Source organism: Stenella coeruleoalba (genome assembly GCF_951394435.1).
Source record: "Stenella coeruleoalba genome assembly, chromosome: 9".
Lineage (NCBI taxonomy): Eukaryota > Metazoa > Chordata > Mammalia > Artiodactyla > Delphinidae > Stenella > Stenella coeruleoalba.
In genome coordinates this window covers 63,820,029-63,941,924 of record NC_137155.1, presented here as the reverse complement: position 1 = coordinate 63,941,924, position 121,896 = coordinate 63,820,029, and the positions used below count along the sequence as shown (strand labels likewise).

Here is a 121,896-nt window from a genome sequence, read left to right as displayed (position 1 = left end):
ACTGATTTGTTTAAACCCACCAGCCTCTGATGTAAACAAAAATATTGGCTAATCAGAAATATCAGTTACTTCCTTCTGCTTGGATCACTAATTTTAAAAAGTAACAGATATGATGAAACTTTTTAAGGTAACAAACTGTGTTGCATTAATTATACTTAAAATATCATAAAGCATTTTGTTAAAATCTATATCATTTGACCTTATAGTGAAAAGAAATTATACCACCCTCCTTCCAGTTAAAAAATTTCAGTCCAAGTACTTGTGAGTTCACCTGGGGAGTTGAAATTCATTCTCAGAGAAATAACATGTTAATAGGAGACAGAAATGAGTAGAGAGATACTATACTCCATTAGTTAGTTAGTTAGAAAATCAGGGCGTATGCATTCTAAATGAAACAAACATACAAGAGAAAAGATAAGAGTTACAATCATGGAGGAGGCAAATTGAAGCTGAAAAGCTTCTTTCCAAACACACTGTACACTCTTGTATATCAACTGTAGAATATTTAAGACCCCACGCTCAGTTACATCACAACATTGTTTATTATGTGAATTTTTTACAATACAAACAAAAAAATACAGAAATGCAATATATGAATACAGCTAAATGCAGAATGGTGACTTTTTTTTCTTTTCAATAGGCCATGATTCCCATTTCTAGTAAAATAAAGAGACTGCACATAGGTAGAAATAGGTTGGTTGTTAGCTTCACAATTTTGCCTAGAAATGATCTATAAATGCATTTTTTCCCCCTGCTACTTACCATAAAGTGTAAAAGGGAATTAAAGTTTCCTTGTTGGTTCCTACCATATGAAAGATGCTATATTCTATTTTAGCAGGGCCAATATACGGAAAATACCTAAATTAAATGTTATTACAAAAATGAAGCAGTAATGAGATTCTGGCTAAAGAGGGCACTAAATGAGAATAATATATATTTAAAGAATCCAAAACAAACAAAAAAAGAGGTTGTTATAAAAAAGCTCTAGGTGCGTTGTAAGCATATAGGTTTTTTTTTCCATGTGTATTTTTAAACAATGGAAGTGTCAAAAAATAGGGTCAACTGTGTTAGACTAAATTACATTATTGTATATGTTGCACTGAATGGAACCTTTGTATTATAATTATCATAAAGAAGCATAGTTTGCATCATATTATGGCAATTTATCCTCAATGAAAACCTTCCAGAGTTCTTTTATTTTGGAATATCCTGTAAACAATCAAACTACCAGAACATGATTGTACAACAGTAAAATGTTTTCTTGCATTAAATTGAAGACATCTGTTTAATAAAAAAAGAAAACATAGGAAAGGTACTTAGAGCTGTTAGTTTCTAAGTACACAACACCCTAGACAATTAAAGGCATCTTAATCTCCGTCAAGAACAAAAAATAATAATAATAATTTTTGTCATGCTGTTAAATCCATCATTAAGGATAAAACCGGTGCAAATTGGTCAAACGGATCCAACAAACACTGATGTCCAAGCTGGCATGTTGGCAACTAATATGTAACTGGTGGTCAAAAGAGGGTTTAAAAGATCTTCCCTTTCTTCTTGTTCTTTTCCAAGGTTCTAAATGATTAAAGGAAAATAATCAAAATGAGTGACCACTTTATAAACATAGATAACATATGGTAGCAATAGCTAAACCAACTACAACTGTGTTGGATTTTCAAACACTACAATTTCATTTAAAAATTAGATTTAAAGTTAACAGTAAGGACAATACTAGTCTACAATATTATTTTCTTGGACAAATATTTGACAAAATTCCAAGACAAACAGTAAAAAACATGACAAAAACCCATTTTTAATATACAAGCACAATTTTTCCTAAATGAAACAGTGTAAATCAAAAAAGATCAACTGACATCAACCAGGGTATCCTTTTCTCCTACTGTCATTTGCATTCTGAAATGCTTCGCTTTTACAAATATATTTTCTTCTTCCTTGGGGAAAAAGTTAATAGAAGGATAGTGTTGAAAATCTTGAAAATGTTTAGCAGTGAGCGTAAAGTGTAGAATCCTTATAGGGATACAACTTTTCAGTTTTAAATGGGACTAATGAGGAAAAGAAGAAAACCAAAGTACAAATACTACTGATTTTTGTGTAAATTAAGAGTAACTAATTAGCTGCATTAGGAATTAGATATCCAAAATTTTATCTTAATGAAATAATTCAACACAATTAAGACATACCTCTAAATGTATAAAAGATCTTTGTAGCAGTGTTCTCTATGTTTGCCAAAAATTAAATACAACTATTATGTCCAACATTTGATGGGAAAAGGTGAGCAACTGATTATGGTGAATCAACTGAAGAGAATGTTATGAAGCCACTAAATTATGAAGATTGTTAAGTCATGGAAAATGTTTACAGTGAAAAAAATACTGTTATGACAGACTGCATCCATCTATATAAAAGATTCATCCATGAAAATTATCTGTGCTTGGGATTTATGATAATGGATGATGTCTTTTTAAATGTTATTTTAATGTTTTTCAAATAAATAGGAAAATAATTCTTTAAAATATTAATACACACATTTCTTGGGAATCTGATATTAGATACCTTGAAGAGTTCTGTTGCTCTAAAATACGTTGTTGGGCTTCCCAATTTGCTTTCTCATCTTCAAACTGACGACGTTTTTCCTCTAATTCTTTGTGCTGTGCTTCCAAATTCTTTTTCATTTGCTCATGGCGCCGTTGGAGCTAATTCAGAGCACAATATATAAAATAAAACTGTTTGAGAAATCACGAGCAGAAGTACATTTCATCCAGGCATCCTAATGAGCATTCAGTTCTTATGCTATAAATTCAAAGTATCACCTGGTTTTAGCACTGTCTAAAATTTTAGCACTAAAATTCCTCTGCCTATAGGACTTACCACCCAAAAGGCCAGTGATCAAAGAGAATAATCTTGGTAAACAGGGAAAAAAAGAGTACAATAAGCTACAGTGTGTAGCACTTTATAATGGGCATACCCTATCTTATCATCTCATTTTTCCTTACTCACAAAACATGTAGGAAGCTGGGCAGGGAAGACACCACTGCTCCCACTTCATGGATGACCAAACAGTTGCAGAGTTTATGTCACTTGCCCAAAGTCATTAGCCAAAAAGTGGCAGAACCAGGATTTGAACCTGTCTTGTAATTCCAAGTTCAGAAAGCTGAGACAAGTGAAATGAAAGCAAATAGATGAGGATCTAAGAGTTACAAGATCACGGGATAAGGTCCCCGATTCTTAAAAAGCAGTGTTTCTCATACATCAGTCTTCGTACAAATCACCTGAATGCTTGCTAAAAATATATAATCCTGGGGGCTTCCCTGGTGGTGCAGTGGTTGAGAGTCCGCCTGCCGATGCAGGGGACACGGGTTCGTGCCCCGGTCCAGGAAGATCCACATGCCGCGGAGCGGCTGAGCCCGTGAGCCATGGCCACTGAGCCTGCACATCCGGAGCCTGCGCTCCGCGATGGGAGAGGCCAGAACACTGAGAGGCCCGCGTACCGCAAAAAAAAAAAAATCCAGAAGCCGAGTCTTTATAAATTGGATTATTTAAAAAAAAAAAAAGAATTAATGCTATAAAGAATGCTGGCTGAAAGGTGGAGAACACTCATGCAAAGTAACTGCAGAAACAAAGAGCTTATCTAATAGTTCATTAAATAATTCATTTAGGTGCTAGTTAATCCATTTCTGAGGAAAACAGTCATAGAAAAAAAAACTACAACGAATAACTAAGAACTACTAATATTAAAAACTTTCAGATGTCCAGGAACTATGTTTTATTAAAGACTGTATTACACCAATGAATTATCATCTTGAATTTGGATTGTAATTTCGCATACAACTTGTTTTCTTAATTACTTTGTAAACCCACAAAAAGTGACTTCATATTCATTCCCATTCCAAATTATTTCATGCAGTTCTTACAAAACAAAACCATCTAAAATATATTTAAGCAAACATGAATCAAATTTGAGGTAACATCTTCCTGATGACAGCAAACAAGTTACTAAGAAAATGTCAGAAAATAGGAACACAGGAAAATGCCTTTGGTTATTTAAAAAAAAAAATGCAAGGGAATTATATACACACAATTCAGAATAGTCACCTCTGAGAAGGAGAGAGAGGGATACAATAGGGGAGAGACACAAAGGGGCCTCAAATGAACTGATGATGCCTTATTTTTTTAAGCTGGACCACAGGTTCACCAGTGTTCATCATTCTTTACCTGTATATTTCTGTCACATATACATATCTTTGTGTTAACTGCATGTAGGTTAAAAGTACAGGTCATAATCCCTCACTTCCTAGAAACCCTTGGGGTTAGATGTGTTTCACAGTTCAGAATTTTTCAGATTTCAGAAAGCCAATACTACTTAGAAAGGTCTATATACTCTATTTACAAAACAACTCCTGGGCTGTCTAAGGTAGCACCTATAACCAAACACATTACTATTTTTTGCAGTGAAGTATATAAATATTCACATCAAGTGGGATAAAACTATTAGTTCTATGTCTGGTTTTGCAGTTTTCTGAAATTGTGGATACATGATTGTGGACTTGTCTAGTGATTAAGAACAAAGTTAAGTGTATTCAAATAATGGCTTACAGCTATGCAGCACAGACCAAGTTAATTTATCTTTCCTCTCATGTAAAAAAGGGAAATGGACAATAATATCCATCTTGAAGGGCTGTGGTATGAATTAAATGACATAATCCATGGAAGATGCTTAATACTGTGCCTGATACACTGTGCTGCTGGATATTAGCAACTGTGCCCCGAACAAATATTTCTAGCACTTGAGAAAAACAGTATTAAACAAGGTTAAATAGGTTTCTTCACCTATATATTTACATACTTATATGGCTTACTGAATTAGGAGAAACTTGGTCGAGATCTCTTTACAGGTCCTTTTAATGTTAATAAAGATTCTATCCTTCAAAGAGCAGTTAAGTTTCGCAAAACTCTGTTTTCACCATTCACAGTAATCGTAAAAACTCTCAAAGGGTTCTATAACTACAGTTTTATAATTGTTTGTTTATAACATTTACTCTTAGGAGCAGGCCCTAAAATAGGTCTATACCAAATGTAAATTCAACTCCTTTTAGATTTTCATCATAATCTAAGTGTGAAGATAATGCAGACTCTTGATTACTCCTGTTTTTATTCACCTTCTGATACGGATTTTCCAGATTATTTATTAATTAGTGAAGGGGTAGAGACTTAGATGGATAGGTTTAATAAAAAGCTAATTAATAAAAAAGACTAAACTTAATCTCCTAAATGTCGTCTTAATAACAGATGCCAGGGATGCTAGTTCTGCAGTGCTTGGTAGTCTTAGACCAGGAGGAGCTATTCTGTATCCCCACTGAATTAAGCATATGATAAATACAACAACAGCGAAAGTTTTTTTTCATAAGAGATTACATGAAAAGCCCAGTGATTTAAGAGAAATCTAATGTGGAATAAAAACATTTCCTCAAAATTACTAAATACTTTACTCCATGCATTCCTTCTACTCAATGGATCAGAGTATTTTTGGTTATGTATTTAGTCAGAGAAGGTTTATGTATTTTATGCAGTAATTCATTACAAAAGCAAAGAGACCAACTGTAAGGATCTAACAGACTAGATCGGAGTCTCCTTTTAATATATTTAAACACAAACATTATTATATTAGTGGAGTCACATATAAACACAGGGATCTCACTGAATTTTATCATTAAAAGTAATTTGAGAAGTATTTCATATTAATGTCATCCCATATATTTAAAAGTAATTTTCAGCACAATGATAATAAATCTGTGCTGAGAAATTATACTGAAATTGTTGACTTATTTTGTGTTTACCTAGAGTTTCTTCTACTGCTCTTGGACATCAAGCCAACTACTTACTGTATAGATGCTTGTGTTAGTGTGGTTTTTTTCCTCCATCTTTTCTTATCACTTATTGAAGGATATGTCTTCATGATCTTTTTGATTAATAGAAACTAAATATATGCCTCAACATCTAGAGAGATTCCAAGGTAGTATATCAGCTTGCTGGAATGCTTTGTCACTACCCTACCTGATTTTTGTTAACAGTCGGAATTACGTTGACACTATATTACAAATAAGGCCCACCTCATTTATAAAAATCACATTTCTTCATTTTTTACTCTGTCTGTAATTTACCCTGGCATGCCTATAGTTTAACTAAGGTTCTTTCTTTTTCATTCGTATGCAAATAAGCCTGGTCTATTATTATTACCCTTACACTAGTTTTTATTCTTACATCCACCTAAAACTCTGATCTTTACTTTTCTTATATTGACTAGATGGAATGGCTTATAATTTCATTTCTTATAACTTGTTAATTATAGCTAATAAAATTTATTGTAAGTATTCTACTATGTCTTCCTACCAAGTATACTTGTATTCAAATACATATTAAAATATATATTATTGTAAACATAGTGCTTGCTTTTATTTTTCCATTTTATTGTTAGCATATTTGAAAAAATCTAGAGAAAGGTTATCTATGAATTTTATTAAAGGTATTTTTTAAAGGACTATTGTGCCTATAAAAGGTGAAAATATTAGGTTGATTACCTCAGCTTCAGAGTCCTTCAGTTTTTGAACTTTTTCTTTGACCTTCATCTCAAACACCTGCTCCATCTCCATCTCCATCTTCTTCATCTTAGCTACATGCTCCCTTCTTTCTTCTTCCATTTGTGCAAGAGGGCTCCTGTGAACATTAAAGATAATCATTAAATGTCTAAAACTGAAAAGTGTAATACAAAACTCTGAAACAGTGATGAAAACAAATGAGCCGCTGTGTGCCATTACTAAATTCTCTGCTGTTTTTTGAAAACAAGTTTCAAAATAATTTTTCAATTATTCTGACACCACCTTAAATGACATGGAACACAGATTTGAAGTTTTATATATGAACATGTTAAAAATTCTTTAGAAACTTTTAAAATTTATAAATATTTACAATTTAGAACTTCCTTCCATGAAGTTTCATAGCTAACTTGAAAATCTCTAGTGAATAATTATGAAAATAGATCTACCAAAGGCAACTATTAGCAGAACGTTTCTCTAAACCTAATGCATATCAAATCTAAAGATAACACATAAAATAAACTGTAGAAGGAAAATGGAAAGGACACATTCCTTAAATACATTCTTAGAAAGGAAAACTAGAAGAAAATTACTTAATTTTGTATTTTAAACAAAATTTTAATGTGAAAAAAGGTACTGAGTTAATGAAGTCAATACATGTAGAATATTTTTAGTTCTATAATTTTCCAAGTGTTATAATCTCTCCTTTTAGACGACTACTGACATCACAATAATTCAAACCTATTTTGGTTACTGAATTGATATGCTAGAAAAAACTACCAGGCAATACCTAGAACACTCTTCGTTTAGGCAAGCAGAGTATTTCTAGGCCACTTAATGTAATTTTAATGCTCTTGAAAAATTCATTCCACCTATGTCAAATATTTTAGTGTCTTAAGTTTTAAAGATGGTCAGTGATCACACACACATGAGAGAGAGAGAGAGAGAGAAGAAGCAAATGAATATCTTGACATTTCTGAAATGCCAAACAATAGACACAAGCACAGTTAAATAAAAGTAGTTCACTCTATTGACATTAAACTCCACAGGCTCAAATCTCTGCACAATTTTGTTCAAAATTTTCATGCTGAAAAATACTACAAATGAGCTTTATGTGAAGGCTAGTATATTTACAGACACAAGAGAATAACCAAGTATCAGTAACCCATTACAGCCCCAGGGAGGAAACAAAAGTGGGCTCTGTGGCTTTCACGATCTCTAAAAACAATTCAATACACTGGGACAACTTAAAAGAGGCAGGCCCTTTTCTGACTTTATTGATAAAACATGTTTATTTTGCCTCCACAAAAACTGGCTTTGACCATTTAATTGTACATATTAAATTGGTGAACTTTATCTCAATAAAGTGGTTAAAAAGTTAAATCATGGCTTAAAAACAAAGTCAGGCTTTGTATTTCATCTACAACTTCAAGGCTAGTCACTTTAATCCTGATTTGACACACTTGATTATGGTGACTTCTCTCCTTACAAGGCTGAGTATTTTGACCATTACAGCACTATTCTACCCTCTCAAGGAGGAGGACAAGAGAGCAAGATGGAAAATATTAAACGAGCAACAGGACAGAAAGAACACTGGCTACTGATTTTTCTTAGCAAAAAGGAAGGACAAAGATGTGATGTACTGTTGTGACCAAAAGGATTTGGTTTTCCAGTTAGTGTAAGTTAGAACAAAATGTTACTTAAATAAAGGATATTCCTTCACCAAAAGAAAACTTACAAACCTTCAGTATGTCTTAACAATTAAACAATTAATCAGAAGTTCTGAAAATGAAAATAAACCAAACATTAACTTAGAAGAAGAATCAACATTCAAAAAGTGAGGTAAACTGAAATAAATTTTAAAGCATAAATATCATTATTTCATTAAAAGCCGATAAGGCCCTTCATATTAATATATTTCTCATCTTTATGGCAGGTGTTTTTAATATAGGGGCCTCAGATCTCTTGGGCAGAGTGTCAATGAATGCCCTGAAATGACATACCAAATAAATGTGTGTTTGTGTTGTGTATTCATGCAAGCATTTTTCCAGTGAGACGGTTCAAAGCTTTTGCTTGATTTCTGTAAAACTCACTTCTGCCACTCCCCAAAACATTTTTAGGCTCTAGAAAAAAAAATACTCATAACGATTTTTTAATTGGCAGTCTTAAACAACTGAAACTGTATGTTTAAGCAACTTAGATTATCCAACAATACTGCTGCAATTTGAAAACAAATATATTGTAAAAAATTATAAAAAACTAGAATTAAAAAAAAAAAATTAGAATTCACACAGAATTGAGATTTTAAATATATACTCTTACTTATAATAACCTATCTATAAAATGCTCATTTAATTTCATCCTTGGGAGGAATAAGGCAATCCATATAAATGTAAAGAATTTGCAGTATAATTTGCACATGAAAAGGCTACCACCTTACCAAGAGTAAACACTGGCATCTAGATTATTATTTAAATAACTCTTGGGGGAAAATAGAAGACTGCAGAGAAACATGCTATGATGTTTTGAAATTTGCTTTTAAATTCAAAATTTAAATATTAAAAATCTTCACATACTAAAACTGCTTATGTCTTCGGAAAAACAACCACTTACATGCCTTCAACTGTGTCATATCTAAAAGAACAAAAAATACAGAGACTTAGCACACTTAAAGTAAATGACACTAAAAGCAGCAACTAAAGGCAAATCCACAGATTTCACAATAAAAGTATGTGCCCTAAAACAAAAGTTTATGGCCAAATTTGTTGAAGCTAGTTAATTTCTTTTCCAAATTCTGTTAGTAATCCCTATACCAAATCATTATAAAAATAAATAGGCTGTGCGATTATCTTCTGACAGCCTGCTCAAATTTCTAAACTTATTTAAATATGTATACTTTCAAAGAAATTAGCAATATTTCACATTTGAGATACTTTAAGCTTTTCAGCCGTGTAAAACTACTTGACCCCTTAACCAAATGAAGTGATATTACAGTATTATAAGAAAATGGTTACACGTATCTAAAATGAATTTTTGGAAACCTCTCACCAGTCAAAATGATGTTTCAAATCTAATTTTTAAAATAATTAGCACCCCAATTCTAGTCATTTTTATTAAAGTGATATTTAGAAAACTGTAACACAAAATTGTGCTTATAATGTAGAAAATGCAGGAAAAAGGATCACTTTTTAAAAGATTAATTTTATTAATTTTTTATACAGCAGTTTCTTATTAGTTATCTATTTTATACATATTAGTGTATATATGTCAATCCCAACCTCCCAATTTATCCAACCACCACCACCAGCCCGCCACTTTCCCCCTCTGGTGTCCGTACGTTTCTTCTCTGCATCTGTGTCTCTATTTCTGCCCTGCAAACCGGTTCATCTGTACCATTTTTCTAGGTTCCACACATATGCGTTAATATACGGTATTTGTTTTTCTCTTTCTGACTTATTTCACTCTGTATCACAGTCTCTAGATCCATCCACGTCTCAACAAATGACCCAATTTCATTCCTTTTTATGGCTGAGTAATATTCCATTGTATATTTATTTGTACCACATCTTCTTTATCCATTGGTCTGTCAATGGGAATTTAGGTTGTTTCCATGAACTGCCTACTGTAAATTGTGCTGCAATGAACTGGGGTGCATGTGTCTTTTTGAATTATGGTTTTCTCTGGGTATATGCCCAGTAGTGGGATTGCTGGGTCATATGGTAACTTTACTTTTAGTTTTTTAAGGAACCTCCATACTGTTCTCCATAGTGGCTGTATCAATTTACATTCCCAACAACAGTGCAAGAGGGTTCCCTTTTCTCCACACCCTCTCCAGCATTTGTTGTTTGTAGATTTTCTGATGATGCCCATTCTAATTGGTGTGAGGTGATACCTCACTGTAGTTTTGATTTGCATTTCTCTAATAATTAGTGATGTTGAGCAGCTTTTCATGTGCTTCTTGGACATCTGTATGTCTTCTTTGGAGAAATGTCTATTTAAGTCTTCTGCCCATTTTTGGATTGGGTTGTTTTTTTTATATTGAGCTGCATGAGCTGTTTATATATTTTGGAGATTAATCCTTTGTCCGTTGATTCGTTTGCAAATATTTTCTCCCATTCTGAGGGTTGTCTTTTTGTCTTGTTTGTAGTTTCCTTTGCTTTGCAAAAACTTTATTAGGTCTCATTTGTTTATTTTTGTTTTTATTTGCATTAATCTAGGAGGTGGATCAAAAAAGATCTTGCTGTGATTTATGTCAAAGAGTGTTCTTCCTATGTTTTCCTCTAAGAGATTTATAGTGTCCCGTCTTACCTTTAGGTCTCAAATCCATTTTATTATTGTGTATGGTGTTAGGGAGTGTTCTCATTTCATTCTTTTACATGTAGCTGTCCAGTTTTCCCAGCACCACTTATTGAAGAGACTGTCTTTTCTCCATTGTATATCCTTGCCTCCTTTGTCATAGATTAGTTGACCATAGGTGCGTGGGTTTATCTCTGGGCTTTCTATCTTGTTCCAATGATCTGTATTTCTGTTTTTGTGCCAGCACCATATTGTCTTGATTACTGTAGCTTTGTAGTATAGTCTGAAGTCAGGGAGTCTCATTCCTCCAGCTCTGTTTTTTTCCCTCAAGATTGCTTTGGCTATTCGGGATCTTTTGTGTCTCCATACAAATTTTAAGATTTTTTGTTCTAGGTCTGTAAAAAATGCCATTGGTAATTTGATAGGGATTGCACTGAATCTGTAGATTGCTTTGGGTAGTATAGTCATCTTCACAATATTGATTCTTCCAATCTAAGAACATGGTATATCTCTCCATCTGTTTGTGTCATCTTTGATCTCTTTCATCAGTGTTTTATAGTTTTCTGAGTACAGGTCTTTTACCTCCTTTTGTAGGTTTATTCCTAGGTATTTTATTCTTTTTGTTGCAATGGTGAATGGGATTGTTTCCTTAATTTCTCTTTCTGATCTTTTGTTGTTAGTGTATAGGAATGCCAGAGATTTCTGTGTGTTAATTTTGTATCCTGCAACTTTACCAAATTCATTGATTAGCTCTAGTAGTTTTCTGGTGGCATCTTTACGATTCTCTATGTATAGTATCATGTCATCTGCAAACAGTGACAGTTTTACTTCTTCTTTTCCAATTTGTATTCCTTTTATTTCTTTTTCTTCTCTGATTTCCGTGGCTAGGACTTCCAAAACTACGTTGAATAACAGTGGCGAGAATGGACATCCTTGTCTTATTCCTGATCTTAGAGAAAATGCTTTCAGTTTTTTACTATTGAGAATGATGTTTGCTGTGGGTTTGTCGTATATGGCCTTTATTATGTTGAGGTAGGTTCCCTTTCTGCCCACTTTCTGGAGAGTTTTTACCATAAATGGGTGTTGAATTTTGTCAAAGGCTTTTTCTGCCTCTATTGAGATGATCATATGGCTTTTCTTCTTCAATTTGTTAATATGGTGTATCACACTGATTGATTTGTGTATATTGAAGAATCCTTGCATCCCTGGGATAAATCCCACTTGATCATGGTGTATGATCCTGGAAAAAGGATCACTTTTTGTCATCACATTTCAAATGAAAGTTTTTTTATTAGGTGACTAGAAACACCATTTAAATTATATCATTACCTGCCTGCTTTTTAATGAAAACTCTTCTTCACACACGTAGATAAGCTAAAGTTTATAAACTTAAACTTGTCAGAGAAATTTAAAGCAACTCAGTCAAAAAAAATGAAAAGACCTGGTAAAAAAAAATTTTTAAAAGGCTACAATATAAACTGAACAGCACATTAAACCCCCAAAGATACAACTTAGCTCCTTTTAGGGATCTATTCAAGGGGTGACAGTTCCTGAAAGCCACCAGATGACTTACCCTTTTCATGTGACCAACAACAGAATCACAGCAAGGACCACACTTAAGGCTGACCCAGTAAGGCCCTACTGTGGCTGTCTTACATGACCCACATTTTGAGTGTAATGGAAAGACAACCACATTTCATTTAAATTATGTGTGGTCTTTTCTGAAGAACTCATTAAGCAAATACATTTACATATTTTTGCTTCAGTGGTGTGGTAGGTCACTATGCATACACACATGTAGCAATTTTCATACAAAATTTTCCAAAGGAATTTCACTTAAAATAAGAATTTCAAAGAGCAACAAAAATTTCCAAACATTCTGGGAAACAACAGTTACCAGCATTTTATTTTGCCAAGTGAGAGTGTTAAAAATAAATGTAAATAAAACAACACTATCATTATATTTTCATGAAAGGACACATGAACAAGAGTAAAAGATATAACTGAATAAATTACTTTTTTTTTTGGAAAAACTTGGGACAAAATTCAGAAAATTGTCTTTATATCTCTTTAGATCAATGAAAACTTTGTCATGTACCAAAAGAGTTCTGAGGATTAGCCTTTAGAAACCTGTATTTTCAGTCATTTATAGGAATTCAGTTATCCAGAGTTTTCCCAAGACTACAGATGGAGAAGGCTGTAGAAAACAAAAATAAAATTAACATATGGGAAAGAGGTAACGCCAACCTGACCACCTCAATAAAGCAGAACAGATATAGAAATAAAGTGAGTCACACAAGTTTTCTGGCTTCTCAGGGCACATACAAGTTATGTTTACACTACACTGTAGTCTATTAGATGTGCAGCAGCATTATGTCTTAGAAAACAATGTATATACCTTAATTGAAAAATATGTTATTGCTGAAGAATGCTAACCGTCATCTGAGCCTTTAGTGAGTCGTAGGAGGAACATCAAAGATCACTGATTACAGATGAACATAACAAATATAATAATAATAAAGTTTAAAACAGCAGTCCCCAACCTTTTCGGCACCAGGGACTGGTTTTGTGGAAGACAATTTTTCCACAGACTTGGTGGGGGGCGGGGGGGTTGTTCAGGTGGTAATGCAAGCAATGGGGAGCGATGGGGAGCAGCAGATGAAGCTTCGCTTGCCCGCCACTCACCTCCTGCTGTGCGGCCTGGTTCCTAACAGGCCATGGACCGATACCAGTCTGCGGCCCGGGGGTTGGGGAACCCTGGTTTAAAACACTGTGAGAATTATCAACGTTAACACAGAGACATGAAGAAAGCAAATGCCGGTGGGAAAATGGCAAAGACAGATTTGCTTGATGCAGTGTGCCACAAACCTTCAATTTGTAAAAAACACATTATCTGCAAAGTGTAATAAAGCAAAGTGCAATAAAACAAGGTATGCCTGTAAAAGATGTAAGGAAGACCATGAAGAAAGAAGCAAGTAAAACTTTAAAAAAGCATGTTGAACAAAAAAGGATACCTCTCCCCTTATGGGGGATTACTTTAAGAGATCTGCAATCTTGACATGGTTAATTCTCCACTTTCCTTTACAACCTTGTTGAATCTCTTTTAATTTGGAACCTGACCTCCCTTTCTGTTACTTCTAACCATCCTCCAGCCTCCGGACAGGGGTGGGCAAGATATACTCTCCCTGAGGAAAACAGATGACTTGATATTTTCTTTGCCAGACACAAGTGATACCTGAACAGCTGCTAAGAATAGAGCTCACTTTTCCAGACTCCAGCCTTGAGACAAACCAGTATTTGATGAGACAAGCTCAGCTATGTTTCAGATTTTAACCATATAATCAAAATCTTGGGTTTTGTCCCCAGCTTTACTGAGATATAATTGACATATAATATTGTCTCAGTTTAAGGTATACAATGTGATGTCGAGGACCACTAACATAAACAGAAAGGCACATTTTGAAACATATAAACCAAACACCAAATATTTTTATTTTTAACCCATGGTTCAGTACACTCTACAGTCCATCCAAAACTGGCTCCGAAAATTAAATATAAGAAAATTAATCTACTCTATGCTTAACATTAAAAAAAAATAACTTATATTCTAAAACCAAGTGTAATTAGCACTCTGTGGAGCGTACACTGCCAGACAAAGGTTAATGTAACTATAAATTTTAAATAGATGTATATCTGTATGTGTATGTATATGTCTATATATTGTATAAGAACAATTAAAAAACACAGGTCCATCAGCAATCAGATGAATAAATGACCTTATTCGCAAGTTTCTTTCTCAAATTCCCTGCAGATACTGTTTAGAGACCATACGAAGTAATAAAGTGATAAAATGACCACTTTTTTTTTTTTAAAGGACCAAAGTTCAGTGGTCTTCAAACTGAGGTCTCTATTTATATGAAGAGACTTACTTGAGTCTGTGCAGTTTTAAGAGAATCAATTTCCAGATCCTCAACTTCCATACAAAGTTTTGCCTAAAGTGATCTGCCTGAAAATTTCCAAGTTAACAGATAGTCCATTTCTCACATTACAGAAGAAAGACCTACTCCTTCTTACCTATCCCTTACTAAGGTACACTGTACCTGAAGGTATGAAAACCTCCAGGTGACAAGAGAGAAGTCTCTTTCAATGATTAATCAAACACTATAACATAAACCTGTAAGAGTGTATCTCCAAGTATTAAACATGTTTCTATTAAGGGCATGGTGTGGTGTTAGGTGTTAGAAACATGGTATTTGGGTCCCTGTCAGGATGCTCTGAATTAAGATATATAGCAAAGGGAGGTGGCTGGAGAACTGGCAATTTCTCTTTAATGACTCTACCTTTTCCACTCTGAGCTCCCTGAAACCTCAATCTCTCCGTACCACCATTATCAAAGGATGCATTGCTAGGGAGAAAAAAGTCCCATGGGAGCAATACAAATAGAACATCAATAAGAAGCCCAGACTCACATTTGCTTACTTTACATATTTAAGTATTAGCCATTCTTTTCAGTTATCTGTGGATGGGTTCATAGCTATAAAGAAAGGCACCTTACATTGGCTAAAGCACCATAAATTGCTGGTACTGATTTTTTTTTCCCCAAAAATTCAACTGGAATGAACAGCTAACATTTTCAAGACAATACTAGATACAATCAAAGGATAAAAATTCCAAGTGACTTCTTTCAGATTCAGTATGTATCATTCAATAAAGTAGTAAAAACCTAATTTAACAAATCATCTATCAATACCTGTTCTAATTCCAACCATTCCCCAGTTGGTTCAATCTTCAAAAATATTTATTTTTCTATTACTTAAAGGAAAATTAAATAATATACTAACTCCTGGGGCAATCTGCTTTTTAGCAGTACAAACTTTTTTATTATTTTCATAGGCAAAGTTTAGACATGATTCATCTCATTAAGAAATACATTTCCAATAGAATCCTACTTTTCATGTTTTCACCTGGATTATAGTTTAACTCAAGTAATCCACACTAGAATTCTGTATATGCAGAAGAATTTTTAACACTATTTTTCTCTGAATTACCTTACCTGCATCCAACAGTAAAAAATATCCCAATAGCACTATTTTAAAAGTCTTAAATTCAAACTATGGAAAAAAATCCTTATTTCTAGCACATTAACAAATGTTTAAAAGAAAAAATCGAACATTAAGTGCATACACTTAATGTATGCATATAATGAAAGATATGTACTGACAATACATTTCGCTTTAACATATTACAAAACTACCAGTGGCTTTAATTGTGTATGTTTTTCTTTTAAACAGTTAAAAAGTCCATAAACTAGTGAAATGCATTTAAAATGGATTCAATTTTATGAACAATATTCACTATGATGGATCTTTATATTTCTGTGCTAAATAAGAGTTGTTTGTTTGATACAAATTCTGCTAAAAAGAAATAGATTAAAAACGTTGCCTTTTTTCATGCACTGAACCTTACCTCAAGTAGAATCTTGTATTTTAAATATTAAAAAACATCAATTTTTAAAATAGCAGTAGTAAATTCCTAGAAGTCAGTGTTTTGCAAAGCATGCGTTCGTTACTAATCACCTATATCGAAACCATCAAGGGTTAAAAAAAAAGGACGGGGGTGGTGGATTCCCTGGCGGTCCAGTGGTTAGGACTCCACACTTCCACTGCAGGGGCCATGGGTTCGATCCCTGGCTGGGGAACTAAGATCCCACGTGCTGTGCGGCACAGCCAAAAAAACCCCCTCAAAAACAAAAAATCATCTAGGGTGCTCATTAAAAATACAAACTCTCAGGCCCATCCCACATGTTTTGAATCAGAATCTCTTGATAATGACTGAGTCTAGAAATTTAACTTTTTACCAATTACTCTGGGACTTCCCTGGTGGCACAGTGGTTAAGAATCTGCCTGCCAGTGCAGGGGACTCAGGTTCAAGCCCTAGTTCGGGAAGATCTCACATGCCGCGGAGCAACTAAGCCCGTGCACCACAACTACTCAGCCTGCGCTCTACAGCCCGTGCGCCACAACTACTGAGCCTGCGCTCTAGAGCCCGTGCACCACAACTACTGAGCCTGCGCTCTAGAGCCCGTGCACCACAGCTACTGAGCCTGCACTAGAGAGCCCATGCTCCGCAATGAGAAGCCCACCCACTGCAACGAAGAGCAGCCCCCACTCTCTGCAACTAGAGAAAGTCAGAGTGCAGCAACGAAGACCCAACGCAGCCAAAAATAAATTAATTAAAATTTTAAAGTAAAAGCAATTGCTCTCCGGAGATCTCTAAAGCCAAAAATCTAGAAACTGATCAATAAATTTCCTCAAATAAGCAGGTTAATAATAGTGTAAGAAGAAATTCAAAATTAAGAAAGAGATTAGGGGCTACAACCCAAACATCATGAAGAAAATAAACACAGAGTTAGGTCCAAGATCAGTTTTAAAAGAGAACTGCTTGTGACTCTGCCAATGATTATTAACGCTTTGTGCACTTTCTTATGGAATTTAGGGCCACTGCGGAGACATAACTAAAAAAGCAAAAAGGAACATTTTTCTCTTCCATTATAAGGAATGCTGACCACTATAACACAGTATTGCTACTTTGAGAACTTGCTTCCCTTATTATTTATTATGCAGATGATCCTTCAGGATTATCCTCTAATAATATCAATACATAACACCTGGCTAAAAATGTACATACATTGTTAAAATGGTTTTCATAATACTTACGGTCTTCAACAACCCCAAATAAAGGAAAAACAGACATGGTTACCATGGTTAACAGACATGGTTACCAAGTTTATACCAGCTAACTCACCAGCCTCCTCACACATCTCTTTTCCCTACACCATCATAAAACCACATCTTGAAGATACTAGCTCAGGTGGGTGAAGCTATACACTCAGGAGTCACTCACACCACTCTACCAACCAACAGAAGAAATCCAAACTCCAGCTAATTTACTCCCTGGAAATACACAATAGCAATAGAAAAGGTAACCAAGACTACAATAATTAAATGTTCCTTTTGTTTGGTCCTGTCCCTTATTTCTATATAATCTTCTAGTAAACACTCTGCTTCCAAAATGGTTTATTTTAAAAAGACATAATAAAAGGTAGAAGCTCTATGTTTATTCTCTTTAAAGAGACTATGGGATGTTTATCTTAAAGAGTAAAATGGGTTTAAGGGTTACTTGGTAGAAACTGTTCTCTTCCCTTAAAAAAAAAAAAATGCTGAAGGAGTTATTTGATTTCTAGTTGGGGATCTATTAAATGTGTTACATAGGTTATTAAGATGATGGCAAAGACCAGAAGAGAATGCATGGCTCTTTCACTTAAGGAACAAGGTTATAAAACTACACTTCCTCCAACAAACAAAGCTTGACAATATAAATTTGACTGTTGTACCTAAAGAACTTTATCCCAATTTTCTATTGAGTAGCCAAGAGGAATTTGATGAAACAATATGATTATTTACTACATAAATAATACCTTTTCTGGAGGAAACAATGTATACTTACTTAGTAAGCTGCCCTTTATTCTTGTTATTATCAACTCCATTATAAGTCACAGCTGCCAGTTTTCTGCTCCGGTAGTTCTCATAGTGTACATTATTAGTGACATCTTTCAAGTCCTGCATGTGTGTTCTGTCATAAAAAATGACACATCAAGAGTTTGCTTCTATTAAGAAAGCTTTGGTGTAAATTCAAAATTTTAGTAAAACAAAAATTTCAGACTTAAAATGAGCAAAAGACTATTCTTAAGGGAGATGGCATCCATCTGTCTTCATTCACATGTAAGGCAGAGTAAGACACAATGAGCTAACTTGACACCAATGGAAAATTAGGTTCCAGATGAAAGTTTAGGAGCATAAATCCTCTCAGTTACTAAAGAATGACATTTCTAGAGAAGAGTATTTACCTTTTTAGTATATATTTTATTTTACTAGAGAAGGAAAAGTAGATTAGCTCCTACTAAAGTTCACAAAGCAAAAGAAATTGCTTTCCTTTTAGCAATATTATTAATATTTGAGTTTTTATTCAGGTAATACATAGGGACACTTTAGATCACATATCAAGTTGGATGCAAACTGGGGAATTTTAATTTTGAGTAAATTTCTGTTTATTCAAATTGTCCATTAAATGTGGTATTTTGGTTAAATGAATGTCTGCTCATAGCCTATCTATCATACATAAAATCAATCCATAGGAGACAACTATACAATACATGAGACAATTTCATCATTCCTTAATGTTTCAAGATGCTAAAAGACTCCCTGAGCTGCTCTACGGTATCCTTTACCAATGCAGCAGTGTTTTTGGATATACGTGGTGTGGGAGTATTCTGTATCATTTGATCTTCCCTTTTCTCATCATCCATTCCTGCAGCTGCAATCCCCCATCTTTCATCTCCACCACTTTACCAAAATCCCCTTATGGGAGACAAACATAAAGGTGTTACTCTGTATTTATTCTTCCTGATATCCAGGAAACAGTTACTACTACTTTCCCTTTTGTAAACAGAATGTGATGTTCAATTACTCTGATTCACCTAGTATTGGACATTTCCATGCAGTTTTCTGATAGTTTAATTCCTCCTATTTCTAAGACTGTGTTTTCCACAAGCCTCATCTCCCTTTATACTCTGTCCCTTAATGAATATATCCTCTCTATGGCCACTAGAGTTACACCTAAAGCCTTCTGTACTTCAGTCAAGTCAGACAGTTCCTTACTCCTAGCATATCCAATGACTGGGACTGAATAGTTCATGTTAATTTGTCACTGACTCTCAAACTTCAGAATTCTACTGCTTTGGGAGCTCTCTTTGCAGTCTCGAAGTCAAACCACTCTAACCCAGGACAACTTTCTCCTTGGCGGTCAGTCATTTTTTTGGTACCAATATATGTTATAGGTGACACCACATAACGTTTTCAACTATACTGTAAACTCCCTTTTACAAAAAACATGCCATCACCTTCTGTACTCTTGCCACAGATAGCACATAATGGGCCCTTTAAAAAGAACTGATTTGAAGCTGAGTTATAATAAACACTGTTGACTTTCTAAAATTACTGTTATCAGTTTCTCTAAGCAGAGAATAATGACTGTGCCAATATGAAACAATCTTCTTGTAATTTTTAAATATTATCTCATCAATGAATCACTGAAAAATAACTAAAGGACCTGAGATAAAGTATTTTAGTAGCTGAAATATAAGATGTATAAAATAAAAATAAGGTGGACTTATTAACTAGTTGTTAAACTATTTTTGTTAATGTCATCAACATTTTAGATAGTGAAATATTCTTCCCTTTTACTAAAATAGCTTTCTTTATGATTACCTGGTTCTGGTATTTTTCAGGATATAGAAATCTCTATTTCCACTTACTTAAATATTTTACTTTATCCTTTTAAAAATCAACCCGTTCCTCCACTCTGAAAATAATTAGTAATATAGTTTTCTCCACAGTTTCCGGAATTTATTCATCTTTTCCATTTCTTATTGCTGATAACAAAGCACTCTCTTCCCTCCTTTTGTTTTCCTTCTCTATTTGATTTCTGCACTGTCCACTGCCACACCCTGAAACTTATTTTTATCAAGTTTTCCTCTTTCCATTGTCTTCCTTGGTTTGCCTGCAACAGCTAGTTCTCTTAATTAGTAAAGTGACACAGCTTTGAACTTGAATGTTTCTTAGAAGCAACCACTACTCCTAAATTTAACCTGCAGGATTTCAATTACTTGGAACTTACAGACATATGGAACACTGGCATTGATATTTCCTTCATGTATTTATTAAATATCCACTAGGTGCCTTTATCAAAGACATGAGTTACATAATATATACATCGTTCTCATCTCTCCTCCGAACTTAAAAGGAAAAGCAATAAAGTAAAATATTCCTAAGCTTACCATTTTCAAAGCATACTTATCAAGGATGTTTTACACGTCTCAAAGACTATAAATGAAAAATTGTGTTAAGAAGCCAAATGAACATCTAGCATAAGTGAACATTTATGCCTTAGGAAAGAAAAACAAGTGTGCTAAAACAAATTTAACAAATAAATGAATTTTTTATTAAGCAAATTTGCCTAATCATCTACCTCAAGGAGCTGAAGCCAATATCTTCATCCTACTTGTTTAAAATGTTAAGTAGGACCACTCCCAATCCCACAAATAAACATTTAATGACTGTATTTATCCTAATCCATCTTAAGGCATCTATTTCCATGAATCTCTTCCTATCTGACCCACTCCATGATAACATACCACTTACCACTTACTCTGAGTTTCTTTAATACATCTAAGCAACCTCATCACAGCACACATCTACTTATATATTACATAATTTTAGAATTTTTTATATTTTCATACATATGTATGATTGTCCTGTTGCTTTCCTGTACTAAATCTTCCTGCAGGAATGGTCCTTCCTGCTTATAATGCTTCCATACTAGTGAGTCCCACTCACCAGATGTCACTGTGTACCTTCAAATGTTCAAAGTCTAGCTTCTGACTCAGTAACTAGCCTTCTTGTCTATAGTATTTTAGGTATATAGGCAATTATTGATTGCATATTTAAAAAACACATAAGATGGGCTTCCCTGGTGGCGCAGTGGTTGAGGGTCCGCCTGCCGATGCAGGGGACATGGGTTTGTGCCCCGGTCCGGGAGGATCCCACATGCCACAGAGCGGCTGGGCCCGTGAGCCATGGCCGCTGAGCCTGCACATCCGGAGTCTGTGCTCCACAGCGGGAGAGGCCACAACAGTGAGAGGCCCGCAAAAAAAAAACCAAAAAACAAAACAAAACAAAAAACACATAAGACAAATTTATAGAATATCATTGTGTCAGGCACTAGGCAAGTAGCATAGATTTAAAATTGAGGAAAAGAATATAATCAGAGGGAATGTACTGGCAATTAATACTTATGAAACATTCCTTACATATATAATATTATAAGAGATTATTAGTTCTTCTGAAGTCACATCTTAAAAATGAAAGTGAAAGGAAAGAGTTCGTAACAGAACCTGAAGTGTTGTATTCTCAAAATCAAGAGATGACCACCCTTTCATATGCATTTGCTCTTCTCCCACTGTGTGAGGCATGGCAACCCCAATGGCTGAATTAACTCCGTCATCCACTTTCTACCAAAACACCCCGTCATGAGGTCTTTTGAGAAAAACCAATTACATGGCAATCTCTTTGATTTCAAAATTCACTTTCATCTCTTGTATATTTCTTGAGGTAGCAGTTTGACTCATATTTTCCCCCACTTTTAAGAACGATCTTATTCTTGTTCCATGATTTCTAATTATCATCAATATGCATGTTACTACTTCAACATAGCTCAAGAGATTCCTGTGTTTTGGGAAAGTGAATAGTATGAAAATGAAGAGACACCAACTTAAGATGACCATCTAAAACTGGAGGTTGAAGAGAATAGTACATAGTGAGGGTCTGGAGAAGCAAGCAAGATGAGAGAGGAGAGAAGTAGCAAAAGGGTATGAAATGGCATGAGAAAGGAATTTACCTCAGCATGAAAACACTGAGGTTCATTGTGATCCCCTTTCTGTTCCTTGCCCACTAATGTCTCTGGTTCTTTTCAACTTTTTCTTCAGGATTTCCCTCTCTGCTACTGATTTTCCAATTCAGGTCCTGGTCCTCTAATCAGAAAAACCTCAACGTCCTGTTCTCACATGCTTTCCTTCTCTTTCATCAGGTGCACAAGGTACAATTTAGGAGTAATGTTTTCCCTCCTGGGAGGAAGATCAGTTTTGTTCACAGTGTTCCAGTAACAAAAACACTCCACTCACCAGCTACCAAGCTATGTATTTTTAAATACTCAAAGTCAAGTTTTTGACCCAAAACTTAGCCCTCCCTTCCACAGTTTCCACATTAAAGAAGAGCAAAAGCCTTTTCCTTTCCACTTTCCATACCTCTTTCAGTATTAAACCTTAACACAAAGTATAATGATCAAGAGACCCATTTTCCTATATATCCCTAGCCACACAGCCTATTTTGTATTTTTGCTCTTGACTTCAAAACCTTGGCAAAATAACCCAAGTTGTCTCTATGCAGTGCTTACTGCAGTGCTTACTGCGGTGCTTACTTCAGGGCTAGAACGAAGATACCACTTTAAATTAGCTAAATTTATACAAGACAAAAAGTTAAATCTGTCTAACTCTAATTTTATTTAGGGGAAGAAAAAATTTATGTTATTTTCATCATTACTCACACTTACCTTATCAACATATTTCTTAGAATTGTAAAATCACAATGTTCACCATTTTCAACTATAAAAAAAAAATAGATCACATACATTATTTCCACTAAACCCAGTCTTTTCAGAGGAAACTGGGTGTTAACAACGAGAGAATATGCAAAATAGCTTAGATCAATTTTTCATTAAGATTTAACGCTGTAACATAGTACTTAATTTAAGGGCACATCAGACGACTGTGCTATATTACTTTATTGTAGTTTAATCCTCAATGATAAAATATAAACCTAACAAATGAGCTCTCCAAAAGTAAACAATTTTGACATTTTGAAAGAGGACATCATATATTTCTCTTTATTGGTTGGAAATATATTTATTCCATAATAAAATGCATTTTAAAAATTCAGTGTTGGGGGTGAGCAGGGGATCACTTTAGAAAAACTTCCCTGAGGTAACTAAAATGAAAACTTGAGCCAAGAACATTAAGGTTCTTTATTTTTTAAAAACGTATCACTAAAAGAACACTCTTTGGTGGGGGAGGTACCTAAAACTAAAGATACAAAGCAATTTCTTCTGTGCGTATTTCTAAGGGCTGTACTAGTTCTAAAGCCTCAGCTCAGCAACTGAAGGTTACATGGCGATGACAGAGCTGGGAATGAGCACAGTATCACTGGTCGGGAAAGTCACTGATAACAACTAACTTGGAAAATATTCTAAAAATTACAGAATTTTTCAAAGTAATACCAACAAAGAGAACAATCATCACTCAAATCTTGATTCCAAGTTACTATAATACAGAAGATTAAATATTAGTAAAACCAGTATAATAAACACAAATTTGGGGAAACATGTCTATTGCCAAGAAGGCCTTGTTGAGAATTGATGCTATAACTAAGATTTTATTGTTGTTTAACACTCCTTAAAAAATTAGTAGAGGATCTCTTAATAATGAAATCTTTTTGCTCTAAAGATGTGATGCCAAAAAAGGTGACTTCTGCCCTGAGGAAAAGAAACTGTGAATGTTTTAATTGAGCTTCTGACAGTTCTCATTCTTGAGGGTCCCAGACCCATCTGAGACTCAGATAAAAGTGACAGGCCTTTTCCAAAACTGTTCTCAATTTCAGAAGGTTTATTAGATCCCTTGGAAGCAATCTTTGGTCCCCACGTAAAGAACTCCTGCATTGTAAGAGTTTTCAAACAAAAAAACAGGAATAGACTTAATGGTGAGGCAGAGGTGGCAGGGTGGGTACTGACAAGTGGCTTCTAAAGTACTACACCGTTAAGATTTAACACGTACTTGCCTGACTTAGTAGGACACAAGGTCTGAGAAACTTGAGGAAATGAGACTCAGTGAAACTGAATTCAGAACTATCTTTGAAAATCTAGACTGTATCAATGCAGTATGCATATCATACTACTTACTATAAATACAAATATTTTTAATCACATTTGTGAGATCTTATAGAAAGCCATTCACTGAAGAAAACCTTACCTTCAGCAACACCCCAAGGATACTGCCTTCCTCTGACCCTTTTGCCATTAACTTCAATGATAGTATTACTACCTACCACAGCAAGAGGTAAACGGTCCTATAAAACAAAGTACTCTTGTTCAAATATATCTCTGTAGTCCTCACAAATTCAATAATAAAGAAGTTACATTACTCAACAGATAAGCAAAAACAATTATTACCCCGACAGTTTCTGCATTCATTTTTATAGGCCATTCAATTACTATTTAGTAAAATGCCATTATATGGTATTGTCACCAATGTAAACAATAAATAAAATATTTTCACTGAAAATTTAAGAATACTAAGGCATATGCTGATCAAATTATTTGTTAAAACATCATTCCAAAAAGAAGCTGCCCCATATTGGAAAAATTAAAAAGGATAAAAAATATATTAGCAGTTAGAGGAAAAAAATGAGGCTTGTGGCTAGCTTGCCTACCTGATCACAAACCAACCCTAACAGCCCTGGAGGCAGAGAATGCCATTAGTCAGTACATCATTTTTAGGTCCAGGGTACTTAGGAAACCACTATAATTTAAAAATACAGAAAATTATGTCGGTATAGATTTTTGGTTGATTCTTATGAAAGGACAAAAGAAAACATATTTTTGGTCTTAAAGATTAAGCATAACAGTGCTTAAGAACAAATCCTTTCCCTTCTTATTACGCCCCCCTTTTCTTTCCCATTACCTGTTTTTAGGGGGAAAATTATAAAATATCAAATCAGTTAACTGAAAACCACATGAAGACAAGAATTACATTATTCATCTCTCTATTCCATATAATGCTTTATGATACATAATAGCCAAACAACAAAGTTAATCATAAAGTTGAATTCAATACTGAATAACCTCTCTATTTAGTTTGTAAGTCAACTGTTTAAAAACACTGATATTTTTGGTCTTTCCAGCAGCTATTACAGTATATTTAAGTCCCTAAAACATTTTAGTATATGTATGGGAATGAACCTACCTTTATCTTTTTAACAAGCTTATTTTCTTCTTCATCATCTGTCTCTGGGAATTCATATATTTTAATTTTATGTTCTTGGATTTCTTTCATTATCTAAAATGAAAGAGGAAGTCAGCAAAAGAGCATCACACATAATTTTAGTACAGTAGCCTTATTTTTATTATACTCTTCTTAAACTCCTGAGTCCTCAGTTCCAGTTCCTTTACTGTTTTTCAATGATGCAAAATGTCATCTAAAACCAAAGTACTATGCTAGTCTTTTTTTTAACCATAAAGTTGATATATAAAAGTACCATTCTCAAAATCCAATTACTGCAGAAGTGTTAAAAGTCATATGGTTATAACCAAAAGAGTTCTAAAAATGATGTAAGAACCCAGAAAGGGATTTCTCTAGCTGATTTCTACTCTAATGGCTTTAGGTCATTTATTTATAATGACTGAGATACTTCCTCTAGATAAACTCTTACCAACTGTTTTATTCATCTGAATCAACAAAGCTTAAACTCACCTAAAATTTTTAGTAGAATTTAGCAAAGGTAAGGAAAATTAAGTATAGCATTGGCTCCAGGAAAAACAAAGTGCACACTTATCAGAAGATATCCTTGCATGTACATGTGCATGCACACAAATCAAGGAGCAACACATATAAGATCAAGCAAGCACACAGGGAGAAAACATGCCCTGGAAATTAAGAAGCTAATGAGTTTATAATAATAATCAATGAGAGTGCAGAAAAAAGAAAGACAAACTTATTAATAGCATCAGAATGACCTAGTTCAAATTAAATTATCTTGTCCAAAATCACTCCAAATTCTAATAAGAATACAGACATCTAAATAATGTTGAATACCTACCCTATTCAAACTCATAACAAACTGATGGCTAATATACCTATAGCTAGCTCCCTGCCTGTACTGGTAGTTCAGCGCTTCTCTCACTGCCGGGGTCCCCAGCAGCAGTAAAGGGAACGTAAACAAAATGTGCAACACAGTTACTAAACCAGACAGAAGTAAAACTGCCACTGAGAAAAATAGGACCACATATTTTTTACAATTGAGTTATATATGTCTATATACAAAAAAACCCAAGAAGATAAACGATGAGATGTCAAATACATGACTAGAAGAAGAAAGGAACACTAGCAGCTAGCTCTAGGAGCAGTGGTTCTTAGTCAGAGGTTGTATATTAAAATGGCCTGAGTGAGCATCTTCAAAATAATGAATACAGAAGCCCTATCTTAACCTACAGAACCAACTGGTAGAAATATGCTCCAGTAACTCATTTTGAAAAAGTTCTCTAGACGACTCTGATCAACACCCTTAGTTAAAAACGTTTTTTAGGGCTTCCCTGGTGGCGCAGGGGTTAAGAATCTGCCTGCCAATGCAGGGGACACGGGTTCGAGCCCTGGTCTGGGAAGATCCCACATGCCGCGGAGCAACTAAGTCCATGCGCCACAACTACTGAGCCTGCGCTCTAGAGCCCACGAGCCACAACTACTGAGCCTGCATGCCCTAGACCCCATGCTCTGCAACAAGAGAAGCCACCACAATGAGAAGCCCGTGCACTGCAACGAAGAGTAGCCCCCCGGGCTTCCCTGGTGGCACAGTGGTTAAGAGTCCGCCTGCCGATGCAGGGGACACGGGTTTGTGCCCCGGTCCGGGAGGATCCCACATGCCGCGGAGCGGCTAGGCCCGTGAGCCGTGGCCGCTGGGCCTGCGCGTCCAGAGCCTGTGCTCCACGGCGGGAGAGGCCACGGCAGTGAGGGGCCCGCGTACCACCAAAAAAAAAAAAAAAAAAAAGAGTAGCCCCCGCTTGCCGCAACTAGAGAAAGCCCGTGTGCAGCAACGAAGACCCAACACAGCCAAAAGTAAATAAATAAAATAAATAAATTTATTTAAAAATAAGTTTTTTAAAAGCATAAACAAAGAAAAAGAAAATTGTACAACCCTACAATGTGACCAATCCGGAAGTAGAGATCATTGCTTATTCGTCTTTATCTCTTAGTTCTTAGAACAAATACAAATCAAGATACATACAAATCAAGACAGAAGAGGAGAAATGTTATTATATGATTAGTATTTGAACTTAGAAACAGCACATTACAAAATAAAAATGGAGTGAATAAGCATAAAATAAAAACATATACTCCTGGTAGAAATACCAGATATATGTAGTAAAAATGATACACTAAAACATTATCAAAATTTATACAGATTTAACACAATTTCAAAGCAAATTTCCACGGGCTTTTGTTTTTGTAATAGGTTTCAAGTTATTCTAAAATTCATACTGAAAAAGGTGAAGAACCAAAGTATCTTGTTACAAAGGGGACTATAAGGACAATAAGAGATAATTAACTCTAACATCTGTTTAAAAATATTATACAACATAGCTGCAGTTTAAAAGACAGAAAACTGGCCTAAAACTTAAAAATAGGAAATTGGAATAGGAAAGTGGAATAGGAAAGTGGAATAGGAAAGTACAATAGTTCCAGAAACTGACCCTACATTTCATAAAATATAATATATAGTAAACCAAACACAACAATGAGGGAAAAATAAACCCCTGCTTTAAAGTGTTCAGCTTTTCTGGAAAATTAAATTAAATCAAATTAGGTACCACTTTATTCCAAAAAAGTTTTAAAAATAAAAATGACAAACAATGCTGGCAAGACACTGGAACAAATATACCCATTATAAAACGAATTTGATTGTTTTATTGGGAAAGCACCATGACAAAATGGGTAGGTGGGGGAGGGAGATAAAATAATCATACCCTTTCAAAAAGTAATCCTGTTCCTGGGAATTCAGTCTAGGAAAGTAATTCTAAAGGGTGTGGGAGGGGTGCTGGTGGAAGCTATACGGAAACATCTAAAATAGCCTATTTAAACTGAAAGGATAAGGGCATATGATAATACTTATGGGCTCCTAGGAGAAAACTAAAGCAGAAGACTATTTTCAAGAGTTATTTTTAATACACTGTAAACAACCATATAGTAAAGTAGCAAGAGGAATACACTGTAACACATTATACTGAAAATACAAAAAACTGCAAATTACATGAATGATATTAGAAACCCAAGAGTTCAAACTCATTCTACTTACCTGTTTCTTAAACTGTTGGCACTCCTCTGGTGTGAGTGTGTCTGCTTTGGCAATAAGTGGAATGATATTCACTTTTTCATGCAAACGCTTCATAAACTCAATATCCAATGGTTTAAGTCTGAAATACACAATATTCAATATGACTGGATTGATCAGTTTGGGAGAAGAGATTCTTCACATCCCAACGTTAAATTACATACATTGGAACTACTTTACTTACTCATCAGAAACACTCCCTGAAGGTGTATTGGCCCAGCAACAGTTAGGAAGAACAGGATTTCAAGAAGCATTGGAGTGGCTAAGAAGGCTTTGACTCCTGTCTTTTAACACCCTGGTCATAGGGTTTGGGCCCTAAAGAAGAATTAGAAAAACCAGGAAGGCTCCTAATAGGCTTTCCTACAGCGGTCTCTACATTTACTACTCAAAACTTGGGAAATCTTTGTTTTGTTTTTAAATGAAAAATTTAGTCCTCCTTCACTTCTTGCTACCAACTATATTTCTCAGAGAAGAAGCTCAAAAGAGAATCTTCTTCATCCCTTTTACCTATTACACTCTAACTGCTGCCTCCACTTTGCCATTATACTTTCAAGAAGGTCACCAAATACTACCATGCTGCAAATTAATTAGCAGCAGCCAACTCATAAATACTGTGGTGTGTACCAGTATTTTTTAATTTGCCCATTATGCAGCATTGACATTACTCCCTCACAAGCTGTTCACTTAGGGTAATTTTCAGGATCCTCTTTGTAAGCTAGTCTCCTTAATAGGTACATTCCTCAGAATTCTCTAGAAGGTCTTCTCTTCTCACTCTGCATTCTGTAAGCTTACCATTAACTACAATGACTTCTATTATCCTCTATGGGTCAATGACTCCCGAGTCTTTATACCCAGCTCAGATCTCACTCCTGTGTTCCAGGCTTGTGTCCACCCAGTGGAAATACTACTCGGATATCCCATTTTGGCACCTCAAAATCAAAAGCTCATCTGAGCCCCCACGTTTTCCCTCCCCTTCTGTGCTTTCTATCTCAGTGAACAGCACTACAATCCACCCAATTACTCAAGTCTGAAACCCAGAATTCCTCCTTCCTCTAATCCTCAATTCCAAAGATTCCCCAGGACCTGCTGAACAAATAAAGATATTTATATATTTATCTCCATTTCCATTACTTTGATTCAGGCCACCAAAGTATACTTTTAGTATGGATAATGACAAGAATCTATCTCTCCAAACCATGCACACTGCAGTCAGAATGGTTTTTCTAAAATCCAAATCTGATCATCAGGTCATTCCTTGACTAAAAACCTTACTAAAGCCAGATTCCTTAACTAGTGTGGCCTAAAAGCCCTGTGAAAACATAGCCTCTCCAGCTGTCCTCATCTCTTAGCATCCCTTAGCATTTTTGCTACCTCCTACTTCCAACGTGCCAGCCTTTTTGAACTTCTCACAATTCCTTAAAAGCACCATACTTTGATCTCTGGCCATAAGCTACTACTGCCTTTGCCTGGAACACACTCCATTCCCATCCCCCTTCTACTTGGCTTGCCTAATTCCTAGTCATCCTTTAGGACCTAGCTTACTATCCTCATTTCCTCTGGGAATTCTTCTCTAACCTAAGACTAGGCATCTTTCTAAGGGATCACAACACTCAATTTGCCACATAGTAACTGCTTACTTATGTATTTGGTTTTCCCATCTTCTCACTAGAAGATCCTCAAAAGCAAGGCCTTTGTCTCATTCATCTGTATCTCTTATATCTAATACAGTGTCAGTACTTGAGAAGGTATCCAATATCTGTTGACTAAAAAAGTAAGTTGCTGTGGTTTTCCTTACATCTTTGAATAACTTTAAATAAAAACCTGCTATTCCTCACATCTAGAATACACTGTAGACTAAAAATTAATATTCTACAAAAATAAATGAAGGTAACAGCAATATTTTGTGCAGAAGTGTGGTATTCCTTAACTTTTATAAAACATGAGGAAAATGGAATAAAGATCTAATTTCATTATAAATTTTATTGACTAATATTTTAAAATAAAGAGAAAGCCCTTCTTAGCGTTCTCTTAGAGTACTATAGTTTAATATATATACAATGTTGGGCGTATTGGGGGTCCAGAGACTAATGAGGTATTCCTTTTCACTAACAAATAATACTATATACTTCTTTGTGGTAGTGACACTGACTGGCAGAAAGATGGGGTAAGGAGGCAGGAAGGCAGATACAGAGAAATAAGATAGCTACCTCCAATTCTAATTCTCGTCTTAAATCCTCTGAATTTTGATCTTGGCATTCAGAGAACACTACAGAAAAAACTTCAGAAAAGAGTGTGTGGCTGGAATAACACTATATTTATCTGTAAATAGCACCCTTACCTCACTAGTGCTAACTGAAAAACCTTTCAATTTTTGAGAAAAAATTTAAGTTTTGATTGTTTCATCAATCATTACATCATGACACTAAAGATAAAAGCCATGGCCCAGTCAATCAATCTCAGATTTGTAAATTTTTAGGGTTCACCTTCCAGATTACACTCATGACAAATTTAAATTACCACCACTACCACCTCATTAAGCCGGTGACAGAATCAGTTAATCTAAAATTTTAATAAATCATAAGAGCATTTAATATAAAATATTAAAATCAAAATCCAAGTTAACAAGATTTTACACTTAAAACAACATTTGCAGAACATTATATTATTTCAACTTTTAAAGAGAAAGATGCTTGAAAATAGCCGTGACAAGGAAATTGGGGAAGTCAGCTTCTCAAATATAAAACAACAGGGCTGAAGTACATTTAAATCAGGTAAAAAAAAATCAAACTTTAAATGTAACCTTTATTAAAGCCCCGATAAAATCTTTCCGCCCTTTTAAATTAGAATACAAATTTCAGAAGCATACAAAATGTCAACAGCAGAAAACACTTATTTCACAGTAGATTACATTCCAGTTGAAATTTTTCCTCTGTCCATTTAGTTTTATTTCAGGTCATCTTTTCCAACAAATTTAGTTTTTAAATGTTTTTTTTACACAATGGAAAGTCCTTTATAGAATTTCTAGAAGATAAACCCAAATTAGAGGGAAAAGACTATTTAACCTCAAACCCTACAGCAAAATAAGTAAAATGACTAGAGGGCAAATGACAAGTATTTATTAAATATACATACATATATATATTTCTAAGGGAAAAAAACTATATAAAACTCACTAAGTGACACTGTTTTTTTCAAAGTGGCAATCAACATTCAAAAAGTTTGTAAAAACACCATTTAAAAATTCAAGTTCGGGGGCTTCCCTGGTGGCGCAGTGGTTGAGAGTCCGCCTGCTGATGCAGGGGACCCGGGTTCATGCCCCGGTCCGGGAAGATCCCACATGTCGCGGAGCGGCTGGGCCCGTGAGCCGCAGCTGCTGAGCCTGCACGTCCGGAGCCTGTGCTCCGCAACGGGAGAGGCCACAACAGTGAGAGGCCCGCGTACCGCAAATAAATAAATAAATAAATAAATAAATAAAATTCAAGTTCAGGGGCTCCCCTGATGGCACAGGGGATAAAACTCTGTGCTCCCAATGCAGGGGGCCCAGGTTCGATCCCTGGTCAGGGAACTAGATCCCACATGCACGCCACAACTAAGAGTTCACATGCTGCAACTAAGGAGCTGGCAAGCCACAACTGAGAAGCCGGCAAGCTGCAACTAAGGAGCTGGTGAGCCGCAGCTAAGTAGCCCACCTGCCACAACTAAGACCTGGCACAACCAAATAAATTAAAAACAAAACAAAACAAAACAAAATTCAAGTTCCAAGTCAGTTACCAATCACTGAACAAAGAAAATGAAGCAACAACAGCTGAAATCATAAATTAACCCTTTGTTAAGTGACTACAATTGGTGGGGTGAGATGGGGGACACTGAAAATACGCTGTTGCACCAATTTATATTTACTCCAAAAACAGTACGTTTAAAAAGGGAATCCAGGGATTACCCAGATAAGACAGAAAGGTCCTAATTCATCTATTATGTTGCCTGGAATTTCACTATGTAGTGAGCAGGGAATTTGGAACTCTCTACGGAAAATTCAGTGTCATATTCTTTCACTTAATCCATAGTAGCACATACCAATGGGCAAAACTTTGCTCCATTTCTAAAAATAGTTAAGCTGAGAAACTACTCAAAATCATATTTTTATACATAAGAAATTAAAATTTGGAACTCTCATCCCTTGTGACAAACAAGAAATGGCCCAAAGCCACTACACATAATTTCAAATTTTTTTCTTTAAATAAAAAAATCGTACTTCCCATGCAATTTTAAGAAATATATTTTCCCACAGGGAATAAGAGAAATGTGATTTCATGAGAATTACCAAATCTTGGTGAGAGTCCAAAAGATCTAAAATAATAAAACTGGATATAAACTGACAAATTTCTATTGACTTAACTGCAGGTTAAGATTTTACCCTGTTGGCTTCCAGGAAAAAGCCCTAACAAGTTAAACTAGAATGATAAAATATGTATATATATAAATTCAGGAAGACGCTAACAAGGACAAAGAAAAAGCCATACAGTGTGGTATTTCTGAGAATTTTTTTTTTGAGTCTTTTAAGTAGATGAGTCAATTTTGTGCTTTAAATATGTAAATTTCTGAGAATACTGTAGAATAATATTAGAAATAAAAGAAGAAACATTTGCACCACTACAGTCAGACAGTGCAAAAATGGTAATCTAAATAATTAAGGCTTTCTGCTCAGCCAAGATGGTGATAATGGGCACTAGCCTATCTAGCAAAAGGTGAAGAAAAAAGCAAAAAACAGAAGAGAAAGGTACTCTTTTGAAGGAACTGGTTTACACTACTGTAATTTGGGTGTTAGATGACTTAATACTATTTAGTCTGATGCTATAAAACAGTCCAGTTCCTTCTGGTGGAGAGATGGTGGAGTTACAATCATCAGGTGGCTGAGTTATGCTGAGTCATTTATCCAAAGATGAAAGAAGAGTAATTACGAACATCTGCAGTTGACAATGACCCACATATCTACTCAAAATGACAAAGAAATACAAACAACAAAACAAGGATTATAGGCCGGCCATACTAACAGATCAGATCAGATAAATGTCTAGATACTCACATCTTAATTTTAACTCCTAATAAGTAGAAGGTTAGTACTGATGATATGATACTTAAACAATTTGACTGTGACAGCTAAGGTGAAACAAGAAGACAAGTAGATTTAGTGAAGAAAAAAATGGCACATGAGAACCTTGGTATTTAAGTTTTTTTTGCAGCCTTCTCTACCAGATCTATAGTAAATAACATCTTTGGAGTTTCTTAGAATATGTCTAGCTAATTTTGATGGCTGTTTCTCCTTATTTGATCGTTCAATTAGTGGCAGATTGGTCAAAAAGAAAGCTAAATTAGCCACACTGAGACACCAAACATGATGGAAACAATATTCCTTTCCATGAAGCAGGTAAAGTCTTATGCATGACAAACTAAGTAAAATCATTGTTAGTTTGTCTAGGACTTAAAAAAAGGCTTCCTATAAGCCATTTTTATATGGAATTTGGAACTTTACAACTGGTAAAGTTAAATGTACTCCACAGAGATGAGGGTTACTAAAATATGCACCCAAAGATGAGTAATAATAAAACAACAACAAAAAAGGTTACCAGAAGCATCAAGGTACTGACCCATGTCCTGAAGGAGCAATGAAGTATAAACAACACTGCACTCTGTTATCAGGCATCTGACGTCTGTTCACTCTAGATTCTGCATTTAGGTAGTCCTCAAACTTACTATCAATGTAGTCGATAACAGGCTGCCAGCTGTAGAATGCAGATAAATAAAATAATTAAGTTGTAATTCTACATATGAACATACAACTGATGACTCTGTTAAAGGGCAATAATCAATATTTTTAAATACACAAAACCTATGTAACCAATGGAAAAAAACACCTCAAATTATTCTACATATACTGATTTAAAAACATATAAATTATGTTGAATAAATCTTGATTCATTATTTCTAAACTTTCCAAACAGAAGAAACTGTTTAGAGTCAGACACAACTAAATTATCATATTACTTGCATTAATAAGTATATCAATGCCAAGACACTTTACAATATGAAAAATTATATTCAAAGAGTTTTATATTTCAAATGAAAAGATTAAACAATACAGAAACCTCATAATGAACGGTTACTTAGGTGTTTCAAAAGTTGACAGAAATTTATTTCAAAAAACAATGTGGAACTTGGGACTTCCCTGGTGGTCCAGTGGTTAAGAATCCACCTTCCAATGCAGGGGAAGTAGGTTCGATTCCTGGTTGGGGAACTAAGATCCCACATGCCGTGGGGCAACTAAGCCTGCGCACTCTAGAGCCTACTTGCCGCAACTAGAGAGAAGCCTACGTGCCCCAACGAAGATCCCGCATGCCACAACAAAGACCCAACGCAGCCAAATAAATAAAAACAAAACAAAAAAACAGTGTGGAACTCAAAGAAAAATTAAAATATTTTTTATAAGCTACTAAGATATTGTTTCCAATTAGAAAGCCATGGGTGTTTTATTCACTTACAACTTATGGAAAAACTGAAGGTTTAAATTAGCATGTGATAGAAAATGGATAAAATTATAGTAAAGAATGAAAAGTTGCAAGTTTCTTATAATAATGAGAATTCTTTTATCTATGTTTTAGAATCTGTCTTCAAAATACTTCTATGAAAGGTGTTATCTTCATTTTATAGAAGAGGAAATCAGTTCAAAGAAGTTAAGCAACATGACAAGTGGCAAAGTTGATATATGAACCCAAGTAATGTTACATAAAGTTCAGTGACCTTCGCTAAGATGAGAAGCTTTAAAATGTTAAGGTAAAAAAGTCTAACCACCCCCACCCCCAAATGCAGTGGAAAGCAGCAGTGACAAACCCTTCTTACCAATTACTATTATCCACTGCATCTCCAAATCCTGGGGTATCAACTATTGTGAGCAGCAACTGAACACCACCTTCTTTGATTAAAACTTTGGATTGTTCCACCTGTAAAAGTCATTGGTACAGATATTAATACCATACATTATATCCTTGGTTTCCTACAACGTAAGAGGTAGGGAGATGAGTGTTAATCAAAACCAAATGGGAAGCTTTTTGCAAACTAAATCTACTCACTCACACACTTTCTTTAGAATCAATTACTGTTAGAAGTCTTGGTTATTTAAAAGAAAAGCACATATGTAAATAGTGCGTTTACGGCTCACTGTTGGTACAGAGAAGGAAAACAGGAACTGATAAAATAATATTAATTACTAAAGCCATACAATACTTATGTAACCTAAATGCACATCTAATAATACAAATAAACAATGTGCTTGAATGATTAAGTAATTCATAGAGATCAAATGTAATTAATCAGACAAATACATTTAATTTACCATTTGCAGTAAACGTTTTCCTGGACTATCTCCATCTAGTTCAGTCCAAACCAATTACTCAAGTGAACTTATTACCATTTGCAAATCTTTCTCAGCATGGCTGTAATTATTTACACTGTGTTTACATTATGGCTAAGATACAATTCTCTTCTCAAACGTGTTACTGTACATTCAGGCCAAAGCAATCAGCAAAGGTCAAGGCATTGAAAAACAATGTATTCTGGTAGGGTAAAACCCTACTAACTCTGATTAAAATCTTCAGTTCTCTTTAGAATTTGTAAAAACCTTCTATTTGAGAAAAGGTACTGGACTTAAAAACAGTAACAACATTTCCTCCTACAGTCTAAGATATTTTTGTAACCCCAAACTCTGTTTTAGAATGTAAAAATCATTCATCTTGGGCATACCCCGCTGCTACATAAAGCAAACACTGATTCAAACAGAAAAGGGGAATCATTCTCCTAGATAAAGATAGGCTTTCATTCAATTTATATCAAGTGTTTATTAAAACTAGAGGTTTCAATTATGCTGATAGGCTAACTTAAAAGGCAAGAAATATACTCAAACTTTGAGTGCTACAAGCCATAAGATGGTACAAATTATTGTACCAATAAGTACTATTAGACCTAAGAGGGAAAGGTAATCACATGAAAAGCAACTTCAACTATTTATGTTGGTTAACAGTGTTTGGAAAGGAAGAGCAGCTAATTTCTGGGTAGAAAAAGTTTGGTTCACCTTTAGAGATTACAGAAATGATGATGTCTTTCCATTTCCCTTTGACATTTTCTTACAGATGTTAGCTGATGGATGAGGAGTTGAGACTAAGACTGCTGAGCAAGAAAGTATATAGCAGCATTGTCCAATAGAACTTTCTGAAATGATGGAAACGTTCTTTGTCTACACTATCCAATATGGTAGCTGCTTGTCCATGTGGCTACTTACCCCTTGAAATGTGACTAGAGCAACTGGGGAGCTGAATGTTTAATTTTATTTAACTTGAATTAACTTAAATTCAAATAACTTCATGTGGTTTAGTGACTACTGAATTGGACAGTGAAGGCTGATAGAAATCAAAAATTATTTTGTTAAAAGAGTATTATCAAAAAAGAAACTTGCTGAAACTGAAAATACTGCCTGAGATTTGGCGAGGCTTCCAATCTTTTAGACAAATAAGGGACAAAGCTCTTATCTTTTAGACCAATGGTCTTCAGACTGCTTTGATCCTAGTGTAAACTATCAGTGAAAATTTTAAACATCCCAAATATGTTTATTTACCTACCAAACATACACAACTGGCAATCTGAACATTGAATATTAGTGTCAATTTCTCATAAATTAAAAAAGTAAACATCAATAAATAAGGGTTCTGGGCTTCCCTGGTAGTGCAGTGGTTGAGAGTCCACCTGCTGATGCAGGGGACACGGGTTCGTGCCCCAGTCTGGGAAGATCCCAAATGCCGCGGAGCGGCTGGGCCCGTGAGCCATGGCCGCTGAGCCTGCGCGTCCAGAGCCTGTGCTCCGCAATGGGAGAAGCCACAACAGTGAGAGGCCCACGTACAGCAAAAAAAAAAATAATAATAAAATAAATAAATAAGGGTTCTAATATTTTCTGGTCATATTCAATATCAACAATGGTTGCAACACTGCTTGGGAGACCACTGTTTCACACCACATAGCTGAGATAATACCGTTTGTCTAATATCAGCTTACTGTAATAACATGAGGGAAACCAAATAACTGCAGAAATAATCAGACTCATTAGGGCAGATTATCAAAACTAAAAAAAATTAAGTGATATTACTTCATGTGGCTTAGGAAGTTCACATTCTATATATCTGGTGGTCCTCTATAGTTAAAAATGACAATCTGGTTATATGTCAATTATATCTCCATTTAAAAAAAAAAAGGGGCTTCCCTGGTGGCTCAGTGGTTCAGAGTCCACCTGCCAATGCAGGGGACACGGGTTCGTGCCCTGGTCCGGGAAGATCCCACATGCCGCAGAGCGGCTAGGTCTGTGAGCCATGGCCGCTAAGCCTGCGCGTCCAGAGCCTGTGCTCCGCAACAGGAGAGGCCACAACAGTGAGAGACCCACGTACCGCAAAAAAAAAAACAACAAATAAACAAAAAAAACCAGGTTATTCATTTATGGTAACTGTCATTGAAGCAGAAATATCCAAAGTAATCATACCAGTTCTTCACCTAACAATTCTTCTACATGACACAGTACTGTATATTAGAACTGATGCAAAATGTAACTGTTCTACATGAATCATCTCCTGATTTTACTCCAAACCATTTCTGGTTCCCTTATTACCAAACAAAGCCCATTTCTACCTTCAGTACTAGATTGTATACTAATCACACACCATAACAGCTTAAATTTTAAGATTTTTGTTTCCTTGTTTAAAAAAAATTAGTTGAACAACTTAACTGTTTATTGAAATGACAAGAAAAATGAATATCTGTATTTTATATGCTTTAACGAGTCTGTTTATAAAGCTTCTTTTCTTCTTTGGCCTATGAAATTCTGTGTATCCATACATGGTCAAATACAAAGACGCCGGCAACATATGGAAGAAATCCAGAAAACATAACTGTAAACTAGTGCCATTCATAGGATCCAACTGTATCCTATCATCTGGTTTTGCAAGTATCCTCATGGGATCCATGGAAAACAAATTAGTTCAAGTCCAGGAATTTCAAACTTTTCTTAAGAAATCTATTCCAAATGGCCACTTTCCCATGCACTTTACTTAAGCAGGTCACATCAGCATATTTTATGGCATCAGAGTTCCAAAAGAATGAATCAAGGGCACTTTCAACTGAGTTTCTCTCTGAAAAATAAAACTAAAGCCTATTTTATTGTCTATGTATAATTAATAAATTAAGGGCTCTTTTGGATTCCTAGATTCCAGAAACCCACACTTTCTTCTAATATTTTCAGTTTTTCAAGCTGAGAGAAAGAAAAAGTCAAACTTTCACTGTTTATACGGCTTCAGTTCTTCCATTGTTGAAAGACTATTAAATACACTACACTTTTCTAACTTAATGTTTGAGTCATTTTTTAAAGATAAATAAAAAGTGTTACTTAATTAACTATATTAAAATTTGAGGAGAGGGTTAAAATTTTCTGTCAGGAGTTTACCTCCAACTATACTTGCTCAGGAGGTGGCATTATAGCCAAAACTCTGCAGAGACTTGAATAGTAGATACTTGAACAGCCTGTGATATTCCACTTAGCTCAAACACAGAATCTATTTTGATTATTTAATAACTCAAAAGACAAACATCATCTTAAACACTTATGTTCAACAAGAAACTTAAAGATGCAATGACCAACAGAATAGTTATGCTTAAAGACTACTTCCCTCTCATCAAGACCCAGAACTAGCTGAAAAGAAACTTGATCTGAAGATTCTGCCTTCCACTCTGAACCACTACACCTCATTCCCTTGTCTCCTTACACTGAGATCTTAATTCCCTTGTCCCTTTCATTTTCTATTAGCAACCTCCCCTCCCAAATCCTTTCTTTTCCTTTCCAGCTCAGATACCTTTCCATAAAATTCATAAACTTCGACAGGAATTTCCATGCCATATGATGATCCTTTTACTTGTTCCTTCATCTCATGCCTCTCACAGTATGGCTTTTATTTGCTCCTTCAACTCATGTCCCTCCCAGTATGGCTCTTCCCAAGCTCTACCTTACAATCTCTGCCACCATGCTCAGCAAAGCACTTGATCTCCGCTGGAAGAGGAGAGCACCCCCAATTCGTTGTTGCTATTTATTATTTAATCTTTAAAAATTGAAGTATAGTTGATTTACATTGTTTCAGGTGTATAGCAAAGTATGTATGTATGTATATGTGTGTGTGTGTGTGTATATATATATTCAGATTCTTTTCCATTATAGGTTAGTACAAGATATTGAATATAGTTCCCTGTGCTATACAGTAGGTCTCTGTTGTTTATCTATGTATAGTGGTGTGTATATGTTAATCCCAAATTCCTAATTAATCCCCCCCCTTCCCCCTTGGTAACTATAAGTTTGTTTTCTAAGTCTGTGAGTCTGCTTCTGTTTTGTAAACAAATTCATTTGTATCATTTTTTTTAGATTCCACATAAGTGATATCATATGGTATTTGTCTTTCTCTTTCTGACTTACTTCACTTCGTATAATAATCTCTAGGTCCGTCCATGTTGCTGCAATGGCATTATTTCATTCTTTTTTATGGCTGAGCAATATTCCACTGTGTGTGTGTGTGTGTGTGTGTGTGTGTGTGTGTGTGTGTATACACCACATCTTCTTTATCCATTCATCTGTCAGTAGACATTTAGGTTACTTCCATGTCTTAGTGCTGCTGTGAACACTGGGGTGCATGCATCTTTTTGAATTAGAGTTCCTCCAGATATATGCCCAGGAGTGGGATTGCTGGGTCATATGGTACCTCTATTTTTAGCTTTTTAAGGAACCTCTATACTGTTCTCCATAGTGGCTTCACCAATTCACATTCCCACCAACAGTGTAGGAGGGTCCCCAACAGCATCCCCAACTTGCTTGAAGCAACACTGAATCTTCCCTCCTGTTCAGTGGAATAGATCCCTTTTTTTCCTAAGGCTAATTTCTCAATCTATGCTGGGGATTTGACCAATTTCCATTTTAGAGTCATTTTGACAACTATTTAGACTATTTCCCCTGTAACTTCAATCTCTTATCTCTTACGGAATGATTCCCCATAGGATACAAACATTCTCCAAACCACTGTCTCTGTCCCCTACACTCAACCTCTAGGTATTCCCTCTCATCCCTTCCTTCATAGCTCTACCCCCATCTTCACTGCCTCACAAATCACTTCTCAATCCACTGTCATCTTCCCCTCTACTCCTACTATTTCACTAAAATATACTTTGCCAAGGTCACCTATACCACCCTATAGCAGCACCTTTCTCACTAAATCATAATTGTTTGCTATATCCTTCATATGACTGTGACATCCTTGAGAACTCTGTGTCCATCATCCTTATAGCCCTCAAACCTGGTAAAAGACAAGCATTCAGTCATCTGTTCTGTGTATGACTGGTTCAAAAAACTATCAAAACTGGACCAACATCAACAGGAGAGTTTCCTAATTGGACTCTGTAAAAATGTTTCAAGGAGTCATAAGATGTTATCTTAGGGATAGGATTCACTGTTTTCACTTCTTCTCACCTCCAAAATTTTTGTACCCATTTAATCTAAAATAGTGATTTATTGGACTTCACAGACCAACAAAAAAAGTTTTAAAGGGGACCAACTTAAGGCTACCAACAAAGAACTTGAAAAAAAAAAAACTAGCACTGTCATTTCACAAAAGAAACTGAAATGGATTTAGTCTCAGAATAAAGGACAGTCTTTCCCTAGGAGACAGTTGGCAACCTTTTGCTGACATGAAATAAGATATATTTTCAAATATAACAAAATTATAAAATTTGCTACCATATATACAACATTGTATGTAATATTTTTCTTAAAATTTTTGTTAATCTGAGCACCTATATTTGAGATTGGAATATGAAGTAGAGCTCAAGTGCTCAATTTTTTCTATCACTTTATTTTAATCAGTCTATTGGGAAAAAATATATATATGAATGAAAGTGAAAGTAACATAGTGCCATTTCATTCAATTTGAAATATTCTGAAAGAACTAAGGAAAAACAATTCTCTCTCTTACTTTCTTCCCACAGAGATAGGATGAAACCAGTCTGCAGCAGTCCAGAAACACTACAGAGGAGTGGTCCACAAAGTATAGTACCCAGACTGGCAGCTGCATAGTTTGGGAACTTATTGGAAATGCAAATTCTTTGGGCCCTGTCTCAAACCGACTAAACAGAAAACTCTGGGGAGGGGGACTCAACAATCTGTTTGAGCAAGGCTTCCAAGTGATTGTGATACACACTGAACTTTGAGAACCACTGGTATAAAGAACAACAGGACTAGAATGTCAGCTCACATTTGGAACTGCACAGCTCAGGTACCTAAGGCCAAAGATAGGAGGTTGGGAATTAATCTCAGAAGACTTCTATCTATTACTGAAAGTTCACTCAAATCAGAACCACTAATATACTGGAAACTCAGAATCATTTCTCTGCTCAGAGTAGACGGTTTCTCCTTCCTTCCAAGACTGTGAATGTGAAGGAATTTCTTCTTTAGGATATAAGCCTCTTGTAAATAAATAATGCTTAGGGAAGAGATTATGAAATTGTGGTCTTTATTAAAATTTCACTCCCTATTTGCCACATCACAGGATGTTTCTTCTCTTCTTCTTTTTGACAGTTGAAAGTGTTCCAGAAAGGCTTCAGGTCAGGGAAAGTGCAGATATTTCCCTTCTGAAACTCAGGATTGTATGTTTTTCCTGGTCTAATATGCCTGGGCTGAGATGTAATACTTCTGGATCACTCTTCACTAAAAGAATTTAAGAGCTTCTAAGAGCAGATCATCTGCTAGATTATCAAGCTTGGTGAAAAGTCAGTCAACTAAAAAAAAACTACATTCTATTCTCTAACTACACTGAATGACTAGGAACATGTCATGTTCTCTCCTGGGTAAGTGAAGAAAAGAGTTCAGATGATCTTCATCTTGTTTCCAGTATATCAAGGAATACCTCCATGGTACAGTCAGGAAAGAGGACTTCTCTGGGATTCTAATCAGAATCAACCCAGTTCTCAACTGTTAATGTCTCACTTTTGGTAAAGGGGGGAGATTTAACAGTAGTACACAAGCCTTTGTCTTAAAAATCTTACTAGAGATACCCTTAGTCCTAATTACTCCTTTGTTTTCAAAACAGGGAGAGCTAGGAAGATATTCACAATAGAAGAGGACACTTAATGTTATCTTAAAAAGGAAGGCAAAGTGAGTTTAGACAGGATTATTTTGGAGACAGACCAATGTAAATAGAATTCTGACAAACTGAGAGCCTCTCCCACCACCTTTAACAGATGGCAGCCTGGGAGAAATTATCTGCAATGACTGAAATGTAAGGGACTATTACCTAGATAAGACACTTCTCCAAATTAAGAAGGAAAAGATAGGAAATATTAAGATTGTCAAAGCACTCAATGAAATCTGAACAATTAATGAGTATAAAAGACACGTTCAATCTCATAAGAAATCAAAGAAAATAAAATGAAATGACAAAATGTCTTTAATGCACACACACATGCACAACAGAAATGAGTACTTATGTCCACCAAAAGATATATACAAGAATATTTATGTTAGTCAAAAAGTGAAAGCCCAAATGCTTATCTACAACAGAGGGGATACACTGTGATATATTCATGCAGTGGAATATTATGCAACAATGAAAAGAACTACAGGTACACAACATGAATAAATACCACAGACATAATCTTCAGTGAAAGAAATCAGACAGGAATATACCTAAACGAAGTTCAAGAACAGACAAGATTAATCTATGGAGATAGAAGTCAGAAAGGTGTTTAATTTGGGGGTGGGTATAATACTGAGTGAGAGGAGGCATAAGGAAGCCTTCCAGGGTCCTAGAAACATACTATATCTTAATCTGGCTGTGGTTAACTGGATATATGAATACATATATAAAAACTCATCAAGTTCTATGCTTAAATTTGTGCCCTTTTAGTACACAAATTAAACATCAACTTAAAAATTAAGGGCTTCCCTGGTAGCACAGTGGTTGAGAGTCCGCCTGCCGATGCAGGGGACATGGGTTCATGCCCCGGTCCAGGAGGATCCCACATGCCACGGAACGGCTGGGCCCGTGAGCCATGGCTGCTGAGCCTGCGTGTCCGGAGCCTGTGCTCCACAACGGGAGAGGCCACAACAGTGAGAGGCCCGCGTACAGCCAAAAAAAAAAAAAAAAAAATTAGATTAAAAAAATTCTGCTCAAGACAAAATAAAAATAATCAAAACTTCAAAAAAGATAATCAAATTTAAAATTTCAAAAGACTCTCAAATTTAAAATTATTCCACTTAATCTATGATAGCGTTTTATAAACACTATCACTATAGTGTTTAGTCCAACTAAACACTAAGTCTTATAAATTTTTAAAACTTGTTTGTTCAGTCATTCAACAAACATGGGATGCTAACGTGTAACAGATGCAGTTCTAGGAACTTAGCTTGCAGCAGTGAATAAAGTGAAGTTCCTACCCTTGTAGAGCTTACACATTTGGAGCCTGGGGTGGGAATTAGAAGGAGTTTATAGGGTGGTCAGGAAAGGGCTCCTTAAGAAAGCAACTTTTAAGCAGAGAACTGATGAAAATTATGAAGCAAGCGAGAAACAGAAGTGGAAGGCCCCTGCGGTGGAAGTAGGAATAGCCTGTTCAAAGAACAGCAAGGAGGTTGGTTTGGTCAGAGCAGAATAAGCCAAAAGTGGACAAGTGTAAGAACTAGGTTGGGGGGAGGGGGAGTAAAACAATCTCTCATTGTTTGAGCAAATACTTTTGTTGCAGAGCATGTTAAACTAGATTTCTATGTGATGAATTCCTTAGACTGCATGTGCCAATACTTTCACCTGTTCAGACACTAGCAAAAATCACTGCATTGGGTGAATCAAGAGAACTAGAAATATTGTCCTTTATTAAACAAAGCAAAATAAAACATGGTAAGGTACAAAACTTTTATGAGTTAATTGGCTTCCATCATCCACCAAGCAGTTTACTGGAATTTCAAGCCTAGTCCTACAGTCAGTCAATACCCTCCAGAGTCCAGTTTAAAAATTCAAATCTAATAAGCAACAGCAAACATTACGTACGCACCATTTGATATTTTAAAAATAAAACAAACAAACAAAAAACCACTTCTCTTAAGTATTCCTTACTAGCCAGCATCAGACAGATCAGCCTTATGACCTAATTTTCTGGGTTTTTTTTTTTTTAAACTAAACTTTCACATATTACATAACTATGAAGTGATGACTTCACTGATCAAATCATTTTGTCTTCATTTTGTCTAAATTGCCTAACTGGGAAAACTATCTCCATATGTAAGGTTTTTAAAGGAAAAGGCAATATAAATCAAAGAAAACTGACAACTTGTTGGACCAAACATTATTAAAAAGAAAAGCTAATCCACTTATTAAGAAATGGTTAATCTGTTAAACTAACACTTATTAAATATCTACAGTATAGAGATAGTACAGTTGATACACTACAGACTAAATCAGAGTGCTTAGATTTGTATCCTAGTTCTGGTACTCTAACTACATGATCTTGGCATATCACCATCTCTGTGCCTCAATTTCCACATCTGTAAAATGGGGAAAAGAATACCACTTACCTCATAAAGTTACTGAAAGAATTAAATAAGTAAATGCATCTAAAGTGTTTGGAATAGTACCTGGAAGATGTTAATGACTGTTGTTTTATTGTTAATCTAGACCTGGCATTATGCTATGTGCTAAAACTACAAAGAGGACTCAGAAAATTTCCTCACCAGCACTAATCACCAAGAACACCACTGGCAGATACATGACCATCAATATTTAACAGATATTTTACAGTAAATATACCTGAATTTAGGAATCTACACTGTGGGGTTCCCTTAACATTTCTACATACCTAGTTACTAATCCTGGATTTAAATACTTAAATTAAGAAAGCTAAAAGTATATCTTCCTGCTTAGGGTTAAAATGTTCACTACATCACAAAATAAGCAATGCAGTACAGTATCAAGTTTTTATCAACAGAACACATATTTGCAGGTAATTTGAAATCTCAAGCTCCATGAAGGATATTTTAAAAATTCCTGGGCATCCCTGGTGGCACAGTGGTTAAGAATCCACCTGCCAATGCAGGGGACATGGGTTCGAGCCCTGGTCCGGGAAGATCCCACATGCCACGGAGCAACTAAGCCTGCGCACCACAACTACTGAGCGTGTGCTCTAGGGCCCGTGAGCCGCAACTAGAGAAAGACCATGCGCAGCAACGAAGACCCAATGCAGCCAAAAGTAAATAAATAAAATAAATTTAAAAAAAATTTTTTTAATTCCTAAAACAGAGAAAACTTTAAAAAGGAGAAATAAAATATCCAGCTCCAGAGTCACTGCCTCAATAAAACATGCTCCTGCCAGAACTGTTTACTCCACTTCTCTTCTGCTTCTGTGCTGCATCAATCCATCAACATTTTTTCAATCAATAGTTTAGAGCGGTGCTGCCCAACAAAAATGTAACGTGAGCCACATAATTTTAAAATTTTCAGTAGCCACTTCAGAAAGTAGTAACAGGTGAAATTAATGTATTTTTATTCAGCCCAATATAACCAATTATCATTACTGCAAAATGTAATCAATATAAAAATTTTTAATGAAATATTCTTTTTTACAAACTAAGTCTTCAAAATCTGGAGTGTATTTTATACTTGTATAACATCTCAATTTGGACTACCCACATTTTAAGAGCTCAACAGCCACATGTGGCTACCAGCTACTGTACTGGACAATGCAGAGCTAAAGAGTCTAGCACTTCACTATATGGGCCAGCAACATGAGCATCACCTTGGATTTTGTTAGAAATACTGAATCTCAGCCCACCTCAGACCTACTAGAACAGGAACTGAATTTAACAAGCTCCCCAGGTGATCTGAATATACATTAAAGATCGAGAAGTACTAAATTAGACCACACATAGCTTGTAAGCCTTAACAAATTGCTATTGCCATTCAACTATCATGTGGTATCATGCCACTCACTAATACAGAACACTGTATTTAAATAATAATGGCTTCCACACGAATCATGTTTTCTCTATGCTGTCCAAAAGAATTTTCTGCAATGGTGGAAACATATCTGTGCTGCCCCAAATGGCAGCCACTTGCCACATATGACTACTGAGCATTTGAAATGTGACTGGTACAACTGAGAAAGTGAATTTTTAGTTTTATTGACTTTTAACTCATGCAAACTTAAATAGCTACTACATATAGCAAGTAGCTACCATAATGCAGCATAACTCCAGCTGTTACTACATCCCAGTATACTCTCTAGGAGGGTCCTCAAGACAAACTTATAAGGTTCTAATCAAGAAAATTCCTCTAATTACCTGCACTTCTCTCAATAAATCAATCTCTCTTTTTTATCAGCAACCATGTTTACCACTTTACATTGGCTAAGGTCAAACTTGAAATCTACCTCTATGAAAAAAAAAAAAAGAAATCTACCTCTATGGAAATACAATATAAGTTATAGAATGTGTTTTGTATCTGTTAACATTACCCCACCTTATCATCAGTTAACAATATACATACCTGTACAGTCTTTTTTATTCTATGGGAAGGACCTGGATACTCTGGGGAATACAAATCTGTGAGGAATAATGAGTTGATTAATGTTGACTTTCCCAGTCCAGATTCACCTAAAAGAAATAGAGGTGGAAATCTGTTAAACTCAGCTACCTTATCAAGCTTAAATATTCAACCAATGCTATAATCAAACTTGCTTTTATGCAAGTACTTCTTAGTGGGACAAGGAAGTGACATTAGAAATTATACTATAAAGACTCTCTATTAGAATAAATTCTTTGCCTTCATTTTCTTATCTATCAAATTAGACTCATGTTTCCAAGGATTTTTACCTTTATAATTCTACCATCTGTGTTCGCTAAAAGTAATGTATCTGTAGTCACCATTTTTAACAGTAATGTATTCCTAGAGATGAAAGTTAGTCATGAAGGAAAACATCCCAGTTGGATTATATATTGCTGCTTCAGTGAAATAAAAAATAAAAGTATAAACGTTTATTACAATGAATGACCAAGGAAACAAATCATGCAGCTATAAAAAGTAGAAATCTGCTGATAAAAAGAAGAAAAATTAATTACAATGCATCTTAGTACAAAAGTGAACCACAAAAAAATACTTCCAATTTACCCATATACCAATCAGCTTAAGTATAAAGGGTACTTCTCTATAAACCAGACTCCAAAAAATCATGGGTAATTACTTTTTATAAAAATGCTCCTGCCTGAAGTAGGAAAGGAGAGAGGTAAGACACGATTTCCACTAAGATTCACATACTCTTCTCTGACCCTTCATGTCAAGTCTAGTACACCATACCAAATGTACAGATATTTTTTACTAAAATATAAACAGCTTCAGGATATACAAAGTTAAAATAGATTAAAAGTCATATAATAATTATCAATTAATATGGCACCAGGTTAAAGAATCTAGTTATTGTTAATAGTTCAGTGAGTTTAATAGGCATCTTTAGCCTAAATAACTGATAGCACAATATTAACCTTACTATTTCTATTTATAGGTTGAGTTCTTTTGATATTGGCTCTCAAGAAAGGTAAGAACCGGGTGACTTCCTTGGTGGCACAGTGGTTAAGAATCCGCCTGCCAATGCAGGGGGCACAGTTTCGATTCCCTAGCCCGGGAAGATCCCACATGCTGCGGAGCAACTAAGCCCGTGTGCCACAACTACTGAGCCTGTGCTCTAAAGCCTGTGAGCCACAACTACTGAGCCCATGCGCCACAACTACTGAAGCCCGTGTGCCTAGAGCCCGTGCTCTGCAATGAAGAGTAGCCCCTGCCCGCTGCAACTAGAGAAAGCCCGTGTGCAGCAACGAAGACCCAAAGCAGCCAAAAATAAATAAATAAATTTAAAAAAAAAAAAGAAAGAAAGAAAGGTAAGAACCATTGTAGTGGTCTGGGCTTACTCCCTTTGAATGAGGGAGAATATCCTTTTTTCTAGACGTAGAAATTTCTAAGTCATGGGAAAATAAGTTATAGGTTCCCCATACCTGCTTCTTTCTAAACTCTTAAACCCTGAATAAAGGAGGAAAGACTAGAATAAAACCCAAGTACTTGGGGATAATCAGAAGTATCTACAATATTTTCATTTAGAAGCAACCCTGCCCTTGAACCATTGCTATAAAACTCCTCACCAAATCCTCCTGGGTTGGGACACACAGTTCTCGAGGCACAAGCCCGCTGTGTCCCCCTTTGCTTGGCAAAGCAATAAAGCTATTACTTTCTACTTCACCCGAAACTCTGTCTCCAAGATTCGATTTGGCACCAGTGCACAGAGGCTGAGTTTTCAGCGTCATTCCCTCAAACAAGAAGGAACAGAGCAGACTTTACTCAGATAAAACATTCTAACCTCTTTGGGGCTATCAGAAGGACTAGTGTTGCCTAACTGGGATTTCAGGTTGGAGAAGCACTGGGCATCACTGGTTAAAGTGCAGGAGAACTACAGATGCCTGGAGCAAAAAATTATGGGTGGAGAGACACAACAGACCACCTAAGGCCTTGAGGAGACGCTGAGGTAAAACTCCTTGGAGAATTAAGACATTCAAAAGAAACCATGTATGCAGGGGAAACTGAGAAAGCCACATACAGGCTCAAGCAATAAACATGCTCAGAAAAGTTGTGAAAAGGCATTAAACTTTCACTTTAGGCTGGATCTCTAGGCTCAGAGCATGCCCAGCTAATCATCAGACATCTGCCCTGACATATGACCAAGTCTGCAAAGACAGGGCAGGGTGAGTTTTTTCAAATGCATATTTTTCAACAACAACAAATCACAAAGCATTCAAAGAAACAGAAAACACAGCCCATAAAAAGGAACAAAACAAAATCCCAGAAACCATCCCTGAAGCAGCACAGATAGTGGACTTGCTAGATGAGGACTTTAAAATAGCTGTTTTAGAGAAAGATAAACATCATCTCTCTTATATGTGGAATCTAAAAAACAGGGGGGTACAAATGAATTTATTTACAAAACAGAGATAAGAGTTTTGTAGAAACAAAGTAGAAAACAAACTTATGGTTATGGGGGTCAGGGGGATAAATCAGAAGACTGGGATTTACATATATACACTACTATATATAAAATACATAACTAATAAGGACCTACTATATAGCTCAGGGAACTTTACTTAATACTCTGTAATGGCCTATATGGGAAAAGAATCTAAAAAAGAGTGGATATATGTATAACTGATTCACTTTGCTGTACATCTGAAACTAACACAACATTGTAAATTAACTATACTCCAATAAAAATTTTCTTAAAATAAATAAATTTAGGGACTTCCCTGGTGGTCCAGCGGTTAAGACTCTGCGCTCCCAATGCAGGCGGCCCGGATTCAATCCCTGGTCAGGGAACTAGATCCTGCATGCCGCAACTAAGAGCCCACATACCACAACTAAAGACCTGGTGCAGCCAAATAAATAAGTAAATAAATTTAAATAGCAAAAAAAAATAATAATAAACAAAATAGCTGTCTTAAATATGTCCAAAGAGCTAAAGAAAACAATGAACAATTAATGGAAATCAGGAAAACGACGTAAGAACAAAACCAGAATTTAACAAAGAAATAGAAATTGTGTAAAAAAACCAAACCAAACCAAAACAAAACAAAAATTCTGGAGCTGAAACACACAATTGAAAAAATTCACTAGAGAGGTTCAAAAGCAATTGAGCATGTCTAAAAAAGAATCAGCAAACTTGGAAGACAGGACAATTAAAATTATTGAGTCTAAGGAGAAAAAAGAATGAAGAAAAACACAGCCTAAGGGATCTATGTGGGACACCATTTATTGAACTATTATATACAGTATGAGAGCTTTAGAAGGAAAAAGGGAAAGGGTCAAATAGATTATTTGAAGGAAAAAAAAATGACCAAATTTTTTCCCAATTTGATGACAGACATGAATCTACAAATCCAAGAATCTCACTGAACTAGTAGGATAAACCCAGGAACCCGCACTGAGACACATCGTGATCAAACTGATAAAAAACAAAGACAAAAAGAGAAACTTGAAAGCGGCAAGAGAGAAGCAACATATCACATAGAAGGTATCTTCAATAAGATTTGCAGCTGATTTCTCAGCAGCAACTCTGGAGACCAGAAGACAATGTGATGATAAAACTGTCAAATGAGAATTCTATATCTGGCAAAATTGTGCTGAAAAGTTGAGGTAGAAATTAAGATATTTCCAGATAAACAAAAACTGAGGGAATTCATTATCACTACACATCCTCCACATTTCAGTTGAAATGAACGAACCCTGGACAATAACTCAAAGCCACATAAAGATCCCCAGTAAAGGTAAATACATGGACAAATATAAAAACTGGTATTATTGTAATTTTGGTTTCTAACTCCACTTTACATTTTCTGTAAGACTTGAAAGACGAATGAATAAGAAATAATTAGAAGTCTGTGTTATTGAGTACACAATGTTCAAAGATACAATTTGAGACATCAATAATAAAAAAAAAAGTATGTGGGGGCTGTATATGAGTAGTTTGTATATATAATTAAAATTAAATTGGTATAAATTCAAGTTAGGTTATTATAATTTAAGATTTTATATATAATCTCTATGATAACTACAAAGAAAGCATCTACAGAATATACAAATAAGGAAATGAGAAAGGGAATCAAAACGTGATGCTACAAAACATCAACTAAACACAAAAGAAGGCAGTAAAGGAGAAAATGATATATTCAAAAGCTGTAAGACATACAGAAAACAACAAAATGACAAAACTAAGTTCTCTGTTACCAGTAATTACTTTACATGTACATGGATTAAATGTCTTAATCAAAGGCACAGATGGCCAGAATGGCTAAAAAAAACCCCGATCCAACTGTATACTATCTGTAAGATCTAAAGACTTTAGATCTAAGGACACACACAAGTTGAAAGTAAAAGGATAAAAAAGATATTCCATGTAAGCAGTAATCAGAAGAGGTGAGATGGCTATACTTGTATCAGACAAAAGAGACTTAAGTAAAAAATTGATACAAGATGCAAATTAGGATTTATTATTAAAAAAGGTCAATTCATGAAGTGGATATTATTACAGAATTATAAACATATATACACCAAACATCAGAGCCCCAAAATATATAAAGGAAACACTGACAAAATTTTGAAGGGGAAAATAGACAGTTTTACAATAATAATTGGAGAATTCAATACTCCACTTTAAATAATGGATAGAAGAAACAGACGGAAGATAAATTAGAAAACAGAGGACTTGAACAACACTATAAACCAACTGGACCTAATAAACATAGACAAAATACTCCATTCAACAACACCAAAATACACATTTTTCTCATGTGCACAGGGAGTATTTTTCAAGACTGACCATAAAACCAAGTACGACTTGATAAACTTTTTCTTTCTTTTTTTTTTTGCAGTACGCGCGCGGGCCTCTCACTGTTGTGGCCTCTCCCGTTGCGGAGCACAGGCTCCGGATGCGCAGGCTCAGCGGCCATGGCTCACAGGCCTAGCCGCTCTGCAGCATGTGGGATCTTCCCGGACTGGGGCACGAACCCGTGTCCCCTGCATCGGCAGGCGAACTCTCAACCACTGCGCCACCAGGGAAACCCATAAACTTTAAAAGATTTCAATCATCTTTTCCTATCACAACGAAATGAGACTGGAGATCAATAACAGAAAGAAAATGAAAAAATTAACACATATAAGGAAATTAAACAATACACTCAAACAGCTAACAGGTCAAATAAGAAATCCCAAGGTAAATTAGAAAATACCATGAAAAAAAAAAGAAAATGAAAACACAACATACCAAAACTTATGAGATACGGAAAAGTCGTTTCTAATAGAAAAATTTGTAACTGTAAACACATACATAAAAATGAGGATCTGAAATCAACAATCTAACTTTACAACATAAGGAACTAAAAAATAAAGAACTAAACCCAAAACCAGCAAAAGAAAGGAAATATTAAAGTTAGGAGATAAATAAAATGGAAAACAGAAAACAACAGAGAAAAATCAACCAAACCAAAAGTTAGCTTTTGGAATAGATCAACAAAATTAACAACTCTTTTAGCTAGACTGATTGAGAATAAAAGAAAGAGAAGATTCAAATTACTAAAATCAGAAAGTGTGGATATTACTCCCAATTTTACAGAAATAAAAAAAATTATAAGAGAGTACTATTAATAACTGTATGTCAATAAACTGGATAACATAAATGAAAAGGACAAATTCCATAAGACAAAAACTTAGAAACAATGAGGAATTAAGAGAACATATACAGTGAAAGGCAAACAGGCCTCTCAGATACTGATAAAGTGATTAAAAAATGGAAATGATCTAAATAATTAATATGGCTGATTTTCAAAAAAATACAACAATTCCTACCCAGAGAAAAAACATATTTTTCAAATACCTATGGAGCACTTACATAATCAGATCATGTTTTGGCTATAAAGAAAATCAATCAGTACTGAAAAACACAGAAATCTACAGATCATATTCTCTGACTACAAGCAGTGAAATTATAAATTAACAACAAAATAACACAACCCATTTGCCCACTTAGACATAAACCAGTATCTCCCCTCAACTCTTATCTGAAAAACTACTCAAATACAAACAAAATGAGTAATATAAACAAAAATCTAAGATATATGACTAAACTGGTGTTCAGAGAAAAACCTGTGCCTAATTAAGCCTAAAGAAAATAGATCAACCTTCAGAGTGGCTCTTGGAACTGTAAACCAGTATCGCTTTTCTTTTTTTTTTTTGAGGCAAGGAGTAATGACTTTATTCGAAAAGCCGGCAGACCAAGAAGATGGTGGGCAAGGGTCCCCAAAAATCCACATTAGTTTGGTCTGAATGCCAGCTCCTTTTATAGAACAGAGAGGGGAAGGAGGTGAGGAAGTAAAGTAAAAAGGCCATAAGCCTTGCATATATCTCCTAGAATGGCCAGCCTCCAGGAGCAGATGTGTTAATTTCTTCTTTTCTGCAGCAATTCATAGGTAGAAGGGTCAGGATGTTTCCCTGAACAAAGGCACTTTGGTTTAACAAGCGGGTCAGGGTCCCGAGGCAGGTCATTATGTATGATTATAATAACAAAAGCAACAAAAAGCAAAGGTTAAACTCAAAGAAACAGATCCAACAAGGAATCCGATTTAGCTCTTCCCTGGTATGGAAACTCAAGGAAAGGGTCACTGGAAGCTCCAATTTTACAGCTGGTGGGTCAGAAAGACCTGGACTTGTGACTGGTGTCTGAAGTGGCAACTGGGGAAAGGGGGCAGTCTTATAGGATTGAGCCTTTAACTTGTAGAATCTGATGCTATCTCCAGGTAGATAGTTTCAGAATTGAATTGATTGTAGGAAACTCAGATGGTGTCCGAGAATTGCTTGGTGGTGTGTGGACTCCTGCCCCCATGTTACTGAACTCAGGTTTGGCTGCTCGCTGCTCAAAAGCTAATACTTTTGAGAGACAAGTGCTGGTAGGAATGGAAAGGTTGCTTTATGCAAGAGACTGGCAACTTGTGTCCAAAAACCAACTCCAAAGATTCTGCTCAACCATGAAAGTTTTTAAAGGGAGACTCATTAGCGGAGGGGGTCAGGGTCATTATTATCTTCCACTGTGTGCAGACTTTCTTCTGATTCGTTGGTGGTGAGGTAACAGGGTGGCATTCCAGGAATCTTGTGCTCAGCCTGAAGTTACCATCTTCCACTTGGGTGGGAGCCTTAGTTCCACAGAAGAACTCAAAGGTATTGCTGTGTATATTCCTTGAGGAGGCACCAGGACCTCGCCCCATCGTTGCACTATTGTTTCTTTCTTTTTTTTTTTATTCAAACAGAAAGTCACAAAAATTATAATCATCCTCATCAGTTCACTCAGTCCCATGTAATTAATTTTTTTTTCATCTTGATCTTTTGTTAGCACTTTTCCATTAGAGTTGTGAAAATGCTTATTCATTCAGTTCAGCAGTTAGTCAGTTACCAGAAACATGTACTTGTCAGAGTCTGTTCCATGAATTCCTTGAAGATGAAACCCTTTTACAGGAACATTTTTGCAAAAGCATCAGAGTACACCCAGAACAGTCTGTAAATGACAGAAGACTTAAAAATGACCATGGTTAAAGATTTGATGAAGTTCATAATAAGGCAATTGACAAGGAAATTTAGTTATTTCTGAGATATACATTTTAGAGCAATAACTAGAATTATGACTTGTAACATTATACCACAACATATAAGATTTTTAGAAATTTCATGTAATGTCTGAAACATTTATGTTAACATATTTCCATACAAATAACCCAAAAAAAGTTTAGTAATTAGTTGTGGGTTTTTTTGTCTGTTTTTCTATACTGCAGGTTCTTATTAGTCATCAATTTTATACACATCAGTGTATACATGTCAATCCCAATCGCCCAATTCAGCACACCACTATCCCCACCCCACTGCAGTTTTCCCCCCTTGGTGTCCATACGTTTGTTCTCTACAACTGTGTCTCTCTTTCTGCCCTGCAAACCGATTCATCTGTACCATTTTTCTAGGTTCCACATATATGTGTTAATATACAATATTTGTTTTTCTCTTTCTGACTTACTTCACTCTGTATGACAGTCTCTAGATCCACGTCTCAACAAATGACTCAATTTTTATGGCTTTTTATGGCTGAGTAATATTCCATTGTATATATGTACCACAACTTCTTTATCCATTCATTTGTCGATGGGCATTTAGGTTGCTTCCATGACCTGGCTATTGTAAACAGTGCTGCAATGAACATTGGGGTGCATGTGTCTTTTTGAATTACAGTTTTCTCTGGGTATATGCCCAATAGTGGGATTGCTGGATCATATAGTAATTCTATTTTTAGTTTTTTAAGGAACCTCCATACTGTTGTCCACAGTGGCTGTATCAATTTACATTCCCACCAACAGTGCAAGAGGGTTCCCTTTTCTCCACACCCTCTCCAGCATTTGTTGTTTGTAGATTTTCTGATGATGTCCATTCTAACTGGTGTGAGGTAATACCTCATTGTAGTTTTGATTTGCATTTCTCTGATAATTAGTGATGTTGAGCAGCTTTTCATGTGCTTCTTGGCCATCTGTATGTCTTCTTTGGAGAAATGTCTATTTAGGTCTTCTGCCCATTTTTGGATTGGGTTGTTTCTTTAATATTGAGCTGCATGAATTGTTTATATATTTTGGAGATTAATCCTTTGTCCGTTGATTTGTTTGCAAATATTTTCTCCCATTCTGAGGGTTCTCTTTTCATCTTGTTTATGGTTTCCTTTGCTGTGCAAAAGCTTTGAAGTTTCATTAGGTCCCATTTATTTATTTTTGTTTTTATTTCCATTACTCTAGGAGGTGGATCAAAAAAGATCTTGCTGTGATTTATGTCAAAGAGTGTTCTTCCTATGTTTTCCTGTAAGAGTTTTATAGTGCCCAGTCTTACATTTAGGTCTCGAATCCATTTTGAGTTTATTTTTGTGTATGGTGTTAGGGAGTGTTCTAATTTCATTCTTTTACATGTAGCTGTCCAGTTTTTCCAGCTCCACTTATTGAAGAGACTGTCTTTGCCCCATTGTATATCTTTGCCTCCTCTGTCATAGATCAGTTGACCATAGGTACGTGGGTTTATCTCTGGGGTTTCTATCTTGTTCTATTGATCTATGTTTCTGTTTTTGTGCTATGCTATCGCTTTTCTGAGGAACAATTAGGCAGTCTATCACAACTTAAATGCACATGCCTTTTGACCCAGCAATTTTACTTTTAGAAATGTACATTATACAAGCTTTTATACGTGTGCCTAAAAATTCAAGGAAATTAAGCATTGTTTAATTGTCCATCAACAGTAGACTGTATAAATCATGATAATCACACAGTATTGAATACCCCATACTCTGAAGAATGAGTTACTTTATGTACAGACATGAATAAAAGTATAATATATTAAATGATAGGGAAAAAAACATTCACAGAGTAGTATTTACAGCACAGTACCATTTATATACAAAAGAAATCTACATGGGAATGACTAGTGTATATAAAATTATAGAAAAATGCCAGAAAACTTTTAACAACTTAATAATGCTTGTCACTAGAGAAGGGACTGGAACTGAAGGAGGGAGAAAAAGGGACTTCACCTTACTAAATGTCTTTAGAATTTACATCTTTTAGAAAATAAAAATGTTTATATTTATAAACTTTTCTTTTTGGGGGGGAATAAACATGTGAGACATTTGAGAACAGAGCAGAAGGGTAAGGTTGACAACATAATGATTCTAACAGGTACTAGCCTCAAAATAAATAAAAAGAAATGTTGAGGCTTCCCTGGTGGCGCAGTAGTTGAGAATCTGCCTGCCAATGCAGGGGACACGTGTTCGAGCCCTGGTCTGGTAAGATCCCACATACCACAGAGCAACTAGGCCCGTGAGCCACAACTACTGAGCCTGCGCATCTGGAGCCTGTGCTTCACAACAAGAGAGGCCGTGATAGTGAGAGGCCTGCGCACCGCGATGAAGAGTGGCCCCCGCTTGCCGCAACTAGAGAAAGCCCTCACACAGAAATGAAGACCCAGCACAGCCAAAAATAAATGAATAAATTAATTAATTAAAAAAAAAAAAATGTTGACTGCAGGGAAGTTATGCCTGAGTTTGGACATTAAATTATTAATTCCTACCTATCTTTAGTAGAGTGATATTTACTTCCAAACCAAAATGTCAGATACCCTATAATCATAATACAAAATATAGTAGCTTTGTCCTAATACTCTCAAGGTGACATAACTACAATAGATTCTTGCTCATTGGCTTTAGTAAAGGGAAAGCAATAGCGTTGCTAATGCAAAATAACTGAGAGTTAAATTAATCCCATCAACTCCAACTCTACTTAAAGAATCTGTGGAAACAACCTCAATCAAGTTATTTATCATTATTATTTAAGAATAAAAAAATTCAGAATCACACATCCTAGCTTAAGAAAACAAAATTATTCAATAAATATAAACAGAATACCTATCTGTAACATTTTCTATTTCTTTATAATTAACATAGTATTTTAAGATCTGTTAAATGATCCAAATTAATGACACATTTATTTTACTTTGAAATGCACTATAAATGTTCTGCAACAAAGTCATTATCATTCCCTTATTTTACAGACTTTAAAAAGGAAATAACTGGAATTAAATTTTTTTCTGTCCTCATTAAAACAAAATATTGTTAACACAATTTAAGATGTTAAATACTTTATGAAAATTATAAAATAAGAGTAATTAACTAGAGTCTAATATTATACCTGTAGTTTAACATTATCAGCAGGTTAAAATAACCCATTTCCTCTTTATCTTTGAAGTCTAGCCCATGAAACCCATGCCATCATCATTCAAGAGTATTACACTTCAAGCCTAAGAATGAAACAGTCATGAAATGTTTGTTCATAAGGTTTTGAAAAAAGTTAGATCACTATTTATAATAAAGTCACGTTCCTTTAGGTCTTTGGGATTATAAGGGCTCTGAGAAGTCCTACAATTAAAGAAACTGCTTATCTTTTTTTTTTTTTTGCTTATCTTTGTTTTACCCAGCACCTCCTCAATTCTACAGCCTTCGATCATTTCCACCAACCCCTTGAAATATTTATTAATATCTGACACATGAAACACACTGAGACATTATACCATATAATTCTTTGGTAAATTATTTTTCCTTGACCATATATAGTTATAGCAACTGATATAAATAATACTGTATTACTGTATTAGTTAAGTAGAAAATTCATAGGCAGCTTAAATCTTGAGGATTTTTCCTTTGTATATTGCACATAAACACTTAACCACAGACGCTCCTCTGCAGTTCTATCATTAGCAGCTTGGGAAAACCCATTTCATTACACAAACTGTGTAATGAACACATACAATGTGTTCTACATCATCCTGCTAAATTATGTAGAGTTTCAGAACATTAGAACTGGAATAGTCCTTAGAGATACCAGAACAGCAGTGTTCTAACTCCTAGTCCTCAATTCTGCTCTTCATGTAAATCTGCTTCTAAACGAATTCTCTTGATAGTCTCTACTGGACTCTCCCACTGGGTAGTGGCTTTCCAACTTACTTTACCACAGTTTACAGTTAAAAGCAAACAAACAAAAAAACCCCAAACACACATTTTTCATCAAAACTCAGTATACACAAATATATAGGTATACTTATCTGTATTGTATAAATGTATGTGTACAAATTTACAACTTTCATGAAACAACAGTCTTGCTAAGCAAAATGCAGTCTATTTTCTAATCATTTCTATTTTTCATTCTTTTAAATGATTCACCAAATTGATTTAATGATCCAGCTTGGAAAAAAAAAACCTGCCAAGGAGCAAAAAGGTTTAATTCAGATGAATAATCTCATCCCAACATCCTATAGCTTTTCCATTCCAACAGCTATCCTCTGATGGACTATTACAATTGATAAAAAGCAAAGACATAAATTCATTTTATTATTTATTGAACAGCTGCTAAATGCTAGAACTGGGGACATTTTGCCATCAAAAGGTATAATTTTGTTGAGAAACAAGCTATAGTTACAATTAAACAAAAAATACAGTAGGAATACATAAAGAACACCTAAGTACAGTTTGAAGGAAATCAAGGATGGCTTCACAGAGCAAGCAAGCAAGCAGCATTTTACTGAGACATCCGTAGAAACTAATCAAGCAAACCAATGAGCACTTAAGTAATGCTAAAATGTGGAACAGTTCTTTTAAAAAGATAAAATCTTCAACCTCTCGTTTAGAATTTGAATGAAGAGGAAAGAAAATACAGAAGGATAAATAAGCTTAGAAGAAATAAAATAATTAGTATTAGAGAAGTAAAAGGCATCTAGTAAGAGCTAATAGGTAACTGAATATAGATTTAACTGGATAAAAAACTATTAAAATAAATAAAGGCGTCTACACAGACTGTTTCACAGGAATCAAGGTTTTTCACTTCTCTTAGAAAAATGAAACTAGGGCCTCCCTGGTGGCTCAGTGGTTAGGAATCCGCCTGCCAATGCAGGGGACATGGGTTCGAGCCCTGGTCCGGGAAGATCCCACATGCCGCCGAGCAACTGAGCCTGGGCGCCACAACTACTGAGCCTGCGCTCTATAGCCTGCAAGCCACAACTACTGAGCCCGCGTGCTGCAACTACTGAAGCCCGGGCACCTAGAGCCCGTGCTCCACAACAAGAGAAGCCCCCGCAATGAGAAGCCCACACACTGCAACGAAGAGTAGCCCCTGCTCGCCACAACTAGAGAAAGCCCACGCGCAGCAAGAAAGAACCAACACAGCCAAAAATAAATAAATAATTTAAAAAAAAATTTTAATTAAAAATTAAAAAAATAGTAATCAGAGATGTCACATAAATAACTTCAGCAAAATACTTAAACATCACGTCTTTATTGAAATGTACATAATAGCAAGTACAAAAATCAATTTTGTTAACAAGAATGCAAGCTACCCAGCTAAACCTTATTTATAATGAGAAAAGAACAAGCTTTTTCCCCCTAAATTCTCTCTGCTTTGGCTAAATTACTTCTTTGAAATAAAATTCATATAACATAAATTTCACCATTTTAAATTGTACAATTCAGTGGTTTTTCTATATTTACAATGTTGTGCAATCATCACTGGTTAAATTACTTTTATTACTAAAAGTAAAATAAAAATACAGAGCTCAGGGAAGAAAATTTTAAAATATTACTCAAAGTATTTCAAGTATCCAACATATCTTAACTGCAGGCTTAAACATAATTCCATTAAATGCCCAACAGCTTAGATACAAAATGGCCAATATTACTTTCAATTTCTTCAACTAACTCTGGATGTTATTATCAATACATCACTTCAAACACCAACAAAAAGGTGGGAGAAAATTATCTATGACTGTCATTGTATATCCTATCACTGACTAAATACCTCCTAAACTTTTACTAATAAGTCATACACAAAAACACATTATGATAGGGCTTCCCTGGTGGCGCAGTGGTTGAGAGTCCGCCTGCCAATGCAGGGGACACGGGTTCGTGTCTCGGTCTGGGAAGATCCCACATGCCGCGTAGCGGCTGGGCCCATGAGCCATGGCCACTGAGCCTGCGTGTCCGGAGCCTGTGCTCCGCAATGGGAGAGGCCACAAGAGTGAGAGGCCAGCGTACCGTAAAAAAAAAAAAAAAAACACACATTATGATAAACTTTGAATCCCAAAAATGGCTAAACCACCATATTCTAAGCTCCCTTCCACCTAAAAAAAACAGAAATGCCAGTGCCACTAAAAACATTTGATATATGTCGAATACATTATGACAATAAAGAAAACCTCTGCTACAAAAATTTAGCAAAGTTTAATATTATAAAAATGATTGAACTGTGAATTTTATCTTCAAAGAACCCAAAATAATAGACTTAATGCCACTTGATTTTCAAAATATTTTCTGGTCAGATAAAGCAATCTACAATCTTTCTGAGTTCTACCTCTTTGAAAGATTCTAGTAAAATCAAGATTTTAGAATTAACATTTTATTCTCAGAGCAAAAATTAAGACGCACACAAACGATTTTCAAATTCCAAGCCCAAATAGGTTTGACACTTGCTGAATTAGAGACCTAACTGTCTTCATTATTTGATATGTCTGACACTGGGTTTTAAAGTAAATTTTCAAATAAAGAGTCAAAATCAAGAATTCCAATCTTTTTATCCTGGAGGCAATGAAGGTCTTCAAAATTTAGGCTAGCCTACCCTTCCAGCCTTATTTCCAACTATTATAAAGTTACCATTTCGGGGTCAGATCCTAAAATCAACATGCAGTGCAAATTAACATTGAACTGCCCCCAAATATATCATCCATAATGCACAATTACATATAAACTGACAACTTGTTTTTCTTCCTGCACTAAAGCAGATACCTGTTTCTTTGAGCACATAAGAAGTAACTAGTTTATATTAAGGCACCTAGACTAACTCAGCAAGGTGAGATGCTCATGCTATAAAAGTATGTGGAAGCTGAAAATGACTGGGGGAACAGTGAATTCACCTCTTCCACCATGCCTACCCTAGCACAGGCACTCATTCCGGTAGAATGGCAGAAAAAATTGCTTGCACTATTTTACTCTAAAATTCTCATTCATTTCCTCTTTCTCTCTGTCTCTCTGTCTCTTTTAATTTTTTTAGGGAAAACAATATCTAGTTGGAATCATACAAGTTCAAGGCACACTGGACGCACTCAACTGAACTCTGCACTATATCCAGTATTCCCAAATGAGCCTCTGCATAGTGCCTAAGAACACACCAGACTGAGAAACAGACCGGGTTTGGTTCTGGCATCTGCTAGCAGTGTGACAATGGGCAAGTAACCTAACATCTCCATGCTTCAGTTTCTTCATCTCTAAAAAGGAGATAACAATAATATAATACTTACATCATAGGGTTATTGTTAAGGACTGTATGAGTTACATAATAAAGTATCAGTATTTTATGTACTTGAAATATTCCCTGGCACATAATAAGTTATGCAGGGTTTGGTTATCGTTTTCCCAACTGGACTGCCCGCTCAATGTCTATCCCAATTCTATTCTTCAAAAATCTGCCCTAATACCTCCTTCTCAAGTAAGGCAATAATAATTCCAACCAGGGAACCAGGGAAAAGCTCTCCTATACCTTTACACATCTGTGGCTCTTAATTTTTGTATGACTCTACTAACTTATATTTACTTACTAAAAATGTTACTTATCTTTTTATGTATACTTTACATTGTCATAAAAATTATTAGCTCCTTTAGGGAAGAAAATATGGGAAAACAAATTATGCCTCTTTTATACAAAAAAGTCACTCAAGTAAATATTGCTTATGGAGCAAGATTACTGGATAAAGGTTTCCCAACAAAGGACAAAGAGATAAAATCAACTGTTAAATACAGATTCTCAGTTTGTATCAATGTATAAGTCTCAAACCAAGAATTGTTATAAGAACCAAAGCTGCTCTGAGCATAAATCTCAAAAATGAGGACTTAGCTCATAAGGAATAGCTTGCAGTCTCTAAGTCAAGAATATTAAAGTATGGAAAGTCTTAGCTTTCTGTGATTTACAAACAACATGGTTAGATTTGGCCTAAAGTCTGAAAAACAATGTATTAAAAATATTTACTTAAAAGATGACTTTTTAAAGAATATTTATCTATTTACTTATATTTATTTTGGCTGCGCCGGGTCCTAGTTGTGGCATGCAGGATCTTTTTAGTTGCAGCATGCGGACTTCTTAGTTGCGGCATGCGAAGTCTTAGTTGCGACATGCATGGGGGATCTAGTTCCCCGACGAGGGATTGAACCTGGACCCCCTGCATTGGGAGCGTGGAGTCTTACCCACTGGACCACCAGGGAAGTTCCAAAAGGTGACTTTTATGTGTTATACACTGCAACTATGTAGATGAAAAGATTTAGACCCTGCACTCAACAAGTCTATACAAAGATAGCTAATTAAACAGTAATGTTCAAGGTATATTGGGGATAACAATAACAATATTAACATCCATTCTCCTTTATCCACAGTTGAAGTCTTATCAAAGAAGAGAAAAACAAAAGCTGTAGTTGACAAAAGGACTGACCGGAAAAACAAGTTATATTCAGAGATTGTGTATTTACTCTAAAAATCAAGATCAGCTGGTTATTAACTATTTCATCTGGACAAATGTCACAGAAATTTCAAACCAAATATCTGGCCTGGACCGCCAGATATTACTCTACTAAGTATATATTCAAGAAGTTATTCTTTTGTTGTTGTTTTCTTTTTCTTTTTTTTTTTTTCCGGTACGCGGGCCTCTCACTGTTGTGGCCTCTCTCGTTGTGGAGCAACAGGCTCCGGACGCGCAGGCTCAGCGGCCATGGCTCACGGGCACAGCCGCTCCGCGGCATGTGGGATCTTCCCGGACCGGGGCACAAACCTGTGTCCCCTGCATCGGCAGGCGGACTCTCAACCACTGCGCCACCAGGGAAGCCCCAAGAAGTTATTCTTTAAATTTTAATATTAAAATTTTTTTGGAAATTGCTATGGTTCTCCTAATGCACCTAGGAAGTTTTCTACAAATTAAAAAAATGATCTTATATTTGTCTACGGTGTGTCATTTAAGATCACTAACATTACATAGTAAAGGTAAGATGTAGTATTTCTTCACATACAATGATTATGTTACCAATCTATGGAAGAAAAGGTATATCCTGCATATTTTATCCACCTATTTAGACCCACACCTCTGGTCTACACCAGCAGTTTGCAAGCTAGGTATACTATGCTTCTTACTCAACCAGAGACAGACAAGTTAACCAACTCTACCAAGTATCAAGTTTGCAGACTTTGTACCACCATGTTTTAACTATGAACTATTACAATGCAGATATTTCCAAACAGCCACAAACCTACCCTCAAGTAAAATACTCTGGTCAGTTGATAAAATATTCTTCCCTTCAATGAAGGGGTATTTCATACCTAATTCAATTAATCTAATTCAACACCAAAATAAAAATACCAGGAGTTGAATGTAATTAGCAAATTTAATGCACAGTACATAAAGGTCCAGCATCAACTCAATTTTCTCTGTCATGGATATAGTCAATCCACTATTCTGCCTTTTACTTTCATAAAACAAATAGAGAAATACAACAAAATTGCATCAAACTGAGGAGCTAGGTTATAAAGTCAGCCTATATGAGGTGAAAATATTATAGTCATTTAAGACTGTCATTTAAGATAACTAATCTTATACATGGTAAAGTGTTTTTATATATATAATGATTATGTTACCAACCTACAGTCAAAATAACCCTTGACAATCTCTTAAAATGGACTACAGGCAGGGAAAGGTGCTCACAGGACAAAACACACTCATAAGAAAAATGAGAGTGAACTAAAGAACAAGGAGAGTCATCATATTTCACTAATTCCAGGGCTTACACTTAATGAATGAATTCCCAGGGTAATCATTTGCATGATTATGATCCTCTACCCCATCTTTCTTTTTCAAATTCAGAGAACATATGTTTAAGTTAAACACTCATGTGATATGGCTTCACTACACTATATGAGCCAGAGAATAAAATTATCCTGGGGCTTCCCTGGTGGCGCAGTGGTTGGGAGTCCGCCTGCCGATGCAGGGGACACGGGTTCTTGCCCCAGTCCGGGAAGATCCCACATGCCACGGAGCGGCTAGGCCCATGAGCCACGGCCGCTGAGCCTGCGCATCCGGAGCCTGTGCTCCGCAACGGGAGAGGCCACAACAGTGAGAGGCCTGCGTACCGTCAAAAAAAAAAAAAAAAAAAATCCTGGAGTAATAAGTAACCACCAGATGCTATTTCCTTTTGTAGCATCATCGATTGAAGAGAACTTCTCCAGCATTCTATTCAACCACTACACCCCCCACCCCTCTTCTCAACTTTTACTGAGTTTCCAAAACTGTGCCATCTGCAAGAAAGAGGCAAGAAAATACTGAAATCCCATTACGCCATCAAGCTAAATTTTAAAATGTATTTGCATAACAAAAGAAAATATAACACATGATCCCTGCAGTTATTTGGGCTATTGTTTTCTCAAATCATTCAGAGTTCATTAATAGTTGGAAACATATCAAAACTCAATTTTAGTGAGAAATCATATCTTACCCACAACCATAAGTGTGAATTCAAACCCTCTCTTCACTGATTTTCTGTATACTTGATTTGGGAGATTTGCAAATCCCACATAGCCTTCAAGGTTCTTCTGTTGCTGAGAAAAGCAAAAGCAGTCCGGTTATTCATATATCAATAAATCACTTCTGTCACACATTTCAAATTCCCTTCATTAACCTATTTTTAGAAAACTATATAAACTAATATTATTCATGGTGAATCAAACTGATTTTATAGTGTTACCAATAAAAGTATTAGTTAATTGCAGAAATGGACAAAATGAATTGAGCACAAGTTGACTGACAATAGACAATTACAAAAACCCAAAGGAATAAAATAAAAATTAAAGAAACCTGCCTCAGAGCAAAGATTTCAATTTATAGTAACTTACTAATAATAAGATTCTGACCAATCAACTAAAAAAAACGGAAGGATTTTTCACAAAAAATTCAAATCCCCTTAAAATTATATTAAGGACTCTTTTAATCATTCCCTTTGCTCATACTAATTACCAGAGGCAGGAGTTTCTTGAAATTTATCTTCTTATTCATGAAATAAAATCAAAACGTGGAGTTTAAAATTTTTCATGAACTCTTAAAAGCTCTCATGATCAATGTCAGTCAGTAACATTATCTTTCAAGCTGTTATACTAGGTCCAACTATGTCACTTCAAGATTTTTACATGAGTCTGCTGCCTTTATCATCAGGGACATCAGATTTATCCAGGTTTTAAAGTAAATTTCAATTCAGTTTTCTGTGTGGTTTTTGATTCTTTGATGATCTCAGTAAGTTTCATGAGTAATTCAAAGAAATCTACTTCTAAATTGTCATAGTAAATCAGTCTGATTTTCAACTTACCCATTGGTGAGAAACACTGTCCACAGTTCAGACCATCTGAGTGAGTAAAGTCTTACTGATTAATTTACTTAGGGGTAGGTCTTATTCATTCATTAAAATATAATGGCAAGGGGCTTCCCTGGTGGCGCAGTGGTTGAGAGTCCACCTGCCGATGCAGGGGACACGGATTCGTGCCCTGGTCCGGGAAGATCCCACATGCCACAGAGCGGCTGGGCCCATGAGCCACGGCCGCTAAACCTGCGCGTCCGGAGCCTGTGCTCCGCAACAGGAGAGGCCACAACAGTGAGAGGCCCGCGTACGGCAAAAAAATATATATATATGTACATATATATAAAATGGCAAAATATTCCTAAGAGGTACACATTTTTCTTAAAGATTTTTGCCACATTTAAATTCTCATCCGAAAAAACTCATATGGGATCAAAGTACTAATTCAATACATTTGGATTTAACAAAGAACAGCAATCTGCATTTCTTACTAGCATCACATATGTAACTAAATATTCCATCCATAATATTTTTATCTTTTTTAAAATTCATATAAACTGATATTTAAGACAAATATTGAGAAGATAAGTAAGCCAATTAAACTGAAAGACTAATTTTAAATATACTAGTTAGGATACTGATCAGAATATTTTAAAGTCAAATATTTGAAAGCCTACTACATGCAGAGCTAAGAATATGCATTAAATTTAAGGCTTCCTTGGTTCATATTTCATCCAACTATAACTGAAATTTAACTTAGACGAGAAAAAAGCCTCTCTATAAATTATGTAGCATACTCACAGCTACTTTGTAAAGAACACATTTCCATCATTCCAGTGTTCCAGATTCCAACAGACAGATCCACAGAGGAACAGTAAACGAGGAATTCCAAGAATCATACACGGCACATTCAGTCGAACAGGAGAGAGAAATCCATTGGAACATAGTAAAAGATAGAGGGAAAAAAATGAAAGTTACTTACATGTAACTCAACAAATTAGAGGTAAATTACAAATAAATTGAAGGCAGACTTTTTTCTACTCACGTCAAGGTAATATTTTTTGTCGGATATAAGGCCCAATGAATTTTAATCCATTTCAGCAGCTCTCCTGATCAAACACAGAATCAGAGGCCTCCTATCTATCTTTTTATAAAGAACAATTACTATGCCCTGTACCTGAAGTCTTACAAGAAATGGTGAAAAAAGTGTAAAGTATGGGGCTTCCCTGGTGGCGCAGTGGTTGGGAGTCCGCCTGCCGATGCAGGGGGCGCGGGTTCGTGCCCCGGTCCGGGAGGGTCCCATGTGCCGCGGAGCGGCTGGGCCCGTAGGCCATGGCCGCTGGGCCTGCGCGTCCGGAGCCCGTGCTCCACGGCGGGAGGGGCCACAACGGTGAGAGGCCCGCGTATCGCAAAAAAAAAAAAAAAAAAAAGTGTAAAGTATGATGTTTCAAGAAGATATACAGGGACCAAATTTAAATCCCAAGAAGAAAAAAATGTAAATTTCATACAGTTTTGCTCTGTCAGTCACTGGATTAAGACAGCCCACTTCAGATAAATGCCAATGTTTTAGTTAAAATCTTTATACAGTGCTATATTTCAAGTAATTAAAGTTAAGAACTGGAAGAAACGCAAACTTGTAGATACAGGAAAGGGAAGGAAGCTAAAGATGGCAAGCAGTAACAAATGGAAAGACGAAGTAAATGTGACCTGTAATAACTTAAAGGCAAATAATATAGCAAAGAGAAGAAAACAGACTATCCTTGGACAAAATGTCTTTAAAAAGGGTATGTCTTTATTCTATATTGAAGAAATCTATGAGTTATATCACAACCTAGAACAGATGATGATTCAAATGTCACCTTCAAAGAGAGGACTGCCCTGATCACCCTTATCTAAAATTACAACTCATCTCAGCACTTTGCTGCTTTATGTTTTTCTCTCTAGCACTTACCACCATTTAACATACATTTTACAAATCTTGTTTATTGTGATCTCCACCCACCCTACCTCCAACTAAAATGTAAACTCCATCAAGGTACAGATTAAATGAACTACATAAGTTGTGGCATCAAAAAGAGGAAGCCATCTGGGAGAGCTGAAGAAGTTTCAGAGAAAATATTTTAGGTTACATATTCAAGGAACCCACCATACAAAAAGGTGTAAGAAAAACATCTCCATCTACCTGTGTGTCTTATTTATTGCTTTATCCTCAACTCCTAGAATAGTCTTAGGCACAACTAGGAGACTGAATTAAGAAAAGGGAGAAAAGCATTCTAGGGCTAAGGAATGGGCCCTAAAGTGGGCATGAACTTGGTACTTTCAGGAACAAAAAGAAGGTACATGAACTACAATGAGGTGAAGTAGTGGACCAGGGGATAAGTGATAAAAAATGAGGTCAGGGAGGCAGGCAGGGGCCAGATCATGTTGTACCCAGCCAAAGTAAGAAATCTGGATGTTATTTTAGGCATGATGGGAAGCCACTGGAGGGTTTTACACAGGCAAGTGACCTGACCTGATTTGTGTTTTAAAGATAGCTCTTACTGCTAAGAGAAGAAATGGAAATAAGAAAACTAGTAAGGAGCCTACTGCAATAGTCCAAGAAAGAAAGGGTATACTGAATTTAGATGGTATGCATGCAAAGAGAGATGAAGATTCAGAATATGTTTTGAAAGAAGAATTGTCAGGACATTGCTGGTGGGTTAGATGTGACTGGCAAAAGAAAAACAGACAAAAGATGAAGAGACAAAAGATAACTCCTAAGTACTTGGCTTGAACAACTCAATGGCTAGTGATATCTCCAGGGAAACAGGATACAAAGGGGAGGAAAAGAGTGGGCTGTGAGGGCCAAAATCACCAAAATCAAAAATAGCTTTTAACATGTTAAGTGGAGGTGTCTGTTACATATTCAAGAAGAGATGGCCAGTAGGCAGTTAAACATATGAATTCAGAAATTCCAGGGTTGGTTGGTGCTGAAAATATAGATTTAGGAAACATAAGCATATAGATAGTATGGGGAGAGGATCAGATTCCCAAAGAGAGATTATAGATAAAAGGGGGTCTAGACAGTGTCCTGGAGCACTCCAACAATGAGATGTTAGGCAGAGAAAGAATGAGAAAGATTGATCAGTCAGTGAGGAGAAAGGAAAACTAGGACTGGCTCAAGGTCACTCACTTGTGTTAAATGCTACTGAACAGTCAAATGAAATACCAGAGATGTGAACATAAAATTTGGAAATAAGAAGATTACTGGTAGTTTTGCACCAAAGCAGTCTCAGTAACAGTGAGGAAGAAGAGTGACTAGGTTGAGAGTAGATAATTCTCTGTACATAACTACTATAACATTTTAAATAATTTCATGTTTTAAATTAAATTATTTTAAAATTAAACATGTTACTTGCCAGTTTCCCAACACAACTTATTTCCAGGAGAGAATCATGTCATATTCATCTCTACATTCCTAACAGAGTGCTGATACACAGGAGTTATTAAAAAAGATAAAGGACAAAAATATACTTTCAGGAAAGTTTCTTCTGAGGAAGAAACTGTGTCTCAACACAAAAGACAGACTTAGGAAATACACCAATAATATAACACTGGTTGACTAAAACATACAGACTTTTCACATATCATAAAAATCTTTCCTTACCCCAAATTCTAAAATCAACCACAGTCTATAATTCAGAAGACCTAAACTGATTCTTTTTCTGCACAAATATAATGTTCACAGTGCCAGTGTGAAATACAACCTCTGGATAAAGAAATATTACTTATAGACCTGAGTGATATAACTGTGACATTTATAAGCATGTGAATGTAGATAAAAGTATATTCACCCAAAATATCTTGAGGTCTTAAGAGTATTACTTGATTTCAAACATCAGTTACATAAGAAGAAACAGTTATCAAATCATCTTTTCTAAAAGCATATGCTTACAAAATCTTTTGGTTACTATCTAAAAGATATGCCAAATCTCTATGACAAAATTCACATTTAAGAAAATCAAGCTACAGGGTCTTCCCTGGTGGCGCAGTGGTTGAGAGTCTGCCTGCCGGTGCAGGGGATCCGGGTGCATGCCCCGGTCCGGGAGGATCCCACATGCCGCGGAGCGGCTGGGCCTGTGAGCCACAGCCGCTGAGCCTGCGCGTCCGGAGCCTGTGCTCCGCAACGGGAGAGGCCACAACAGTGAGAGGCCCGTGTACCACAAAAAAAAAAAAAAAAGAAAATCAAGCTACAATTCCACTGCTTGCTATTTCACTACCTGTGGAAAAATCAACTTAAATACAATATCCAGTAATTTCAGTGTTTAACTTATTTAAACTTTCTTCTAGAAATCAATTATATTCAAAGAACAAGATGCCTCAAAAAGGTTTCAATTGACAGATTATTGGAACCCTTGAGATTTGTTTATATTCTCTTGCCATTTGTTCTTATTCCAAAGAATAAAGTTATCAAAATCTTGGCATGTGAAAATCCATTGTCATTGTAAAGGTCTGAATATTAGTATCTATAAATATTAATATTTATAAATTAATATATATTTTCCAAAGGAGAAAAGTAGCAACTTGTTTTGAAAACTGCTAAATATGCTTTTCAGTAACAATAACGAAATTGAGTTGTGACAGGTTGGAAGTGACAAAAGTCGGAATCTGAGGAAAATTAAAACATATTTTTGGTAGGATCTACTATAAACCTTCAGCTCTCCCCATCTTTACAAAAAGAGATATTCAGCCCCAAATTACATAAATATGACCAGGATTCTATTTCTCCCCTTAGTAACTACAATTCAAACAAACAAACAAACAAAAAAACAGACTGCAAAGATCCAAGGAAGGGTTACATCAGTAACTTAAAATTTCAAAGGTAACATTTGATCTTTCCTAAATAATTTCAAGTTCAAGCTGTACCACTTTGGATTTTAAAACACAAACAAACTGTATGCTGTTTCACATACTGACAAATACAATTAAATTTTTTTCTCCTAAAGTTTACGTAATTTTAAATACAAAAAACTACTCACTACAAAAGAAAAAAGATACATAAATTTACTTGTCTACTCATTATTACTAACAAAAGCCTTACATCATACACATAGATGAAACTGTCTAGCACTAAGTCAAATTCCTCCCATTTCTTACATAATTCAAGGGGAAAATTAAAGAACTTCACTATTTAAATGCCTTAAGTATTTTAAATATAACTGGTGTAAAAATACCTAGATTCTAGATTTAATATAACAAGAACACTAAGATGTTACAAGATAACATAAGCTTGTCCTAAATGTTAACTTTGATGTTCCCTCCCCAATTTTCTCTAAAGATCATATCTTAGTTTGCATGCCCCCAGCTCCACCCTTTTTACTGAGATGAACAATTGTGTACAAATGAAACCAACTTTTATTTTCTTAATCTTATTCTGGATTCTTGGTTAATCTACTTAAAAGATTTTAATACTTAATTGTATGAACACATGTAAGAATGAGATAACTTAAAAGTTTAAATACATTTTTTTCTTTGCTCTGAACTTGGAATTTAAATCTCTACTCACAGAATTACTGGCCACACTCATTCAATCAACACAGTTACTGGACCCTTACAATGTGTGTATTAGTAATTAGGGATGTAAAAGCTAATAAGAACAAGGTCCCTGCTTATAAAACTAAGAATCTGAGGTCAGGTAAGTTAGAAGACAATTATATTAACACAGTGATAAATACTATAATGGAGGCAAGCACAGAAAGATGGCTATGAGAACGAAAAAAAGGGTGTTTTCTCCTATCCTGGGGCCAAATCCTTCAGATCCTGAAGGACTAGTAGGCCTTAGTCTGATGAGAGATGTAGGTAGGTACTAGAGAATATGAGCAGGCTAACTGGTAACTGTAAAGGTACAAAAGCAAGAGGAGAGAGCACAGTTCTTTATGGTAACTACAAATAGCTCAATACAACTCATTATCAGGGTCCAGAAGATACAGGGTAGGAAAGTTAAGCAAAAGCCAGATTATAAAGGACTTTGTTGGCCACACTAAAGAACTTAGAATAGGCTTCATCTTGAAAACTTATGAACAGCATTAAAGGATTTGAAGCAGAAAATTGCACAATCACATTAATTCACATGCCGAGTCACATTCATATTTTAGAAAATTACCACTAACAATAATATTGAGGATGAACTGCAGGAGATAATGGTAGCAATCCCAAGATCTGTTGCAGTAGCCCAGGGAAGACAGAAGCAGTGGGGATGAAGAGAAATTAAGTTAGAATGCTACTGTCCGTTACAGTAGCCACTAGCTACATGTGGCTATCGAGCACTTGAAATTTAGCTAGTCTGAATTGATATATATTCTAAGTATAAAATAGAAACCAGGTTTTGAAGACCGATTATGAAAAAAAGAATAAAGCATGTCAATTTTTATACTGATTACAGGTTGAAATAAAATTTTAGCTATACTGGGCTACATAAAATCTGATACTAAAGTTAAACTCACGTGTTCCTTTTTACTTTTTAAATGTAGCTACTAGAAAAGTTTAAATTACATATGTGGCTTGCATTAACTTCTAATGGACAGTGCTGGGTAAGATATTACATGAACTGACAAGCCTCTGTAACTTGTGGGGGGAGTGGTAAGACTCAAATTTATGAATTTAGGTTGAGCAACTGGATTAATGGTTGTTCCAATCATTAAAAGCAAAATTCATTTGCGTTTAAGGTGCAAAATTGGCTTTAGGGAGACAAATATCTAGTAGGCAGCTACATATATAAAAGTTAGAAGTTCTAGAAATGTCTAGGTTAGGCAGATATTAACATTTTAAGTCAACAACATTTAAACGGTATGAAGGCCATGGTTATGGATCCAATTACAGTATACAAAGTAGGAAGCAGGTCAGAACCAACAGCAACATCCCACTACCACCACCACTATCACCTACACAAACCTAGGAAAAGGGGAGAGAGAAGAATGAGGAAAGTAGTTCTTAGAAGCAGTTCAAGGAGGTCAACTGTAGTGGCCTCCTTCAAGAAGTGGTCAACTGTACCAAATGCTCTGGAGTGGTCAATACAGAGACATAGAAGAATCTATATATCATTATCAGGGACCACTGTCAGAGCAGTGGAAAGATAGGGGAAGATAGATGAAGGCAGACTGGAATTAAATAAGCAGTGAATAACTAACTGCAGACAGTGAGGGTAAACAATTCTTTCTGAAAGCTTATCTGTGAATAGAAGGGCAATAAGGTAGAAGCTAGAGGACAATAAAGGGTTATGCAAGTTTTAGGAATAAAAAACATGATAGCTGCATGTTTAAATGTTAATAAATGCTGCGAGTTTGGTGTTAGTAGGTGCAAATTATTACATATAGAATGGATAAACAAGGTCCTACTGTATAGCACAGGGAACTATATTCAACATCCTGGGATAAACCACAATGGAAAAGAATATAAAAAAGAATATATATATGTGTATAACTGAGTCACTCTGCTGTACAGCAGAAATTAACACAACACTGTAAATCAACTATACTCCAATAAATAAGTTTTTAAAAAATGCTTTAAAAAGTAAAAAATAAGTTTAAAAAAAAAAAAGAAAAGATTACCTAGACAGGGACTTCCCTGGTGGCACAGTGGTTAAGAATCTGCCTGCCAATGCAGGGGACACGGGTTCAATCTCTGGTCCGAGAGGATCCCACATGCCACGGAGCAACTAAGCCCGCACACTGCAACTACTGAGCCCGCGTGATGCAACTACTGAAGCCCATGCACCTAGAGCCCGTGCTCCACAACAAGAGAAGCCACTGCAATGAGAAGCCTGTGCACCTCAATGAAGAGTAGCCCCCGCTCGCTGCAACTATAGATAGCTCACACACAGCAACAAAGACCCAATGCAGCCAAATTAATTAATTAATTAATTAAATTAAAAAAAAAAAAAAAGATTACCTACCCAAGCAGCCGAAGAAAGGAAGGTAAACCAGGATACAGATAACATTCTGGAATGATGGACAGGATTTTCTGTGAACTCCAGAAAAAAAAAATCACCTGCTAATCCTAAAAGAGGAGGGATGGACCAGGGAATTTTAAGAGAGAAAGATTTGAATCAGCAACCACCAAAACAAAAAGAAGGGCTAGGAATACACAACAGGCAGCCAAGGAATTCTGTCCACTAGTTTAGGCTGAAGATCTGTGTGAATGCATCCCTAAAGCCACGAGATCTTTTACTCCAATAGCAATCTGTAACTTGAATGTAAGCCAATAAGCTGTTATTTGAAGCTGTTATTTTGCAGAAAGGGTACACAAAACTACAAGGGATCAAGGGAGCTGACAAGTATGGTTGAAGTGATTTAGTGAACAAAATGGAGAGAGTCAAGGATCCAAGGTATGAAGTAAGGAAATGAGATAGCTAAGAATATGAAATTGTGAATAGAATGAGCCATACAATTAAGATTTCAGAGGTGGAACAGAAGTTCCAGATGATGACCACATGGAGCCATTAAAATGATGGCTCAACCATAATCCAGATACTGTGAAGCTAAATTATTGAACAAGTTTTACACATGGGCACTAAAAACGCCCCAGAATGGTAAGATAGCTTGGGGTAGAAAGAAAAACTGAGTGTTTGGTGACATCTTTGACAAATAAAGAGAAAACAGGGATGTGGTAACCAACAAATTTAAGAAGGGTGAGAAAATACTGTTGTTAAATAGCATAAGCTTTAAAGAAGCAGGGCTTTTTTTAAAGGAAGAATGGTCTAGAGTCTAGACAAGCACTATCTGATAGAAATGTAAGGTGAATAACATATGTAATTATAAATATTCTAGTAGACACATTATGGAAGTAAGAGTAAAAAGGTGAAATTAATATCATTTTATTTCACCCAATGTATATACAATATTATCATTTCAATATGCAATCAATATAAAAAGTTATTATGACTCATTTTACATTATTCATTACTCTACTTTCTTTTCCTTTGTAATAATCTTTGAAATATAGCATGACTTATTTAGGACTAGCCACATTTCAAGTGCTCAACAGCCACATGTGGTTAGCGGCTACCCTACTAGATATAGAAATAGAAATTTCATAGATAGAGGACATAATACATTACCAAAAGATCTACTAGAGAGCACAAAACTAAATGAATAGTAGTACCCAGTAGTAAGTGAGGATGTGGGAAAATAGGCACTTTCGTACATGACTGGTAGAATATAAACTGAAACCACTTCCCTGAAGATCAATTTGGCCATGTGCATCAAAAACTTAAGTTTTCATGCTCTCACACTCAACAAATTCCACTTTCATGAATTTATAATCTTACAAATATATAAGATTTAGATAAAAGAACATTCAACAAAACACTATTAACGATAATGAAAAATCATAAAAACCAAAGTTTCAAAAACAAGTGAAACAAATAATACATTATGGTACTCTCATGTGTTAAAACACCATGCAGCCATTAAAATTAAAGTTTTAGAACAGAAATGACAGATAACAACATACTGAATGGAAAAACTATTATTAGACAGTTGGCGCAGTAATATTTACCTTTAAACATTCTCTTATGTATACACTGGAAAACAAAAGGATATAGACTAGTGACGTTAACGAAATTAGCAGTAGACTTCAGAAAATTCTCTCCTTTGTTAAAATCAAGAGAAAATTTCTTCCAACTGGAAATTAACAAAAGGCTTGCAGCAATCCAAAGAGCGCTTATTCAAGAAAAAGGGCTGAATCTCAGTAAAAACTGCAGCATTTGTTGCATTTTAACTCGCCTATTCTTATTTCCCTCATCAGCTCTACAGTAGCCTTGAAAACCCACAGCAGGCAATCATGCCAAAATTAGCACCCTGTCAGCAACTGGAATAGGCAGAACAGGCTCCTTCAGAGCCCCATTCCCAAAGAACATTATGTGACCTGTTTGATGATTCCTTGCAAGACCCCACAAATAACCACTAGGATAACCAGAGACTTCAGTGACAACACATGACAAAGAAAACAGACTTTACAGAATTAGTTCCCCAAAAGTCACTAAACAAGCAAACAACAAACAGCAATAATAAATAAACCCTGAGGGGTGGAGGAGAAAGGGGAGAGGGAGAATCTGACCACTGGTGTCACGCTGTATCGTTTAAAATGTCCAGTTTTCAACAAAAAATTATCAGACACGCAAAAAACCCCAAGAAAGCATAACCCATATTCAGGCGGGAAAGAAGCAATCAATAGAAACTAACCCTGAGAAAACTCAGATATTAGACAGAGTTTAAATCTGCTATTTAAAATATGTTCAAATAACTAAAGGAAATCATGTCTAAAAAACTAAAAGTATAAGAACTACATTCACCAAATAGAGAAAATTAATAAAGAGATGGAAATTATTAAAAAGAACCAAATAAAAATTCTCAAGTTGAAAAGTAGAATAACTGAAATGAAACTTCACTAGAGAGAGAGGATCAAAAACAGATGTGAGCTAGCAGAAGAATTAGCAAACTTGAAGATAGGTCAAATAACATTTACCAGTCTAAGGAACAGAAACAAAAAAAGAGTGAAAAAAACCTGAACAGCGCCAGAGACTGTGGAACAAAATCAAGCATACCAACCTACACATAACGGGAGTCCCTGAAGTAGTGGAAAGGAGGAGGGAGGGAGAGAGGGAAAGAGACAGGGGGAGAAAGGGAGTAAGAGGCAAAAAGTATGTTTGAAGAAACAACGGCAGACAATATCCCAAATCTGAAGAAAAATATGTTTACACATTAAAAGCTCAGCAACTCCAAACAGGAAAAAAGCAGAGATCCACACCTAGACACATCAAAATCAAACTGCCAAAAAACAGAGACAAAAAATCAGGAAAGCAGCAAGAGAGACTTTAAATGACCATATACAGGGGACTCTTAAAATGAATAATGACTAACATGTCATCAGAAACCACAGAGGCCAGAAAGTAGATGGATGACATATTCAAGATGTTAAAACAAAAAGACTGTCAACCAAGAATTCAGTATCTACCAAAGGCATCTTTCAAAAACGAAGGTGAACTTAAGACATTCTCTGATAAGCAAAAACTGAGAGAATTCCTCACAATCAGATATGTCCTACAAGAAACACTACTATAAAAGACAGTACAAACATAATTTTTATTTGCAACTCTCTTCTACCTGATTTAAAGGAACACTTCATGAAGCAATAATTGTTAAATTGTGTTCTTGGGTTTATAAAGTAGAAAGAAGAGCACAAAGAAGGGAAGAGAAAATGAAAGTACACAGGAGCAAAATTACTGTATTCTATTAAACTAAGTTGGTAATAATCCAAATTACAATGTTATCAGTTGTTAATTGTAATCACCATGGCAATAAATAGATAAATAACCTAATTAACTATTGGGCACAGCACTTTAATTGACATTCCCTCAAAGAAGATATATAAATTGACAATAGGCACATGAAAAGATGTTTAACATCATTAGCCATTAGGGAAATGCAAATTAGAACCACAATGATACCACCTCACTCCTACTACTATAGATTAAAGGGACAGACAATAACAAATGTGGACATGGATGTGGAGAAATTGAAACCTTCACACATTGCTGGTGGGAATGTAAAATGCTACAGCTGCTTTGGCAAACAGTTTGGTAGCTCCTCAGAAAGTTAAACATAGTTACCCTATGATCCAGCAATTCCATCCCAAGGTATAGATCCAAGAGAATTGAAAACATAAGTCCACATAAAAACTGGTACTTAAATGTTCTTGGCAGCATTACTCACAACAGTCAAAAACTAGAAATAACCCACATGTCCATCAACTGCTGAATGGATAAACAAAATTATGTGGTATTTTCTATGCAACAGAATATCATTCAATAATAAAAAGGTACAAAGTACTGATGCATGCTATCAATACAACATAGATGAACCTTGAAAACATCATGCTAAGTGAAAGAAGCTAGCTGCAAAAAAATACTGAATGATTTCATTTATATGAAATGCCCAGAATAGGAAACTCTATAGAGATGGAAAGTAGATTAGTGGCTGCCTAGACCTGGGAATAGGAGAGAATTGGAGTAATTGTTAATAAGTACAGGGTTTCTTTTTGGCCTGATGAAAATGGCCTCAAATTAGATAGTGATGATGATGGTTGCACAACTCTGTGAATATACTAAAAATGACAGAACTGAATTTTATGGCATGTGAATTGTATCTCAATAAAGCTGTTATAGAATCAAGTATGTAGTGTCTATAATACACTACCTTTCATATATAATTTTTATATCTCCTTTCCTACATGTATCTTCTCATTTGTGTAAAAAGACAGGAATAAACTAAAAACTAAGCAAGAAATTATTAAGATTGGTTACCCATATGGATGGGTGGTTAAATGGCAGAAAAAGAAAATGAGAATAGGGTAAAAGAGATGAGAGGTGGAAGGGATACTTCCTGACATACTGTTTTACAGAATTGACCATTAACACCACAATAATGTTTCACATATTCCAATGAAAAAAATAACCAAAATCAGCCAGGATGTGACAAGAGCTCAAAATGGACTAAAAACAGTAACAAATAAAACTAACTGTATTTCAAATGAGTAACATAACACCAATGAACAAGGTGGGTAAGAAAAGAACATAACTCTGGAAAACAGTATGCTGACTGAATAGTATAAGACTAAAGACAAAAAGAAGTGTATGGAATACTACACTCTAGTAAGTAAATATATTTACAACAGCAATTCTGAAACTACACTTATGTGTATACCAGAACTGAACAAATAAGTAAATAAATTGTAGATGAGAGTCAGGTTTTCCACCGTTGGAGAAAGGAGTTACAAATAAGAAAAGAGAAAGGCTAGACTGAATCTTGTGTTAGTAGATTAGAATTGGTGTATTAGTATGAACTCATGGTTTTTAATATACATAAACATATATATTTATGTTAACATATATACTATATTATCTATACATATGCATAGATATGTATAGAAATACAGATGTGTGAATGTACACAAAAATATAACTTCCTAGATCTATGTTCAAAACACCTAGAAGCAAAAACACCCCAGGAGTAATGAGCACTTTTAGTGCAGAGACCCTGGCTTCTAAATACTATTCTGAAATAAAAGGAACCTGAACTCCTTGGAAAATGGTCAATTCCAGGGCTTAAGGAAGAAAAATAAAAGACGAATCAGAAAATAAGTGCTCCAAAAAAAAATTATGAGGCATGTTGAAAGATGAATAGGAGCTAATGGGAAAGAGCTCCCAATGGTCAAATTCAGGACAACTGGAGCAAAAAGCAATGATAAAATTAATATTCATGTGTCCTAATATTAATAAATAATTGAATGAATGAATGCATGAGATAGAACAATTCTTCCTTACAAAAGAATTCCCATTAAAAAATGTAGCATTGGGAATCCCTGGCAGTCCAGTGGTTAGGACTTGGCACTTTCACTACCATGTCCTGGGTTCAATCCCTCATCTGGGAACTAAGATCCTGCAAGCCACAAGGAGTGGCCAAAAAAAAAAAAAAATTGGAAACAAAAAATCACTACTGAGGCAAACAGCACAGTAATAATTGTGACAGACAAGGATTATTAACAGTAGATAAAGGTATGATGAGAAATAAGTTATTTGCATAGTTCAACAAAGGACTAGTATCTAAAATAAACAACTCAATTAGACAACAAGCACAACTTAAAAATGGACCAAAGATTTCAACAGACCACCAAAGACATACAGATGGTAATAAGCACATGATAAGATCAACATCAGTCATTAGGAAAATGCAAATTATGATCACAATGAGGTATCTCTACAATTCCACTAGAATGGCTAAAATTAGTAAGAGTGGCCATCCCAGGTGTTGGTGAATACGTGAACCAACCAGAATTTTTATACACTGTTGATGGGAACATAAATGTTAACATCTATGTGGGAAAATGTTTTGGCAATTTCTTAAAAAGTTAAATGTACATCTACCTATAACTTAGCCTAAGTATTTACCCAAGAGAAATGTAATCATACGCCACCAACATTAAAGTTTTTAAAAGTTTACAAAGAAAAAAGTCAAAGAGAAAATACATCCAAATGTTAACACTGGTTGTATTTTGCTTACTGGATTTGGAGGTAAGTCACTTTTATACTATTTTCTATTTTCCAAGTTATTATTAAGGAACCTGAAGCATTTCCATCCAAAAAAAAAAAGTCACATAAAAAGAAAATGAAGTCATATTCACAAGTCACTATAGGTTTTCTTTTTGATAAATCAGGTGTTTATTTTCCATTTCTGACATGTTCATTAGAATGCATAGGAAGAAACTGTACAGATAATTCTGACAAGATTTCAATCATGATGTGAATATGGACAAGGCAGATTAACAAAGGCTGGAGTACAAATAAAATAAGATGGATTAATAGCTGCTTAGCTGTATATCAACTTCAACAGAATTACACACCACAAGGATCCAACCCTAATTAAGCCCAGATAACATTATATAATATTTTGAGATTTTGAGGGCTTCCCTGGTGGCGCAGTGGTTAAGAATCCACCTGCCAATGCAGGGCACACGGGTTTGAGCCCTGGTCCGGGAAGATCCCACCTGCCGCGGAGCAACTAAGCCCGTGCGCCACCACTACTGAGCTTGCGCCCTAGAGCCCGCGAACCACAACTACTGAAGCCGGTGCCCCTATAGCCCATGCTCCACAACAAGAGAAGCCACCGCCATGAGAAGCCCATGCACCGCAACAAAGAGTAGCCCCTGCTCGCTGCAACTAGAGAAAGCAAAAGACCCAACACAGCCAAAAAGAAATTTAAAAAATAAATAAAACAAAATTTATTTTAAAAAAATAATAAAAATATTTTGATAAAAGCATAAAAGATATACTTTAAGTGTACACATGATAAAAGTTAAAAAAGTAACAAATACTTTATAAGACACAGTCAGAACACAAATGAAATTCCATATGGAAATATGTGGATCCAAACCTTGTCCTTTTATCCACGCTCAAACCAGAATCTGATAGATAAAGTTTCAGTTAAGGGCAGAACTACAAAATGTGACGCAAATAGTAAGGAGGAGGTGGTGGAACACATTTCACCCACTCAATAAAGAAGTTCCTCTAATTTAAAAAAAAAAAAAGTGTTGAAGAAGCAAGATGAAACAATAGCAGCACAAGTGGGAAAGGTAGAGACACCTTAGTTGACACTATGCTCCACATGTCAGTAAGGAAATAGTTACCCTAAAAGATAACTTAACTTTAGGCCTCGTTAACAGATTTATATAGCACATAGATGGACACAAAAGATAGATTTATTCAAAACTGCAACTTAAAATCACAAGATATTCATTTCAGTTCAAGGTGTCAGCAGGGATATGTACCAAATGAAGAAAGTTCAGAGGGGAGTAACAATGGCTGGACGGATATAACCACCTGCCACATAACATTTTCCTTGTTAAAAGAAATGGAAAGACTAAAAGTTGGCACAAAAGATTCAAAGAGAGAATTGTCTTCAAACTATTAAATAATAATATTAAAGACAGAAATCAGATATCTTTTTGGTCTTAAGGAGTAAATGAGTATATCTGAATACAAATATCAAAGACAGATACATATAAAAATAGGAAGAGGGTTCAATATGACAGAGTAGAAGGACGTGCGCTCACTCCCTCTTGCAAGAGCACCGGAATCACAACTAAGTGCTGAATAGTCATTGAGAGGAAGACACTGGAACTCACCAAAAAAGATACCCCACATCCAAAGAGAAAGGAGAAGCCACAACGAGACGGTAGCAGGGGTGCAATCACAATAAAATCAAATCCTATAACTGCTGGTAGGGTGACTCACAAATTGGAGAACACTTATACCACAGAAGTTCACCCACTGGAGTGAAGGTTCTGAGCCCCACGACAGGCTTCCCAAGCTGGGGGTCTGGCAAAAGGAGGAGGAATTCCTAGAGAATCAAGACTTTGAAGGCTAGTGGGATTTGATTGCAGGACTTCGACAGGACTAGGGGAAACAGAGACTCCACTCTTGGAAGGCACACACAAAGTAGTGTGCACATCGGGACCCAGGGGAAGGGGCAGTGATCCCATAGGAGACTGAACCAAACCTACCTGCTGTGTTGGAAGGCCTCCGGCTGTGGCTCACTGTGAGGACAAGGACACGGGCAGCAGAAGTTCTGGGAAGTACTCCTTGGCAAGAGCCCTCCCGGAGTCCTCCAATAGCCCCACCAAAGAGCCAGGTGGCCTCCAGTGTTGGGTCGCCTCAGGCCAATCAACCAACAGGGAGGGAACCCAGCCCCACCCATCAGCAGACAAGCGAACTAAAGTTTTACTGAGCTCTGCCCACAAGAGCAACACTCAGCTCTACCCACCATCTGTCCCTCCCATCAGGAAACTTGCACAAGCCTATTAGATAGTGTCATCCACCAGAGGGCAGACAGCAAAAGCAAGAAGAACTACAATCCTGCAGCCTGTGGAACAAAACCCACAGTCACAGAAAAACAGACAAGATGAAAAGGCAGAGGGCTAGGTACCAGATGAAGGAACAAGATAAAACCCCCAAAAAACAAGTAAATGAAGTGGAGATAGGCAACCTTCCAGAAAAAGGATTCAGAATATTGATAGTGAAGATGATCCAGGACCTCGGTTAAAGAATGGAGGCAAAGATCGAGAAGATGTAAGAAATGTTTAACGAAGACTTAGAAGAATTAAAGAAAAAACACCTAGAAGAATCAAAGAACAAACAAACAGAGATGAACAATACAATAAACGAAATGAAAAATACACTAGAAGGATTCAGTAGCAGAATAACTGAGGCAAAAGAACGGATAAGTGACCTAGAAGACAGAATGGTCGAATTCACTGCTGTGGAACAGAAAAAAGAATGAAAAGAAATGAAGACAGCCTAAGAGACCTCTGGGACAACATTAAACACAACAACATTCGCACTATAGGGGTCCCAGAAGGAGAAGAGAGAGAGAAAGGACCCAAGAAAATATTTGAAGAGATTATAGTCGAAAATTTCCCTAATGTGGGAAAGGAAAAAGCCACCCAGTCCAGGAAGTGCAGAGAGTTCCAGGCAGGATAAACCCAAGGAGAAACATGCCAAGACGCATAGTAATCAAATTGACAAAAATTAAAAACAAGGAAAAATTATTGAAAGCAGCAAGGGAAAAATGACAACATACAAGGGAACTCCCATAAGGTTAACAGCTGATTTCTCAGCAGAAACTCTACAAGATAGAAAGGAATGGCATGATATATTTAAAGTGATGAAAGGGAAGAACCTACAACCAAGATTACTCTACCTGGCAAGGATCTCATTCAGATTCGATGGAGAGATCAAAAGCTTTACAGACAAGCAAAAGCTATGAGAATTCAGCACCACCAAACCAGCTCTACAACAAATGCTAAAGGAACTTCTCTAAATGGGAAACACAAGAGAAGAAAAGGACCTACAAAAACAAACCCATAACAACTGAGAAAATGGAAACAGGAACATACATATCAATAATTACCTTAAACGTGACCGGATTAAACGCTCCAACCAAAAGACACAGGTTCACTGAATGGATTCAAAAACAAGACCCATATATATGCTATCTACCAGAGATCCACTTCAGACCTAGGGACACATACAGACTGAAAGTGAGGGGATGGAAAAAGATATTCCCTGCAAATGGAAATCAAAAGGAAGCTGGAGAAGCAATACTCATATCAGATAAAATAGACTTTAAAATAAAGAATGTTACAAGAGACAAGCAAGGACACAATAGACCAGATAGAATTAATTGATATTTATAGGACATTCCATCCAAAAACAGCAGATTACACTTTTTTCTCAAGTGTGCATGGAACATTCTCCAGGATAGATCACATCTTGAGTCACAAATCAATCCTCAGTAAATTTAAGAAAACTGAAATCATGATCAAGCATCTTTTCCGATCACAACACTAGGAGATTAGAAATCGATTACAGGGGAAAAAACATAAAAAACACAAACACATGGAGGCTAGACAATACACTACTAAATAACCAAGAGATCACTGAAGAAATCAAAGAGGAAATTTAAAAATGCCTAGAAACAAATGACAATGAAAACACGACGATCCAAAACCTATGGGATGCAGCAAAAGCAGTTCTAAGAGGGAATTTTATACCAATACAAGCCTACCTCAAGAAACAAGAAAAACCTCAAATTAACAATCTAACCTTACACCTAAAGGAACTAGAGAAAGAACAAACAAAACCCACAGTTAGTAGAAGGAAAGAAATCATAAAGATCAGAGCAGAAATACATGAAATATAAACAAACAAAAAAAAAACAATAGCAGAGATCAATAAAACTCAAAGCTCGTTCTTTGAGTAGATAAACAAAATGGATAAACCTTTAGACAGTCACATCAAGATAGAGAGGGAGAGAACTCAAATCAATAAAATTAGAAATGAAAAAGGAAGAGTTACAACGGACACTGCAGAAATACAAAGCATGACAAGAGACTACTACAAGCAACTCTATGCCAGTAAAATGGACAACCTGAAAGAAGTGGACAAATTCTTAGAAAGGTATAACCTTCCAAGAGTGAACCAGGAAGAAATAGAAAACATGAACAGACCAATCACAAGTAACGAAATTAAAACTGTGATTAGGGCTTCCCTCGTGGCGCAGTGGTTGAGAGTCCGCCTGCCGATGCAGGGGACGCGGGTTCGTGCTCCGGTCCGGGAAGGTCCCACATGCCGCAGAGTGGCTGGGCCCGTGAGCCATGGCTGCTGAGCCTGCTCGTCCGGAGCCTGTGCTCTGCAACGGGAGAGGCCACAGCAGTGGGAGGCCCACGTACCCCAAAACAAAACTGTGATTAAAAATCTTCCAACAAACAAAAGTCCAGGAACAGATGGCTTCACCGGTGAATTCTATCAAACATTTAGAGAAGAGCTAACACCTATCCTTCTCAAACTCTTCGAAAAAATTGCAGAGGAAGGAACACTCCTGAACTCATTCTATGAGGCCACAATCACCCTGATACCAACCAGACAAAAATACTACAAAAAAAGAAAATTACAGACCAACATCACTGATGAATAAAGATGCAAAAATCCTCAACACAATGCTAGCAAACAGAATCCAACAACACATTAAAAGAATCATACACCAGATCAAGTGGGATTTATCCCAGGGATGCAAGGATTCTTCAAAATACGCAAATCAATGTGATACACCATTAACAAATTGAAGAAAAACCATACGATTACCTCAATAGATGCAGAAAAAGCTTTTGACAAAATTCAAAACCCATTTATGGTAAACACTCTGCAGAAAGTGGGCATAGAGGAACCTACCTCAACATAATAAAGGCCATATACGACAAACCCACAACCAACATCATTCTCAATGGTGAAAAACTGAAAGCATTTCCTCTAAGATCAGGAACGAGACAAGGATGTCCACTCTCGCCACTATTATTCAACATAGTTTTGGAAGTCCTAGCCACGGCAACCAGAGAAGAAAAGGAAATAAAAGGAATACAAATTGGAAAAGAAGAAGTTAAACTATCCCTGTTTGCAGATGACATGGTGCTATACATAGAGATACCTAAAGATGCCACCAGAAAACTACTAGAGCTGATCAATGAATTTAGTAAAGTTGCAGGACACAAAATTAATGCACAGAAATCTCTTGCATTCCTATATACTAATGATGGAAAATCTGAAAGAGAAATTAAGAAACACTCCCATTTACCACTGCAACAAAAAGAATAAAATACCTAGGAATAAACCTACGTAGGGAGACAAAAGACCTGTATGCAGAAAACTATAAGACACTAATGAAAGAAATTAAAGATGATACAAACAGATGGAGAGATATAACATGTTCTTGGATTGGAAGAATCAATATTGTGAAAATGACTACACTATCCAAAGCAATCTACAGATTCAGTGCAATCCCTATCAAATTACCAATGGCACTTTTTACAGAACTAGAACAAAAAAATCTTAAAATCTGTATGGAGACACAAAAGACTCTGAATAGCCAAAGCAGTCTCAAGGGGAAAAAACTGAGCTGGAGGAATCAGACTCCCTGACTTCAGACTATACTACAAGGCTACAGTAATCAACACAATATGGTACTGGCCCAAAAACAGAAATACAGATCAATGGAACAGGATAGAAAGATCAGAGATAAACCACACACCTATGGTCAACTAATCTATGGCAAAGAGGGAAGGATATACAATGGAGAAAAGACAGCCTCTTCAATAAGTGGTGCTGGGAAAACTGGACAGCTACATGTAAAAGAATGAAATTAGAACACTCCCTAACACCATACACAAATATAAACTCAAAATGGGCTAGAGACCTAAATGTAAGACCAGATACTGTAAAACTCTTAAAGGAATATATAGGAAGAACACTCTGACATAAATCACAGCAAGATCTTTTCTGATCCACCTCCTAGAGTAATGGAAATAAAAACAAAAATAAATAAATGGGATCTAATGAAAACTTAAAAGCTTTTACAAAGCCAAGGAAACTACAAAGAAGATGAAAAGACAACCCTCAAAATGGGAGAAAATATTTGCAAATGAATCAACGGACAAAGGATTAATCTCCAAAATATATAAACAGCTCATGCAGCTCAATATTAAAAAACAAACAACCCAATCAAAAATTGGGCACAAGACCTAAATAGACATTTGTCCAAAGAAGACATACAGATGGCCAAGAAGCACATGAAAACCTGCGCAACATCACTAATTATTAGAGAAATGCAAACCAAAACTACAATGAGGTGTCACCTCATACCAGTTAGAATGGGCATCAACAGAAAATCTACAAACAACATATGCTGGAGAGGGTGTGGAGAAAAGGGAACTCTCTTGCACTGTTGGTGGCAATGTAAATTGATACAGCCACTATGGAGAACAGTATGGAGGTTCCTTAAAAAACTAAAACTAGAATTACCATATGACCTAGCAATCCCACTACTGGGCATATACGCAGAGAAAACCATAATTCAAAAAGACACATGCACCCCAATGTTCATTGCAGCACTATTTACAATAGCCAGGTCATGGAAGCAACCTAAATGCCCATCGACAGATGAACGGATAAAGAAGATGTGGTACATATATACAATGGAGTATTAGTCAGTCATAAAAAGAATGAAATTGGATCATTTGTAGAGACATGGATGGATCAAGAGACTGTCATACCGAGTGAATTAAGTCTGAAAGAGAAAAACAAATATTGTATATTAACACATATATGTGGAACCTAGAAAAATGGTAGAGATGAACTGGTTTGCAGGGCAGAAACAGAGGCACAGATGTAGAGAACAAACGTATGGACAGCAAGGGGGGAAAGTGGCAGGTGGGGGTGGGGGGTGATGAATTGGGAGATTGGGATTGACATATATACACTAATATGTATAAAATGGATAACTAATAAGAACCTGCTGTATAAAAAAATAAATAAAATTCAAAAATTTTAAAATAGGAAGAAAAAAATTAAGTGACAGCTATTGAAAGATGAATGTACTATCTCAGAAGGCAGTAAGTTTCTAACAGATTAAATCAGCACTGTTTGTTAGAAATATAGCACATGTCATACACGTAATTTTAAATTTTCTAGAGGCCACATTTAAAAAAGCAGAAATAAAAAAGTAGGGCTTCCCTGGTGGCACAGTGGTTAGGAATCCACCTGCTCATAATGCAGGGGACACGGGTTTGAGCCCTCGGCCAGGAAGATCCCACATGCTGCAGAGCAACTAAGCACGCATGCCACAACTACTGAGCCTGTGCTCTAGAGGCTGCGAGCCACAACTACTGAAGCCTGCAGGCCTAGAGCCCGTGCTCCAAAACAAGAGAAGCCACCGCAATGAGAAGCCTGCACACCTCAATGAAGAGCAGCCCCCCGCTCACCGCAACTAGAGAAAGCCCGCACGCAGCAGCAAAGACCCAACACAGCCAAATAAACACATAAATTAATAAATTAATTTTTTTAAAAAAGAAAAGAAATATCAAGAACATACTCAAAATTTTTAAAGGATTAACTTTAGTCAGTTTTAATCAGTCACTACTGTATCTTGTGCACTGATGACATATATGCATTCTGTATACAACACAGCAGTTTTGTCAATGAATTCAAATTATTTCCTGTATATACCTCTCAAAGCAGCTTCTTAAAGACATAAAAGCCATTTCTTGTCAGAATATTGAATCCCATGACTCACAAAATGTTTGACTGATACTCATCTTAGCATTACTTGCCTAATAAAAAGAAATGTAAGTAGGCAGAAAAAGTATTCATTATTACCTGTTTTTTAAAAATTTTTCTACAGCTTACCTACATTACAACACCATACAGAAAAACAGAAATTCAATTCCTGTTATGGACTGAATTGTGTACCCCAAAAATTCTTACGATGAAGCCCTAACCCCAATGTAACTATATTTGGGAGATAAGGCCTTTAAGAAGTAATTTAGGTTAAAGGAGGTCATAAGAGTGGGGTCCATCATATGGGACTGGTATCTTACAAGAGGAAGAGACACTAGAGATATCTCTTTCTCCCTTCATGAGTGCACAAAGGCCATGTAAGGACACAGTGAGAAGGTGGCCATATGCAATCCAGAAAGACCCTTCACCAGAAACCAAACCTGCTGGCACCTTGATCCTGGACTTTCCTGTGAGAAAGCAAATGTCTGTTGTTTAAGCCAGGGGTCCCCAACCCCCAGGCCGTGGACCGATAGCGGTCAGCAGCCTGTTAGGAACCAGGCTGCACAGCAGGAGGTGAGTAGCGAGTGAGCAAAGCTTCATCTGCCCTCCCCATCGCTCGCATTACCACCTGAACCATCCCCAACCCCTCCCCCACCGCCACTGGTCCAGAGAAAAATTGTACTCCACGAAACCGGTCCCTGGTGCCAAAAAGGTTGGGGACCACTGGTTTAAGCCACCTCATCTGTGGTATTCTATTATGGCAGCCCTAGCAGACTAATAAATTTCCTAAGAAAATACTTGTAAAACATTGCATTGCAAAGTAAATTATTACTGTTGAAATTATTAATAGACTGTGATAAATGTTTCTGTATGTTTATAAATTTACTCTACAACAAAAGATTTGAAACGCCTGCCTTGTTGAGCTACTGAAGCAACCAAAGTAATCTGATACCTCAAAACAGCAAATTCTACTTTTTTCCATAACCAAGGTCTTTAACATATTTCATTATAAAAACAACATTCTACTCAAGATCAGTACTATATATAGTAAAGATCAGTGGAAGGCTCAAAAAAGCATGCCACCCATCACAATACTGCAACACTACCCCAACAATATTTGTAATATTAAGCATAAATAACTGATAATACATTTTTAAACACTGACAATGCTGTTACCTACTAAGAGAGCAGTCTTAAAGGAGTTTAAGGCAAGGAAAGGATCAAAGACTCAGTTGGGTAAAGTCTCCCGAATGAGTACTTTTGAGCTGGGCCTTCATTAATGGATGAATGCAACTTCAAGGTAGGTAAGAACAGCATACGCAAAGCAAGAATACAAAACATAATTTGATCTGAATGGAAGAAAAAGCCAAGCAGAGACCCTAAAATGACTTCCTAAGTTTTTAATGAAAAAACATATTAGAGAATCATAGGGCAGTACAGTAGTCCCCCTTTATCTCAAGTTTTGCTTTCCGAGGTTTCAGTTACCAGCTGTCAACTGCGGTCCAAAAATATTAAATGGAAAATTCCAAAAATAAGTAATTCATCAGTTTTAAATTGTGTGCAGTTCTGAGTACTATGATGAAATCTCACACCTTCCAGTGCTTTCCTGCTCCGTCCAGCCCATGACATGATTCATCCTTTTGTCCAGTGTATCCTGCCTGTTAGTCACTTAGTAGCCTTCTCTGTTAATCAGATCGCCTGTTGTGGTATTGCCGTGCTTGTGTTCAAGGAACCCTTACTTCATAATTTTACTTAATAATGGCCCCAAAGCACGAGAGTTGCGATGCTGGCAATTCAGATATGCCAAAGAGAAGATTTTGTAGAGTACTTCCTTTAAGTGAAAAGGTGAACATCTTGATTTAATAAGGAAAAAAAAATTGTATGCTGAGGTTGCTAAGATCTATAGTAAGAAGGAATCTTCTATCCGTGAAATACAGAAGGAAAAAGAAATTTCTGCTAGTTTTGCCGATGCACCTCAAACTGCAAAGTTACAGCCACAGTGTATAATAAATGCTTACTTAGGATGGAAAAGGCATTAAATTTGTGGGTGGAAGGCATCAACATAAAGTGTATTCCAACTGAGGGCAACATGTCGCGCCAGAAAGCATAGAGTCTATATGAAAACTTAGCAAGCAAGGGATCCCCTAAAAGGAGTGACACCAAGCCATTTACTACATATACGAGATGGTTACACAGATTCAAGAATAGATTTGGACTGAAAAATATAAAAATTACTGGAGAGGCTGAGTCTGCCAATGAAGAAGCCACTGTCACATTTCTGGCAGAGTTGAAGAAGTTGATTAAGAGAAACACCACATTTTATAACTTTTATTACAGTATATTGTTACAAGTGTTCTCCTTTATTATTAGCTATTGTTGACCATCTCTTACTATGCCTAACTTATAAATTAAACTTTATCATAGGTATGTATGTATAGGAAAAAACAGTATATATATATATAGGTTTTGGTACTATCTGTGGTTTCAAGCATCCACTGGGGATCTTAGAACGTATCCTCCACAGATAAGGGGGGACCACTGTATAAATATAGTAAGAAATCTGAATTCTAGCACCTGCTGTAACTTAAAGCTATGCTCTGTGTGGATAAGTTACATAACCTTTCTGAGCTTTAGACTGGGATAACATATTTATGAGGTTATTAGAAAATATATAAGAAATACTTGAAATATTTGGTACTTCAGATACAATAAGCACAATAAACGACAGTTGTGGGACTTCCCTGGTGGCACAGTGGTTAGGAATCCACCGGCCAATGCAGGGGGCATGGGTTCAATCCCTGGTCCAGGAAGATCCCACATGCCGCAGAGCAACTAAGCTCATGCACGACAACTACTGAGCCTGCCCTCTAAAGCCCATGAGCCACAACTACTGAGCCCACATGCCACAACTACTGAAGCCCACGCGCCTAGAGCCTGTGCTCCACAACAAGAGAAGCCACTGCAATGAGAAGCCCGTGCATTGCAACAAAGAGCAGCCCCCACTCGCTGCAACTAGAAAAAGCCCACGCGCAGCAACGAAGACCCAACAGCCAAAAATAAATAAACATTTAAAATGTTATTTCCCCCCTTAAAAAAAAAAGACAGTTGTTACAGTGGTTGTGCAATACACAACAGCTATTATTAAGGCCTCTGGGCTTTTACCTTGCAGTGAAATGATTTCCAAACTTGGCTATAATCAGAAGCATCTGGGAAGCTTGATAAAAACAAATACCTGGGCCCTAGCCTAGAAGCAGGGAATTAGAATGTTGCTGGTAGGGCCCAGGAAATAAGGTTTTGGTTTTGTTTGTTTGTTTTGTTTTTTTTTTAACAAAAACCTTAGAAGCTTGTACTATAACTGAAAGATATTTAAAGTTCTACAATAGGCCAATTATTTTATGAAAGTAGTGTTTTAGTACAATAATCTTACAAAGATTCATTAAATGAAGTGAGAAGAGTCTGAAAGCAGTTAAGACCAATGAGGAAACTACTCATTAGGAAAAAAAGTATTGTTCACCTTAGTTAGATTCTAATTTGTTAAATGGAATCCACTAGTGAATAAGAACACTATCCTGGGACTTCCCCGGTGGCACAGTGGTTAAGAATCCACCTGTCAATGCAGGGGACACGGGTTCAAGCCCTGGTTTAGGAAGATCCCACATGCCGCAGAGCAACTAAGCCTGTGTGCCATAACTACTGAGCCTGCGTTCCAGAGCCTACGAGCCCAAGCACCTTAGGGCCTGTGTGCCACAACTACTGAGCCCCCGGGCTGCAACTACTTAAGTCCACGCGCCTACAGCCCATGCTCCGCAACAAGCCACCGCGATGAGAAGCCCATGCACCACAACGAAGAGTAGCTCCCGCTTGCCACAATTAGAGAAAGCCGGTGTGCAGCAACCAAGACCCAACACAGCCATAAATAAATAAATAAACAAAAAACAAACAACACCCATCCTTCAATTAAAAAGCAATGGCATCTCCCAGCCCTATCCAGAAACCTTCAACACAGTTTTAAATAAAAGATGTCGCCATCAAGCATAAAACTTCTCCCTTTTCCCTTGCTCCTGGCTAGTACTAATGTTGATGGTGCATTTATCTCATAATAACACACTGTATATGCATGTTTTTGGTATTACTTCTGCACTTCGTCCATGTTCACCAAATATTTAACTTTCAAAAAGACAGGGGCTACAACTTTTCATCAAGTCTACAATTATTCGAAAATTTCAAAAAAGTAAAAAAAAAAAAAAGTAACTACATCTATATAATTACTTTTTAACAGCACAGCACCATGGTCAAACACAAACAAGTATTTTTGGTTTGCCAGATAAGTTATTCTAGTTATCTTTTAGGCTCACAGTTGAATTAATCACCTGGTTAAGTAACTCCTACTTTTCTGTATTAGATCAATTTTGATATTCTAATACAAAACACAAGACAGGACTGACTATAGTTCTATCTAAGATCACTAATTTAATCCTTTCATGCCAAGTTCTCATGTCTACTCAATTTGCCCTTCTCAGTAATCAGAAAACAGACTACAAGTTGTACTCAGAGCAACTGTGGTTTTGCAAATTATACAATGAATACATATTTTGGTTTTCATGGTTGTTTTCTATTTGCACATTATTTTATATATCCATAAAACAGGAATCATTTCTACTTAATTTCCTTTTCACTCAGCATGTCAGAATATACTGTACAGAATATAGCTGGGAATTAGAAATGGAAATCTAACCCAATACTTAACAGATAGCAGAACTTCAGTAAAGAAATGAACCAGGGACTTCCCTGGTGGCGCAGTGGTTAGGAATCCTCCTGCCAATGCAGGGGACATGGGTTTGAGCCCTGGTCCAGGAAGATCCCACATGCTGTGGAGCAACTAAGCCCGTGTGCCACAACTACTGAGCCTGTGCTCCAGAGCCCGTGAGCCACGACTACTGAGCCTGTGTGCTGCAACTACTGAAGCCTGTGTGCCTACAGCCCATGCTCCGCAACAAAGAGAAGCCACCGCAGTGAGAAGCCCGCGCACCGCAACGAAGAGTAGCCCCCACTTACCGCAACTATAGAAAGCCCATGCGCAGCAAAGAAGACCCAACGCAGCCAAAAATTAATTAATTAATTAGTTTTTAAAAAAGAAATGAACCAGGAAATAAAGACTGAGCAGCTAAAACACAAAGATTTGTAACAGCAAACTGGATAGCTACAAACTTCAAGGACAGAAGACATCCATGAGAGCAGAAAAATGTGAAAAACTATGTATAATTTAAAAACAAAAACGACTCTCATGCTGCATTATTTAATAGACCTATATTATAAGTCACAGCACAAAACCAAATATTCCTGATAGTGCCTTTAACAAGTTCAGTATATTCTAATGAAAGTAGGGAAGCTAACTGGATTATACATAACAAAAATCTCTCTCCAGTAATATAAGAAATATAAATTAAAAACAAATTTAAGATACTAAACTAACAAATGACCTGGGAAAATAACCAGGGAAAGCAGAAGAGGTTTAAAGATACTTCTTTTTTTTTAATAAATTTATTTATTTATTTTTGGCTGCATTAGGTCTTTGTTGCTGCACACGGGCTTTCTCTAGTTGCAGCGAGTGGGGGCTACTCTTCATTGCAATGCGCGGGCTTCTCATGGTGGTGGCTTCTCTTGTTGCAGAGCACAGGCTCTAGGCACGTGGGCTTCAGCAGTTGTGGCACGCAGGCTCAGTAGTTGTGGCTACTGAGTAGTAAGCCCCAAAGATACTTCTTAAAATACTATTTATAGGGGCTTCCCTGGTGGCACAGTGGTTAAGAATCTGTCTGCCAATGCAGGGAACATGGGTTCAATCACTGGTCCGGGAAGATCCCACATGCCGCAGAGCCACTAAGCCCGTGTGCCACAACTACTGCGCCTGCATGCTAGAGCCCTTGGGACACAACTACTGAAGCCCACATACCTAGAGACCATGTGCCACAACAAGAGAAGCCACCGCAATGAGAAGCCTGTGCACCACAACAAAGAGTAGCCCCCACTCACCGCAACTAGAGAAAGCCCGTGCACACAACAGAGACCCAACACAGCCAAAAATAAATTAAATAAATTTTAAAATAAATAAAATAAAATACTCTTTATAACAAATTCTAAAATACTGAAACTACTAAATGTCTCAAAATAATAAATGGCTAGATAATTAGGATATCAACATTGGAACACCATATAAATACTTAAAATAACCTATAGGTGAATACACCAAAAAATATTATTAAATATTAAGTGAATAATACCTTGCTTTTGTATAAAATTTAAGAGTTTACAGAGTACTTTTACATATATTACCTCATAATATATAATTTACATCAGAGGTTATCAACCCTGGCTATTCATCAGAATTACCTAAAATACTTAAAATGCATATTTCTGAGCCCCACCGCACACCTAGTGAATTAATGAGCCTCCAAGTGTATTAAGCATTGGAAGTGTTTCCAATGCCTAACCAGTGTTAAGAACCACTAACCACAAATATACGACTAATTACAATCATAAAAAAAATGTAATTAAGAAAACACAAATCAAACTTCAGTGATTGAAATAATTTAATGGCTTTTTTTCCCACCTGGTTTATCTGTTTAAATTAATCATAAAAGGAAATAAGTATATCTATTAAACTTTTTAAAATTAAAAATGGTTTAAAATGTTGATGCTTGAAGGTATACTAGTTACTGAAAAAATTTTCCTTGTACAGACCCCAGAATGCTACATGTAACAAATGAGGGAGTACCCTAGTTATTTTAATAGTATAAACAGAAAGCACCAAGATAAAATTGCTATGAAGATTTGCCTCCTCTTATACAAATAATTATCTCCCTCAAAATATTTCTAGTATTCTCTAAAACTGATTGACAATATATACCAAAATCTTCCTCAAGAAAGAAAGAACCCTGATTAGTCTGAATGGACAATTTGTCTAAGGATACGTCACTCATATAAAGAAACATTAGCAAGAAAGTCTGAAACAGCTACTGCTTTGTTATGTACCAATAAACAATTTTTAATAACTAAACATTTTAGTACTACTCAAGAAATCAGCGGGACTTCCCTGTTGGCACAGTGGTTAAGAATCCGCCTGCCAATGCAGGGGACACAGGTTCAATGCCTGGTCCGGGAAGATCCCACATGATGCAGAACAACTAAGCCCGTGTGCCACAACTACTGAGCCTGCATTCTGGAGCCTGAGAGCCACAACTACTGAAGCCTACGCGCCTGGAGCCTGTGCTCCACAACGAGAGAAGCCACCGCAATGAGAAGCCCACGCAACACAACAAAGAGTAGCCCCTGCTCGCCGCAACTAGTGACAGCCCGCATGCAGCAACGAAGACCCTACACAGCCAAAATAAATAAATTTATTTTTTAAAAAAAGAAAGAAATTGGTCACCTCAGTCTAACTGTGAAGAACACATAAATTTCACACAAATCACTTTATTTCAATTTCCTTCAACTCTACTCACCAAACCAAAAATACCAAGTCTTAAAAAAACAGTACCAAAAAATTTACTGACCAAACTAGAGTACAGCTTTTGTTCAATATAGCAGATTCAATTACTAAACATAAAAATTCAAAGCACAAATGAATAAATTTACAAAAACCTTAAAATGCTTATTTTCTATCCTAGATGTCTCTCCTAGTATTGAGACTCTACCAGACATGTTCACTTACCTGTCCTGCAGTCCTCTTGATTTCATGTTTTAAATTACCTCTTTCAAGAAATGGTTATCTACTCACCACCCATTCACTCAAGCCAGAAAGCTCAGATACTATGGATTCACTACTCCCTACCTACATCTCCTCACGTACTACTTAACCTCACAACCATCCCCTACACTTCATACCTTTTGCCACTGCCCTAATTCTGTCCTTTAGCCTTCAGTCCCAGGGCTGCTAAGTTAACCACCCTCCATTGGATAGCCCCACCTTGGTACTTTATCTATCCCTACTGGAATTATCACAGTGGTAATATATCATAGTTACCACTCTTCTTTTACTGTATGCGGGCCTCTCACTGTTGTGGCCTCTCCCGTTGCGGAGCACAGGCTCCGGACGTGCAGGTTCAGCGGCCATGGCTCACGGGCCCAGCCGCTCCGCGGCATGTGGGATCTTCCTGGACCGAGGCACGAACCCGTGTCCCCTGCATTGGCAGGCGGACTCTCAACCACTGCGCCACCAGGGAAGCCCCACCACTCTTCTTTTAAAATCCTTCAATAAAGATTTTTTTTAAATCCTCAGCACAGCACACCAGATCTATACTTATCTCTCTAGCCTCATACCCTACACTACCATGATATCTCAGCCTAGAATAAGTATCCTTCCTCTTCTTCTGCCTAATCATTCTTACCCATCTTTGAAGATTCACTTTTTTCTAGTTTGGAAAAGGTATCCCACTCTGTACTTCCACTGTACATTCTACATACCTTTAAATCATACCACAAATGATTTACTATGTAAAATGTCAGGTTGGGAATACAAAAGTGAACAAAATACAGTCCTTGACCTTAAGAAACTTACAATGGAGGCTGAAAAGTAATTGCCATTTAGTTTGATAACTTTTTTTAAGCTAACATCTGAGTGTTTGTTATATGCTGGGCTAAGAACTTGACATGTATTTTCTCATTTAATTCTCCAATAACTTTATGATCCCCACTTTACAGAGAAGGAAAGAGAAAAAGCTGTTACTTGTCCAAGGTTCAGTTAAGCTTTAAAGATGTGAATCCAGGTCTGAGTCCAGAACCTAAGCTCTCAATTACAATGACTTCTGTTTCTAAAGTCACAGCATTTTACTCAGTTTCCCCAGTGACCAGCATACAGCAGGCACAAGATATATATTTGTTAAATAAATGAACTTGAGTCTTGAAATTCCAGCTGGTAATGACTTAACATCAATACTACCACTTTAACTGATAATGCCTTGTGTCAAAGAGCTCAAAAGCTCTGAGATGCTAACACATGTGAAATGATCAATGTCCCAGGTTACTCATCACGTCAAGGTTTATAATAGCAAAGTATTGGAAATAAATGTCTATCAGAAGGGGACATGTTAAATAAATTATAGCCTATCCATATTATGGACCTATGCAGCTATATAATAAGAATGCTCTTCATGTACTGATATAAAATAATCTAAGATACACTAAGTAGAAAAAATTAAAAGATGAGAAAGAAATGTGTACCTGATGCTATCATGGGTGGGGGCAGGAGGGATATATGGTTGTTGTTTGTATGTACAAAAATCACTCTTCACATTTCAAATCTTTCACAATGAAGAAGTTAGGGGGAGAAAACTTTAAAAAGCTACCCAGAAAAACCAATCTAATTGAGTCAACTGTAGATGGATTATATCTCAATAAAGCTGTTTAAAAAAAAAAACTAACCTATAGATACTAGAAATCAGATCAGTAGATACCTGGAGCATTAGGAGGATAACTGTACAGGGACACAAGGAACTCTGGAGTGACGTAAATGTTCCGTGTCTTGTTTGAAATAAAAGCTACAAGGCGTATATATTTGTCAAAATTCATTGAACACTTAAAATCTGTGCATTTTACCATGTTTGCTGACCTTATGTAATTATCTGTCATCATTCTGCCACAACATAATCACAGTATGTGAAGATTAAAGAAAACATGATTTAAAAAAAAACCTGTGCGTTTTACTGTATGAAAGCTATACCTCAATAAAGTTACTTAATAATTTGGAAAGCATTTAGAAATGCAGACTCCTGGGCCCCTCTCAATGGCTATGAATCACTGGGTCTGTGGTGAGAACCAGTTAATCTGCATTTCTAACAAGAGGTTCTGGATGACCCCCATGCATGAGGTTCATCAGTTATATTTTGGAAAATACTGACCTACCATAATGTTGTATATCGAGTAATTACCGATCATGTTTTGCAAAAATTCATTAATTAAATGATAAATTTACACAAACACACAAGCTACCTAGGCGATTCTGACTCCCAAGTTTGAGAAATACTAAGTTTTAAGTGGTAGGCGTTCTAGGAGGAAGGATTATAGACTAGATAGTTAAGAAAGACTTCTTTTCTTCTCCATCTGCTACAATCCTTCAATGGTTCTCCATCACCTAGTGTGATGGTTCTAAATCTGGCCACCTCAGGTGACATTTGGCAATGTCTGCAGACATTTTTTTTCAGTGTCACCACTGGGGAGGGGGAGTGCTATTGGCATCCAGTGCTACTGGCATCCAGGGATGCCAATAAACATTGTACAATGCACAAGACAGCCCCTCAAAGAATTCTAAAACTCCAAACTGCACTAGTGCCCAGTTTGAGAAACCGTGACCTGAGCCTCACCTCAAATGAAGCTACCAAAAGTACTTGGTTGTGGCCCCAGAGGTAAACAAAACAACAGAATTAACATATTACATCTTCAGGCAAGTCAATTTTTACTTCCAGTTTGGTGGGGAAGAAGGAGTGGGGATCATCTTTATATTGTACATAAGTCAAACAAATATAGATAAAATGCAAATGTCACATGATTACCTAAAATAAATGTCACATGAATACCTAAGATAAACTTCAAAATAATGTAAGCAGGATCAGGCTTTACTCCCCAACCTTAGGGTATCTTTATGTACCCTTCTCAGTCTTCAAGTACTTTTGAAGTTAAAAAACATTGGCTTAAAATAAAGTATATAAACTTTAGCATGACAGGCAAGATCTCATCTTTAAGCTACTCCCACTAAGACTTTTAGGGCTATTTGTTACTGCAGCATGGTCTAACCCAGTGCTATTCAAAGTGTGGTCTGTGCACCAGGGAGCCAGTCTGATTGTTTACTGGTTTACACCAGAGAAGTACAAAAATAGAGAGCATAGAAATGGAAATTTTTATACCAGAATAATTTTATGTCTATTGGATCTTTAAAAATTGCGGCTTTTAGTTTTGCCTTTTTAATTCCATCTTCATTACTAAAAAATTTGCAGTAATTTCTATTTTACAATTTTGTCAGTCAACAGTGAACTGGAAATTTAAAAAAAGAAGAAAAAAGGTCCTTCATCAGTTTGAGAAGCATTAACCTAACCTATCCTGACTGATACACCTAGTAAGTGGCAAAACCAGGATTTGACCTCATGTCTGTCTGACACCAAAGTACTTTTTCTTAGTCATTACACTATATTTCTGTTATTATTAATACTTTGAATTCAAACCCCTATGTGTAATCCCTACCTCTGCAGAGCTAGACTGCACAAGGTATGAATCACAATGACCTTTTGTGTGTCTCACCTAAGGCCTTCAACACTGAATGCAAACCAAGCTGCCTTCTTGGCCCCTTTTCCCCAGGCTCTTGCTCAAAATTTGGCTCTCTTGATCTTCAATGATGCAAAAGGACAAGCCAAAAAAATTTTTTTTCTCCTCGAGGTCAAGAGCAGAGACATAATATTTAATGACATATTTAATGTCATAATACTATCAACCCTGCTTTCTATATGACTTTGGGAAATGACCTCTGCTCAAGGAGAAGTAGGCCCCAGATTCTCTAACCACACTAGCTACATAAAGTATAGAATAAATTAATCAAATATAAGAAAAAGCCACATAGACTTAACAGCATTTAGTCTTCCCTCCTCACACTAAGACCTCCAACCTCTACCATAAAGTTTAAAGACATTCGACATGACCCATCCATACTGCACATCCCCCAAGTGTTTTTATAAACTTTTTTGATCACAATCTTAATTTCAAAAAAATGTTATATCCCAGCTCAATACACAATACTTATAAAACAAAATTTATCCCCCCCAAATTTTTACCAAGTGCAATGTACTGCTATTTTTTAATTTCTTTCCTACTTTTTAGAAACTATTGGAAAAAATCCACAAAATTGATTTCAAGACCCACTAATTGGTCTCATCCTGCAGTTTGCAAGACACTGCTGTAGAGACCAACAGTCTACATTTAACAGTATGCTCTCATCTGGCAAGCCTAACCCATAATCACGCTACCTTAAAATTCTACTCCTCAAAAACATTTTTTTCTACATCAGTTTCATTGTACAATAAACCTTATGTCATTTACAGTCCAAACTTTGTACAGAAAAATACAAAAGTTAGTTTTGTCTCAAAATTTAGTAAAATGCATAAATGTTAAAGTTAAAATAAAAATGTTCAACCTCTAATCAAAAACTGAAGACAGTTTATTAGCTCAAAATGTGAAAAATGTTCTCAGCTGGTAATTTAATTAGATAACAATGCTCTGTTGGCAAATCCCAGAATAGAGTCTATAGTGAATATGCATACCATCAATTTACAAGTCTGAAACCAACTTGCTCTATCTTCACTTCTTGCACTATCTTCTTGCACTATCTTCACTCCAACTGGTCTACTCATCTGACCACTCCCCATTATTGAGAACTGGAAATCTAACTCCTTCTTCTCCGTGTGTGTGTGTGTGTGTGTGTGTGTGTGTGTGTGTGTGTTGTCATTTTTAATTCTTGACAATTGCTCTAAAGTCTGCCAGCGGTCCCACCTTGTCTCACACCAGCTCAGAAGTCCTGTCATGTACTTATTTAAGATTATTTCTATGGGAAAATACACAAATCCAAAGAATCAATTTCATAACAAACTTCTGAAACATAATCTATAGGTAACTGTATTTGATACATAATTTACCTTTCATGTAGTTACGTATTGAATACCTTATCTCCAAATCAAAACCAGAAACCAAACATTTCTTGATTTCCACAACTGTAATATTCTTTCTGTAAATTAAAATCTACTTCACATAAACACAAAATAAATTTCTCAGTTATGAACTTCAATTCTGTGAGCCTCAGAGTGCATGTGATATTTTTAATAACTGTATTGAGAAGACCTGGCTCCATCATGTTGTCCCAACACAGAAGTACACAATGCTACCATACAAACCATCTATGTAGCTTCCACATTTATTTCATAGCTCCAGTCAACCCAATCTCCTCTAGCCCCACCCACTGAACAGCTGGGTGGGATGAAAGATTGTTTCCCGACCGCCCTCCAATGCCATGCTCCTTCCCCTGCTATTTGGAGGAATAAGGGATCCAAGCAGCATTTAACTAGCTTCTTAATTGTTTGTATCCTGCTAAGGCACTATCCTTTAGTCTATCAGGATTTCATAAAGTTCATCCATACCTGTACACTTAATGCCTAAAAAGTTTCCTCAACTTGCTTATAAACTTGGGGGGTGGGGGGGCTGACCATACTCATCACCTGCATGTACATAAATACGTAAAACGAGTAAAATGCTTTTTAATCTAGATTATCTGTTCATTTAGATTATCAAGGGCACCAAGGAAAATATCCTTCCATTTCATCAAAATAACAACGCGAAAAGAAATCGTTAAGTTGAACTATAACAATATAAGTCGCAAGAATAAATTATCTCGGTATCTAAGCAAACACCTGATCTTACAAGTTCTTTCCCTGCACTATAAAAACCCAGATTTGAAAAGTGTACTCTCAAAATGTAACTTAGCAAATGGAAATGTGTCAGAAAAATCTCAATTGCTTACTTCCTACTATACACAGTATGAAATGGAACTTGGGAGTGGAAAATGTGAATGAAATGGCCTTGTTCTTTTTCCAATACGTGGAGGAGGAAAGGAAATAAAACGCCTTCTTAAGAGAATAAATGAGAATACTAAACTATTTTCAAAAATTAATTTCCTTAAACATCACCAATCCGAATCTCCAACTCCCTCCCTTTTCCAGAGACCCTTCCCACCCCTTCCGCTCCTCGGGAGGGCGCCCTTCCTAAATATTCTCTTTTCCCTTTTTCTTAAAAATTAAGCCCAAACCAGGCTCCTTATCCTCCTTGCTCAAGCCTTGCCCGCCATCCACCGGCCTTCGGGGCCGCGCCTGGGGAAAGGAAGCCCCAGAGGCGGGAAGGGGAGCCAGGAGGCGACACAGTCACTGGAGCCGCTGCAGCCGCCGCCTCCACCGCAGCTTTAGCCTGGTGCATCCTTCTTCCTCCCTCCCCGCCGCCGCCCTCCCGGGGCCGGCCCACACAGCACCCTCACCCGGGCGCCCACACACATCCCCACCCTCCTCGCCAGGCCCACTCCCCACGAGAGGAGCTCCGCCGCGGGTCCTGCGACCGCCGACGAAAAGAAGCAGGGCCGTGAAGCCGGCTGGCCCGGCGAAGGCGACCCCGCTCGGGTTGCTCGGGCCGCGGCGGCGGAGGCCGCGGCTCAGGTCTCGCAGCTCACGTCTCCCGGCTCCCCAGGCCCGCCCGCCGCGGCACAGGAAATGCCGCCGCCTCGGCTCTCCTCACATTCAATTCAAACTGTCACTGCCGCCGCCTCCCCTCCCCCCGGGCCCGCCGCCGCCGCCGCACCCCGGGCCCGCCGTCGCCCCCACCCCACCTCCCTTCGCCGCAGCCCCCCGCCTCGCCTCAGGGCGTTCCCCCCACCAGGTCAGGGGGCCGCAGAGCCCCTCCGCGTCCCGAGCCGCCGACCCGAGTCGGGACGGCCCAGAGCTGAGACTCACCCATGGTGCTGCTGTTGACGCTCCTCTCCTCAGCAGCAGCGGATCTCGCACTGACCGACATCCCCTCCCCCCTCCGCGACCAGCCCGGGCGCAGCGTAGCCCGCGGATTCTCCAAAGCCGCCTACGCCGATTCCGCGGCGTAGCCGCCCGGCGTCGCTGCTTCGCTTACGCAGGCGACAGCAGGCGGACTCCTCCACTGGCTCTCGCCCGACTCCTGCTCCCTCCTCCGCCCCTCCACCCCTCCGCCCCTCAGCCCCTCTGCCCCCTCAGTCGAGGCTTCCGGGCCGAGCGGAGGCTGGCTTCGATCTCGCGAGATTACTTCATCGCTGCCCCACCGACTTGCTCGTTTTTCGAGCATGACTTCATTGGCGTCAGCCCTCCTTTGCTGGTCGGGTTTGGCTGCCATGTTAAAATTGGCGGCATTTGGCACCTCCGGGGTCATGGATAGTCAGGCCTCTATGCGTGTTTCTTGAGCACTCCCTCTAAGGTTAACGCCTTACGTTTGTGGGTGAAAACCCTGGGGACGCTGAGAGGGAGTGGCCGGTGGGATGCGAGGGTGTGGTTTTGCCCGAATCAAAGATGGCCGCCGTCGGTGCAGCCCCGCGCAAATTCACGTCAGGTTTTGGAGCTGGGGGAGCCTCGGGGTTGCCCTCTGCGCCTCCTTACGAAATTGGCGTAAGGCGAAGAGGCCAGACTGGGGGGCTACGCTCAGGGCAGGGGCCGCGTACACGCTTCCGCTCCTAGCTACTGACCTGGCAGCATTGTGAGTTAAGTGGAGAGACAATTTGAGGCAGGTGTCTGTGCCCCCACCGTCCCTGTTTCCTCAGCTTCTTTGACTTTAGGAGTGAAAAGTGAGATTAGGCCCTGGTTGCCCCGACATTGCCCTCGCGCTGTCACTTTCCGGTGGCCTGGCACAGCCAGCAGGTCGGCTGCTGCAGCTTCCACTGCGGATTCTCCACGGTCACACTCGTATTGGCTCAGCCTGTTGGTGCCCGGTTCGGTCCTCCTGGCGCTCACACTCTAGTTGAGAAACTGAATGGACACACGTGAAACTATTGGGTATCAGTTAAAGAGTAATTAAGGGTTAAAATGTGTGGTCTCGTACTATTAATTAGCAGTGAATGTCGCTTGGTCGTTGGAGCCGTCCCTAAATATTTTCTAGTGAAAGTAGCCTCGTATTGCTCAGAACAACCCGTGATCTTTTGTACCTTTCATAAAAACTAATCGCTGTCTTCGTTTGTATAGTTCATGCACACGTATTATCTTTCCTGTTAAACTGCATGTTATAGAATATATACATATGTAGTTATGAGCCCGCACAAGAATGTTCATAGCAGCATTGCTTATATTAGTGAAACAATTTAAATGTCCACTTACGGGAGAATGGATGAACAAGTTACATTATTGGACAAATTGACGTACACAGAATGCTAAAAGATGGAAATTAATGAACTAAAACTATTAGTAATATTAATTTAGAGTTCATTAACATAAATTGAGAAAAAAAGCAACTTACAGAAAGATGTATATGGTATACCATAAATAAATAAAAGTTTAAAAACAAGAAACTGTGAGCTCAAACTGTATCATGTAAGGAAATGATAGATACCAAATTCAGAGTAGCGGTTAGTGCCAGAGAGGAGGAGAAGGGAATGTAACCGGGTTCACCTCATAGAATGTTTCATTTTCTACCAAAAATAATTTGCAGAAAATGTGACAAAACATTAAAGGTAGGTGGAGGATACATGAGTGTTAAATTGTAACTATTGTCTGCACTCCTCTGTATACTTGAAAAGTTTCCAAGTAAATTTTTAATGGAAATTTTATCTAAGGAAACAGCTTATTCTTGATACTGTTTCTGAAGTCTCCATTGTTACTAAATTGCTCATAAAGTGTGTTACAATTTGTCTGCTCAACCAATCATTGTGTTAAATTTCTGAAACCTCACAGGAGCCCTTTACTTGGAAAATTTTGTTAAATTTCTTCTTTGAAGAAGGCAGTGCAGCAGAGAATTTAAATGTGTGGCTTCTGGAGTCAAACTGCGTGGATTCACATCCCATCTCTACCATTTTCTAGCCAAATGCCCAAGGACAACTTTCTTAACCTTTCTGTGATCCAGTTTCCTCATCTATAAATGGGAGTAATACTTATCTAATGGAGTTTTTGTGAGAGTTAGATGTGCCCAGTCCATAGTATATGCTTAATAAATGTTACCTATGCACAGATTATTTTAAAATATAAAATTATTCTGAATACCATTATTGTTTAATAAAATCTAATAGTTTATAAAAAAGAAAATCTCTGCCTCCCATCTCTGTGGATATGTTTCTTTGAGGGGAATCTCTTAATGGATGTGAGAGAGGTGAATTTTGTTATTTTGCTCTCTGAAAAATGGATAAGTTCTTAATATAAATAATAAGTTCTTTGCCTGAGGTTTGTTCATATTGTCCTACAAATTCCATCCCACACAATAATAGTTTCACCACTTTCCACTGAAAATTAAATGGAGGGTTACAAGCAGTGAGATTATGACATCTTATGGAACTTCCTCCCTGAGGAGTTCTAATAGTCAATGATATTATACGTAATGTGTGTGAGTTTGTGTGCATGCACCTGTGTATTATAAATTATATTGGGAGGGGATGGAGAGAGAGATAATTATTGTATTAGTTTCATGATCTCTACTGCACTGTCTACAGTATTATATTTGTAAATAAAATATAGTCTAGACCTTAACCTTCTGATTCAGAAATAGCTTTTTAGAAACCAAAAACTGACCTGAAATTCTGGATAGACTATGTGGATTGTTTTCACTACATATTTATAATGTCCAATCTTAAATGGGCCTTCAACTTTGCCAAGCAATGCTCGTTTCCCTAGTTAGCTCTCTTCCACAACAGCCGCTTCAGATTTTCTCCACTGTTTTCGAACCAACTCCCTCATTTATTCTCAGCAAAAATTAGAATGCATCAGCGAAGAACTCCAACAACTTCCTGCCTCCACATTCATAAGCCTACCTACATCTACACCCACCTTTCAGACATCACAATGGATCAGGTGTCCCCCCGTCTGAGGCACATATTTCTACATGTTCTCTGTATTCCATCTCTTTGGCCTACTCTTTGGATTCTGCCTCTTCCTACCTTCCCAGGAACTTCACTCAATGAATTATTTATTTACTCAATAAATTTCTGGGTTCTGTCTCTATCACTCCACTGAAATTCTCAACAAGGATCACTAACAACCTTTTTGTTCAAACTAGTGGACACTTTAAAAAAAAATTTTACTTGAACATTTGATACCAGTGACCTGCTGTATTTACATCCCTTGATTTGTGAAACCACACTTTCCTAGCTTTCCTCCTAGATCTCGGGCTTCATTTTACCTTCTAGAACCTTTATCTTCTGCCTGTCACTTAAGTGTCCATGTACCTCAGAGATGTATCCTAGTCAGTTTATTCCTATCTCACTTTTTATACTCTCCTTTAGTGATCTCATTCAGTTCCATGGCTCAGTGACCATATATAGGCTGATAACTCCTAAGTATAAATTTCTAGTCCAGTTCTTTCTCCTTTCTATAAACCTACATACCTGACTGCCCTCAAAATATATGTCTTGATGTTCTCAAAACAGTATATCCCAAATTAAACTCATTTTCATTATATGTGCTTTTATGTTCCCAGTCTCTAAGTGGTATCATCATCAACCCAACTGCCTAAGCCAGAAATGTGGGTGTTAATACTCGGCCCCTCCCTCTCTCTCACCTCCTACAGCCATCAGAAAGTCCTGGCAGTTTTTCTTTCTCATATATCTCTAATTTCTGCATTTCTCTCCATCTCCATTACTACTATTCCAGCTAGGCCAATATTATCTCCTGCCTCAACTCTGCAATAGTCTTTCTGCCCCGTCACCCTGTTTTACTCCAATTCATTCTTCACATTGTACCTAGAGTGAACTTTCTAAACTTATGTCAGTCCCCTATATAAAGTCTTCAAATTATCCCTCAGGAAACTTACATGATACATTTTCTTATTAATGGTCAATCTGCCATGGCTTGCTCTCTCTCTAAACTCTAGCAAGTCTTGCTTCTCCCTATGTCTGGGACACTTCACTCTCCTTTTATACTTGCATTCCTTACCTGGCTTTCTCCTTTAAGTCTCATCATGTTCTCTAAAATCCTTCTTTGATGTCCCAAGATTGGGCAGGGTACCCTCTTACACCCCACAGGATCTTGTATTTACTCCAGTGGTGGTACTGATAGCACAGTTTTGTAAATATTTGTCTCTTCCATTGGAATCTAAGCTCCTTAAGGCCAGGGACTTCTGTCTTGTTCATTTGTGTGTCCCCAACACCTAGCACAAGGTATGGTATTCATTACTTCATTCAGCAACTATTTCTTGAGTCACAACTGGATCCTAGACACTAGCTCAGTGGTTAATGTGTGGAATGGTGAACCCTTGAGGGAGGTAGGTCTCTGAGATGTGAGGGAATCCATGAGGTCAAAATTATTTTAATTATAATACTAAGACTTTGTCTTTTTTTTTTTTTTTTTTTTCTGCGGCACGCGGGCCTCTCACTGTTGTGGCCTCTCCTGTCGCGGAGCACAGGCTCCGGACGCGCAGGCTCAGCGGCCATGGCTCACAGGCCCAGCCGCTCTGCGGCATGTGGGATCTTCCCGGACCGGGGCACGAACCCGTGTCCCTTGCATCGGCAGGCAGACTCTCAACCACTGCGCCACCAGGGAAGCCCTGTCTTTTTTTTTTTTTTAACCTTTTTCATTTTCAGTCTCTCATGAGCGTAATAGTGGAGTTTTCCAGACACTACATGAAGTGTGTTAACTGCAGCAGAATGAATGTGAGAACACAAATAATCCAGTTGCCTAATATTAAGCCAGATATTAAAGGGATTTGCAAAAATGTAAAACAATGGCATTCAAACTATTTTGTTGTTGTTGTTTTGGAAGATATGGCTATTTTTCATACAAGTGTGTTATTTATGTTAACATTTAGTGGATTTATTGTTTTTTAATGAATAAATCATATTTTTTAACTTATCAGTTTTAATTTCGAATACAGTAATATCAATAAATACATTCCACATAAACAAAAAGTCTTTGGGATCCTCAATAATTTGTAAGAATGTAAAGAGATCCTGAGCCCAAAAGTTTGAGAATTGCTACACTAGCACATATTATGTGTGTTCAATGTAGATGTGTTAAATAATTAATGAATGTCAGTTTGCCAAAACTCTGGCACACAGCTGCTGAATGTTTCTTAAAGCTTCTCCCCAAATGCCCAGAATTAATATCTGAATAGGCAAAAAAACACCCAGGCTTATTATCTGAATATGCATAAGTGAAAGTATTTTTTAGGTGAATGTACTTTGTAAACTATGAAGTGTTATACGAATGCAATTGTTTTGGTAATTGTCTATGATAAATATGCTACGTTCTAGCTTTGGTAATAGAGCAGGACTACCTATCATAATCTGATAGTTGACTTGACGATAAGAATTTTTATAGCCAGCCATTTCTCATCAATCAAATTTAACTGATATAACAATGTTGTGGAATAGATATTACCCTTATTTTTCAAACGAGGAAACCAATGTTCAGAGAAGTGAAGTGATTTACTCAAGGTCTCAGAATTTGTAAGAGCCTGCGACAAAGTTCAAATATCTCACACTTTTCAAATACACAAGATATCAGATGGAGAGATTTGTTCCTCTGTTTTCCTGAATCCTATTCTCATTTGCTAGACATTTGGTCTGGTGAAAGGGTAAGATGGGTTTTCGTTTGTTTGTTTGTTTTTTACAATTTTCAGGTACTTCTTCCTTTAATGCAAGAAGAAAGACATGTGAATGCTATTAGGTCTATACCTATGGTTTTCCTTAAGCACCAAAGACATGTGAATGCTATTAGGTCTATACCTAAGGTTTTCCTTAAGCACCAATTCAGAAAATGACATCATAAGTGAGATGGCGCTTCTTATAGAACAAGTTTGTCCTGTTTACTACATTGCCAAAACTTAGCAGACATAGTCCGGCTGGGTGGTAGGAGCGGAGCTTGAAATTTCAGATGTGTATTTTATGAAGTGGGTTAGGCAATCTGTAATATTTCTTTGTTTACAGTAATGTCCAAATATCCAAAAAGCCCTTGAGTAATTTTCTCCTTTGAAGAACAGTAGAAGAGCATTAAGAAATGATATGTAAAATAGTCATTAACTAACTAAAACTTTTTTTCTTGTGAAAAAGACATAACTTATTCACAAAAGCTGAAGCTAATTTAGTTTCATATTATTAATGAATATGAGAGTATATTTTGTTCGTCACATTTTGAATATGAAACCTCATAATTCAAGATATTCCCCAACAGAAATATTCTACCACCCACAAAATCTGTTTTAAGTGTAATGAAATACAAACACAGGGAATCAAGGTAAGTATGGTTTAAATACTTTTGTATTTAAAATTTAAATATTTGAAAACTAATAGTGCATTCTAGTGTTAAATTCACGATCAAATAGCATGGTTATCAGAGAAAAGTTCTATTGAGATCAAAGAATTTAACTAAAATAATTGGCAGTGTTATGTTTTACAAATGAAAGGGAATAGATATTGACATGCCCTTTTATAGATTAAGAATCTATATGGTACAGGAAGTCAAGTGACACCTGCAAGGTTATACAACGAGTGAACAGAAATTAGAAAAATTAAAGCCTCATACTTCCTCTTCCTTTGTAAAGATCAAACTTTACCCCACAGAGGAAGAGAGGCCAAAAGACACAGCAGTAATAACAAAACAAAAAAATAAAATGAGAGAACCATGCAATTTGAAGACCAGAGATTTAAACAAACAGCAAATAGCTCTCATTCTTAAATTCTTTACCTTAGAAGGAGGAGTTTTTCTTTTTCCCACCAGCCAAGGAGGGAGTCGGGGAGAAAGCAGCACAGAAGTAGGATGTCTGAATCCAGACTGCCCCGGGAGGCCTCATTTATCTCAATTAAACACTGGAGCCTCAAGGAATTTTCAAATTCCATGGCTCTCCTGGAAACTTACTTCTAATGCAGATGAGAGTCCCACTTTCCTCTGAGGACTCCATGTCCCTGGTAATAAGATTGGCAGCACAGTTGCCTCTGGGATTGAGGGAATAGAGGAAGTCATTTACCTTGAGGTTTCCTTGCCAGTCATCACCACGTTGTGAGCCATCCAATCTGATTACATGGTAGAAATACCACTGAGCACAATATTGGAGAAAAATCCAAAGTACATTAAAGAAAAATCTATTATAAGTGGAAAATGCCATTGTTGCCAACTCCCTTTGGCATTTCCTACCACTGAATAATAAACTGACTGAAATAGGAAATAGGGACACATGGTTTTATGGGAAACCAGCTGCCTTCAACAACCAGACTTAATATATTGACTTTGGCAATGACTGAATGCCTCCTGCTATATAAGAGGTTTGTGAAAGTGAATTGAATTGTACTTAAGTTTGTGTAGATGGAACGTGTTACATTAGAACAAGGCTGTCACTTTAAGCAATAGGAACTTACCCTCTCAAAACCACTTTTCCTAGCAGACCTCTGAGTGAGTGACTAGTTCCTGAAGGTGGACCTCAGAGATCTCATATCCAGGAAAACAGGAAATTCAGAGAGGAAGCAAATGCCTGTGCCAGACTAATGTGCTTGCTTTATGTGAAGCAATTGCATTGGATTACCATGAAGGTTTACTGGCGGAGGACAAATGCTTAGTAATAGTTAAAATACTGTGTCATTACTCCCTTTATGAGGCTCCCAACAACTTAAAGACTCTTTCTTGTACTATACCTTTAAGCATTTGACATTGATTGGTACCTATTTTAGAGAGATGCTTATGCGTCTGATAAAAAAATAAAAGATCAAATGATAATGTTTGTGATTGTTACCCATGATGTGATCCATTTCATGGAAGGAATTGTGACTGAGATTCATTTATTTATTTACTTTTTAGCTGATACTCTTTTTCCTTGATTTGCTTCTAGAAATTTGGCAGTAAATGATAACATCTTGCCAGTCAACCACTATAAACAGATAAACACATTTTATGAAACAAAAATAATGGCCATCTTTAGTATCCAAAATGGTAGCAGCACAGCATTAAACAATAATGTTGAACTATAGGTATTTCCTCCTGGAATTCTTATTTCAAAAGGCTACATTTGTGTCTTAATAGAATCTAATATCTTAAGAATTGGAAGAGGGTTTCCCTGGTGGCTCAGTGGTTGAGAATCTGCCTGCTAATGCAGGGAACACGGGTTCGAGCCCTGGTCTGGGAAGATCCCACATGCCGCGGAGCGGCTAGGCCCGTGAGCCACAACTACTGAGCCTGCACGTCTGGAGCCTGTGCTCCACAACAAGAGAGGCCGCAATAGTGAGAGGCCCGCACACCATGATGAAGAGTGGCCCCCACTTGCCACAACTAGAGAGAGCCTTCGCACGGAAACGAAGACCCAACACAGCAAAAATAAATAAATTAATAAACTCCTACCCCCAACATCTTCTTAAAAAAAAAAAAGAATTGGAAGAAATCTTATAACTACATCAGCCACCTACAAATTCAAAAACTTCCCCAAATATTATTTTTTTCATGTTATGTATAAGGCCACGAGACCAACTACTGAAACTATAAATGTTAGAATTTGCATTTAAATGAAGCAGATGTATTGCAGATGATATTAATATCACTTTATAGTCCTATAGTTCACATATGGTGTGGGTGTAACCCTTTTCCTTTTACAATTTACAACATACAAGTGAGCAAACTATTCTGAAATCCTTGTTTCTGATAAAAGTGTTCATTTAATTGCTTATTATTTCAAAATGTTTTTGGTTTGAGCTAAACGTCAGTGACATTTAGATGCTGTCAATGAGCATTAGACAATTAAAATGTTTTCTCTTCTAAAATTTAGCTGCTTTTACAAATCTATGAGCTAACATGACCATGAATTACTTTTGCTATTGAAACAGGAAGGAAGTGGGCAGGGCACACCCTTGAAAAAAATGACATAGGCATAGGACATGACAAATACTGGTTAAAAGCAACCTGGTCCAAGATGGCAGAATATTCGACTTCTAATGGACCTTGAGCCTTATCATACTCTCATTGTAATACATTAGCATGCTAAATGACAGTCCCACCAATGCCATGACAGTTCTAAGGCTAACCATAAAAGGCCAAAAAGTGGGTGGTGGCCCAATTCCTGGAAATCTCCACCCCTTCCCTGAAATAATTGGAATAATCCTTCCACTAATTAGCCTATGAAATTACCCAGCCCATAAAAACTAGCCACGCCATATTTCGGGGCCTCTCACCTTCTGAGATGGCCCATACTCTGTCTGTGGAGTGTGTTTCTCTCTAAATAAATCCACTTCTTACCTATCACTTTGTCTCTCACTGAATTCTGCCTGCGACGAGACATCAAGAACCTCAGATTCACCAGGAACACTGAGACTGCAGACCCTAAGGATAGACAAAAGCTTAGCTATCTTTTTATTTTGTGCAAACCCAGCATAATGCCTTGCACCTAGTAGACACCCCAAATTTTTTGGAAAATACCAAAATGTTTTGGAAATAATTGCATATGTTTATAGGGTTCATATGTGTCATAGGAAACTGAATAGAGTAGAAAAAGCTACACCAAAAAAGGACCAAAAAATGGAACTTGAGTATTGCAAATAGGAAGGATTATTATCTTCATATTTGCTCTTTAATTTATCCTCAGCTTCCATGACACACATACAAACACATTAAGAAAAAAGTCATGCAAAAAACAAAACCAAAAAACACTTTCCTATACAATCTCCCCTTCACCCCCAGATAGATTTATCTGTTTTTTTTTTAACATCCCCATGAGATTTCTGTGTTTGTTTGCTTTTGGCATCATCCTGACACTCAAGTGAAAGGCTTAGCTGACACTTCTGTTAGCAAGGTTGCGCAGAGAGAAGAAGGTCCACCTTTACTCCTCTTGTTTCATCCTTGCTGCCTCTCACCCTTCTCTCTCCCTCCTGATCAGTTCGAAGTAGAGGCAGGCCTGACTCTTAGCCTCCTAAGATATATTACTACCCTGTTGGGGAAAAGTAAGCACAAGCTCCCCAAACCTACGGTGTGGTGTGGTACATAAGCAACCAACGTGTACTCTGAAAAGAAAATGCACAGAATGAAGAGATCATACAAGTATAACCCTTTTTTCAGTCAATGGCAGGTACTTTCCCTCTTCCTTTCCTTTTGTCTCTAGAACACAGCAGTCTCCAGTAAAGCAATCTCTCACTTTACAAGTAAAAGGAATTGCTGAAGGAAGAAAGAAATATTAGGAGACCTTGAGACCGATTATTCCATCTACTGTGGCTGTGTAATTTTGGGTGAGTCACTCTTCTTCAGGAAATTGAAAGAATGTCAAATATGCGAAAGTTACTGAGGATGGCTGCAGAGCAGAATGTGGATCCTGGGGTAATTTCAAGTTTCCTCCCTACTTTCTCCCAGAAACACACACATCAGATATAATGAAGGCTGAGGGGGAAGGGATGGTCAGGGAGAGGGAATGTGTTAAAATGAGGTCTCAAGGGGTGTGTGAACTCGACCTAGCCAATCAGTGGAAGAAATGTAAGCAAAATTATGTGGAAAAGATTTTCTTTGTTTCATAGTTCACATAATGAAAATGGAGGATAAGTCAATGGGAAAATACCTTAATATCTTCTTCCTGTTATTTTAATGCCATACCAACCAGAATGAGGCACATCAAAAAACAAATTGTTCACAAACATCCAAACATCTTTCAAATCCCCCAAGGGTCATAATAAACACCCCTTCTTAAATAAACTGCAATGAGCAAGGAGAGTGAGGACAATAAAGGAAAGGACAGAGAGGACATGGGATGAAGAAAGTAGGGAACAAGTGGCTTGAACAGCTTGCTTATACCACACGGACCTCAGCTCAAAGCAGAAGGGCCACAAGGACCTTGAGAAAAACCCCTCTGTATTAGTTTGCTCAGGCTGCTGTAATAAATACCACAGTCTGGGTAGTTTAAACAACAGAAATTTATTTTCTTATAGTTCTGAGGCTTGAAGCCTAAGATCAAGGTGACTGCCTTCTCCAAAGGCCTCTCCCCTTGGCTTGTAGATGAGTGCCTTCTCTCTGTGTCCTCACATGGTCTTTCCTCTATGCATGCCCATCCCTGGTGTCTCTTTGTCCAAATTTCCTCTTCTGATAAGGATACCAGTCAGACTGGATTAGGGCCCACCCTAATGGCCTCATTTTAACTTAATCACCCCCTTTAAAGGCCCAAATACAGTCACACTCGGAGGTACTGGGAATTAGGGCTTCAACGTGAATTTTGAAGGGACATGATTCAGCCCATAACACTCTTCGTGCAAGCTGGCAGAGTCTAGTTAATATGTGTGTCCTGGGGCTTCCCTGGTGGCGCAGTGGTTAAGAATCTGTCTGCCAATGCAGGGGACACGGGTTCGAGCCCTGGTCTGGGAAGATCCCACATGCCACGGAGCAACTAAGCCCGTGTACCACAACTACTGAGCCTGCGCTCTAGAGCCTGCAAGCCACAACTTCTGAAGTCCGTGTGCCTAGAGCCCGTGCTCCACAACAAGAGAAGCCACAGCAATGAGAAGCCCGCGCACCGCAACGAAGTGTAGCCCCTGCTCTCTGCAACTAGAGAAAGCCCACGCACAGCAACGAAGCCCCAACACAGCCAAAAATAAATAAAAATAAAATAAATTAAAAGAGCCTGTACCTATAGTTTAACCCTTAAAAAATATATATATATGTGTGTGTGTGTGTGTGTGTGTGTGTGTGTGTGTGTGTGTGTCCTTTGACTAGGCTATTCCTCTTCTAGAAATTTATCCTAGAAAAATAACTAGCATATATGCCAAAAAAATTTTTCATAAGGATGTTTATTGCAACACTGGTGAAACAGCAAAAAATAGTAAATAACATAATTGTCTATTTATAGGAGATTTGTATAATAAATTACAGTCTAACCCATACAAATAGAATACTGCATCTGGAAAGATGTCCAAGATCTTATATAAAAAACTCAAGTTACAGAACACTGTGTATAGTATAAACTCATGTTTAGAAATTATATCATATATTTGTATAGGCCTAGAAAAAGGTCTGAAAAAATATATATCAAACTCTTAACAGTAGTTACCTCTAAGGTATGGAAGTAGGGCCTTTCACTTTTTATTTGTACACTTATATAATCTGAATTTTTGCAACAGATGTGTTTGCTTTTGTAGTTAAAATATGAAAGCATTAATGAGGAACATGGTATAGACAGGTTTAAAGCCTATGAAGTTTGACAAATACTGTAAAAAAATAACAAAAATGGCCTGTATTGAGCATCTACTATTTATTCATTCAACAAAAAAGTTTGAGTCCCTACGTCCCAGGCATTGTTAGGGACTTAACATATCATATATTACACGCAGTCCTCACAAAAAACTTCTTCAGGCAAGTTTTACCATTTTGATTTTATCATGGCAGAAATCAAGGCTCAGAGAAGTCAAGTAATTTACAAAAGTTGCACAGTTAATAAGCAATGAAAGGACTTCCCCGGCGGTCGGTCCAGTGGTTAAGAGTCTGTACTTCCAATGCAGGAGGAACGGGTCTGATCCCTGGTTGGGGAACTAAGATCCCACATGCCATGGGGTGCAGTCAAAAACCTAAAAAAAAAACCTTTGGTCTACTTTACTATGTTGCCTTATAAAATTACTGTTCTGTTTTATATACAGGATACAGAAAATTGTCATCCAGCTTAATATTATCACATTTACAGGTCATTACTATATTCTTTCAGCAAACTACCACCTTTATAAAGTTTATTTATTTATTTTTGGCTGCATTGGGTCTTTGTTGCCGTGCCCAAGCTTTCTCTAGTTGCGGTGAGCGGGGGCTTCTCTTGTTGCGGAGCACGGGCTCTTAGCACGCGGGCTTCAGTAGTTGTGGCGCATGGGCTTAGTTGCTCCACAGCATGTGCGATCTTCCCGGACCAGGGCTTAAGCCCGTATCCCCTGTACTGGCAGGAGTTCTTAACCACTGCGCCACCAGGGAAGCCCCAAGCTACCACCTTTAAATCTAAATCAATCTATGTATCTATCCATCCATCCATCCACCCATCCATCCATCTATCCATATTTCATAGCCACTAATCAAAAATATTTGCCAGAACATTTTTGGACTTACAAGTGATTTTGATAAGTCGAGGAAAATTCCAGAATTTTGGGTTCTCATTAACAATGATTGAAGGGTGGTGGGTGAGTACCAGGAGAGCCACTCTTGTTTACTCTGTTGATTGTAGGGGAGGGCAGTACTGGTATTTGGAATATTGATAAAGCAGTGTCTGGGTCTATAACTTCAGTTATCAAAAGAAAGAGGCTTTGATGGATTATGCCCACTGATTACCATCTCTGTGAGAAGCACACACATATGTATTGTTTCCTGTGAAAATGAGGACTTTGTACAGATAGGCTGGTACTGTGGGATGAAAAGTACTTCAAGAGAATCTCTAGAGCAGCAGGACTCTTGATCATCCCATCCCCTGAAATGTTATCATTCCTCTTCAGGCAGCAATAGGATCCATTTGAATGTGCTACCACCTATCTACAAGTGTGATTTCAGGGAATTCAGCATATCTCCCCAGTCCTTCCTAGCTCCTGCCTCTGATATCAACGTCATTCCTCTAACTGCCTGCTCTTTGTTCGAAAGCAGTAGGTCCCAAAAGCAAAATGCTTTCATCTGTCATCAGACATGTACTACTTGATGTGAATGGAGGTGAAGATCATGAGGACAGTAGGCCCCTTCTCAGGGATTGGGGAAGAAACAGGTAAAATTGGGGATGCTGGGGACACAAAGACAAATTTGCCAATTTTACTACGCTGCCTAGGACATAATCTGGGAATAATGAGAACCCTGTCAGTCACGAGTCACTGGGAATTTATTTTAACCACTAGTGAGTGGAGTGAGGATGGAAATAGTCAGCTGCCTGATGCCTCATGTGAGCAGAGTCCTTTACTGTCAAATGATCTTCCTAGCTATCACCCCTGTGTAAGCCTGGCAAGCCTTTGCCCCAGTCCCTGTAGATACCACAGAGAGACAGAAAGAGTACAGGTTTTGCATTCAGAATAGACTTAGGTTCAAATACAACTCATCCACTTACTGGCCATCTGACCTTGGGCAAGTCAACCTGTCTCACAGGGCTGTCATGAGGATAAAATGAGATTTTGTAAGTAAAGAGCTTTGCACAGTGCCTGTTACACAAAAGGGACCGAATGAATATACAATCAATCCTTTCTGGGTCCCTGCTGAGAATTCCACCAGGACCAAAGCCCAGCCTTGAACCTAAGCCCAGTCAGCTCCGAGTCCTGACCACTTGTCCAAATCCTGCTGAGTTTTTCTCTAGGCTTGCACCCTGTTTTCTTATCCTTTTCAGCATCAGGATGAAGCTGCAAACACGTATCCTGCCTGCTTTACACCCACCAACTACACTCCATAGATGGCAGTGCCAGCTTCAGTAAGACTAGAGTCTGCTCTGGTTCCCGTCAGACTTGGTGAGTTAGACCAGGGGTTCCCAACCCTTTTGGAACCACCCAGACCTAAACTTCTCCGTGTGCAGAGCCTGGAGATATGCATTCTTTAAAAAGCTCCTCTTCCCTCATTGCAAGGGCCATCTCACTAACCATCACCCATTCTTGCTGCAATGCAGAAGTTCCTAGCATGATGTGTAGCCAAGACTGGAGTATCTACCTTGCAGATAGTGGGTGCTTAATAAATGTTTATGGAGCAAATAAAAGTTTTCTGTTGGGTGTTATTTTTTTCCTTACAAAGATATTTAGCCATGGAATTTAAAAATAATGTTAAAATAATGGCACATACTAGATGTTCAATGAAGATTGGTTACTGAATGATTAAAGCCTGTTTTCTTTTGGGATAGCAACTATTTGGAAGAATGCCTGTGAGTACAGAAGTTCCATGGAAGTAAATGAAATGACAGCATATGGAAGAGTTTTATGAAGCGTGAAGGAATATTTGAAATAATAATGATGTTATACCATTCAAATCTTAACGTTAGTACATTCTAATTTGTTCTGGAAAAACTGGAACTGGGATAAGCAATTTCTGATAGGTTACAGTGTATGTCAGCAGGAAGGGGAAAAGCAAGAAAGGGGTCTCATTGCTATACAAGCACAATAAAAGGACTTATCTCCTTTTTTGCCTTTAAAACAAAACTTGTTAGTATGGAAAGTTTCAAACATATTTAAAGTAGGGAGAAGAGTATAGTAAATCTTCATATCCATCACACAGCTTCAATAATTATCAACACTGTCTATATTGGACTAACCTATGTGATGCAAAATGGGGCTTCTGAGTTTAAAGATGGTTTGAAAAGAATGTGTAAATAAATGCTTTAGGACTAGGTCAACATTCTTTGAGAAGATTTAGAGATAACGTGTACTCCCAGAGCCAATTTGCATATATTTTTCAACATCTGGCTAACAATTCCTCTTTGAGTTGGATGATTACAACATCCCAAACTCTGCACAATCTCCTGATGAGTGTATATAATAGAGTACTTGTCTCTAAAAAAAAACCTATTTTTAGAACTTTAGAAAATTGTGGCTGTGTCCCCATCTGGGCTACAAAGGACCAGTGAGCCCAGTTTACTGTGGTTCCTGCATTCATGACTACAGATATCCCACCACCAATCTAGTATTATGACAACTGAGTGAGAGAGGCTGCAGGTCTGGGTTCATCGACTGTAGAAAGAGTCTCTGAGTGTGAGTTTATACTCTAAGCCAAAACATTAGGGAGTGGTTAGTAGTTTCATGCTGAATATGAGTAATTTCCTGGGAATCACTATTATTTACTTGGTTCAACCATTCATTTAAGTATATGGTGATGTGACAAGGTTTAGCTTTTCTACCGTTTTCTTTCTTCCAAGTTTGTATTTTCCTTTTTTTTTTTTTTTTTTTGCAGTACACGGGCCTCTCACTGTTGTGGCCTCTCCCGTTGCGGAGCACAGTCTCCGGACGCGCAGCGGCCATGGCTCACGGGCCCAGCCACTCCGCGGCGTGTGGGATCTTCCCGGACCGCGGCACGAACCCATGTCCCCTGCATCAGCAGGCAGACTCTCAACCACTGCGCCACCAGGGAAGCCCTGTATTTTCCATTTTTAGTATGAGGTCATCAGGTGCTAAGTTATACTCTTTGACAGTGGGAAGCAAAATCTTAATCTTAATGAAACCATTGCTTGGGAGGAATCCACCACATCATGTTTATTGCATATAGTTTCACATTAAACCCACAGCTCAATATGTATTTATTGAATGAACAAGGTTGAATGTCTTCCTTCCAAGTATTTTTCTAGCTGCTCATGTGTTTTAATATCACATTAATGTGTTTTTAGTCATATAAAAAAATCTCACCTATAGCCAGTGTATTTTCCCTTGGGATTCAAATTCCATGTTGATAATCTTTCTAACTCTCTGACCTATCAGTTCCTTTGCCTTGAGCTCTGTGGCTCCATCTCATTCTGCCTCAGATCTCCCTTAGTGTCGCCACACCTTAGTTTTCACCATCATCCATAACGTCTCCACATTTGAGACTCTCAAACTTGAAAAGTTTCCTCTGACCACTATCTGTCTATCTCTCCTATTACCTCACTTTTTTCTGACCCATCCTTCACACTTTCAGGCCCATACCCTTTGCTCTTTCTCCATTTGCCAGCCTTCCTGGCCTCTCAGGATGTCCCAAGCCACCTACCTGAGGAATCTCAGGGACAGTTCTTCCCACTGTGCTCGCCGGACCTGCAACCTAATGACTTATTTCACTCATCTTGGTTCACAACTGTCGTGTCAATCTCCAGACCTGGTTAGGCCAACCATCTGTTTCTTCTTGTTCCTTTTCTAGGCAGCTGAACAATTCTGGAGAAAATAGACATAACCAGGTTGATTGGATGCTCTAAAATATATTTTTCCAATATGTCTGGGAATTCAATAACCCTGGGAATTCCTTTTCTTACCTATCATCAATTCACCCTTATAATACACATAGCTGTTGTTCCAATCTTCTGTACTCCCTTTCAATTTCTACGCCTACCTCCACCCTCTTTTGCTACCTACATTATGGGAAGCTGGAGAACACCTGATATGAATACTACATAAATTTCATTCTGTTCAAATTACCACCCATTCCTTTTGTCTTCCCTCCAGTCTCTGAAGACTTTTCCTGATTTCCTTCTAAGGCCAGTGTTTCCATCTCTCCTTTTCTCTCCTCCCTCCCTGGGTCCTTCTTGACTTTGATGCCCTTCCATTTTCTCCCCTTCATCTACTCCCCTTCCATTTTCTGTGCATTCCCCAACCCCCCTTGATATCTACAAACCTTTCTTTCCTGGCCTAATACTCTCCCTTGATTCTAATTTCTGTTCATGCTATTTCTGTCGATTATCTTCCTCTTCATCTACCTTGGTTTCTTCTCCCTCTTGATCCTCAGCACCATCAGCCTATGGAAAGTCTTAAAGCCAAAACATCTTCGTAGACCTTCTGCTCAAATTCTGTTTTCAGCAGAATTTGACAACATTGACCACCCTCTTCTTACTAGAACTCTCATCTCCACTGGAGCCCACATTACATTCTTTTGGTCCTCCTGCCTCATGGACTGCTTCTGTTTAGTTTTCTCCCAAGATTCCTAACCTGCCTCACACCTTCCCTGCCTTAAAACAAGCCCTTTAATCTGAAGATTCAGTGTTCAGTCCTCTCTACTTTAAGTCTTGACAGTCCCTTGGTAATCTCATCCTATTCTACAGCTTGATCTATCTAGCTATCCTCTTTTTAAGACTGACTCCCAGCTCTGTACCTTTAGCCCTTATCTGTCTTCCCTTATTTACACCCTGTTCCTAACTATATGCTGAGCATCCCACACTGATGTATTAAGTCTGATCTAAATTAAACTCATCACTTTTCACTCCTGGGTTTTTTGTTGTTTTTTTTTTTTGCGGTATGCGGGCCTCTCACTGTTGTGGCCTCTCCCGTTGTGAAGCACAGGCTCCGGACGCACAGGCTCAGCGGCCATGGCTCACAGGCCTAGCCGCTCCACGGCATGTGGGATCTTCCCAGACTGGGGCACGAACCTGTGTCCCCTGCATCGGCAGGCGGACTCTCAACCACTGCGCTACCAGGGAAGCCCCACTCCTGGGTTTTTGATCTTGGCTAATCAACCCAATGGGATCTGTTTCCACCATTATCTTTCAAATCAATCTCCTCTGTTTACTACCTTTCTTCAGAAACTCATTAATTCTTGCCTGGACCATTGCATAGCCTCCTAAATGGTCTCCTTGTTTTCAGTTTGTTTTTCCTCCATTTAGTGGAATAATAGCAAATCAACTTTGCTATTCACATGTTAAGTGCTTTTGCATTAAACAACAACAATAACCCTTTCCCTTTCTTTGGTTCATTTAATTGTCTTTCCCCAGTAATACCTTAAATGTTGGCTTTTCTGAACACTAGTGCTAGTCATCTTCCAAAGGTGTGTCACTTTGAGCTCGGACTTTCTTTTCCTACCCATTGCCTTCTACTGTCAAAGCCCTCCATGATTTGGTCTAAATCCATCACTCTAGCCTTATCTCCCACTAAATTCTTGCACCCTGGCATGCGACAAGTCCAAACAGGTCCTATGCTCAGTTGCTTTTTTTAAACTATTTCCTCTGTCACTCACCCTTCCTT

At 37.1% G+C, this 121,896-nt stretch overlaps 1 protein-coding gene across 2 annotated transcripts; it reads right to left on the bottom strand.

Moving 5' to 3' along the window:
* Positions 1 to 340: 340 nt before the first annotated feature.
* SEPTIN7 (septin 7) lies at positions 341 to 103,332 on the bottom strand. 2 transcript variants are annotated; one of them, XM_079932464.1, is made up of 13 exons: positions 103,110 to 103,332; positions 65,555 to 65,657; positions 47,380 to 47,486; positions 35,627 to 35,727; positions 34,378 to 34,512; positions 28,697 to 28,814; positions 25,594 to 25,686; positions 24,601 to 24,697; positions 23,130 to 23,181; positions 18,411 to 18,536; positions 6,594 to 6,729; positions 2,572 to 2,711; positions 341 to 1,572 (listed from the first exon to the last, which is right to left on the bottom strand). In XM_079932464.1, the coding sequence occupies exons 1-13, from the start codon at positions 103,188 to 103,190 to the stop codon at positions 1,533 to 1,535; spliced, it is 1,329 nt and encodes a 442-aa protein (XP_079788590.1). In that variant the 5' UTR covers positions 103,191 to 103,332; the 3' UTR covers positions 341 to 1,532. The 2 variants fall into 2 exon arrangements, with proteins under 2 accessions (XP_079788590.1, XP_079788589.1); XM_079932463.1 differs by lacking the exon at positions 103,110 to 103,332 and having other exon boundaries at positions 343 to 1,572; positions 65,555 to 65,651.
* Positions 103,333 to 121,896: the final 18,564 nt, after the last annotated feature.

What these genes read in the sequence shown, in the direction of transcription:
- SEPTIN7 (XM_079932464.1), bottom strand. Translation starts at nt 103,190, where the DNA reads ATGTCGGTCAGTGCGAGATCCGCTGCTGCTGAGGAGAGGAGCGTCAAC. An exon ending in ATTGCTCCTTCAGGACATGG is followed by an intron (nt 28,815 to 34,377) that starts GTCAGTACCTTG and finishes TGTGTATTTCAG; the next exon opens with ACTTAAACCATTGGATATTG. An exon ending in AATAAAGGGCAGCTTACTAA is followed by an intron (nt 6,730 to 18,410) that starts GTAAGTATACAT and finishes TAATGTTCACAG; the next exon opens with GAGCCCTCTTGCACAAATGG.